This window comes from Protopterus annectens, chromosome 3.part0 (assembly GCF_019279795.1).
Source record: "Protopterus annectens isolate FY-2018-M chromosome 3.part0, PAN1.0, whole genome shotgun sequence".
Classification (NCBI taxonomy): domain Eukaryota; kingdom Metazoa; phylum Chordata; order Ceratodontiformes; family Protopteridae; genus Protopterus; species Protopterus annectens.
In genome coordinates, this window is record NC_056731.1 from 1,309,414,721 (window position 1) to 1,309,558,899 (window position 144,179).

Here is a 144,179-nt window from a genome sequence, read left to right on the forward strand (position 1 = left end):
GGGATGAATTTACAGTTTCCCATCCAGTTGTTTAAATTACATTTGAATAGAGTAAGAAACATACTTCACTTCATGTACAGCAGAAGACAGTTCCATAGAAGTGGTATTTTCATTGGTAAAATAACTGTCCCTCTATCATATCTTACTAATATCACAAAAGGCACTGTAATAGCTCAAGTAGGTATTCACACTACTAGTGGACTTGTGAATTTGCAATAGATCTGACAGGATGGGGTCAAATGAGACTCTGTACACAAGGCAGAGTTCACGTCTTAGTAGCTGATACCAAGCAGAGGTACACGGCTTTCAGGTGGGCAGCATAGCTCTTGAGAATTAAGTCCTTGATTTTTCTAGTGAGAAAGCTTTGTGGTCATTCCAATTATAACAAGTGTTTGGACAGGTACACACTGTTCAAATAGAACTTAGATCAATGCATGAGAGTAAGGAAATGTACCACAGGACTATCCCTGTAGTACTAATGGGCACAGACAAAACTTGCCTAACAAAAAAAAAAAAAAAAAAGGCAGCACCCAGGGAGGCTCATCAGCCTTTTCACAGAGGGATACTCATTCTTTCTTGTTTTTCTCACAAAAAAAATGGAGAAAATCAGTTTTCAGACTTTTAAAAGTGGATACAGTAACTTATAGCAGAAGAAGGTTACTACAAATCAAATGTTTTGCAGTGCAGACATGCTGGCTAGATTCCCTGCTGTCTGGGGAATGTTTGGGGCCTACTTCACTCAGAGAACTACTGAAGCATTGCATTTTATCAGAACAGGCTGTAAAGTACCTGAATCAAACAGCAGTAGGATCTGGATCAATCCAGATGAGAGCTAAAAGGAAGAGATGTGACAGAATCAGAAAAAGAGGCTGCAGAGCTGGATTGCTGCCAAACTGAAAACAAGCCCCTCACAGGCTTGCATTATCAGCCAACGTGTGCTCAATAGACAACAAGATGGACTTTCTTAGACTTGAGATTTCAACTACAAACAAGGTGATAAATACATGTCTAATAATCACAGAAAGTTGGCTGTATAACAAAATCAATAACAGTACTGTGAACATAGAGGGTTTCGGTTTGTTTAGAGCTTATAGAAACCAAGCTCTATGTGGAAGAGCTAAGGGAGGTGGGCTGTGCATCTGTGTAAATGAAAATTGGTGTATGAACTGTGAAATTATACAAGTACAATGCTCTGAGAATGCAGAATTCTTGACAGTGAAATGTATACCTTTATATGTACCCAGAGAGTTTAATGGAGTCTAACAGCTGTGTATATACCACATAATGCTAATACCTCAGAGGGACTTAGCATACTGAACAATTCCATATGTGGGCTGCAAAGTAAAAATCCTGACTGTGCATATGTGATAGCTGTGGACTTCAGTAAAGTTGATCTCAGAGAGATGCTACCCCACTACCATCAATTTGTGGACTTTCCCACAAGGGGTGCAAATACCCTTGACAAGGATTAAAATGGATTACACCAACATAAGGGGAGAATACAAAGCAGTGTAGCAGCCAAACTTAGGGAGCTCTGATCATATTTCAGTAAGATTAATACCTGCTTAAAACCCTTTGCTGATCAGAAAAAAACACACTGAGAAACTAATCAGGGTCTGGAATGAAGGGGCAATGGAAAGTCTCAGGGACTGTTTTGATAACACCTGCTGGGACATCTTCATAGAAGGAGCCACTTTTAATCAGCATGTGAACATAGACAAATACGCAGACACTGCAATGGCATATATTTCAAAATGCATGGAGGATGTATCTACAACCAAGAAGATTGCAATCAGAGCCAGTCAAAAACCTTGCCTAACCAGCAGAGTGTATGAGCTTCTGAGGGCAAGGAATGAGGCATTCAGGGTCAAGGACAAGGTGGGTCTAAGTTTAGCAAGGGCTAAACTAAAAGGGGGCATCAAAAAAGCCAAGCGGGAGTATGAAAGAAAAGTACAAATTTGCTTCAAGGACATGAAGGACACCAGGAACCTCTGGCAAGGCATTTAGCAGCTAATTGACTACAAGACTAAGTCAGTTTGATGTGATAACAGCATGGAATTTCTGGACAGGCTGACCTCATTCAATGGCAGATTTGAGGAAAATAACAACCTGGAGGGTACAAAGCTATCCACTGGTCAAAATGAGACAGTGCTCAAACTTAACCCTGGATAACTGAAATGCCAACTTGAGAAGGTGAACCCCAGAAGGCTGCAGACCCTGATAACATTCTGGGCAAATTATTAAGAGAATGCACAGATCAACTGAACCTAATCCTTACAGATATTTTCAATACCTTCCTGGGTCTTGAAAGAGTGCTAGCATGATTCAAAGTAACTAATATAATCCCTCTGCCCAAAAATGCCAATCAAACCTGCTTAAATGACTACAGACCAGTGTCACTCACCTCAAATGTCATTAAATGCTTCAAAAGGAAAGTAAAACACATCTGTCAGAAGCTCTGCCACTGACCGTTGATGCTCTACAGCAGACGTGTCCAACCTGTGGCCCTCAGAGCTCTTCCATGCGGCCCTCAACCTCTAACTGCAGCCGATGTATGCATGCCCCAAAACACTTTTTTGCTTTGTGTTTTCCACTCCCATGACCTGTAATGCTAATGTCGGTGTGCGCATGCGCCAAAGCACCCTTCTAGTTTTGTTTTTGTGCCAAAAAAGGGTCCGTGTGTTTACGCCTTTATTTTGTGCCAAACAGTCAGTGTGTGTGTTCTCGCTGAAGAGGAACTCATGTATGGATTTGCCACCATTGCCTTTAAAAGGAACAGCACTTACCTGTGTTAACAATAAGTACGGAGTGAGTGCATGCATGAAAGCAGAATTGTGCGCATGAAAGCAGAACTGTGTGTGTGAAAGTAGAAGAAGTGTGTGTGTGTGTGTGTGTGTGTGTGTGTGTGTGTGTGTGTGTGTGTGTGTGTGTGTGTGTGTGTGTGTGTGTGTGTGAGTGTGTATATATATGAGTGTATATGTGTGCATGACAGAGAGAGATGCATGCACAAAGAGGCTAACAATGATCAGTCTACCTACTGAACACAAACAAGTTATCTCACAAATATATTGTACATTAAAACTACACTTACATTAAATTGCGGCTTTCCTGACACAGAGAGTGTTGTTTGAACATTAACTCATACCTCTTAACTGTATGGATTTCCAAAGAATGTCTGGATTTTTGCCTCATCTTCCAATTTGTGTCTTTTGCTTAGGAAATAAAAGTAGTCATCCAAGGTAATGCAATTCCAGAGAGTAAGAATGAGACAGTGGCCTAGGGTTAATGGGTCAGAAGTGGATTGACTATGTGGGACTGTAGCATATAAAGTTGTATTGTTATTTCAGACAAACAAAAAAGCACCTAGTACTGTTCTAAGCAGTTCTACATGTGGTACAACAGTAAGCATAGCTTTGTGGGATCATCAATACTGGCAAACCAAGTGGGCACAATGTCATTTTTTAAATGTTGGGGGTTTTACTGTGTATGTGTGTGCTTATGTGTTGGGAGTGCTGCAACAGTAGATGATGATTAAAGACAGAGACTTACGGACTGTGGAGAATGTTTCTTTGTTTCAAAACCTGATACTTGGGTACCATGCCAAAAGTAGATTTTGTAAGACATAGCTTCTTGCCATTTACAGTGGATGGATATTTACATTTAATAGACAATGCTAGCAGTATTAGTGTGGGCCTGTGGGGTTCTGAAGGATGCCAAGTCTGCCACTGCCAATGTCTTGTAAAGTGACCTGGAAATGGATATTGGGATGTTACTGAAAAAAATATAATAAGTGGGCTTAGAAATATAGTTTAATTAAACAAAGTGTACTTTCAATTTACAGACCATAATTTAATTTATTTCAGGTAGTCAAGATCCTGGTAGATGTATACCATTAGACTTAATTAGGGAGAGCTGTCATTCTAGGGAAATAAGCAGCCCTAGTTTCAGTGAAAGCTCTGTGGTTGCTTGCAGGTAGGAAGTTGCAGGATGTTGATGCAATGTGTTTTATTTATTATTTTTAATGCATTTGTCATTTCAAAGCATGGTTTTCTTTGTTGCAAAAGAAGGCAGGACTGAATGAGCCATATAATGTTTAACTGACAATGATGGGATAGAAAGATTATAAGTGATGTATAATGTTTGCAGCTACAGTTGTTTCAATGATCTGTAATGCATAACTATTTTTGGGCCAGTGTCCCACTTTTATTTTTCGCTTTGTCCAGATTTCTTGCTCTAAGTTTGAGAGGTATGGTTCCATACTAAATCAGAAGGTTGTATTTACCTTAGAAGACTTTTCAGCATAATTATGAGAAACAGAGCCTTTTTAATATCTCTGCTTATTTCCAATATAAACTGCCATGTAACCTTTCAAATAACCTTCTTATTAAGCTACTTTACTTCTTTTGGAATTGACAGGTACCATTCAACGGTTCGGACGTAAGCACAGAGTGCTAATGTGACTTTGATTTCTTGCAACAGTCTGTGGTTTACATATCACAATAACTTTTCTGTGTTTCTGGGTGTGTAATCAATTTAACAGTTTTAAAGATGTTTTCCAAAAATAAATAAACACATAATAAATAACAAATAATCCTCTCTACACTTTGAGCTATTGACAAAGTCTGGGAATTTGATTTTTTCAAAAGCGAAGGTCAGCATTACAGCTCAGTAAACTGTCAGTCTGTGAATTACTTCGGCACAAATTAAAATGTTTGAATGTCAAATGGCTTTAGATTGGAGGGAAGTTTATTTTTATTTATTTTATTTTATTTTACATTTGTTTAACGGGAAAGTCCGACTGGACACAGGTCCATTTTCAGCGGAGGCCTGGGGAGAAATGCTCCAAAAATAACACAAAACAATATAATACAACACATGAGAGAGAGAGACAGCAAATCATGGATGTAGTACCCATACAATATGCAGAGATTACATCTCGTAACAGTGACAATCATTGAGGTACAGAATAAACATATATATTTTTTTTACAGTTATAATTACAGCAAGGCAAATATCAATGAGTTAACAAGTTTTGAGGAGAAAGTTGTTTGTACATAGCTGAAGCTCTGAAACAATCTTTTGGTATGGATTAACCTGGGTTTGACACAAGTTATATGTTTACACCAGTATGTAGCATTGGTTTTCTTCTTGATTTACTTTTTGCCAAGCAGTTTGTTGATTTATTGATGGTCCTTTTGGTGGTGGGAAATTGCATGGATGAATTCATCTCTATTATGATTTTTTTCAGACATTTTTGACTTCCAGACAATTTCATTCAGTGATTGGGGGTCATGTGATTACTGAGGTTGCCTCTTTTACAAGTAGGGGCTTCTTTTGTGTGTGTGTGTGTGTGTGTGTGTGTGTGTGTGTGTGTGTGTGTGTGTGTGTGTGTATATGTGTAAGAGAGAGATTTAATATGTATACTAAATATATTTTTGCAGATGGAATTTTTAGTTAAACAGGCCCCTGTTCTTGGGCAAGTAGACTTGAGTAACCAATATTAGATCTTAGCCATTCAGCTGGGAAAGGTTAGTATGTGGATTTTCCATCTGGTTTGATGAAGGCTATGCTACTTACCCAAGGATTACATTTATGGCTATCCATCCAGTTGTCGTGTTGCTGAACTACATTGTTTGATAATGAGAGGCGCTCTTTACAGAAGTTGAAGGTTTTTGTGTCAAGAACCTGTCCATACAAAGTGGCTTGTTTATGTTGCAGTGAAGGCTGTGGTTTTTGTAGTGAGCATTTTAAATATAACCAGTATTTCTGAGGTAGAGGAAGTCTCTTAAGGCAGGATCTTTCTTAGCCTGGAAAGCAAGCCAGTGGTGAAATTTATAGGGGCCAGTGAGATACAGAGGAAAGCAAGAAGCTTTTTAGTCTGTTTGGATAACTAAGTGAACTTAGTCCTTTGACCTTTTTTGTCAGAAATGGTTGTAGTCTTTCTTTTGGCAGGGTGTTTTGTTGAGGCACATGCCAAAAGAGGCTTTGCACTCAATAATGGCTGTTGTAAAGGAAGAATACAGGGATGTTATGACCTCCTCGTCACTGGATGAGATACCCTTACTAATGAAGTGGGCCATGTGAAAAGCTTTCCATACAATGGAGACAACGTGGTGGTCAAAAGTCAGGTTTCTATAAACCTAGGTGCCCAAATACCATACGACTGATTGCGTGGTTACAACATTGTTATTAATGTGATAATTTGTGGGGACATTACTCTCCTCAAAGGGGATGATGATGTATTTTTTGGCATTTAGATTGAGGCCATATTTCTGGCACCAGTTATTTGTTTGGGTGAGACCCTCTTGTAGCTTATTCAGAATTGTTTTATTAAGTCGGTAATGTGAATTCTTTACTTTATTGCAAATTTGTTGGGTTATTTTTGTGGATTATAGTATTGTAGGACTGCTGATGCTGACATTTTACATAGATGGACTGCTGCAGTTGTTTTCTCAGTGAGAAATGCTAGTGCTGTAGTGAATATCTGTTTATTTGTAAATATATATATATATATATATATATATATATATATATATATATATATATATATAAACTAAGATGTTAGAGTTAACTGTTAGATTAGAGAATTAGAATGAGAATTAGAATTTTAAGGCAAATATTAGGCATTTATTACATTTATTCATTGTTCAAATGCACCTACAGTACAGCCAGGAGTTTGACTGTGGTCTTCCACAGCAACAAAAGAGTTAACTATATGATATATTTTATATGTGGCCCCAAGACCATTTCTGTTCACTCAATGCGGCCCTGGTAGGCCAAATGGTTGGACACCCCTGCTCTACAGTTTACCTATCAGACAAAAATATCCACTGTGGATTCCATCTTGGAGGCTCTGCACCTCTCCTGAAACATCTTGAAGAGAGGAGCAACTATGTCAGGCTGTTGTTCATTGACCTTAGCTCAGCATTCAACACAGTGGTTCTGATGCAACTCATAGGCAAATTAATTAACCTTGGCATCAACAAGAGCCTTTGCAACTGGATCCTTTACTTCTTGATTGGAAGATCAGAGAAGACATATGCTGGTAACAACACATCAGGTATCATTACACTCAACACTGGTGTGCCTCAAGGGTGTGTACTTAGTCCTCTAGTATTCACCATCCTTACCCATGACTTGAAAAAAAAATCAGCCATTCACTTGCAACTTGAGATCAGAAGTGAGGTGGTAGAGAGAGTTCAATCTACAAAGTTCCCTGGGGGTACACATCTCAGAAGACCTCTCTTGGTCCGTGAACACAGGCCAGATAATTAAAAAAGCGCACCAATGCCTGCACTTCCTGAGAAGGCTCAAAAGAGCAAAACTTCCCCTGAATGCTCTATCCACTTTCTGTAAAGGAGCTATTGAAAGTATTCCCACCTGCAACTTTAGTGTGTGGTACAGAAACAATGCTACGGCAGAGAGGAAGAAACTTCAAAGAGTGGTGAGGATTGTGAAGAAGATAATGGGCACAGATTTTACAACCATAAAAAAATGTTTTTGCAACAAGAAGCATAAAGAGGGCATGCAAAATACTTAGAGACACATCACATCCAGCATTTAGCTGGTTTGCCAGACTTTCATCTGGCGAGTAGTACCGCACCATCCACTGTAGGACCTCCAGGCACTTGAACAGCTTCTATCCAACAGTAATACGGCTCACAAGCTCTGACGTCAACTTGGGGGTCTCCTACCTCCAAATATGATCTCACTAGTAATATTGTACTGAAAGTGATACATTATTTAATTCACTATAGTTAATATATTCTTACAGAAGTGCAATATCTTTCTGTTAAAAGTGCAATTGCAATACTCCCTCATGTGCAATATTAACAAACTGCCTTTTCTTCTCTTTTTCTGTGTATGGTATTATTTGTCCATATGTTTAAGTTTTTATGTATGGGTAGTTTTACCTGACTAGAAATAGGTTATAAGGAGTATTTTTTATGAGTATTCGTCATTAGAATAGTTGTGTATACATCATGTCTTATTCCTTTTATACTTAAATTGCCTCTGTACTCTGATGACGAGCTGATACCTGAAATTTAATTTAGGTTGTACTTGTGTTACCTAAATGACAATAAAGTTTTCTCTGAATCTTTGATTCTTTGAATAAATGCCATATCCTGCAACAGGGTGCCTTACAATATTCAGTGGTATGACTGAAGAAGCATCCTTTCAAAAATGGGAAGTACAGCAATAAAAATAATGGCAAGTATAATTGGAACACCATTTGGGATAATACAGCTAGGCTTAAGATGGCCTCTCTGGGCAGTTCACATAGAATTCATCTATGATCCTTTGAATTTTTGAATCTACATTAAATAGCTTCTGTAAGGGTATGGAAAATTATGTTTTAAGCTAATCAGTAGGCAGCCTGGTAAATTACACGTGAAAGAAAACAAAAGCTGGATAAATGCCTGGTATACACCTCAAGCGAAAAAAAATGAAAAGACCAATGGTTAGACCACAGCTGAAGATAAAAATGAAATAATCCACGTCAGGAAATAAATCACTTGCAGCTTCACAGTAGTGCCCTTTATAAAACCAAAAGTTGTAACTGAGATGTAGTAGTCAAGGTAGGAAACGGTTTACTTGCAGTTTCACACCACTTTATTAAACAAGAGTAAGCGCTTTCGCGATCTAAGTCAGCTGATCGTTTCTTCAGACTCATAAAAACAGTTAAAACATTGGTATTTAAAATATGGTTCAACCAATGAAAACACATATAGAACTATGACATAGTCTAATTAAAATTGCATACATCAGTACATTAATTTGCCTTATATTCTGCATAAGATGAAATAAAATATACATATAACAGACACATTTTATGTAATAACCCATATTACTTAATGTTTTAGTGGTCTGGATTTTAAAAAAGGTTTCAAGGAAACAGCATTGTTCAATCCAGGAGACCTATCTGCCTGAAGTAATAAAATCCATCTTTGTTCTGCTTCCTCTACCTTATTCCTTATATCACCTGAGCATGAAATTAGAGAGATGCATACTAAAAATCTTCCACCTAGATTTTATAACTTGAGTAAATCAGAAACTGAAGCACTGAAAGAACTAAAGGATTCTCACAGCATTGAAATTAAGCCCGCTGACAAGGGGGGCAGTGTAGTAGTAATGGATAAGGTTTTTTATTACAAGAAAATGATGGAACTTTTGAATGATACAGGTACTTATGTTGAACTAAATGAGAGACAAGTACAAGGTATAATTGACAGGATATCTGTATATATTTTTGACTTATTGATTACTAATTATGTATCAGAGGAATTGTTTGACTACTTTCAGATAGAACATCCAACTATACCCATTATTTATGGTCTACCTAAAATTCACAAAGACATCACACAGCCCCCTATGAGACCTATTGTATCCAGTAAAGGATGGGCCACAGAAGCCATCTCAATTTATATTGAACACAATTTGCAAATAGTCCTAAAATCATGTGAGACTATACTAAGGGATACAAAGGCATTTCTGCGACTGTTATATAATAAGACCAGGAATATTAAGAGAAATTATATGTTTGTGACAATGGATGTCACTTCACTGTTCACAGTGATACCGAATAAATGGGGTATTGAGAAAATACGTGATATTCTGACCTTGAAACAAGTTTTTCAAAGCACTAAGATTAATTTGATATGTGAGTTGCTTGATATTGTCCTAGAAAATAATGTCTATATTCAATGACAAGTTTTACCTAGAGAAAGTTGGTGTAGCAATGGGCACGGCTTGTGCTAACAGCTACGCCAACCTAGCATTGGCTGCATGGGAAAAAGATCATGTATTAAGTGCTAGCAATAAATATGCTGGCAAAATTGTATGGTATATACGTTTTGTAGATGATGTCTTCCTGTTATGGGATGGTACTAGTGAAGAGTTGCAAGAGATGGTGGAGTACTTACATAGCACCACTGAATTTTTAAGATTCACTAGTCAACATTCCAGGGACTCTATTGAGTTCCTAGATGTTTTGGTCAAGAAGACAGTGTTAGATGAACTTACAACAGGGATGTATAAAAAATCTACATGGAGAAATAGTATCTTACATAAGACTAGTATGCATCCAACATTTGTACACAAAAATGTAGTGAAAGGACAATATATGAGAATAAGCCGCTTACACAATACGGACGAAGGCTTTGTGAAGACAATGACTATATTAGAGAAAAACTTCTTAAACAGATGTTATAGTAAGAAAGACATAGATGAAATCTTTAAATATACCATTGAAAATAGGGATGGGAGATGTAAACCACTCTTCTCAAATACTATAGAAGATGTTAAAAGCAAGGAAGGTCATGATTTTAAAGTTAGATTCTCTATAACTTATTCAAGTGACATCAGAAGGTTCTGTAATATTTTTGAGAAGAATTGGAATGTTTTATTGTTGGATCCTGACTTGAGAGAATTGTTAGAAGATAGACCCAGCTTTTCTTTTAGAAATAAGAGGTCCTTAAAAAGGCAACTCTGTTATAAATCCAGAAACAATGAAAGAATGATCCTATCTGATAGGCAGGGGACTTTTCCTTGCAGAAATTGTACAGCATGTGACTATTTATATAATAAATCTACATATAAACATCCTACACTAGGATTTATAATTGATATAGATTTTTATGCTCACTGCAGAACACAAAATTTGTTTTATTTCAGCTTCTACACTGTCTGTCATGCCTTTTATATAGGCAAAACCAATAGGTGTCTAAAGGAACGTATCCTTGAACACCTTAGAGATATAAGAAATAAAAAAGGCACAAGTGCTTTAGCAAAACATGTGGAAGAAGAAGATAGGAAACATATTTTTAATTTCATGGTTTTAGAAATAATAAATAAAAGTAAGAGGGGAGGTGATATAAGGAATAAGGTAGAGGAAGCAGAACAAAGATGGATTTTATTATTTCAGGCAGATAGGTCTCCTGGATTGAACAATGCTGTTTCCTTGAAATCTTTTTTAAAATCCAGACCACTAAAACATTAAGTAATATGGATTATTACATAAAATGTGTCTGTTATATGTATATTTTATTTCATCTTATGCAGAATATAAGGCAAATTAATGTACTGACGTATGCAATTTTAATTAGTCTATGTCATAGTTCTATATGTGTTTTCATTGGTTGAACCATATTTTAAATACCAATGTTTTAACTGTTTTTATGAGTCTGAAGAAGCGATCAGCTGACTTAGATCGTGAAAGCGCTTACTCTTGTTTAATAAAGTGGTGTGAAACTGCAAGTGAACCGTTTCCTACCTTGACTACTACATCTCAGTTACAACTTTTGGTTTTATAAAGGGCACTACTGTGAAGCTGCAAGTGATTTATTTCCTGACATGGATTATTCCATTTTTATCTTCAGCTGTGGTCTAACCATTGGTCTTTTCATTTTTTTTTAGCCTGGTATATTATATGGCCCCATGGAAGTATTATGCTTGCCATTAGATAATGCATTGATGACTTGATGGGGTGAAGGTGTCAGTGGTGAAACAGGTGGCACACTCCCCTCAATTCCCACACCAGGTAGATTGTTTGCTGACACTGTAGTGCAGCATAAAGGGGGGTCCTGCATTCCAGAGTGTGCTGTGCTTCAGATGAGGCATTTAACCAAAGTCACATCTGCTTGAATTAGTGGTAACCCACATGGATATAAAAGATCCCACTGTACCTATCAAGAAGAGTAGCAGAAGATCCCCAGTGCCCTGGCCAAATTCCCCTAGTAGAATTGTGAGGCTACTAGCCTAGTGGAACTAACCTGGTCAACAGATGATAAATAAATACAGGTATGTAACCTTTGAATAAAGGAGGTGAGAGGAGGATGAAGTTAGAGCTAAATTGGTCTACCAGTAGATTGTCTATGTCTTCTGGGTATGAGTTTGTGAAGCATTTACTATTAATTCTCCACAGTGCTGTGCAATGTTTTTGAGGTCTCTCATGTACTTAAATAAGGCCTTGAGGTTTTATTTTACCTGGTTGTTTATTATTACCTCATATCTGGCCTTGATTGATTTGATCATGGTCCAGAAATCCCTTATTTTTGTAGTAAGAGCATTTTTTTATTTTCTTACAGAGTTTGTTAATATCTGTGTTCTACCATAGGAAATTATTCTTATATTTTGCATTGTATTTACTTTAGAGGAGGACAGATGCATCTATGCAGCTATTTAGATGTGCACAGAATTTAGTTACAAAGTTTCTGTATAAGCAGTTAAGTCATCGGGTTTAAGCAGGATTTTGAATTTGGTCAGGTCATCACTTAGTTTTAGTAGAGTAGCCTTAATCTCTGAATACTGAGGTATTAGAAGATGCTTCTTGGTTTAGTCTTACTGTAAATGTGACAGATTTATGGTCTGATTTGATCAGGAATTGACAATTTGGGGGAAACAAAGCTGTCCCAGGTTGAGAAGGATCAAGGCCAGGATTTTATTATCCTTGTTTGGGGTGCAGACTAACTATCCAAGAGAGTTTATATTGATGAAGTATAGAAATATGGGGGTATACATATTTGAAAATGTATACATCTCCCAAATGATGGGGGGTAGCTGAAGTCTCATAGGAGAATGATGTTTGGCTTAATGCACAGAAATTCCATACTAGTAAGCCAGGAGGTATGGGCTGATGGTAACACAGAGGGGGCTAGCTATCATATGATAAGGGGGTTTGTTAATACTAAATTAGATGTGGAGGAATTTTAGGTTACAATCAACTGCCCCCCCAAAAAGCCAAAACTGGTGAAAAAAAGCACAAAACTAGTGTGACACTATAATTCAACACCTTCATCTATTGACATCCACCACAATTCTTCAGAATAAATAAAGCCATTAAAAACATTCTTTATAAAGCTAAAATTCATCATATGGCTGATTCATCACATGAAGAAGTCATTAAAAATTTCAAAAAAAATCACCAAAAGCACTTCTACAGGAATATGAAAAAATGAACTCTAAAAATAACATAACCAAACTTTATTCTCTGCTTAGCTCCTCAAGGGAGTTCATCAGAATAATTAGACCACTTCCAACTCAACTATTTAAAATTTGCACTGACCAATAGAAAATTCATGTTAATTAATCAATTATTACATCTAAGAATAAAAGTAACACTTCTAGATTCAAAACAGTGACAAGTCATATGATCTAAGTCACATGACTTAACCAAAATCACTTAATCAGATAAATACAGTTCATGTAATATTACAAAAAACACATAAAGGCTATAAATACAATACTGCAATGTCACAAAATATGTTGTTGAAAAATATTATATATATATATATATATATATATATATATATATATATAAGTTTTTATAGCTTTCATTTTTTTCCTCATCATTTTTTTTCAATAAACTCCTTCCTTTTAAAACACATTTGATATTAATGTATTCATTTAATTCAGGTTTCTGTCTGACCCTAACCTGAGCTGCCACAGTGACTTTAGTTTCTAGGGGACATTTTGCAATCCCTCCACTGATGTCAAATAGTAAATACAGAACATTGTCATTTAGAAAATTCAGCCATTGAAATTCAAACAAAAAGAATACTGAAGTTCCACCTGTGTTAAAAATGGTCTTATTATTATTAACAGTAAGTAGAATTAATGTAAGAATCAATCAGATTTCTCTCTTGTTATGTATGTAGACTGTAAAAGCATCAAAGATGCTATTAGTTCTTTTTGGAAAATAATAGGCGAGAGCACCAATTTATGTTAGACAGTGGTAATAAACCATTTTTACCCCTAACAGAAATCAGTGGCGTTTCGTGCTATTGGACTGCAGCCCCCCAGCTGAAAAATCAAAATAAAAAATCCCGGAACTTGTGCATGCCAAAATAAAAAAAAATCTGGATTTGGAAGAAGGCAGCAGTCTACAGATGCCCCAGAAGTCTATTCAGTTGTGGAAGGGGATCAGATTGCAAGGTCTGCAGTCTGTCCATCAGAACTCATAGAGGCAGGTAGTGCACACATGCATACTCTTTCTGCATTCTGGCACCGAGAAACAGGCTGCTTAACTGAGGAATGTGTACTCGATCTGCATTCTGGTACCGAAAAACAGGCTGCTTAACTGAGGACCAGGGAATTACAGCTGGCTGGCTTAGCAACAACTGCTATGAATGGAACTTGTCACGAGCTGCTGCTTTGAATGGGGAAATAGGACTCTGCATCAAAATACTGGTGTATGGAGGAGGATCAGAGCACACTTTCAGGTACTTTAGGGGTGTGTGTGTGTGTGTGTGTGTGTGTGTGTGTGTGTGTGTGTGTGTGTGTGTGTAATGCCCCAGTTAACTAGTCGCTAGAGAGACTAATTCAGGTTCAAACCCTCAATCTTGTGTACAGGTAGCAAGAACCTGAATTCCCTACTCACCACCACTTGTGAAAAGCATTCAGATTTTTGCCTCATATTTTTGTTCCATTGCATTCCCTATAAAATCTGTGTTTTTTTTTGGATTTTCAAATAGACTACAGCTGTGGTGGTGCAGTGGTTAGCATTTTGCCTCACAGCAAGAGGTTCTTTCATTCAATTCTTGGCTGGAGCTCCTTGTGTGTGGAGTCTGCATGTCCTCTCTGAAGTTAATGTGAACTTTAAAGACATGCAGGTAGGTCTGTGCATGTGTGAGTGTGCCTTCTTTGAAGGTTGGCTGCGAGGCTGGCAACTTGTCACTGTAAAAGTTCACTGCCAGTCATGAGCGGACTGGAGTTCTGCTGTGGCGACCCCTAACTAGTAAAAGCTGAAAGACTTTATTCTTCAGAAACTGCATGGTAACACAAAACATTTTTTCTAACAATTTTGCTAAGTTTATAAGATCAATATTTGGCATTTGTCACTATTTTGGGGGCTGTATTCCCCATTATTGGCTTTGTGCAAGTTTTTTTGTGGTAAGAGGTTGAGAGCTATGGTGAGAACTGAATTCACTAAATGATAGACATTTAAGTTTCAGTCTTCCTGTCTTTTAAGAAACAGCTGATTTGGCATAAGGGTATGTTGCTCTGGCTGTAGTGTTCAGGGTCATGGTTTCAAGTCTTGGCAGAAATATGCATGGCGGTAGTGCAGCATTTTATTCTAGCAACTTTCCCAGTTGTAAAAGTAATGCAGCAAACTCAAAGACAACCCCGGCTTAACTATATCTCTCAACTGTCCAGATTTTCAGAGAATTAATAGATTTTTGCTTCTTATTTTTGGTTTGTTCCTCATAAAATGTGTGGTTTTCTGGCAAATCATTTAGGAATGAAGTCACTAAATAATGGCAGGCATTGAGTATGAGACATCATACCCTTCAGAAAAATGCAAGCTAAAGCACTTCCTGTTATTCTATCAACTAAGTTTATACAACAGCAATTTTTAGTACTGTCTTTATGTTCCCTAAAATATATTTGGCCTTGTCCAGGTTTCCTGATTTAAAGAGGTTGAGAGGTAGGCACAAATAAATCACTTTATAGAATTAGGCATATCCAAACCTCTCAACTGTCCCTGACTTTGGCTCAGAATGTTGCTGTCCCCCTAATAATCCCTCTGCAAAATGGCAGTTTTGGAAGAAAATGTGGAGGGTTTACAATTAAGAAATAATTGTAATGATCAGAGTTAAAGATTACTTTTATTTCAGAAATGCATGTAGATTCTCTTATTTTGTCAGCTGCTCAACTTAACAGTACTAATATTAAAAAGTGTCTCTTCTTTGACAGGTTCCCAGGTATATTGTGTGGCTATTTTATATTTGTGCATCACATTTTTAGTCCATTTTTCATAAAATTGTGTTTTTCTGACAAATTAGTGGCAAATCATTAAAGATTGATGTTAGAAAATAATGATAGACATTTGAGTTTCAGATTTCATACCCTTTAAAAAATTCATACTAATGCAAGACCTACTAATTCTTTCAAAGTTTATAAGAGCAATATTTAAAAATTGTCCTTATTTTTTGGGCCTTTGTCCCACTTCTATTTATGGTTTTGTCCAGATTTTTGCTCTGAGGTTGAGAGATATGGCAGATGTGTCAAGGCCATCACTGTCAGCCAGAGACATTTCAAATTGTGATGTGCTTGTTGCAACCCACTCTCTCCCATGTAGTGACCCTGGATGTGTCCAAGCAAGGCATGGAGCAGTAATGCAGTGTAAGTGTGCAGAGTATCCTCTCATCCAAGGTAGACACAAGTACTACAGTGGCTTTTCATCTGTCCTTGATTTTGCAGAATGTTCTGGTTTTCTGTCATATTTTTATACTGTTGATTTATGCTTATTATTCAGAAAATGCATGCTGTTGCACTGCCTGTTGTTCTGTGTTTAAGTAGCAATGATTTAATGACCACCAGGTAAGCTTGGCTGAGGTTGTAAGATGCAAGTAAGCTTTAATAAGCATACTGTTAAAGAATTACCAACATTGAAAGCCTTTTTGTTTTTGCCATGCAGAGAATATTTACATAACTAAATAACCTATAAGCCAGTATTTGTAATAAAGGATAGGACTGCAGTATTTTCAGAAGCTCACTACATTTGTTGGAGACTTGCAGTCATCTTTGCAGGATTTACCAGTAAACTAAACAGATTGCCAATCTATCATGTGTGGTCCATAACCTGTGCAGTAATCCTTTAAGCAATTTTTCTTGAGTTTGTTTCTTGTTTGCTGTTCATTTTTAACTTTGATCATGTTTTCCCCATGAAAGAAGTAGATAGTTGTTGTCAGACGGCAGGTCTTTTTTGGATAAGAAACATTTTTACAAGTGTGGGTATCACAGAGATAGCTACTTTCAGCATGTTACTTGGTACTTTTCTAAAGCTGAATATAAATTATAATTAGAACTGCAGTGCAAGGAGAAGTGGTTTGAGTTGAGTGCTGCTTGTTTTTTTATAGGTGATTTTGACTGGCATTCCAGTAATGTATTTAAAAAGTAATTTATTTTTTGATGCCTCACAACCTCTTTGTTTTCATTTAGATATTAAGTAAGCTGTCATGTAGCCAATGCATTGAAATATTTTTTTCTACACTTCATTTTGTCTTGATTGGACTCTCATAATGACTGTTTGGCACCCAGGGCAGCATATTTAATTAAAGTCTCAGTTTTTGTGGTTTTGAGCGTAGCTCTGTCCTTTTCTAGTTGGTCACACCCCTTCCCACTGGCCCCACGCATTCAACTGTTTCCTGCAGCCCCCTTGGATTTGAAGACACCAGCTGCCACTGACAGAAATACCAACATTAAAAGCATTTACAATACGAACATTATTTTTCCCAGGGTACTTACAGAAAAAGAAAGAAGAACATGTAAATGTGGACGTTGTGAAGTTTGTTGGTACATTTTTGATGGACCCATAGTGTACTTGTTACACTTGGTAAAAGCATACAGAACCAAAAATCGATATGACTGTCAACAAATGGGTATGGTATATGTTGCCCAATGTCCCCACTGTCCAGAATATTATATAGGCATGACCATGAGAAAACTGGAAAAGGGAGTTATTTTATTTTATTTTATTTTACATTTGTTGACTGGGAAAGTCCGACTGGAACGAGGTCCATTTACAGAGGAGGCCTGGGGAGAAAAGCTCCACATTAAACAATATGTGCAGTGGTTATTATACAATCAAAAGATGCATCACACAAGAAATAATATATTTTCAATGGTTTGTTAACGAATATTTATATTCTATTAAACGTGATGATGGTAATAATGCATTTTTTTAACATTCTCAAATATGCAACGATTTTAAAAAGTTTTGTTATGATTATTACTATTATTATTTTAGATGATTTACCATTTGATATCAGAGGTGGGGATTACACAAGTTTTCTAGAAATTAGACAGTCACTGTGGTAACTCAGGTTAGGGATAGCAAGAATCCTGGATTAAATGAGCACTTTAATATCAAACGTGATTTAAAAGGAAGGAGGTTATTGAAGAGATATCCAAGAAAAAAATGAAACTGATGAAAAATGAGCTAGTCTGAATGAAATATATAGAATTTATAACATTTTAACAATATAGTTTTGATAGTACACTATTTTATTTACAGCCTTTATGTAGCTTTTATAATATTATGTGAACTGTTTTTAACTAATCGTGTTTTTTGTTAATGTATGTCACTTGATAGATCATGTGTGTTGTTCCTGAGACGAATTTTAGCTTTATAAGAAAGGATTCTAATGGATTTATTTCTTCAAAAAATATCTGGTGGAAGTTACTGGATGAAAGAGTTAGTTTAAAGAGTGACACACTAGTCTTATGCCTATGTTTGCTTTTTCCACTTGTTTTTGTTTGTTGGTTTGGATTTTTATTTAGACCATCATTAGGAAGTTGGATTGGTATTTGCGCTTTGTAAATTCTAGGTCATCTTATTTAATGAGTCAGAAGGTTAATTTATTTATTTTTTTATTAAGAGTACGGAAACACTGCCACCTTTATTGTCATCCTAGAAAGAGGTAGGCAGGAATGTGTTGAAGACATTGACACCCTGCAGTGAAGCAGTGCTCTCAATATTGACCTGGGTCTCTGTGATAGTGCATAAACCAAAATTTTCCAGGGGAAGGTGTGCTTATAGGGAGTGGGGATTTTTGGGGGGATCCTTGTACCGATCAGTAATGTCTTTTTATTACTTAGATTCTGCATTATGTTGGAAGCTTTAGATAACTGATATTGACAAAAAAGGCACTATGAAAGAAGAAAATAATTTATTCAATATACAAAAGCCTTAGGGAGGATTGGTGCAGGTCATCTCTGCCTACCTTCTTCTCCCAGGCATGCAAATATATATATATATATATATATATATATATATATATATATATATATATATGTGTGTGTGTGTGTGTGTGTGTGTGTATATATATATATATATATATGTATATATATATATATATATATATATATATATATATATATATATATATAGGTTCATAGGTTCATACTAGGCTATCTGCCCTAGGGCATTTATAAGCCTAGCCAGAGTATGTTTGGCTTTCGCCACCCATTTTAAATTAATTTTGCTATGCCCTTTTTCGAAGTTAGTATACTGTGCCTCTGTCTAACAGTGACACAGAAGTGATACCCGGGGTAAACCTATGATCTCCCATCCACTCATCAAGATTCCTCTTGAAGAGAGTCAATGAGGGACTCTGCCTAACCTGGACTGGGATTTTATTCCATAGTGAAGGGAGCCTCTGGGTTATGAATCTGTCCCTCCAGCATGTCCTATTAATTTCAGTGCTGAGGTTCAAGTCTCTCGAGCGTGTAGCTCGATGGGATTTGGATTTTTAGAGGTGCAGCATGTCCCTTAATTCCGGGTTGGACATGGCCTTATACGTCAGGCACAGGTCACCTCTGAGCAGGCGGTATGCCACTGAGTAGAGCTGGAGTTTTTTTAACCGGGCAGCATATGGCATCTGTTTGAGCCCTTTGATCCTCTTGGTGAGGTACTTTTGGGGTCTTTCCAGTTGCTGCAGGTGTTTGGTAAGGTACATCCCAAAAGGGGCATTGTACTCGATTATGGGCCTGATGAGGGATGAGTAAAGAGGCACGATGACCTCCCCTAATCTAGATGTGAATCCCTTCATGATTAGGTGGGCTATATAAAATGTTTTTCTAACCACTTTGGCCACGTGGTTGTCAAATGAGAGATTGCTATCAACTTGGGTCCCCAGGTCCCTAATGACTTCTTCTGTACTTAATGGATTACCACCTATGTGGTAATTTGTGGGCACTTTGTTTTTGCCAAAGGGGATGACTATACACTTTTTAGCATTTAGCTTGAGGCCATGGCTCTGGCACCAGTTGTCTGTTTCTATGAGGCCCTTTTGGAGGATGCTTGTGTCGGCTGGAGAGTCGATTATGGCGCCCAGTTTGCAGTCATCTGCGAACTTGGTCAGCCACAATCCTTCCGTGTTGGCCTGTACCTCCGAGAAATATATACCAAACAAGAGAGGTCCCAGGACTGAGCCTTGTGGGATGCCACTTGTAACTGGTTTGGAGTCTGACATGGCTCCAGCAATTCTAACCATGTGGGTTCTGTCCTTGAGCCAGTTTACAACCCATCTAGTGACATAGGGGTTTATATTTAAGCTGGTGAGCTTATCTATAATGCCCGAGTGGGGTATTGTATCAAGGCTTTTGCGAGGTCCAGATAGGCTGTGTGGACCACCTTCCCTTCGTCAATGGCCTTGGTGACTGTTTCAAAGAAGTCAACCAGGTTTAAGAGGCAGGATCTGCCCTTAACAAAGCCAAACTGGGTAGGATCCAGTGTCTGTAGGTCCCCAATATCTTTATTTATGAGGTCCATGATGATCCTTTCCATAGCTTTGCAGACCAAGCTAGTCAGGCTTATGGGGCGATAGTTTCCAGGGTCCGCTGAGGCACCACCTTTGTGGAGAGGGACCACTGTTGCTGCACGCCACTCTTTGGGTACATATCCTGTAGTAAGGCTGAGATTGAACAGTAGTTTTATGTTTGGGTTTAGCTCTTCTTGGAGTTCATGTAGGACGCAGCCTGGGACACCGTCTGGTCCCATTGATGCTGTGTTTTTGCTTTGGAGAGGACGGCTCCCACCTGAGCATCTGAGATGTCGGGGGGGGGCAGCACTCTGCTGGGATAGATATTTGCCCTTTTGGTGGGGGGGGGGGAGTTTGCGCTGAACCTGTCAGCTAGGATGTTGGCAATGTCTGTGGGATCAGTGTATTTTTTGTCATTTTGGACTAATTCTGAGCATATCTGTGAATTCCCACCCAGGTTCCTAACATAACTAAAGAAAGCCTTGTGATTATCTTTAGTGTCCTGTGCAATTTTTCTCTCGAAGCTGGCCTTTGACGATTTTATGAGTGCCCTTAGTTTTTTGCTAATACTGATCAGAGATGCCTTCCCTTTTTGGGATTTTGCTGTATCATGTAGTAGCTTCCTCCTTCTATTGTATAGTTTGTTTATGGCTGGGGTCAACCTGACAGGTCGTCTGCCTTTGGAGGATTGGGTCTTGGTTTTATCTGGGATTGCATGATCCATGCATTCCTGAAGGTGTTCATAGAATGCATTTATAAAGGATTCTGTGGTCTGGGCCGTATTTTCCACAGGCCCGGGGGCTTTGAAGCATTCCACCTCGGTTTTGAGGAGTGTGAAATTTACTTTAGAGAAGTTTTTCACTGTGGTTTTCTGGGCAGGGGGTGGGGTCGGGATGTGTATATCCAGTGAGATCAGTTTATGGTCTGATCTTACCAGTGAGGGATACACTTCTGGTCTGGAGCATAGAGTCCCCATGTTGGTGATGATCAGGTCCAGTATGTTTTCCCCTCTTGTGGGAGTGGTAACAAGTTGTTCCATAGCATTTGAGTTTATGAATTCTAGGAACCTTTGGGCAAGGGTGTTGGAGCTAGAGTAATGCTCCCAATCTATGTTTGGGTAGTTGAAGTCACCCAATATAATGGTGTTCGGAGAGACCTTCATATTTTCCAGTGTTCTCAGGAAGGCTGAGTGGGGTTCCTGGGTTTGGGAGGGTGGTCTGTAGCAGGCTATAAACTGGAAGGCAGTTTTACCCACTGTTAGTTGCACATGGATAGTCTCTGATGCTTCGTGCTTTGCCACCAACCTGGAGGTGTGGGTATCTTTGATGAATATCGATACTCTCCCTCCTTTTGTGGTTCGGTCCAAGTTTTGGGGCCAAAAAGCATGGTATGAGGTATAACCTGGTAGTGCTGGGGTGCTCACGGGAGTCCTGAACCAGGTTTCTGTTACTGCACAGATATCGATGTTCTCCATGCTAAGGAGAGTTTCGAAAAGTGCATCTTGAGGTTTAGACTTCTAGCGTTGAGTAGCATTACTCTTAGTTTCTTATCCCTTGTGATACCTATGGAGGTGGGTTTGTCTTTTGAGCCTTGCCTAAAAAGGCACTATGGGGTAGCAAGAGCCTTTGCCAATATCCGAAAGCCCAGGGGTGACAGGTGCAAGCCGTCCCTAGCAAAGCATCGTGGCTTGTCGTGCATATCATCCCACGCTGACAGGCATTGGATCCCCTTTGAATGACACCAATACTTAAGCCAATTGTTGAAATTGATCATCTTGTCTTCATATTGTGGCATCATTCTTGGTGAGGGTAAGATGCTACTCAAGGTCAGGGTCATACCAGCCTGGGCTACATGCTCAGAGAGCTCCTCTATGTCTCTTTTCATGTAGTCCAGGGAGGTACGTCTCAGGTCATTCACACCAGCATGGACAATGACTGAGTAATATTTGTACTTGCCTTGGAGTGACCTGAGTGCTTGTGTTATGTGGCGGATCCTAGCGCCAGACAGGCTGCTCACCGTGACCTTCTCCTTGTTCAGCCTGGTGAGCGGGACGTCAGTGTGCCTGACGATAGAGTCACCTATTACAAGTGTATCAGGCGTGTTGTTTAGCCTTAAGGGCTGTGACTGTTCGGCACACTGGCTTTGTGAGATATGTGTTGCACGTGTTTTGTTTTGGGGTAGCGGTTGCTTGGGTGTCTGATTTGGAGGTCTCTGCTGCTTAGGCAGATCTTTATTTAGAGCCTCCGAGTATGTTTTTGTGTGATTATGTGTTTGGTTTGCTGTCGTGGTAGGTCTATGTGAGACTGGAATTGTAGTGAGTGTGGTTTCCTTCTCCTCCTGACTGGTTATGCCAGTACTGAGTTGAGAGAGCTTAGCCTCCAGTTTGGCTATACGGTTGCATCTCTCACATGTGTTGGAATTTGTTGGGAGGAGGAGAGGGTTGTCTGTGTACATGAGGCAGTTGTAACATTGCCTCAAGATTCCCATATTCACCAGCTGGACCGGAGAGGAGATGAGAGAGAGATAAACACACACAAATAAATATCTATATCTATATTTATATATATATATATATATATATATGAATTTATGCCAAATTATTAAACACTTACTTTATTGAATCCCATTTCACTGACTCCACATCTTCGAATCTCATTATATAGAACTACTGGAATTACGAAAAGAAAACCCCTGGAAAGGAACCACTCAACGACCAGGACAAAACAACAAACAGAAAAACAAAAAATCTCTCCAAGTGGTGGGCTTCTCCCCCAACCAACTAAATATACCAACTCTGAGATCACCCTACAGTGCAAGAAGGGCAAAGTTCACAATGGTGGCCAAGTGATTCCTTTCCTGGGGTTTCCTTTTCGTAGTTCTGTGAGTCAGATATAATGAGATTCAAAGAAGTGGAGTAGATGAAATGGGATTAGATAAACTGAGTGTTCAGTAATTTGCTGTAGACCTATATATTAATATCTATCTATATATATAGCTATCTATATATATCTATCTATATATATATATATATATATATATATATATATATATATATATATATATATATATATATATATATATATATATATATATATATATATATATATATATATATATATATATATATATATTTATATATATATATATATATATATATATAGCATATCCCCACTGAAAGGCAACAGAAGCTATGCAATTGTATAACTCAATAATCTTTTGTTGGTATTGTGACATCATTCTTGGTGATGATAGAATGCTGCTTAAGGATAGGTTTATAACTGCCTCGGACATATATTCTAATAGCAACATCATGTCCCTCTTCATATATGGTCCAAGGCAGTACATTTCATGTCATTTACATACCACATACACTATGACTATGTCATATGTGTACTTACCATGTAAGAACATGAGTACACGTTTGATGTGATAAATCCTAGCACCTAACAGACAACTAACCATGAACCTCTCTTTGCACAGCCTGGGGAGTGGTGTATCAGTGTGTCTCACTTTGGAGTCCCCTTTGACTAGCATATTAGATTGTGTGGAAGTTTGGCTTATGGCTTTTGAATTGAATTAATCTGACTCTTAGATATGGGTTTCATGGTGGGTGCTATCTATTTTGTATGTTTGGGAGTTTCTGTAAGTTGCTGAGGGTACTCCTTTTTTGCTTTACATTTAGGAGGCCTTTGAAGTTTAAGTAGCTAACTTATAAGTGCTTCAGCATAGACATGCCTATGTGTTTCTCAGTGATTGGTGCAGTGTGGTGTTGTGCGGTACTGAAAATCTGCTTGTATTTTGTAGAGACTGTGTTAGAGCTTTGCATGCAATGATATTACATAATTACATCACTCATACACTGTCAGTTTGTTTAAGTAGTAGGTGATTGCCAGAAAATGTGAAACAACTGCAGCATTGTCTTAGAATGCTCATTTCAATCAAGCTGTCTGTAGAGACAGATAGGAAGTGTTAACTCATGTTTTCAGGTGTTTACAAATAGTGGCTAAAAAAGAGGGGGTATATAAAATCAAGAGGTTTGGAGTTGAAGAACTAGAGTCCTGTCTGTCAGAAAGAACAATCTAAGTTTCCAAATAAGGTATAGTCTGCATCTTAGCACAAGAACGAAACCTCTTTGTTCAGCTACTGAGAGAAAGTATTTTGGTTTTACATAAGCAAAGTCACTCAGCTAAACTAGCCCCATTAATTTAATACAACACAATGAACATTAAGCTCTTTCAGCTGAACACGGTGGTAGACTTCATCAGAAAAATTCTGACTAGTTAGGCTAAGTAGCTTTGTTTTCAGTTTAATTTGTCATTTTTCCAGCCTGGAACCATGTTGGTTCAGTGTTTGTTTTGGGTTATTAGGTACAGTGTTGATTTGAGGTATATTAATAAAAATGGACAGAAAAAAATTGGTTTGAGCAACTCACCAGGTAGGTAGAAAAATAATTGTCTAGGCTGCCTATAAGATCACATTTGGCATGCAATAATGAACCATTGCTTAACTCTACAGTTTGTACCACTAGAACTGGGAGGAAGATTTAACTGAAGTTTCCAGGAGACAGCTTGAAAGTGAAAGTATTTGATGTTGTCCTTCACTGCACAGAAGTCTACCTCCTCTGTTTAAACTGAGTGGAAGAACTGAAAGAAGTGATAAGAATGTAGCTAGAGCTCCGATCAACAATATCTACCCATCAGCACAACAGCAAATTATTCCCTGCCACTGAATAACTACTACTGCTCTCAGAAAGTTTAGAGTCGGACTAGAATACTGACTGAAAACTATGCTTTAACATAAGAATAAGTTGTAAAATTAGGTAAACAGTTGAAAGTCATAAGAAAACACATAAGCTAGATGGAACTGTTGTTTAACATGCTTACAAAGGAGAATGCTCTGTAACTAAACTGAGGATCCAGGTAACAGAGATATGTAGAATGTGGGCCATTTTTTTACTAAGCTGCATTGTAATGCAAACAGAAATGGTCAGTGTACAAAATGACATGGAAAAACACCTATACTACCTAGAACGTTGTACAATCTGATACTTTAAACAGACAGGCAAGTGTTCAAAGCCAACAAATTTAACCAAACAAACTAATAAAATTATAAAATTCAATTAAAAATCTAAACATAGTGAAAACACCAAAAATATTCTAAGGGCAGTAGTTTATTGTACTTCCTTGGATATTTATGAGTTTAACCTTGAAAAATGCCAGCCAGACCTCTATCAATACATGTGTTTAGCCCTATCTCACAGTAGTCTTTGGAAGATACAGCAAATGGCTACCAGCACATTTTAAAATGAATGAAGGAAGTGAAAAAAACAATTTTGCTAAAAGCTACACATAACAGACAAGAAAATGCAGGATGAGTGGGGCAAACAAGGTAAAACAACAACATCACAACCATGCTAGAATAGATATCATTTTCTTGTATATGACATTGACCAAACTCAGATTTCTTATTAATCATTCCATTACACCACAGACCATCACAATTTAATTTAAAGATCAGCATGATTCAGACTTTAATGCAAGTAAGGAACATGAAACAAGTCCATCTGACATAAATGGTTACCTATCTGTGTCAGAGAATAAGGTATATTTTCTATTTAAATGAAATACTGAGTTACATAAAAGACAAGACAACAGAAGAACAGGTCTTGTCAAAGCAGCTTCCCATTTTGTAGACAACAGTTTGGGGAAGAAGGCGGATATGATTTGGGTCCCATCAAAAGTGCCTGTCATCTATTTTGGATAAAAGTTTACCCTGTAATTCACTTACATAATTAATATATTATAGCATTTTTTTCTCAACACACTAAGCATAAAGCAACGCAAAGGGTAGTTATTATTCAGTGACATCTTCTTTCAGGCTGCCTATTCAAAGGTCACCCTATTCTACAAGGGTAAGCACTTGGAACTTATTGCAGCTGTTTCTGAATTTTAATTAACTTATTCATTGCTTATGGCTCATTTACATACACAGAACAGATCTTCAGCTGTTTGTTTCACCTTGCTTAGGAAACACTGCTGCATAGGTTTGTGCATAGAAGTTTCCATGAATTTCGTAGCCCTTTGCCTAAGCTCTCTCTATATACATCCTCATTTATAATTTTGGTAGCAACCATGTAAAGGTACATATGTAACTGTGTTTTAATCTCTCCTGTATATGTTTATTCTTATTTATGACTTATCCCAATTTTTTCTGTAATGGAGGGGTATTTGAGAGAATTTCATTTTGACATTTGATTAACATACAACATAGATGTCATTGGTATTTTCAGTTCTTTGATCAACCGTTCCACACTCATAACTCATAACTGATATTATTGTTTTTTGAAAAGTCAGTTTCTCCTTAGGCAATATCCACAGTTTGAAAACACTGTTGCCCCTTGATATGAGACAGTATTTCTGTATGGGACCTCATTTTTTTCAGTGCCTCATTTTAGGATAGTCATCGACAATGTCCTCCAGACTGCATATGTGATCAGAATTTTTTATAGAATAACAGCGCTTCACATATGATAGTAATAAAAATGCATGCAAACAACTTAATGCTGGAAAATACATTAATTATTTATTTGGTAGGCAACAGTGACTGGCAAGCAAGTACCGCTCTAAAGTCGAGTATATTTTATATGACCCTGGCAGTTAGAGACCTCCAATCTCAAACGGCTGAGCATTCAAGCTAACTGAATAGTCTTACGTGAAAAAGAAAACAGTAAATGAATTAATAAATATATGCAGCTGCCATTGAGACAAATGACTACAGAATAATTAAAATAAATAACATACTTTGTAAAGTAGTCAGCTTATCTATCTTTAGCAAATGAAATATAGCAGGTGTTTCTATGAAAATTATCTATTCTCTTGCAATATAATTTAAATGGTAAAAAGCAATCTTGTAATCAGATCTACTCTGGTCCTGGTCAGTTTCTCCTTTGATCTTTCAATAATAAATGTGTATTAACTTTTCTCATACACATAGAAGTAGAGGGACTTCAAAATGTTGCCTTGCTTTGTACTTTAAAGAAAGATGCATAACATAATTCTTTACTGATGTTGCAAATCCTGCACTGACTGAGAAAACTGTTTTGCAGAACTTCAGATATGAAATTGATCCATGTGTTTTAGTTCTTTTATTGTTACAGCCAAACATAGAGCATAAGTACCTTTCTCAGTACATCTTTGGTGAATAACGAAAGATGACAGAATATGTTCTGAAAGGGCCTCCTTGAATACCAATTAAGTTTTTCAGAATGACTTACTTTGGCTAGTAAATATTTGAATAAACACTTATGACAAAAGACATCTGTTAATAACTAATATTCTAGTTTTCTTTCCCGATAGACTGACATGCCTTCACCGAAACCATCTGTCATTGTTCCTTCTAAAATTCCCTTAATTATAAACAATACAAGCCAATTTCAAATCAAATTCTTCTTAAAATGAAAACAAAGAATTTTGGTGTAAACACTTCATTGTTATAAAAGCATTTTAACTTAAAGTGGCAGTCTGCCAAAATTAATTACTTTTATGAACATGCTTGTTTACTTTTGTCCAAAATATTTTTTTCTGCTCAAGTTTTCAGAAAATAAAATAGAATTTTATGTAGAAGTATTATCAAACATGAGTTGGTGAAAATGTTTACAGCTTTTGTATTGAAATATAGTGACATAAATTATATAGTATGAGTCTATGGAAAACACATAATGATGAGAAATAGCTATTATGAACATTAATTATGTGACATTTAATTACTATCTTTTGAATAATATGGATTTTTTTAAGAAGTACATAGACTACTAGTAACATCATTACTGAATAAAAAGTATGTTAGCTGAATGTCATACTGATATTTTTCTGTGTGTAAGAATGGTAGCATTTTATTAAAACTATTTTATGCCTCCAAAATGGCACCTGTTTTTGGTATACCATTTTAGACCACCGATAGTGTATTAATATTTCAGTTTGTACTTTAGTTAGGACTTCAAGTTCCTGCAAATTTCAGAGTTATTTTGAGCTTGAGTATTAGTATGCACCTTACAGAGAAGGTGTATTGGTTCATAGGTTTATGCCAGGCTAATGACCAGCAGGGTCTTTACAAGCCTAGCTGTGCAACCCAACCCACTTTTATCCATGAGCTCCTGGGACACCTATATGGTGGGGTATGTTAGTAAAGAGGTAGCTAAGGGTTATATGGGGGGGATTTGTTTGTCAGGGATTTAAATTACTGTTGTCACCCTCTATTCATCAGAGACATGTGAGCTAAGCCAGGGGTGAACTTACAAGTCTCCCATACAATGATACAAGGTTTCTTTTGAATAGTACTGAACTCTGTTTTATGAGATGGGGAGCTTATTCCATAGTGTTGATCAATGTGTGTATGTACCTTTAAGAAGCTATCCAAGGACTTGCACAAGTATATAAATATTGAGCACATGTGAGCCTGACTGTCATTTTTTAGTTAGCTGTTGAGATGTAAGCATGTATGTATATAAGGTCTGTTTGTTAACCAGTTTATTTGTTTTTTTTTTTATGATGCTGCTATCCATCCTGAAGAGGTTTAAAGCATCTAAACAAAATACCCCACCTGCTTATCATCTATGTTAGAATGGGACACGTGACATGGTGTCAGAAGTGGGATCAAGAGCTATAGCCATGAGGCAACTGACTAGAAATAGAGGAATATAAAGGAGTGAATCATCCTTATAATGTGCATACTTCACAAAATAGGTCAGAAACGAATTTCAGATATTAAAACTTGCTCAGTACTATTTCTTATTTTGCAAAATATGAAACAAGGCATACAGAATGCTCTAAATGATATTCACATAAAGCAATGTGTAGGATATTGATAAAAATATTCAAATTACTATAGAAAATGTTTGAAATAAAATCTGAATTGTATAACACGAATAAAATAAGGGGAAATGTCCGCATCTTTCAATATGTGGTTACTGAATCCGTATTTCTGTATTAATCAAGGATATTTGAGTTATTAGAAGTGTATAGTGTTTGCATGTTTGTGCAGTATTACAGTAACGCTATTTTGCAAAGTACAGCCATTACAGGGCATATTTCACAAAATACATTCTCACACGTAATTGTGGTGGAAATCATGGATCTAAGGAAATCATGAACCTAATGGGAAAATGTTTAGCTTTTGGTCAGCAATGCCACAAATGCAATAAATGGAATAATTTCAAAAGGTTATATAAATCAAAAGGCCCACATTCTTTCATTAAAATGGAACACTTTAAGAAATGAATTGATCACTTGGAAAGCTGCAACCCTACTCTTTATGTTGATGGTATGTCAGTGCCTCACAAAACAGTTAATACAGTAGATTTAAGGGAAAAGAATGAAGTATTTTGTGCTGTTCAGATAAATGGCAAACCCATAGAGCTCAAAGATGATACAGGTTCCAAGTGCAATTTTATGTAAGCAGCAACATTTGCTAGAGTGTGTCATGGTGAAAGGCTTGATTTGGCAAGGTGTGTGAAGGTTGTTGCTTATAGAGGTGAAGAAATTCAAATGGAAGGCTCAGTAATGCTTTCATGTTACTCTGCTGGAATAAGCTATGACTTGTTATTTTATGTGGTCAAGAGACACGTCCAGTCATTATAAGGGCTCAGAGATGGTTTGAAAATGAGACTGCTTTTATTTAATAAGGAAGTCCATCATGTTAGCTTGAAAGACCACTACTCTAATTTCACCTAGTACATTTTTTCTACCTATGTTGATCTTTTCGAAGATAAACTAGGCAAACTTCCAGTTGTGTACTCCATGAAGTTAGACCCATTGGTCAGTCCAGTTATCAGGCCAGCATGTAAGGTTCCAATAACTATGCATGACAGAGTCAAAGCCAAGCTACATAAAATGGTGCGACAAGGTGTGATTTGTCCAGTTGCACCTCCAAATTAGTGGGTATCTTCCATGGTGGTAGCTCATAAGAAAAGCTCAGATGACATTAGAATATGTATTGACCCACGCGATTTGAACAAAGCACTAAAAGGACCTCATTATCCAATGCAAACAGTCAAAGAAGTCACAGGTTTGATGCCAAATGCCACTGATTTTCTGTCTTAGATGCAAAGAGTTCATTTTGCCAGATTCAGCTTGATAAAAAAATATCATTACTCACTACTTTCAGTACTCTGGCAGGTACAGATTTTTGAGAATGTCATTTGGGATAAATTCTGTGAGTGAAGTCTCTCAATGTGCAATGGAGCAAATTTATTCTGGGTATCCTTGTGCTATTACAGTAGACGACATACTAGTAGGAGGTTATGGTGAAGATGAAGATGACAGAAACCTCAGAAAAGTTCTAGAAAGGGCATGTCAAGTGAATCTTAAGCTCAACCCACAGAAATGCAAATTCAGGCTACAAGAAGTTACTTATGTTGGTCACTTATTTACTAATACAGGCCTGTGACCAGACCCTTCAAAGCAAACAGCCATTCTCGAGATGCCAGCTCCAGACAATATTCAAGCCCTGCAACATTTTCTTGGCATAGTCAACTACTTAAGCAAGTTCATTCCAGACTTGAACCAACTTTTAGCACCGCTTAAAGAGCTGATGCATAATGATGTATCCAGGTCTTGGTTAGAGAAACAACAAAGAGCATTTGATGTTCTGAAAATGAGATTTGCTAGTCCACTTACTCTCAGATACTATAACGTTCACAAACTAGTTATACTTTCCTGTGATGCTTTGAAATTTGGTCTTGGTTCAATCATTCTACAAGAGGATCAACCTATTGCTTATGCATTGAGAACTCTTACCCAAACTGAAATACAGTATGTCCAGATCAAGAAAGAGCTTTTGGCAATTGCGTTTGCATGTTCAAAGTTCCATGATTATGTTTATGGTAGACCTATCTAGATTAAAACAGACCACCAACCTCTAGTCACTATCTTGAGAAAACCTATGCATTCAGCTCCAGCCAGACTGCAATGTATGATGCTGAGATTACAAAAGTATAATTTCAATCTTGTCTACAAGAAAGACAAACTTCTTTATCTTGCTGATACATTATCCAGATCATCCAGTAACACCACAGAACAGCATGAGAATGAGAATCTTGATTTTGAAGTCAGGGAAGTGAGAAACTTTTCTTCCACATATCTCAATGAACCGAGAGATCACACAGCCACAGATCCAGTTTTACAAAGGCTCAACCACTTTATCAATCAAGGATGGGCATCAAAGAAATCTAGTTTACCTCAAAAAGTGCAACCTTATTTTCCATACAGGCATGAAATTTTGTCTGACAAAGGTCTCATTATGAAAGGTCCAAAAGTAATTGTTCCCAAGTCCTTGCAACAAGAGTGCATTACTATCTTGTATCGTGGTCACCCAGGAACTGGCTCTACCAAAAGAAGGGTGAGAGTATTAGTATTTTGGCTTTCTATGTCACAGGACATTGAGAGAGCATGTTCAACTTCTTCAGTATGTAATAGTACTAAGCCACATCAACAGAAAGAACCACTTCAGCTAAACCATATTCCAGAACTACCTTGGTTGACAGTAGCCACTGATATCTTCGAGCGGAATGGTCAACATTATTTGGTGTTAGTAGACTCTTACTCCAATTGGTTAAAGACTGACCTACTTCCTAACCTAGCATCCAGTACTATTATTACTAAGATGGTGTCATTTTGCAGTACATGGTAGTCCATACAAAGTTATTTCTGACAATGGCACACAGTTTACAAGCCAACAGTTCAAAAGATTTGCTGAAGAATGGGACTTTACTCATGTCACAAGCAGCCCTCAGTACTAGCAGTCAAATGGCTTAGCAGAACATGCAGTTCAAAGCACAAAACAGTTACTTGAGAAGGCAAAATGAGATAATAGTGATGTTTTCCTGAACCTCTTGAATCTCAGAAATGTTCCTCATGATAAACATCTTGGTTCACCTGCTCAGAAACTTCTGTTGAGACAAACCAGAACCACATTACCAATCAGTAGTCAGTAGTTGGTTCTATGTGTCAAGAACAACAGGTCAATGAAAACCAACCTGTTAAAGAAGCTTTTAACCCAGAAGTCCTACTATGATAAAACCAGCAAACCACTCAATCCATTACAAGAAGGAAAAGTGTTAAGAATGCAAACGTCCAGAGGTTATGCTCAGATTGGTGTTGTGAAAAGTGTTTGCCCAGAGCTGAGATCATACATTGTGGAATCACAACGAGCAGACTTTAGGTGGAATTGGAAACATTTAATACTGGTGTGCAAGCCTATACCACAGCACATAGCCTGTGAGAAAGACTCTTTATCTTAGAGTGAGTTGTTCAGTGTTCCACTTCCCAAGGAAGTTCCAGAGGACATTCCTGTTCCTGTGACAAATCTAGAAGTTCCTGATATGAGTTGTTCACTGAAAACTGTCCCTGTTGCTAAATTTAGTCCAGATTATTATGTTATGAGATACAGTCGCATATCTAAACCCTGTAACAGATACAAAGCAACTTGGATATGAACACTGTTTTGTTTTTAATGTCTGTAATAATACATATCTAACTCTAATGTTTTTACGAAGGGCAATCATTTTAAGAGGGAGGATATACATAATGTGTGTGCATGTACCTTTACGAAGCTACCCAAGGGCTTGCACAAGTGTATAAATACTGAGTATGTGCGAGCCTGACTGCCATTTTGTAGTTAGCTGTTCAGATGTAAGCATGTATGTATATAAGGTCTGTTTGTTAACCAGTTTGTTAGTATTTTATAATGCTGCTATCCATCCTGATGTGCTTCTGTGTGTTAAAGCATCCACATGAAATACCCCACCTGCTTGTTTTCTATGTTAGAGAGAGAAGAGCAACAGATAGCACGGGGATCCTTGGAGACACATGTCTATCTCAACAGCAGGTTCTTTTAATGCCACTGGTAAAATTCAATTCCTTGGATCTAGTGTTTCTGGTGCTGTTTGCTTTGAGGATGTGCAGGAGATCCATCAGATCTGAATCTGAGGATGCTTTATATGCTAGGTATAGTTTGTCATTGCCTCTCAGTAACCTGTAGGAGATTGAGTACAGAGATAGAGCCTTAAAGCAATCTGTGCAGGACATGGTATTCATACCCTGGATTCTCCTGGTGAGGAACTTTTGAGTATGTTCCAACTATTTCAAGTGCCTGGTTAGGTACATGCCAAAGGAGGCATTGTATTTAATTATGGACCTGATAAGAGCTGAGTAGAACAGTATTATAATATGCTTTGGCCCTGTGTGCCATACTGTTACTTATCAGTTGGGAGACATAGAATGATTTTCTTATTGTCTTGACTACATGTTGGTCGAAGGTCATATTACTGTCTACATATGTCCCCAAATTCTCAACTATCATGTCAACTGTTAGAGGTGCTGTATCAATGGAGTAATTAGCCTGAGTGGATGATTTCCCAAAGGGTACTGTTATGCATTTCTTCACATTGAGTTATAATCCATGGCTTTGGCACTAGTCATTTGTTTGTGTTAATCCCTCTTGTAGGATGTTGTTGTTGTGTCGGGAATCTATGATAACTGCCAATTTACAGTCAGCTGCAAACTTGGTGAGCCAGAGGCATTTGACATTAGTTTGGACTTCTGGTATGTAGATGCTAAAAAGGAGTGGGCCTAACACTGAGCCCTGGGGTACTCCACTGGTGACCAGTGCCTTGGTGGTGGTGGTCTCACTGATCCTGACTACTTGGTTCCTATGTGTGAAACAGCCATCAATCCAGCAAGGTATTTAAGGATTTATGCCTCACTCTTTGAGTTTGTCAACAATACGAGACTGAGGTATTGTATAGAATGCCTTGGCCAGGTCAAGGTAGGTGGTATGCACCATTTCCCCTCATCCCTAGCCTTGGTGGTCCTTTTGAAAAGTCTACCAGGTTAAGTAGGTAAGACCTTCCCTTAAAAAACCCAAACTGGGATGGTTCCAGTGTCTGTAGGTTGCCAACATCCTTGTTAATCATTTCCACAGTAATTCATTCCATAGTTTTGCATATCAGACTTGTTAGACTGTTGTGTCTGTCATTCCCAGGATTGGTTGATAGTCCACCCTTTTGAAGAGGGACAATAGTTGTGGCCTTACATTCACTTTGCACTTAATCTGTTTTGAGGCTGTACTTGAAGGGTACCTCCAGTGGTCTTACTTAGTCTTGCTTTAGGCTATTTTGGAGGCAACCATGCATATTGTTGGGGCCCACTGAACCAGTATTTTTAGCCTTAGCGAGTGCCACCAGGACCTGCCCCCTGTTGATAGTTGAAGATAATATGCTACAAGGGATTTCACAAGGGTAGTGGAGGTGAGTGAGGGGTGAAGTTAGAGTTAAATTTATCAGGCAATAGATTCACTATTTCACCCTGGTCAGTGAAAGTTGTGCCATTTACCACCAGTTCTACACACTGATGAGTGTTACCTATAATGTTCCTGACATAACTGAAGAGGACCTTATGATTTTCCTTAGCCTAGGAGGCTATCCTATCATCACAATTGAACTTGTTGAACTTTATTAGACCTCTTAGTTGCTTGTTTAGTTGAATCAGAGAGCTCTGGCTTCTATGAGCATTGTTCTTTCTCGTTCTGTCCATGGATTTTTTCTTTTGTTATATACCCAGTTAAAGTAAAGATTCCACTAGAGGGGTTTGCTTTTGGTGTTAGATCTGGATTTACATCTGGCAGGTATGGTAGCCTCAGTACAGCCATTTACATGTTTGTACAGGGTTTCTATAAATAATTCTGCATGGGTAGCTGTATTCTCAAGGTATGGGGTTTCATGAATTTTCACAAACTGTCACTTAATAGAGTATAGTTTGCTTTAGAATAATTCCTCACTCTTATGGGTTTAGTTGAGTTTTCTGGGTTGATTTTTATTTTGAGAGAGAGACATGCTTTGTGGTCTGACCTCACCAATGAGGATGTGACATGAGAGGGGTGTAATTCTATCGCATGTTGGTAAGTACTAGGTCCAATATGTTTAATCCTCTGGTTGGAGTGTGCATTATCTGATCCAGTGTGTTTGTGTTTATAATGTCCAGGAAAAGTTGTAACGGTGGGCTAGAGGCAGTGTATGTTTCCCAGTCTACAGAGCTATAGCTATAGTCTCCAGTGAATAGGGTATTTGGCTTGACAATGAGTGCCTCTAATAGGTCTAGGTAAGAGGTGTGAGCTTTGTGGGTCATAGAGAGTGACCTGTAGCTACCCATGACATGTTAAGGCACCTTGTCTATGGAGACTTGGACATGGATGTACTCCAGGGCATCATCCTGTTTAACTAACTTGGAGCTGCATTTGTTGCTAATGTAGATTGAGACGCCTCCATTTTTAGCCCCCATCTGTACTGCTGTTGATCAAAATTTGTGGTAGGCACTATAGCCTTCCATTGTCTTAGAGTATTTTCTGTGTCTTTAAAACAAGTCTCAGTGACAGCACAGATATCTACATTCCCCATAGTGAGGAGAGCTTGTAGGGTGTGGAGTTTCTTGTTTAGGCTTTGAGCAGTAACACCTTAAGTTTGCTTTGAGTTTTTTTTTAGCTATGGCGGTAGTTTCGTTATTTTGATATTGCCTAAAAAGTCACTAAGGGTTTGGATAAAATTTTAGACAATATCCAAAAGCCTAGGGGAACAGGTGCATACCATTCCTGGCAAAGCAATGTGGTCTGTTAATCAGGTCCTCCCACTTTGAAAGATATTCCCCCAGATTCAGCAATCCTCCGTGTAAGACTAAATAAGTCTTACACAGAAGCTGCAGTTGAACAGTATGACGTCAGCATGCCATGCATATTCATGAGGGCATGCTGAATCATACCCTAGTCTAACACGGTCCGTGTAGGAAAGTAGGGGGCGTGTCCAATTGCCAAGCACTGCCAAGGGACACGCCCCCAGAAGAGTCAGAGTCTTGATAGTAAACACCCACGAGCGAGTCTGCTGAAATATCAAGGAACACAACACCACACATCCCCACAGACTAAACCCTACTGAAAATGTATAACATGTAAAAATAACAGTTTCATTTTTTTTTAATAATTTCCAATATGTTTGCCTGCATTTGCGCTCGTTTGCGCAGGTATGCCCTTCGCTCAGCCACAGTTAGCAGACATTGAAAAGCATATAAGATCTACATATGCAAATTAAGCCAAGTAGCAATAGCGTAGCGGTAGAGACGTCAGCCAAAGAGGAGGTAGTCACGGTTCGAGCCCCCACAACATCATTCTCCATTTTTTATTTAAATAAGTATGAAACAATTCCCCGACATATATAACTATAATTTAAATAAAATGTAATGAAATGACCCATGTATATGTGAACAAAACCGATATAATATATAATTGCCCATAGCTTAGCAGCGCTTTAACAAGCTTAATATGAGTGCCCGTAGCTGAGCAGTGCTTTAGCAAGCTTAATATGAGTGCCCGTAGCTGAGCAGTGCTTTAGCAAGCTTAATATGAGTGCCCGTAGCTCAGCAGCACTGCACCCAGCTTAATATGACTGCTTATAGCTAAATAACGCATTACCCAGCATAAGCCGTTTGCTCGGAGCTGCGCAGCGTGCCAACCAGCTTACCATCGGGCAACATTGAGCAACCTGTAGCAAAGTCGCCTTTACAAAGACACACCTCCTAGCCTGTCTAGACAGCAGTAAAATAAAAAAGCAATGACAAGGGTCGAACCCGGGATACTGTGCACCATAGTCAAAGTACTGAACCACTAAGCCATAACAGTTGTACTTAGAAATACAGTATTACCATACATATAGGAATGAATGAAAATATAACCATGACAAAGCAGGTTTGCTGTAAGCTGATAAATATCCAAAACGGCCAATCACAAATAAGTGCGGGAAAACCGGCATATATAAGCCCCATAGGCAGGAATACACACCATAACTGATTGTGGTACCCATTTGCAGTCAGGATGGCAGGTGCAGGAGAGGGAAATCGCTTTAGAGCACAAAGGTGGGGCACTGAGGAGTCAAAATATATGGTTTGGCTCCTAGTCCATTATCATGAAGGCCAACTCATGCAGGGCCAGGTTCAATGGGGAGCGTACAAGGCAGAGGCGTGGAACCAGTTGCCACATGATCTCACCAGTGCCACAGGCCTTCCGAGGACTGGTAAACAGGTCCATCACCACCATGCGGATCTGAAGCGACGAAAGGAGGACCAATTGAACCGATGGATCCAGGAGGCCCGTCAAATGCCCAATGCCCCACTACTGAGTAAGTATCCATGTAATTATGTACATAAGAAATGCTATCCTAGCCTATAGTATGGATAGGTATGTTCCAATATTCCTTCATTTATATTACAGCTGCAGGTGTTCGTTCCGCGAATCGGCAAGCCTATGCTTGCGCCACCAGGCAGGTTAGTAATTATTCTGCTGGTATTGTTATAGAATATAAGTGAGACAGCCTGTAAAAGAGTTCAGTGTTGTAACCCAGTAATAAAGGTCAAATAAGCCTAGAAGAAAGATTCTGCTAGTATTGTAAGATTAGATAAGTATTGCAGCCTGAAAAAGAGCATTGAAATCCATTAATAAAGATTAAACAAGTCTCAAATAGAGTTTCCACCTGTATTGTAATATCAGATAACTGCTTCAGCCTGAAAATGAGTGTTGTAATCAATCAACAAAGGACAGACATATGTCAAATACATCCTTGTAAATTCTGCCAGATGAAATAAGTGAATCAGCTGGAAAGGATTGTTGTAACCCAGTAATAAATGTTAATAAAGCCTAGAATTAAGTACTATCCTGAAATGTAAATATAAAATAAGTGAGAGAGTGTGAGAAAGATTTTGAAGCTACCAAGAAAGCTGTAATAAGTCTGGAATAAAGGTATACTGCATTCAATACATAATGAAATGAATGAGACAGCCACAACCAAAGAGTGAAATGTCTTTAATAAAGTACAGAACCTGGACTGTGTCCGTCCTACAATTTGGATATGTTGCTGTACCCTTGCATTATGGAGATAGTATGGTTGTATGAAATGCTGAGCATCCACAGTTGTCTAGACCCAAATAAATCAAATGTAGCAGGATGCTTTACCTGAACACAGCCAGATATGAACATATATGAATACAAATGGAATGTATATTAATGTAGCGGTAACATCCCCATCACCAACATTCCTAAGGTTACATACAGGAAACTGTACTAATACATGTAGGGGATATATATCTGCATCTACTAGGAATGTACAGTATATGTATAGGTAGTTTAAGTTGTTAATGTAATATTTCTCCACCCTACCCTATTTTCACAAATTATGCCATTCCACACCAAACTTGGTATGTGTATTCACAATTAATTCCCATGGACATTTGTCCTGTTGGTTTATACATATCTGCATGTACGTTGATGCATGTGCCCTGTTCACATATCCAAACCTGATGGCCTGTTGCCACCAATCAACCCTGCATGCTGTTGGAATGTCCACTGTTGTTCTAAATATGCATGTGTTATGCTTGCTGCTCAATGTTTGGAATTCATGTGTGTTTGGTTAATGGGAATACTAATGCATGCTGTTACAATTAATTTTGAATGGTGTTGTTTGTTACTAACCCAAAATGCCATAAAATACTGCTAAACATAGGACAACAGGGAAGGCGGGTTCCAACGGACCCACCTCTCCCACCTCAGCTGGCGAGTGCACCTGGCACCAGTGCCCAGGCCGGGTCCTCATCCTCCGGTGGCCCTGTGCCACCTTCGGGTGGAAGCGCTGCAGGGGATGGGGCTCGTCCCCCCTCTGCAAGCATTGCCGGAGGAGAGCCTCTACTCACCCTCCAAAGGGTCCGGTCTGTGGTGCGTAGTGAGATCAGGCGTTCCATGACTGATCCCCTATGCCAGCTTGAGGCAAGAGTGGCACAACTCATGGGTGTGCCTGCCCATCCTATCCAGCCCCCAGCACAGCCCCGGCCTGGGCTGTGAAGGCGCAGTGGTAACTGCCCATGGGTGGGGATCTCAGTTCCACTTTTGCCATCTGTGAGCTCATGGGTTTGCGATATCCAAACATCCATCCCCGTCAATTGCATTTACCCCCCACATGTGTCATACTCCACCCCTGTATGCATCTTGTTTGTCTTGTCTGTTAACATCCCCAACCTACCTCCTCAAATATACCTACTTCCTGTACCTCACATTCCACTCTCACCTGAAAAAAAAAAAAAGGGCACTCTGTTCCCACAAAAAAATTACGCCCCAAACATAGCTGCCCATTTCGCACACATGTCTGCTGGATATGTAAACTGATAATTACAATTGGCTGTACAACATATTTTGTTGTCCTCACTCCTCTCTCAGGGGTGGAAGGTTTCAAATCTCACTCTAAATTTCTAACATATGCACAGCTGTTGCTGGTAAAGAATTGGGCAGCTATGAGCCTTCCCTACATCCTTCCTGCACATCTCGAGCTTGTTTTCCTACTATCCTACCCTCTTTGTGCCCCCTTTTTCACCACTTTCTTATTTCCCCATTTTCTTTTCTTTAAAAGAAATTAGCACGGGTGTTAGCGGGAGTAAGCACTTTTAAGCAGTATTCAGTGGGTGTGTGTTTAGCTAAGCGTAGATAAGCGTAGCTAAGCGTCGTGCAAACTCTCCCAAACCCGCTTACAACTGCTTAAAAGTGCCTTAGTCACTCTGTATGACAAGGCCTGTAGTCTGCTCATCAGAAAAATAAAATACGGTGGCTAGGATGCTGAACTGATAGCTGCACTTCATTTCAGCTCTCTTACCTCAATACAATTCCTGACAGGAATTTTACAAAATAATATTTAATTTGAAGAAATTTTTATTACTAACTTATTTCTAATAACTCTGAGCATCTATAAGAAAAATTTTATTGTCAGAACTTGAATAATTACTGTCAAATTAATTACTGGAAAATCAGCACCAATATCAGCTTTACAGCATGAGTCATCTAAGGAATACAGCACAAGACTCTTCTCTCAAAAAAGACCTGCAGTCTCTCATTACAAATATACAGGAACTTACAATAAAAATCGACAAGATGGACAATAAAATAGATACTTTTAAAGAAAAGTGCTTACAACAACTGGAACAGCTTCAAGAAATGTTTACACAGCAGAAAGGACAGATATCACTTATTGAACAGTCATTAAGTGACACTGACACTAGAGTCCAAATAGAAGAACAACAAACTGAATTCTTACTTCAACAGAATACATATTTACTAGAAAAGCTTGATGATATGGAAAACCGAACAAGAAGAAATAATATTAGAATATATGGTCTACCAGAAAAATCTGAAGGGGACAATATGATAAACTTTCTTACCACCTGGATACCAGATGTAACAAAAATACCTGAAGCTCTTTCATATGGTATAGAACGGGCGCATAGATCACTAGCAGCTTCTGGAAATGCTTCTTCTCCCGGTAAGAACAAGCCAAGATCTATAATTGTGAGACTTTTTTCTACACAAGATAAAGATCTTATATTAAGAAATGCTTGGGCAAATTCTCCCATCAAATTCAATGATTCATTAATAAGATTTGACAATGATTATTCTACAAAGGTGGTTTCAAAAAGAAAAGAATTTCTACCAATAAAAAAAACCTTGAAGAAAAAGCAACTGAAAGTCCATCTTTTATTTCCAGCAAGACTGAAAGTTTTTCTACCAAATGGAATAAAAATCTTTGAAACAGTAGATTCAGCAATAAAATACCTTACCAACAACAACATCCTAACACATGAAGAATCTATGGACTGGACAATAAGTACACCGAAGAGAAATGCTGAAGTAAATAATTGGAAAACTGTTGAGCAAAAGAAAAAAAAACTAAAGGACAAATAATCTTACATATGTTATATTCTGTAAAAATCTAAATAATAATACTAACAACAAAAGAAAAGTTCTTACTGTCTTCAAGTTACACCAAAACAGGTACTGTTTTCAATTATATTTTAAATGTCAAAATTAGCATAAATGTAAATACATTTATCTCAAATCACATCAATATACTAAGCATAATTTAAACATTACTCTATTTTTCATTATTATCCATCTATTATTTTCATATTCTTAATCAGAGTAATCAATGCATAATAATGTTCCCAAATAGTTTATTTATTTATTTTCTCTCTTTGTGTTTTGTTGTTTTTATTTTTCTCTTCTTTTTATAAAATCTTCATTAACTTATAATACTTTAATCAGTATATGGTTATATTGCTTAATAGGTATAGTAATGGCTGCTATATAACTTATTATCAGTTACATCCCTGATAGTATTACTTTTTATAAGTTAAAAGTGTCCCTGTTTGGATAAACGCTAATGCTGGGCAGAAATGTGTTGCTTTTGAAATGAAGTATTTCAGTTAGGATGTATCATAAGACTACTTTAAATAATCTTAAAAGATGTTCTGCCTTTGACCCATATGCACATACTGATATAGTCCAGTGAAAAATATGTTTTAAGTGATATTTTGAGGCTATAAGTCATGTGTGTTGTGGCTCCAGACATCCGGAGTTGAAAGATGCTTGTGACTAGCTTAGATATCCTGTTGTCTTTTCTTTTGTAGAGAAATAAGGCATAGCATGTTTAAAATGCAAAGTTTGACAGTTGTGAACACTACTCCGTAAACTAGAGTGCTTGCGTGCCACTACATGAGTTTGTCACCAAATAAGAGGAGGGAAAAGAAAAAGAAAAACACATACCTTTTCCGCTTGGTTCTCGAGACAATTTAACAGCCACAAACATCACTAGAAACTTGAGTTACTTATTGCTTGTCGCATTTACTTGTGTACGCCATCCCTGACTCTTTCTAATTGACGTCTAGTCAGAAAAAAAGCTAGGTTCACATTTAAAGATACAGAAACCTAAATTCCTTCTAAGGAAACATAAATAATATAAAAGGTTCATATAAATATACACAGATATTTATTTTGAAGCACTTTCAGTTTATGGCTACTGATGTCTTCTAGCACCTTGATAGATAAGGACATATATCTGCTTGTCTTTCTATCAGTTTAGATTTCCAGACATTTTAGCTATCCCTTACTATGTTTTATACAGCAGAGTTTAAAAAGCAGAAATTAATCATCAGCAAATAAAATCACTGCTGTTTTACAAATTCTCTAAAGAAACTAGTAAATGTCAAGCAACTGACAGGTTTGTTTTGGGGAGGTTGCCATTTCCCACACTGGTGCTCCTGCAGAATACTACTGATGTCCTGCTGCCAAGGTATGCCCTCGGGTGGGCAGGTGGGATGCAACAAGAAGGTTGGATGTGCATTTGGCAAATCAAACATTTAGATGGCGGTATGGTATACTAGATGGAGAAAGTGGAAGCAATGATTGTATAGGCAACTATAATGAGTAACATAACAACAGTGGATTTGACCCGTGTGTCAATTATACAATGTTTATATCCCATGTGGCTTTGGGCTTTGTCGAAGCATCTGTGTTCTACACACATATTGTGTTGGATCTGATTTGAGTGGAAGGGGAGAGGCTTAGCCCACACCCTAATTTGTTACTGGTTGCCATGCATTATGGGCATGCATTGTGGCAGGTACTCAACGGGCTATCCATCCTTAGATGGCTCATGCTGTTCCGTTTGCTCATCTGAATGGTGACTGCGGCTGTGCTCTTCTTGTTATGTTGCCTGGCTGTGGCTTCACCCTTCTTATAATATTGCCTGGCTTTTTACATTATCAAGAATGACACAATACTAGTGTATGCGGGTATATCATGTTACTGTTAGTGTGGACAAGGATGCTTGACAATGCAACTATGATTCTTGGACCTTTCTGCAGACGGGTGTGTTGTCTGGCAGTTGAGAGCCTGGTTGTTCCTGATCAGCGGACCTGTATTTTTGTGTTTCAATATGACTGCATGAAAGGATGTCAGTATTGGTCTGCAAGTTTGGTGGGCAGTAGATTCGTTGGGGATTGATTTGAGGAGACACTTGTATTATGGCTGGGGCACTTGACATTTGATAAATGTATCCTCTCAATGATGTGTTCTGTCTGGTCATTGGCTGTAAAACAGCTTTTCTGAGAAATATTGTTGTGGTGCCAGTTAATGATTTGGATTAAATGTTTCTATATACAGTCGTGAAGCAATTGCCAGGATAAAATGGTACTCTTGCAGTGCATGGATCATCGTGGCTGTCCTCCGATGTTGGAGGAAAAACAAGCTTCTTGGACACCTTTTGACGTGGTAAAGGTGTTACCCCATGGTTTGAATACGTTTTGTCTCTTTGCTGCAAAATGGGTTGGGAATTTTGGCCTGTAATATTTTCGTACATGGTGGTTTGAATCTTGGCAGCTTCCATTGTTTTGATGTGTTCTCCAGTATACTTTTGTTCAGTCATAGGATTGAATTACTGGTGTTGAGTAGGTCAGGATTGTATCTCCAGCACTTGTTGTCAGCAGATAGACTCACTGGTTGGGTGTCAGTCTAAGCTGTGGGAGTTGATGTGTGATATACATAGATGTTTGCTTTGAGGGTGTGGTCAAGTGCGCTGCAGTTTTACCTCTGTACTGTGTCAGTTTTCATTGTGCAGGGTCCCTCTGAGGGTTGATGGAAGTGTTGGCAACAAGACACTCAATCAGGTAACAACATTATGAGTGGTCTGTTGGATAAGGGAGCTGTCTAAATTGTGATCTTGTTGTCTCCAGCCATGGGAATTGTCATTGAAAAGCTGAAAAATGCAATCAGAGGAACATATTTAATGTCTACTAAAGAAATATTAATATACTTATACATTGTATCGCATTTCAGTTTATGTTAAACATGAAATATGATGTGGTTTCAGAACTATTCATGTTTTTATTCCAATATGACTTTGCAAATATTAATTTAAACACTGGTTTCGGACTTGAGTAGTCTAAAACAATTGCACAACAATGGTACTGTATTATACAGTAATGTCAGTAAATAGTTTTCAACAGATGTATGAAATATACAGTTATAGATTTTAACATGATGTTTATTAATACCCTAAATTATTTTGAAATGATACTACCTTAATCTAAATATTTGTACCTTTTGAAACCTGCTTAGAAGTAAGTATTATTGAATTACAATAAGATGAGTAAAGAATATATGTATATATTTTAGCTGATTAGATTATCTTAATATATTATTCAATTATCTTTATTTAAAACTAAGAGGATAAGAGAAACTGATCCAAATATTATTTGTGAGGGTAGAAAGTTTGTTTGGTTAGATTCACTAACCAAACGAAGAGGTATATTACCTCATAGCAATAGGGAATGTTTTTAAGGTTAAGAATTACAAGTTTGGAAGTTCTTTGTTTTTTTATTCTATCACTTTGGTGTCACTCAGAAACATGCAAAAATCATACAAGAAAAACTTTTTGAATTCTGTATCCAAGATGGAACTAAGAATAAACAATATTTACATAAACTCACACATAAAACAAGCTCAAAACTAGGAAATGAAATGTTTATCCATAAATGTTAATGGTCTAAATAATAGTAATAAAAGGAGAAGCCTATTCAAGTACATAAACTTACATAAACCACAAATAGTCTTTTTACAAGAAACACACTTATTAGATAGAGATATAAACAACTTAAATATTAATAATTACACAGTACTAATAAACTCTCAATACAAAACAAAAAAGAGGAGTAGCTATACTACTTCGCAACTCAACTATAACACCTAAAATAATTACTACTCATCAAGATACATCAGGTATGTTTTGTCTAGTTTCAATAGAGTTAAATAAGAGAATCTATACGTTAGTAAATCTATATTGGATCCCAGGACTAGGATTAAAACAGTTAAACAGCATTTTGAAGAGATAATTCATTTAACTAAGGGTAGCCTGATATTGGCAGGAGACTTCAACTGTATAATGAATGAAAAAGATACAGATTCTAAATCCAAAAGAAGAAAACAACCCATCTCTAAAGCACTATCAAAATTTATAGATACATTGTATTTAAAAGATATAAATGAATTTGCAGAACCAGACTCACTAATCTTCACATTTTATTCTCATAGATATAAAACGAACTCTAGAATTGATAGAATATATGTTGCCAATGACCTAATAACAAAAATTGACAAAGTCAAAATCATAAATTGTCCTTTATCTGATCATAATGCCATAGTCTTTGAGATAGAGCTTACACCATTTTATTCAAATCCCATTACTAGGATACCTTCCTACATCACAAAATTGAGAGATTTCAAAGAATTTTATGAAGAAACAATCAAAAACTTTCTAGAAATAAATTACACAGAAGATATTTCAGAAATATATGTCTGGGATTCATTAAAAGCAGTTACATATGGGAAGATATTATCCTGGTACATAAATAAAAGGAAGTTATGGAATAAAGATATGCTAGACTTACAAAACAAAGCAGATAAATTGAAACTGGAAATACAAAAGGGTAATGCTACTCAAGTTCAAGAACTTACACAAATCAATAAGAAGTATACAGAATTGCTACACCATAAGATTATGATTAACTTAGAAAAGATAAAAATAAACTCATACTCTACTAATTCAGCACACCTGAGATACTTAACTAATAGAACAAAAAAATAATTAAATCTAAGCAAATAAAAGAAATATTTATTCCTAATACTAACAAAAGAGTTACGGAACTAAATGATATTTTAGAAGCATTCAGACTCCAATTTAACATTGATAATTCCATAAATACTCAAGATACACCTACTAAGGATATAAAAAATACTTAGAAAACAATATTCATATTAAATTAACACAACAACAAATAGACATTATAAACAAACCAATCAATATGACAGAATTAAAATCACAAATTAAAAAGCTCAAGACAAATAAAGCACCTGGCCCAGACAATATGCTACCAGAAATGTATAAATTAATACCCAATCAAGCCATATCTTTATTATTAAAAGTATATGATATAGCCAATAAAGATTTGAATATACCACCCTCTTGGAAATATTCATTGATATCCCCAATTACCAAACCAGATAAAGATGAGAAACAGTGTTCCTCATATAGGCCAATATCATTACTCAATATAGACTACAAGATGTTTATGGCTATATCAGATAGGATCAAACACTTTCTTCCTTTCTTAATTCACAAAGATCAAACAGGTTTTATTAAAGGAAGAAATACTTCAGATAATATTAGAAGAATACTAACATTAATAGATTATAGCAAACATAAAGTCCTAAATTTAAATGTAATCTCATTAGATATTAATAAAGCTTTTGATTCGGTTAACTGGAACTTTCTTTCACTAGTTTTAAAAGAATATAACTTTCCTTCTAATTTTAATAATCTTATCCAAATACTATATGAAAAATATACTGCATATGTTAAACTGGGATCATATAGATCAGGCCCTATAACAATAAAAAAGGGAACTAAACAAGGTTGCCCTTTATCACCATTGTTATTTGCATTACTCATAGAAACCTTTGCAAATCAAATCAGATCAAACAATAACATAAAGGGCATTTGTATTAATAAAATGTTAAACCTTAAAATCCAACTCTTTGCTGATGACATACTATTAACTCTCTCAGATGCAAATGAGTCTTTGAATGCTCTATTTAACTCCATGAATACATTTCAAAATATTTCAGGCTTAAAATTTAATGAAAACAAAACTAAAATTATGCCCTGTAATTGTAAAAAAAATAATATAAACAAAAGATTTTCCAAATATATAGTAACAGAAAGTAAATTATTATATCTGGGAATAAATCTACTCAATGAATTAACAGATTCTCTAATATTTAACTATAATAAAATACTACACAAAATAGAACAAACAATTGGTTACTGGAATAAATATATCTTTTCAACAGCAGACAGATTATATCTTATTAAAATAATCATATTTCCCAAAATATTATACTTAATACAAAATTTTTCATTGCCACCTCCCAAATATATTATTCAAAGATACAATAAACTAATTTTAAATTTTCTATGGTTTCCAAATAAACCCCGTATAGCCTTAAATAAACATTTGCCAGATTGAAAAGATGGTGGAATTAATTACGGATATTGATTTATATATTACCTCATCTGTTATTAAAACATAACACTATGGTTAAATAATTCATACACACCTATATGGAAACAAGCCCATGAGCAGATTTACATAGAAATCAATTATAATCACATACAAGACAACTTAACAGTAATACCATCACCCCTTATATGGATGTTAAAAGATTATTTTTTAGGGAAAAGGAATAATATTAATAAATTGCCATCAAATTATGTAAGTTCTACACTTTCAGTGTTCAGAACATATATAAACAAAATACCAAATATTAATTCTTGGATTTTTCTTATTTTCCCTATAGCTTTTACACCAAATATTCTAGATACATTCCAAATATCTAAAATAAATATACTTAAAGAAGAAACATTACTCTTTTGGCATCAACTTATAGAGAAAGGGAAAATTCTAGCAAAGGAACAGATAATTTATAATTATAATATAAATAAAGACAATTGGCTGTTTTTACAAAATCTAAGGCATTTTCTTATAAATAAAATAGAACAAATGCAACCTTCAGTTAGACATGAAACTCCAAAACTCATTGAATACCTTATTCTTATCACAAAACAGCCTTATCAGGGTACAGGTTATTTGTCTAATATCTATAAAATTGTTAAAAAAACAAAAAAATATCATGAAAAATCATACTGGGATTATTATACTTTAATAAACAACCATCCTCCAGTTGAAGAAGAAAAAAGTAATATTCTAAAATCTTCCAAATTTTCTACATTATCAAAATACTGGCAATTATTCACTTGTAGATATCTACACAGAAGTTTCTATACACCACATAGGTTAGCCAAAATGTATTCTATTGAAGATCAATGTTGGAGATGCCATACCAAGATAAAAGCAGATTGGCAGCATGTTTTTATGAATGTATATGTCTCAATATGTACTGGAAATCCATTAATTATTTTTTCAGACTGTTTATAATGATAATTTTCAATTAACAAAGTCTTTAATTTTATTCAACTCTCCTATTCCAAACTGTGTACCAAAAAAAGACACTAAAATCCTATGGTCACTATTGGCAATTTCACGTAAAATCATAACTATACACTGGAAAAATGAGGCTTCGCCTACGTTCAAGGAATTTGAGACTTTAACAACAACAGTTGCTCACATAGAAATATTAACAGTGAAGAACAGAACTAAAAGATCTACTTCTTACTATTACTCTTGGATGAAAGTACTGGAAATACTTGAAAATATCGAAGAAGATACACCATCTTATGTTTCTAACTTTATATAATATAGAATTTCAATGTTATTTGCATAGACACCAATGTAAATAGTTATATAATGGTTTGAAGTTAGTAATGTTTTAGAATTATAAATATGTTATTTATCTTTATTTCATGTAATGTTTAAGACATCTTATTTGAAATAATAAAAAAAAATATTTAGTGAGAAAAATAAAATACCCCTGTCAGTCTCGAACCCCGGAAACACTAGACTGCATGAATTACCACTGAGCCACAGCAGATATACAAGAAATTGGTGCTGAAAGAAATATAACATGAAATACAATGAGTGAATGTAAAGGGAAAATAGGAAGGCCATTACACAAAGCTTGTTCTGTGTATCTTTACTTGCAATTCTTGTGGAATTGCATTACATGAGTGTGATAAGAGAAACAGCCATGCTAGTAGGTAATAATGTTACAGTAGCACCTTACAAATCCCACACAGTATCAGAGCAGGATAAACACCGCCATATTTGCATAGGTAAGAGGCCAGACCTCCCAACTGTGACTGATTTACAGGGATGTCCCTGATTTGCAAACAAATGTTAGCTGTGCCCCACTGACTCCCTGTGAAATGTACTAACAGTAGGCAGAAAGGTGGGGAGTCCCACGTAATGGTAACTGTCAATAAGTTAGAGTAGACACTGCTTGCATGTCAGAAATGGTGTAGTAATACATATGCTCAAAATACCCCACAGTCTCAACTGCAGAATATCTGAAATATATCACGGGTGTATCCCACTGATATGTACCTTTCCCTGAGGCTGGTCAGATATATACCTGAGAGTATCTGAGGCCTGGAAGTGTCAGAAACACACAGGCATATCAGCCTGTTTGCTGTTACACACTCTGCAAATAGCTGTAGAATTACTTCCACAAGCATGCCCTTATGTAGGAGTACAACACAGAAATATCAGAGGATGTAGCCATGTACTGCTAGCAACCACCTCTGACAATGTTATTGTGCAGGTGCTGAAAAGACTGGTGTGGTGCACAGACAAGGAATACTAGGCTAACCTCCGTCTACCAGATGGATATGTCCACAGGTGGGAGGTACACAGAGATTACTATCCATAATAATACACAGTACTGACATATGTCCACTTGTTGTGAGCAGACTGTGCTAATGTCAACACAAATAAAACATAAACTGTTCAGAAGTCAGTAACATACTAATGACAGTATAGCAGTTCACAAGCACTGCATGTGCCTGATATTCATAATTGTTAGTACAATATACTTAGTTGTCCTCACCCCTCTCTCAGGGGTGGAAGGTTTCATATGTCACACCAAATTTCAAACATATGTACAGCTATTGCAGTTAAAGAAATGTGCAGCTATGGACCTTCCCTACACCCAGCCTGCACATCCCTAGCTGGTGTCCCTACTGACTTCCTGCTTCCCGCTTAGAACCGTTTAAAAGTGCCTTATTCACTCTGTATAACAAGGCCCTAGTACTGCTCAGCAGCGAAATAAAATACCTTTGTAAGTGTCAAACCCCAGACCTTGGACTCACCAGACTGCATGAAGTACCACCAAGCCACAGCAGACATATAAAAACTTAGTGCTGAAAGAAATATATCATGCATTACAAGGAGTGAATGTAAATGGAAAATAGGAAAGCCATAGCAACACATACCAGTAAAGACAAATATCAGGCATTCAAAGAGTGAATGTAAAGGGAAAATAGAAAAGCCATAGCAACACATTGCAAGAACTACTGTTGTATGCCAGTTAATTCACAAATCCCACAGGAAAGTACATACTCCCATGTAAACAGTGTTAGCATTAGCAGGTGTGAGTTAACATACACAATGAGAAGGGTGAACTGGAAGAAGCAACAGTCAGGTTTCAGTACAACATGCATTTAAGTGGCTACAACACAGCCTCAGATATGAGAGATATACCAACCTTCTGACTGACACAACAGTGTCCACAGCAAACCAGCATGGTCCCCACCTTGCAAAACTGAAAAGCCTATACCTACCTAACCTATCATTTTATAGCAGTGTCCTGAAATCACAGTGAGAACTGCAATTACCACACAGCATGCTGCATGCAATTACTAAATGCTGGCCACCAATTGGTGCAGAGGCCATCACATGCACATGTGCAGATACCTACAAAAGCAGCCTGTACTGCCAGTCCACACATGCAATAATATCATTGCAGCAACTGGAGGGAGAGAGACAGAGACAGAGACACAGACAGAGACCAAAAAAAAAAAAAAAAAAAAAAAAGCAAGCAAGCCAAAAGAAAAAAGCTGTCACCAATCCACAAAATACAGAAATACAACACATCAACAGGTACAACTGACAGAGGTGAGAAATACAAAGGTAATGTATGTAACAGATATGTATTTGCTGGCATCTGAATGATGTGTCTGAAAGGTAATCTACATACTGTGAACCCTCCATATGTGTTAGCAGTCTGTATCTATATGTATATGCAGATGTGCATAGGGCAAGGGACATACTGCAACTGTTAGTGAAGGCTGGACATACATATGTAGTAGAAGGTTGCTATGTGCACATATCAATGTAGGTTGTAGTGTGTGGCATTGAAAACAGCATGCAGTGCAGGTATATGTCATGAGGTGGTGAACTTCTGTGGGACTGAGCTAGTGAGGCCTGCTACAGCTATACGGCCTGAGGGCAGCATAATGCATTCTGCACAACACTGTGCAATATCATTACAGAATGGTATGTCTCACAACTGTTTCAGAAGTGATATTCCCACCATGAAAGGTGGGCAGTCTATGTGACTAGATGTGCATGTATATGTACAGCAATGGATGTTTAGAAGTATGCATATATATATATATATATATATATATATATATATATATATACGTATAACTATAACTATATATATATATATATATATATGTGTGTACATAGATAGAGAGGTATGTATAGATAGATAGAGATATATAGATAGATAGAATATGTATATACATATAGATATAATAGATACATACATATATAGATATATAGATATATATGTAGATACATACATATATACAGATAGATATGAATGTCTATAGATATGTATGTATATATATATATATATATATATATATATATATATATATATATATATACATATATGTAGATATGTATATATATTTACACACATATATATATATATATATATATATATATATATATATATATATATCTATATATATGTGTGTATATATTGATATATATATATTTATATGTATATGTATATGTATATATATATATGTATGTATATATATATATATATATATATATATATATATATATATATATATATATATATATATATATATATATATATAGAGAGAGAGAGAGAGAGAGAGTGAGAGAGGGGGACATGGGGGCAGATGTATTGAAACAGGTGCCTGGTGACCAAGGCATGGACTGAACACCAGTGTTGATACTGCAGTACCATATCCCATTCCAAAACACGTTACCCACTAACTACCACATAGGTGGTTGCCTGCCTACCACTGGAGGTGTCAGAAGGGAACATGGGACACAGGTGTACAATAGCCTCCCCTTTGATATCCACAGTGGCACACTAGTCTTGAAATCCCTGTACATGGTACGTGTCATCACAAAAGGTGTGTCAGCTAGGAAAATGTAAGTCAGTGTACCCATCTACACCTCACAATGTCCTATGCAGTATGCACCTCCCATGAGAACTACAGCATGTGGAAAGGCCACAGACATACCTAACAAAGACTAATAATGCCCTCAAACACATTCCCTATGCAGACTGACTCACAGAACCACAGCTAGAGTGCCTTGCATACTTCCTACACAGAGGTTACCACTGCTGGACATACAGAGTTATGTCACACCCATACCAGTTGGCCAACCACCATGGCAACACCTCACAATCCATCACGCCTACATGACCTAGGGCCCTAATCCTTGTCACTGCACTAAACAGTAAATGCTGGAGGTACAGGTTCCTATACACAAATATGCCATACCCTGGACTAAACCACCCAGCATTAACAAACAAGGCTCCTTATTAGTAGATGTCATACATACCCCTGATGAATGTTATGAAGATAGGTAATATGCCCTGTGAGTCACCTCTGTGTAACCGTTTGACAGGAGCAAGTAAAATCACATTACATGTGTCCCAAAGGGCAGGGTAGCATATGGTTAGGCTGCCCTAGGCCCAGGGCCAATAGCATAGTACTTACCTATGACACAGTGCACCCACACATGTACTCAGTGCAATACCAGCCATGTGAGGTTGAATGAGTGTGACACTCACTGTGTGCAAGGTCTGTAAAGGTGTGATAGCTTAGCATGAGTTTGTGTCTGTCATGGTAGTTTGTGTCCTAGGTGTGAGGCCAGAGAAAGATGTGTCAGTTATCGGGATGCAAACATAGTAGATTGGCATATGTTGTGCTGTAGTTCCCTGTGTACGACTGTGGTGTCCCATTGTAGGCAGAAGCAATACATGTATGCTCAGTAAGTGGTACTGCTGTTGAATCCTGCAAACATGTGAACCGTTGTACTACCTGAAGTTGTAGGCCTAAACACTACAGTATGGTGTATGTTCACATTCCCTGGTAACACTGTCTGGTGTGTTTCCTGTAGTCTGCACAGATTACATACCTCATGCATAGGTATCTGTAAGTAGTGGCACACAGTACTATAAGGTACACAGTTAATGCTCATCTGTGTCGTCATACATTTGTGTGTTGTATGTATGTGTAATGTGTGTGTAATGATGCCTGTACTATGGCTGCAATCACATGTGTGTTACAGGGTATGTGTGTGTATCTGGCAGCATGTATACTATGTGACAGCAGTATGCTGGCTATATTAACAACTGTGCACATATGTCAGGTAGGGGTATGGCATCAAAGACTAGGGTGGATTACCATTGAAACTGTAAATGTGCATTGCATTTATTGCATGGGATGACAATATTCTTCATCCATTAGCTTGATACATACCCCCAGTATGAGGTTGTGCATTGTATCCCAAACAGTGTGCCGTGTGCTGGTGTATACTAGTTTGTTGTATGGAGTGTGGCAGGCACTGTCAGACAGTTGTGGGTTGAGCACTGATATGTGGTATTGACATGTGTATCCCCTGATACAGACAGATGCTATATATGGCAGTTAAGTGATATCAGTACATTAGAATATTAAGTGTGCCACATGACTTGCTCACATATTTTTCTTTTCCTTCCAGGGTGATGGTGCATCAGCGTAACCCACCTTATACAGCAGCAGAGGAACAGGAGATCCACCAGAGCCTGGTGCAGAATTTCTCTGTGCTGTTTTCCAGGACCAGCCAGAACCATCATGAGAGGGCTGCACTGTGGCAAGATCTTGTCCATCGGGTAAATGACATAGGCATGCATAACTGGACATATGAGCAGGTACGCCATCACTGCAGTGATTTAATTAGACATGTCCGGCAGCGTACATCTGATATCCACAGACAACAGCTTGTCACAGGTGGTGGGGTACCTATCCACCCCCCCTCACCAGTGTGGAGGAGCTCCTCCTAAGTGTCGTGGCTCCAGGCCAACAACAACATCCACAAACATGTGTCATCATGGAGGCTGGAGCCACCCAGTGTGTTGAAATGGAGTATGCAGGTAACATGCCATATCTGTAGTTGACTGTTCTCTGTACTGGTAGTTTATGCGTGTGTGAGATGTGAACTGTGTGTGTAGCTGTTAACCTGCCTATTCTTGTGCAAGATTGATATTCTGCGTATAATCTGTACACCTGTGAAAGCCAACTGTTGTACTACAATACTTTATCATACTCACAGTATCAATGGCACAGTTGTGGCCACTGGCAATTACTGTCATATTTTTGCAGGTCCCTCTGGAGTGACAGCAAGGCAGCCAATCCATGCTGGTGAGTGTGTAATAACAATACTATTGCTAATGACATGTGCATGTCATATGGAGGTGTAGTCTGTGCACATGTAACACGCCTACGCATAATGCATGCTGGGCATGTTTGCTGTGAGACTATGCATATCCCATTATTCTCAGTAGCTGCCTCACTCACATGCAATACACAGAGCATCACACACACGTGGCAACACAGTACCGGACATTGGATAGGCATACCTGATACACATGTACACAACACACACATGTTTGGCATAGACACTACACCTTAGCCTGCTACACATGTCCAATTATGACACCTGCTGTATGCCCACCCTTCAGTATCCCACTTATCATCTATGCAGCACACATAATATACCTGAGGGGTAGAGGCCTATCATGTTTTTGTGCAACAGTCTTGAACAAATAATACATTCACGTTAGGCAATGGTTATTATTGGCCACCTTACACACCCATGTAACAAGTGGCTGTGTAATTGTGGATGTAGTCATGTTACTGCACTTCAGGTACAGCATGCTAGCTGCCTGTGTGGCACACATTATAATTGTTGACTGAACACAAGATGCATGTTGATCATGGCTCATGTTACTACACCACATCCAGTTCCACTGACCACAAAAGTACACATAGCAGTTATTGTGTAGCACCGTCATGTGTTTTGTGTGTGTGTGTGTGTGTGTGTGTGTGTGTGTGCAAATATATGCACCCACAGCTTGTAACACTTGCACAACATTGTTCTGTCCTTGTACACATTGTATCCCAGCGTGGAGACAATCACTGAACAACTACACAAAAGCATCAAGTACACGTATACTGTTATTAACAAGGGCTGTCTACACTTTCACTGCATGTTCCTGTGCAACACATAATCTGCATGCTGACGTGTGCAGTGATGTTTTTCCTTGTGATACTGTCACCAAAGCTCAAACAGTATTGTGTATGTGTTGGATTGCAGGTGTGTGTGTTTGTATCTGCTGGACTGAGGAGTGTGCATGTGTGCCTGTGTGCCTGTGTGCATGTGTGCTAACATCATGTACACATTTGTAAACCGTGTTTCCTGTCTTCCTCTCACAAGTTCTGATGTTGCTCTGGTGGAGTGCAGCAGGGAACCTGAAGCCACTGCTGCGGATAGTGATAATGATGATACATGTGTAATGGCACAGGGAGGTGTGACAGGGTCAGCCAATTGACACTACACAGCAGTCAACCCCATCAATGCGCACAGTCATCCTGCCGATACATCCAGTGTCACCAATGTCCTTAGCTGAGGGACAGCATACAGTGGGCATTGACCAGGGTAATGTGGTATCATCGGCACATGCATCCCCTCACAGCAGCCATGGCCAGATTCCTGACATGGTACCACACAGGCAGATATCCAGGGGTACTTGTGGGAGCATCTGTGGTCGTACTGCCCCTGTCAGACATGCCCACAGAGGTCTTTCAACCTCAGCTATGTTACGGGCTGTAATGCAGGCACGTTTGGAATGGTACACCAGACAGGGTCTGAGGGAGCTTAGAGCACATCGCACCTCTATGAATGACACTATGCATGACATTGCGGCTGCCATCCATAATATCAGCGAGGTCATTGATAGATGTTGGGGGGACACATTAGATCTCTTCCACAACTACATGTCCATGAGCCAGGACAGTGCAGGATGGTTGAGGCGTCGATGTGGACGTATGCCAGCAACATCATCAGCTGGCAGTCGTCGCGGACGACAACAAACCCGCAGCCACTCCCATAGTGCCAGTACCAGCCCCAGCAATGTTGGGTCTGTGCTGTCATTAGACCGTCCTAGAAGACCATGTGCACGTGGTTCTGGACAGTCCCAGCAGGGACATGTGTCCAGTCAACAACCCACTGCCTCTGATGACAGTACCCAGTCTGGCTTAGTACCTGATACTGTCCGTAGCACCCCTGCCAGGCAAAGGTACTGTGTCCGTGGCCAGAGACAGTGATCTGTATGACCTGGCAGGTACAGTCTGTGGCTGTCCACAAACACCCGTATATGGCAGCCAAGTGGTGGAACTGTGAGCATGCATACACACACACATAATGCTAACACCTAGGGCTAACACATACACACACACATCGCATCAACATTGCCACATGTTGTACTGTTGTCCCTCACTAACACACACACACATACATGTTGATTGGATGTGTGAATGGCAGACTCTGGCAAACCAAGTACACACCCTGTGTGTATGATGAAACTGTGCCACCTCCTGCCATCTGTAACATTGATGCAGGAACAGGATAGCATGGTGCTGATGCACAGGGTGACTACATAGCACTGTAGTAATATTATCATGTTGTTAACAGTACAGTGTAATGATATTGTTGTGGGTATATCCGAGCATGCATGATGCATTAACACTATGATTGTCATTGTAGTTTTGTATACACCAGTGTTAATTCCCAAAGTGTACTGTCTGCACATGTGCCACATGGATGGTGTGTGTACCTGTGCCTGCATGTGTTGGGGAGTGGACAGTACATGTGTGCTGTTTGCAGCACAGAGTTGCAGGTGTACATTTGTGAACAAGGTGGAGTTGCATTCTCTGCATGTAGATGCTTAGTGCACACATGGGAAGGGTGACATGCACCATGTGACACAGTATTCATACATTTTAGTTCTTATTGGTGGGCACTTTGCGTTGTAATACACATATGTTTCACCTGGGGTCACATGTATGTATGACATGGTTTGACTGTATGCTGTGGGTGATACGGTTTCCAAATGTCAATGGTCTGCATTCTGGTGGTATACACAACCTACACAGCCTGACATTCAGTGGTCATTACATGGTGTCTCCTCAACTGATACACAGATGTAGGAAACCCGGTGTCAGTGATATCCCTGCAGTACTACACTATACCAGTAGCCATTCTTACTGAGCCCCACGCATCCCTGGGAACAATACTCTTTGGCATATAGCAGTCTCACGTACATGCCAACACACTACAGATATGTCCATCCACGATTGCAAATGCATACAGTGGCCTACAATGCATTCTACACATGACACACCTAACCACCACAAGAGTATCATACAGACAGATACCTGTTGTCCAAGCCATGCTGTATTGCTGTAACACAACTGTAGCATTTTCATTGGCATGTACTTAACATAGTATTCCAACAGTACCATGTAGGTGGTAGCACCCATCATGTAGAACGGGTAATGGTTTGTACATGTGGACAAGTGTTATCTTGTCTATCCTGTGATATTCACATTTCCAAAGGTATTCTGCAGTCCCTTGGTGTATCACCTAAGCAAGAAGGTGTCTGTATGCATATCGGCAACAGTTGCCATACACCTACACTGGATGTCCATCACTCACAGACTTTGCTGTGTTTTAACATGTCTGACATATACTCCAGACATGAACCCTCACCCACATTAATCTATCAAAGCTTTCATGAGTGTGTGTCACATAGTTGGCCTAGGACACAGATCACTGCAGTAGCCTGCATTGTCACCAACATACATGTATGGCCTAAGGTCTGGGAAGCTGTGGCACATGCTGGCAAAGGTAACAACTGTATTCATACGAGGCAGGCTTCACACATAGGAACTATTAGAGGTCACAGGTACATATCTGTGTGTAGCACACACATACCTGATGTGTGCATTGAAATTACTGTTATGATAATATGTCATATAATGATAAAAGCAACACATTGACAAACTGTGTGACAAACACACACATGGCATTTGTAGGATTCAAACCCTTACCTAACTATGTTATGATACTTGAGAGAGACACACTAGCACAGCACGCTATTCACATTACTGGATGATTTTCCTTCTCCTGCTGTATTTATAGGGTGCTGACATCATCAGTCTTTCCAAAGAGGAATGTACATCTTTTAGTGTGTTATCCCAGTCTTCAAAAAGGTCATTCCTTTCAAAGAGAATTGCATACATACACACAGCGTTTGCAGGATTCAAACCCCTACCTAACTATGTTATGATACTTAAGAGAGACGCATTAGCACAGCACGCTAGTCACATTACTGGATGATTTTCCTTCTCCTGCTGTATTTATAGGGTGCTGACATCATCAGTCTTTCCATAGAGGAATGTACATCTTTTAGTGTGTTATCCCAGTCTTCAAAACGGTCATTCCTTTTACAGAGAATTGCATACATGCACACACAAACACACAGCGTTTGCAGGATTCAAATCCCTACCTAACTATGTTATGATACTTGAGAGAGACGCATTAGCGCAGCACGCTATTCGCATTACTGGATGACTTCCCTTCTCCTGCTGTATTTATAGGGTGCTGACATCATCAGTCTTTCCAAAGAGGAATGTACATCTTTTACTATCCCTCAGTATGGGGGATAACAATATCCGTGCATTAACAGACGCCTAGTTCAGGGTCACATCTGTACACTGGCACTGCCAGGTTATGTTTTATACCATGCTTCATGACCGCAGGACTTGTAACACACAACACAACTAGGGGGTGTATCCATGTACATCACAGATACACACACCTCTGGGTTGGTACCACCGCACTAAGCATGACAGGCCATACATATACAACTACCATTGTGCAAAACTGCCTTTTGGTTTGGTGTGTAGTTCAGACCACCCCCCACCCCATACCCAGGAACCACACTCGGCTTTCCTGGGAACAGTGTAGGATATGAAGGTCTTCACACACACCATTCTAGTGGTTGACTTCAGGTACACGAATATTGACTGGGGATACTACTCAGGCCTCAACAACATCACCCTACAGCCACTACAATTTGTGAATCCACGTGCTATGGCACAACCAGTCACCACAACCACAAGGGGGAATACATATTGGACCTGATCATCACCAACATGGGGACTCTATGTTCCACACCAGAGGTAGACCCCTCATTGTTAAGATCAGACCATAAACAACTTTCCCTGGACATCCATATCCTGTCCCCACCCCCAGCCAAGGAAATCACTGTAAAGAATTTCTCAAAAGCAGACTTTGCACTTGTGAAGCCTGGGGTGGAATACTTCAAAGGCCCTGTGCTGGAGGATAATACAGCCCAATCTGCAGAATCCTTTAGAAATGCATTCTATGAGCACCTGCAGGTATGCATTGCTCATGCTATCCCAAATAAAACCAAGACTCCTCCAAAACAGGAGACCTGTCTGGTTGACCCCGGCCATATATAAGCTGTACAACAGCAGGAGGAAGCTACTACATAACAGAGCAATATCCCACAGAGGGAGGACATCTCTGAACAGTATTGGCAGGACATTTCAATCCCTCATATAATCATCACTTGCAAGTTTTGACAGTGAACTTGACCAGACACTACAGATAATCACAAGGCCTTCTTTAGTTAAGTCAGGAATATGTGTGGAAACTCCCAGATATGCTCTGAATTGTTGCATAACAGCACAAAATATGCCAAGCCTACAGACATAGCCAACACCCTGGCAGACAGAGTCTGCACAAACGTCCCCCCCCCCCTTACCCCACAAAGGTACAGATGCCCATCCCAAATGAATGTAACCTCCCTGACATCACAGATGCACAGGTGAAAGGTGCCCTCTCCACAGCAAATAACACAGCATATGTATGGGACCAGACGGTGTCCCAGGTTGTGTCCTACACGAGCTCTGAGTAGAACTGAACACTCACATTAATTCACTGTTCCAACTTAGCCTTACTACAGGATATGTACCCTAAGAATGGCATACAGATACCGTGGTCCCACTCTACAAAGGTTGTGCCACAATGGACCACAGGAACTATCACACCATAAGCCTGACTAGTGTGGTAGAAAAAGCTATGGAGCGTATTATCATGGAAGTCATAATCAAAAACATTGTGAGCCTCCAGACAGTGGATCATACACAATTCGGCTTTGTAAAGGGAAGATCTTGCCTCTTACACATAGTTCATATCTTTGAAATGGTTACTGAAGCCATGGATGAGGGCAAGGTAGTTCACACAGTCTACCTGTACCTTGCAGAAGCCTGCAACACAATACCCCACTCAGGCATCATACATATGCTTACCAGCTTAAATATCAACCCCTATATCACTAGATGTGTTGCTATCTGCCTCAGGGATGGAACCCACATGGTCAGAATTGCAGGTGCCATGTCCAATTCCAGACCAGTTACAACTGGTGTCCCACTGGGCTCAGTTCTGGGACCTGTCTTGTTCGCTATGTACTTCTCTGAGGTTCATACTAACACAGGGGGATTATGTCTAACAAACTTCACAGATGACTGCTAACTGGGGGCCATAAGCGACACCGCAGCTGAGACATGCTTCCTCCATAAGGGTCTCACAGAGATGGATGCTTGTTGCCAGAGCCATGGCCTCGTGCTACATGCTAAGACATGCATAATCATCCCCTTTGGGGAAAACAAGGTGCACACAAATTACCACATAAGCGGTAATCCATTAAGTACAGAAGACATATTTACAGATTTGGGGACCAGCATAGATCGTAACCTCTCCTTTGCTAATCACATTGACAGAGTCATTGCAAAGACCTTTATATAGCCCTCCTTATCACATGGGGGTTTGCATGTAGATCATGGGAGGTCATTGTGGCCCTCTACTAGTCACTCATCAGGCCCATGTTTGAGTACAATGCCCCTTTTGGGGTGTACCTTACCCAACACCTGCAGAAACTACAGAGACCACAACAGTACCTCCCCAAGAGGATCATGGGCTACACACAGATGTCCTATGCAGCTCAACTAAAGGATCTCCAGCTCTACTCAGTTGCTTAACGCCTACTCAGAGGCAATCTATGCCTGCCGTACACAGCCATGTCAAACCCAGAAGTAATGGACATGCTTCACCTCATAACATCCAAGACCCTTAGAGCTACACACTCCAGGGACTTAAACCTCAGCACAAAACTAAATAGGACATGCTGCAGGGACAGATTCATTACCCAGAGGCTCCCCTCCCTCTGGAATTGAATCCCAATTAAAGTTAGACATAGCCCCTAGCCAACCCTCTTCCAGCAAAATCCAGCTGCATGGATGGGAAATTGCAAATTCACCTCTGGGATCTCCACTGTGTCTCTGCTTGACAGAGGCACAGAAAACTAGCCTTAAAGGGTGCCTACTGTGACCTACTTTACAGAGGCACAGTAGGCTACTCTACTGGGGAGGCGGATGCCAAATACACTCTGGCTAGACTTATGAATTCCCTAGGGCAGACAGCCTAGTATCGACCTCTGCACCTATGTTTATGTTCGGGATGCACAAAATTTGTTGCTGATATTGTTTGCAGGTCTTTCTTGCCGTAGCTTTCCCAGTTTCTATGAACAACTTGTGTATCTGTGGAACATGTTTCATCATGACATGATTCCAGTATATTAATATATGTGTCTGTTGTCACTTAACTGTGTGCACAGGGCGGATTGTTGGATCGTGGGAGGTTCCTGGCTTAAAACATACAACTGCCAGATATGTGTGGCCGACTGCTATACTCAGACATGGCCTAAGTGTGTGAGCATGCCCAGTTCATGTTTTCCATGGTTTGTTGCCTGACATATGTCTCATTTATCCAAGTGTGTGAGCATGCCCAGTGTGACCTTCCCATATGTTGTGATCTGAAGTCCACTACATTTGTGGTTGTGTGTGAACATGACCAATACTGACATTTATACTGTGTGTGTTGGAAGTCATGTTGTGTGCTTACTGCCAGACTCCTTTGTGTCATAACTCAACAGGGGATTATGCTGTGCCTGCAGGGTTTCCATGAGATAGTTTGCAAAGACTTGTCAACATTCTTTCATACTGGCTGAACACCGCAATACTGTCATGGTGTAGTGGTTCAGTGCTTTCAGTATGGTGCACAGTATCCTGGGTTTGAGTCCCATCACTGCTTTAAATATTCATACTGAGCAGACCAGACTGGTTAAGGGCCAGTTGGGCAAATATGAGCAAGTTGCATTTTGTTCAGCTATGGCCTACTTAAACCAGGCTTGTCCAACATTGCTGTGTATTCACCAACTTGGGTGGACATTGCCAAACATTACTCCACATTGACCACAGTTGTACTAGTTGGTGTGTGTGATTCTGTTCATAGGTTCATACTAGACTATCTGCTCTAGGGCATTTATAATCCTAGCCAGAGTGTGTTTGGCTTTCAACACACATTTTGCCTGGAGTTTGCCATGACATTTTTCAAGGTTAGTATACTGTGCCTCTGTCTAACAGTGACATAAAAGTGATACCCTGGGTAAACCTACAATCTCCCATCTACTCATCAAGATTCCTCTTGAAGTGAGTCAATGAAGGACTCTGGCTAACCTGGAGTGGGAGTTTACTCAATAGTGGAGGGAGCCTCTGGGTTATGAATCTGTCACTCCAGCATGTCCTATTTATTTCAGTCCTGAGGCCCAGGTCTCTTGAGCGTGTAGCTTGATTGGATTCGGATTTACCAAGGTGCAGCATGACCATTGATTCCATGTTGGACATGGCTTTATACATCAGGCACAGATTGCCTCTGGGCAGGCAGTATGCCACTGAGTGGAGCTGCAGTTTCTTTAACTGGGCAGCAAATGGCATCTGTTTGAGCCCTTTGATCCTCCTGGTGAGGTACTTTTGGGGTCTTTCCAGTTGCTGCAGGTGTCTGATAAGGTACATCCCACAAGGGGCAGTGTACTCAATTATGGGCCTGATTTGGGATGAGTCAAGATGCACGATGACCTCCCCTGATCTAGATGTGAATACCTTCATGATTAGGTGGGCTATACGAAATGTTTTTCTAACCACTTTGGCCCCGTGGTTGTCGAATGAGAGATTGCTATCAACTTGGGTCCCCAGGTCCATTATCACTTATAAAGTACTTAATGGGTTACCACCTATGTGGTAATTTGTGGGCACTTAGTTTTTGCCAAAGGGGATGACTATACACGTTTTTGCATTTAGCTTGAGGCCATGACTCTGGCACCAGTTGTCTGTTTCTATGAGGCCCTTTTGTAGGATGCTTGTGTCAGCTGGAGGGACGATTATGGCACCCAGTTTGCAATCATCTGCAAACTTGTTCAGCCACAGTCATTCTGTGTTGGCCTGTACCTCCGAGAAATGTGTACCAAACAAGGGAGGTCCCAGGACTGAGCCTTGTGGGATGCCACTTGTAGCTGGTTTGGAGTCTGACATGGCTCCAGCATTTCTGACCATGTGGGTTCTGTCCTTGAGTCAGTTTGCAACTTATCTAGTGACATAAGGGTTTATATTGAAGCTGGTGAGCTTATCTATAATGACCAATGAGGTATTGTATGGAAGGCTTTTGCGAGGTCCAGGTAGGCTGTGTGGACCACCTTCCCCTCGTCAATGGCCTTGGTGACTGTTTCAAATGACTCAACCAGGTTTAAGAGGCAGGATCTGCCCTTAACAAAGCCAAACTGGGTAGGATCCAGTGTCTGTAGGTCCCCAATATCTTTATTTCTGAGGTCCATGATGATCCTTTCCATAGCTTTGCAGACCAAGCTAGTCAGGCTTCTGGGGCGATAGTTTGCAGTATCCATTGAGGCACCACCTTTGTGGAGAGGGACCACTTTTGCTGTACACTGCTCTTTGGGTACATATCCTGTGGTAAGGCTGAGATTGAACAGTGGTTTTATGTTTGTGTTCAATTCTTCTTGGGGTTCATGTTGGAAACAGCCCAGGACACCGTCTGGTCCCATTGATGCTATGTGTTTTGCTTTGGAGAGGCTGGGTGTTACCTGAGCATCTGAGATGTCAGGGGGCCAGCACTCTGCTGGGATAGATATTTGCCCTTTTGGTGGGGAGGGGGGGGGTTTGCACTGAACCTGTCAGCTCGGATGTTGGCAATGTCTGTGGGTTTGGTGTATTGTTTGTCATTTTGGACTAATTCTGAGCATATCTGGGAATTCCCACCCAGGTTCCTACCATAACTAAAGAAAGCCTTGTGATTATCCTTAGTGTCCTGTACAATTTTTATCTCAAAGCTGGCCTTAGACAATTTTATGCCTTCCCTTTTTGGGATTTTGCTCTATCATATAGTAGCTTCCTCTTTGTATTGTGGGGTCCACCAGACAGGATGCCTGCCTTTGGAGGATTGGGTCTTGGTTTTATTTGGGATTGCATGATTCATGCATTCCTGAAGGTGTTCATAGAATGCGTTTATAAAGGGTTCTGAGGTCTGGGCCGTATTTTCCACAGGCGCAGGGGCTGTGAAGGATTCCACCTCGGTTTTGAGGAGTGTGAAATTTGCTTTAGAGAAACATTTTTCACTATGGTTTTCTGGGCATGGGCTCGGGTCGGGATGTGACTATCCAGTGAGATTACTCTATGGTGTGATTTTACCAGTGAGGGATACACTTCTGGTCTTGGGCATAGTTGAAGTCGCCCAATATAATGGTGTTTGGGGAGACCTTCATATTTTCATGTGTTCTCCAGTCGGCCAAGTGTGGTTCCTGGGTTTAGGAGGGTGGTCTGTAGCAGGCTATGAACTGGAAGGCGGTTTTACCCACTGTTAGTTGCACATGGATAGTCTCTGATGCTTCATGCTGTGCCACCAACCTGGGGGTGTGGGTATCTTTGACAAATATTGATACTCACCCTCCTTTTGTAGTTTGTTCCATGTTTTGGGGCTGTAAAGCATCGTATGAGGTGTAACCTGTTAGTGCTAGGGTGCTCTTGGGAGCCTTTAACCAGGTTTCTGTTACTGCACAGATATCAACATTCTCCATGCTGAGGAGAGTTTGGAGTGTGTGCATATTGCAGTTTAGACTTCTGGCATTGAGTAGCATTACTTCTAGTTTCTTATCCCTTGTGATACCTATGGAGGAAAGTCTAGGGGTGACAAATGAAAGCCATCCCTAACGAAGCATCATGTCTTGTCGAGCATGTCATCCCAGGCTGACAGTCATTGGATCCCGTTTGACTGACACCAATACTTAAGCCAATTGTTGTAATTGATCATCTTGTCTTCATATTGTGGCATCATGCTTGGTGAGGGTAGGATGATACTCAAGGTCATCAAGTTTGCATATACTACATGGTGGTAAATGCTGTTTAGCACTACCTTACATTGCTTAACACATGGCAATCATGCCTCAGGTGGTGCTGCAGGGCTGCCTTTGTCGGATGCACATACTACACTCCCTGTACATGCTTGAAAGCAGGTTGTGTCAACTTAGGCATCCCTTTCACTATATGTGGAAGTCAGAGAGAGGTATCATTTCCAGGGTTCCTACTGAACCAGTGTATGTGCTATGCGTTGCCTCTTTGCCAAGGCCAAGGCATACTGGGCACGCCTCCTTCTGCCTACTGGGGCAGGCTCAGGTTGTTCCTCCTCCAAGTCACGCTCTGCCTGTGATGGCCTTGGCAATGGTGGGGGGCTGTTTGGCCCAGGCCTATGCTGGTCCTGCTGCAGCTGTTTTTGCAGAATCATATTATGTAGCATAGCACATACCATGACAATTTGGGTACATATAGTTGGTGAGTATTGCAAGGCTCCACCAGATGTGTCCAGGCACCGGAACCATGACTTGAGCAGCCCAAACACATGCTCGATTACATTTCGTGTTTGTGCGTGTGCCTCATTATGGCGTTCCTGTTCAGGTGTGTGTGCATTTCTGATGTGTGTCATCAGCCACGGCTCCAGTGCATAGCCAGCATCCCCCACTAGGTGACCATGTGGGATGTCCCCATTGGCAAATGTCTGGGACAGCTGCATCAGATGCCAGATATGGGATTCATGGTAGCTTCCAGGGCAGCCAGCACACACATTCATTATTATGCCCTGGGCATCACACACAACCTGGCAGTTGATGGAGGGGAAGCCCTTGCGGTTAATGTAGGCCCTAGCCCGCTCACCGGCTGGTGCTCTGATGCATATATGCGTGCAGTCTATTGCACCCACTACCTCAGGGTATTCTATTATTTGCTGGAAGAGACGCATATTGCTGGCCAATACCTCACGGTAATTGGGGAAATATACATGATTACCGACATGTGCTGACATGGCATCCAGGAACTGGTGCAGTACCCTGGATGCTGATGCCTGTGATATCCCCATCATATCACCAGTTGGTCTCTGGAAGGTACCTGTTGCTAGTATTCTTAGGCCAACACATACCTTGGTTTCCACTGGGATGGGTTCCCCTCTGTTGGTTCTGTGTGTGAGGCGTGGCCTGCACAGCTCAACAATTTGCTGCAGGAGGTCTCTGTCCACTATATAGTGCTCCACTATCTCCAGCTCATATAACCCCTGGTAGGTGACCCTGGGCCTATACACTCTTCTCCGTCTCCTCACTGTGGGTTGTCCAGAAGCATTTGCATTGTCACCACCCTCAGCATGTTGCATATGTCGCCTTATAACAGCAGTGGCAGCCCCTAGCATTTTTTGTTTGAATGAAGCTTTTTCAGTTTTCACTTCTAGTAGCTTACTCCAGTGTTGCAGTGTCTCTTGAGAGAAACACACTGCACTGTTGTTTGCAGAGTTTTAAGTGCTGGGCTGGGCTAGTGTTCTGCCTGTGTAATTGCCTGATTCTGATTGTTTTCACCTTCTAGCTCTGCTAGTACTCCCCGGTAGCTTCCTACTATTTGTTGTGCTTCCTTTTTCCTTTCTGTTTCCTCGGGGGCAGCACTGCGCACACAAGCACAAACACACGCACACCAGCTCACACGCACGCACACATGCTTAGATGGACTAAAACTTGCTTATTCAGATGAAAACGTGCACACACCAGTGCATATGTGCTTACAGGTCTTTAAACAGCCCTATACATGCTTACACTGGGTTAAACGCGCACAATCATGCTTCCACGCGCGCACTCTGTCTTACTCGGGTTTACGGGCGCGCACACGCGTGCATACCCGCTCAGCAAGAAACTTTGGTGTTATCCACAGTATACACCTTCCATTTCTTGGCTTTCCCTGGCCTACCTGTTGACACACCTCTTTCCATGAAGTCTAACTGACAGCTAACACATGACACTCTGCTCCAATGAGCTTCACTACTTTCATACATACCCCCCCTTGTAATGTCACCTATCTCCTACTCTGTTACTCCCCATATTCTACTCCAACACTCCACTGACTGTGCTCATTTGCTATGTAAAAATGCGATTCACTATCCTAACACTATAGGATTGCCTACTAATGCTTGTTTACATGTCTTAGACTGGACTTCTCCCCTTAGCAACCCCTACTCAGTGGCCATGTTGTCTTCAGCCTGCTATTCCCTGACATTGTAATTTAACAATTTTCATAAATTCCACGTTTGTGGGTTTTAATTTTTATTTTTCTGTTTTTTGTGGCACAGCCTGTTTGTGCGGTGCTGCGCTATGCTTAAACATCGGAAATCGCCGAAAAAAAAAAAGTATTTTTATTTTAATTTTTCATCTGGGAACATTTCCAATGGCCGTATATTTGGCCATTGGCATGCTTCCTCAACCATATGAAACCTTTATTTGGAGCTGACAAGGTTTCATTGTGCTATTTGCAGAACGGTACTCAGTTGTCAACTGAGTACATTTCTGCAACTAACACGGCTCCTACTCGGACAGGTCTGTGCTTCCTGGATCGCAAATTTACCTCATTTGCATGCCTTTCGGCTGCAAGTGAGGTAATTTGCATATCCCAGCCCTGTCCGTGTAAGAGACGTTTTAGGAGCTCTCTTACACGCCCCTACAGGCTGTTCCTGGGATCGCTCATCGGACATGATGGCTGCATGGAGCCTTACTCTACTCTTAGACTCCGTGCAAGCCATCGTGAATCCGGTCTATTGGATTCACCTTGAGTGCACCAGAAACTAAGACAGTTATTAAAATCAATAATTTTATTTTCAAACTGTGGCATCATACTTGGTAAAGGTAGAATGCCGCTCAGGGCAAGGTTCATACCCATCAGTGACACATAATTAGAGAGATCCATAGTATCTCTTTTTATATATTCCAGTGAGGAAAGTCTCAGGTCTTTTACCCCAACAAGGACTATGATAGAATCATACCAGTGCCTGTGGTGCAGTGACTTGAGTGTGTGCATGCATACTATTGTGCCTCCTTACTCCGGAAAGGCAGCTAATCAACTTATTCTCCTTGTCCAGCAAGAGGGATATCTGTGTGTTATAAAATAGAATACCCTATGACAAGAGTACTAGGTAAAGTGTTTGCTTGACTTATGAGCTTAGTTCTTGGGGGAATCATGAGGTGTAGGTTTGTGTGTTATGTTAGGTGTTGCTTTTGGTGTGTTCTTTAGTGGTTGTGTAAGATAGATGTTGTTGTTTGATGGCTTAGGAAGTCTTTGAGATATGAAGAGGTTTCTTTTTAGTGTCACAGCATGAGAAAGTATATGTGTGTTTGTGTGTGTGTGTGTGTGTGTGTGTGTGTGTTGTGCCGTATGTGTGAAGAATGTATTGTGTGTGTGTTCTTGACAATCTTGTCCGTAAGTGAGATTTTTGCCTCCAAGGAAGTTGTGTATGTACATCTCTTGGCTATTGTATTAGTTTCTTTAAGGTTTAAAAGGTTGTCTGAGTACATGAGACAATTTCTACATTATCTTAGGTTGTCCATATCTACCAAGGTAACCAGAGAGACCTTATGAAATTGCAAATCCGTGTTGTCAGGACCTGTATTAGGATTGGGCTATTATGGTTTAGGGACTTGGTTTTACAAAGGTCACCTGAGTGGTGTCTAGGGTTAAGGTTAAGTGTTAGGTAGTGTTATGATCTGATATTAGTGCTGTTTGATGAACTAACTATTTGCCTTAAGTTTGTCTACATGCAAAGACTTTCTGTGTTACTGGTTGCAGTCCTAAGTTCTAGCTATATAGGTTTACTACTATACAGAGTACTGCTAACTGCATGGTGAACAGTTCTGTGAAAAAGCTCATAATTTACAGCAGACAGAAAAAGCTAAAAAGTAACTCCCATACTCTCTAGTAAATGAATGATTACACTTTGCTCTCCCTGGAATGCTTCCCAACTCAGGGAGAGCAGGTAACACCTTCTGCCACATTATGGATGATCCTGGAACTTCTTAATGTAAAAGCACAGCAAAAGTAGCTTTCAAGTGCAGATTAACACCAAACAACTAAGTCTAAAATAAACCTTCTAGCTGATGAAATAATCTTACTTTAGGCTACCTTTCTCCTCCCAGGAACATTGCAGTCTGGCTCTTATTAATGTAAAACCAAACTTTAGTTAGTCAAATATAAAAAGGTATCAGAAACAAATTAATCAGCTAGTTACATCAACAAATTGTCCCTTTAAATCCCTTTGTATGTTTCCCAGCTCAGACAGGCCAGACTACCTTTACTGCCACTAGCCTTACAGGCCCAGTCTTCTTAATGTAAAAACACATTTTGGTTAGCCAAAAGTAAAAAATATCAGAACCAAATCAAATAACTAGCTACAAAAAGTAATTTTCACTTTAACCTCCTTTTATTTTTTTAACTAGGACAGACCGGGCTATTTTTCTTCTGCCATTAGAATTGCAGTTCCAATCTTCTTAATGTAAAAAACACGTTTTAGTTAGCCACAAGTGAAAAGGCACCAGAAACAAGTCTAACAACTAGCTTCAACAAGTAATTCTCACTTTAAGCCTCACTGCGTGTTTTTCAAGTTGGACAGACTAGGCAACCTTTCTCCTCCCTCTAGAATTGCAGTCCCAGTCTTCTTAATGTAAACACCCACTTTAGTTATACAAAAGTAAAAAATATTCAGAAACAAATCAAGAAACTTGATGCAACAAGTAATTCTCACTTAAGCCTAGCTGTGAGCAGACAAGCCAGCAATTAGGAACACACACACACTTAAAGACAGAGTACACTAACAGTATAAAGTAAGTCCTTCCTGGTTTCCTTTGTCAGGAACCAGTGAGAAGAGCAGAGGTGATTAAGACTAAGAGGAGCTTCTAGGGCCTCTAGGGCCAGGTACATAGATAATGTGACTGGGAGGAACTTCCAAGGCGAGACATACTGGGGAAAGCATCTCAAAAGTCTCCAAGTATAAAAAGCACAACAAAAATAGGGGTGGGGACAAAATTCAGAAGAAAGCAAGTAAAAATACAATAAAATGGGGACCCACTCAGGTCCAAACATTGAGGCCCACCACAGAAACCCAAAAAAAAAAAAAAAAAAAAAAAAAACTTGCCTTCCGACGATGTATAAACTATACACTAGAATTGATGCTGACATTGTTTATAGTCATTTAGAAGAAAACTCAATTATGGCAGTAGAACAAAAGGGCAATAAAAGAAAGTCATATGGGACAAAGGATCATTTGTTATTAAATAAAGTCATAGTGGAAAACTGTAAAAAGGGGAAGAATCTAAGTATGGCATCGATTGACTATAAAAAAGCATTTGATAGTATCCCACATTCATGGATAAGAGTGCTTAAAAATGTATAAGATACACCCTCACGGATGGACTACATTACAGTGGCCATGAAACAGTGGCAGACCACTTTGCAATTAAGCCATGATAAAGGACAAATTATTATCCCAGGGATAAAAAATCAAAGGGGGATACTCCAGGGTGACTCTTTGTCACCACTGCTATTCTGCCTTGCCCTTAACCCATTAAGCTGTCTACTTAACAGCTTAGGCCATGGCTATAATTTAGCTCCTAGAAAACAACAAAGTTAATGACTTCTCATCTTCACTTTGTTAATGATTTAAAACTGTATAGCTCATCAGATGAGGAAATGAAAGCACAACTGCATGTTGTCAGAACTTTTTCACATAATATAAGAATGTCGTTTGGTCTTGATAAATGTGCAAAAGCAACCTTTAAAGGAGGAAAACTGCAGCAGTGAGAAAACATCAGTTTGGGACAAGGATGTGATATAAAAGAACTTGATCAAGAGGGAGTGTATAAATATTTGGCAATTGATGAAGGATCAACAATAAAACACAAACAAATGCAAATAAAATTTAGTAAGGAAAACTTTAGATGACTTAAACTAATCCTGAGAACAGCATTGGCATCTAGGAACGACATTCAAGCTATAAACCAATTTGCTGTTCCAGTCCTAATTTACAGTTTTGGATTGATTGACTGGCCAAAAATGTGTTGGATAGATTAGATAGGAAAACAATAAGGATGTTTCATGCTCACCAAATACTTTATAAAAATCAGTGCATACCAAGATTATATATTCCCCGTTCTGAAGGAGGGATTTGCCTCCTTGACATTGATTACATGTATAGATTTGCAATCGTGGGACTGCACACATATCTACTGACCTCACAAGACCAAAATGTAGTGAAAGTTTTGAAACATAAGGAGAGTAAATCTAAGATAACGTCTCTGTTTAATCTAACAGAAGCATATCGGTGTCAAACAGGAATGGAAATCAAACCAGGAGTAGATAAAAATCAGGCAGCAACTGAATGTGCCAAAAAAATGAAAGAATATAAGGTGAAGGACCAAATGAGAAGGTAATAAATGTAGAAAATGCATAAATGTAGTTGCAAGTATAGAAAACTACTGGAAGAACCTCATGTTGATCAGGATCAAATTCAGGAATGGTTAAGGAGCGGCAAATTTAAACCAAAAGATGAAAGGTTATTATTGGCGGCCAAAGATAGTGGGCTAAGTACATTTTGGTTTATAAAGTCTATTGAACATGTGGGAGAAACAGACAAATGTAGGTTTTGTAAAACAGAAATGGAAACAGTTGTATACTTTGTTGCTGGTTGTGTCATACTAATGGCAGAAGGACTGTATACTGAAAGGCATAATAATGTGGCAGGACTGTTGCACTGGGGATTGTGCAAACATTATGGTATTGAAGTGGCTGAAAAACACTGGAAACATAAGTCACAAAGCCTCATAGAAAATGATGAAGTCTACATCACATGGGATCACCCAGTACCAACAGTTCAAAAGATAGATGCTAGAAAACTGGATATAGTGGTCCATAGAAAGAAGACAAAAGTAGCATTGATCATTGAAATCACCAGAACCAGTGACTACAGTGTCTTGCATAAAGAGACACAATGTCATAAAATATCAGGATTTACAGGCAGAAACAAGAGTAATGTGGAAGAAAGATATCCAGACAGTTCCAATAGTAATAGGAGCAACGGGTCTTATAAAAAAGATTCTACAATCGTATTTAGATATGTTACCAGTACATGTAACCCTGTACAACTTGCAGAAGGATTCATTACTGAGTACATTGCAGGTACTGCAAAGACCACTTCTGGCTGACATCAAAGAGTGAAACAATACTAATTTCATGAACTTTAACTGTACTTTGAAGGGATGTTGGCCTACTGTTTAAGATATTTGCCTTACAGACACAAGTTGCAGAGTTTGAGTCTCAGGTGGGTTAAATGGCTGGGAGGAGCAATTAGCCTAGTACTGATCTATGAACTGTTTGTTTTAAAAGTTAAAAAAGCCATATTTAAAAAAAAAAAACACTTTCAGTATCAAATTAATATGCATCTATATCCAGACATAAATATTTGCTTTCCCTATCAGAAGGGGGATGTACATATGTTTACTGTAAGTTGTCCCTGTCTGCTTCTTCATTTCCTGAAGGAAGCAGTAACACCATCAAAGCTGAGAAATGTAGGTGTGGCAGACTAGATTTTGGATCATGCCTAATAAAACTGCATCTCAATCAAAAAGAACAGTGTCTAAGCTTTTTTAAAGGCATTGTTACAGACAGACATTTGATTCATACTGTGAAGAAGTTAACATAAAAAAATGCAGCCCAGTTAACATCAAAAAATCATAACCAAGGAAATAGTCAACAAACCTACAGCTTATTCCTTAACAAAGATTTTAATATTTATTACATTTCAGACAGTTAGTGGAATTATAATCTATGAACCATGCTGTACAAATGGTGACAGTATTTGTTACAACATCAGATTACTATTTGTCCTTGTAGTTAGACATGAATAAAAGAAATGACTCTCACAGTATCAATTAATTGAGGTTCTACTTTCTCAGACCATTCCTCACTCATGTACATATCTCTATAATGTAGCTATATCTGACTTGTTGAACAAGTTATAACTATGAAAAATTCCATGATGCGCTCAGAAGATGACCTATGACTTACCTCATCACAAACTGTCTACAAGAGATGTAAATGTTTAGTTAAGTTGGATGAAAAACTCTCATATATAAACATGGTCTAGGAGCACCTTCACATCCCTCCACAAAATATCTAAAAAATGTTTACAGTCTGTAAAAAATGTTTACAGCCTGTAAAAACACATTGCTTAAGCTGCCAAGGTCAAACTATACTGGGCCTCAGAGGAAATCAAGTACTGCAATACATTACCACATCCATTGCTCAAAACCCAGTATACATACACCCGCACTAATAAAAATGTACTGGTGATGGGTGATTCTAAAGTCAGGCACATAGACTCTACCATCACATGACATGACAAAAATAGGGTGATGGTGAGTTGTCTTTCTTTTGCCATGATCTCTGACACTGCAAATCCCCACAAGACCTTCCATCTGAACCACTATGACTATGATGTAGTGGATGTGGTCCATGTGAGTGCAAATGACCTGATGTACCAAATCAAGAAAAACTTCTTACTGCCAAACTAAACGAAAAAAGAAAAATGAGCAGACAAGGGATCCTTCGACACTTTATTGAAAGTTAGTGCTTTCACTGAAACAAGTGAATCAGCTTCTTCAGACTGAGTAAAAAACTCACAGTCTCACAGTTTAAAAACTCACACTAAACCCTAAGCCAATAAACAACTACCTACAAACATGATGTCACCATTCTGCTTTCAAGTTAAAGTGATATTGCCAACATTTGTTAAATGGCTTGGTTTATATAAAATACCAAAACCACATTGCATAAAGGAATAAATAAACCTTAAAAACTTACTCCATATGTTCACTGCTGACCAAACCCTTCCAAACCCCACAAATCTAAAATAGTAAATCTTATTAGTTTTTAAATACGATAAAATAAATGTTGCTACCTATATTATAATGATGCACATAAAATATGCATATAAAAACACTAAGCCATGCACCATAAATACTTTAAAGCTACATAAACATATGCTGTTAAACTCTAAATAACCTTAGTGAAAAACAATGATCACTTATGTTATTGTAAAATTACATATTATTATATTTTCTCTAGTACTTATCACATATTGCATATACTAGAATCAAAACCAGAACAATTTTAATTAATACCATGTTAATTAACAACTTCATAACCTCTAAAGTAATTTTATATAAACAAAACTTTATTAACTAAATAAAGTATGAGGTTAAATGCCCATTCCTACCTAATAAGGGCCTTCAATTTCAATAAACTTTTAATGGATAAAGCCTCATTTAACCCCGGAAAAATATACGCTGCTGTTCGAATCTGCCATTCCAACTCCACCTCCTCCAATTTAAGTTCCCAAGGCCCTCCCCTCCATTTAAACTCTACTTGTTGCAACACAACAAACAAAAACCTGTGGGTAGGAAAAACTGAGGTATGCCTAGCCAGAGCATTGGTGTTAATTTTATTATTAATGCTATATTGGTGCTCATAAATCCTTAGTTTTACCTTCCTCTCAGTTTTTCCAGTGTAAAATCCTCACATTGATCACAGGTAGCTGCATAAGCTAACCCCTGAGAATCACAGTTACACCTACCATATATGTGATATTCTCTATCTCTAATTGTTACTTTGTTTGTTGTTTTTATAAACTTACATTGGTGGCATCTCCCACACTTAGTCATTCCCAAGTTCATTTTGGAAGTTCTTTGGTGCCTCTCAAGTAGACATTTCAAGTTCAAACCCCTTCTAAAAGTCAATTGGGGGGTTGAACTTAAAGAATTCCTAAGATGGGTGTCATCTGAAATGAACACCCAATTTTTATTGATAATCTCCCTAGTAAAACGGAAATCTAATGAATAAGTCGTTAAAAATTTTATAGATTGGTCAGAAGCCTGTACACGTCTGGAACCAGGGGACAATTTGCCCTGTGGCAAAATAGTAACTATGTTATAAACTTTGTGCACCAAAGGAATAAAATGGCCTGATAATCTTTTACCAATTACTTCCTCAAAGATTAATTCGATAAAAGCTCTTGGGTAATGATTTCATAGATTTATTGAATACTTGCCAAATACGAGTCATGAAACCCGATAAGGGTGGAGGACTAGTGTTCATGGATCAACATGACTATATATGCAGGATGCACATTGTGTTGGATAGTGCATATGCATCATTATAATATAGGTAGCAACATTTATTTTATTGTATTTAAAACCTAATAAGATTTACTATTTTAGATTTGTGGTTTTTGGAAGGGTTTGGTCAGCAGTGAACATATGGAATAAGTTTTTAAGGTTTATTTATTCCTTTATGCAATGTGGTCTTGGTATTTTATATAAACCAACCCATTTAACAAATGTTGGCAATATCGCTTTAACTTGAAAGCAGAATGGTGACATCATGTTTGTAGGTAGTTGTTTATTGGCTTAGGGTTTAGTGTGAGTTTTTAAACTGGGAGACTGTGAGTTTTTTACTCAGTCTGAAGAAGCTGATTCACTTGTTTCAGTGAAAGCGCTAACTTTCAATAAAGTGTCGAAGGATCCCTTGCCTGCTCATTTTTCTTTTTTCATACCAAATCAAGAAGGTTACATGGAGATACATTTCTGAGGTCTCCATGCATATGACAAATGTATGAAAGCCCCTAGTATTCAGCAGAATATTTTCTTCTCCAAGAATGATGACAATGTACAAAGAAAAGATGATTAGTGCAATGATTAACTGAATAAATGGTGTCATTTAAGGGGTCCAGTATGTGTCAGCTTGGGATGCTTTGCTGCAAAGCACTACTTGCTTCACCAGCAATGGCTTGCACCTCTCATTTCAAGGTTTCTGCTTACAGGTTAAAGCCCATGCTGCTCCTATAGCACTTTTAAGGCAGAGTTCAGCTAATGAACCTGAAAAAACATACAAATCAAGAACTATACAATATCAAATTAGCACTACACAATTGCTTTAGCTTGAGGCCCACCTGTATTTGGAGCACATTCATGGGTTTATTATACCTGAAACTTGATTTAAAGTGCAGAAAGAATTCCCTCTATATGTTGGTTTTGTACCTGCCACACCTTTAGACCTGATGGGAACTGTGTTAGAGTACCCATATTTGTTAGAGAACATTACCTAAAGGCAGTTTGCTAGAACTCTACAAAATGGACTTATTGAGATAGAGATCTCACTAAATAGAACCATATATCAGATCAAAGCATGTTACATGATCACTGTAAAGCTTTCTGAAAACCTTGTTTGACCTTAATTATACTGGATGAACTTCATATACTCGGGAAATGATTAATCAAGGGAAACTTTAACTACTATTATAAACTGGGATACCTCTGCCTCACATGTAAGATATGCCCAAAAAATTCCTTGATTTCATAAGCACGAACTTTCTCAAACCACTTTAGAACAAAATATTCTTGACCTGACCCTTATAGATATAGCATCTGTATGCATCATCCCACTGGTATACCCTTCCCTAGTTAAGTCTGACTGGTAATCTTCTCCGTCAACATCTCCAACCCATCAGATGTAAATATCACAGTATTCAAAGATATCAGATGTACAAACCTCCTGCAATTCTATGATTAAGTCTCAGAATTCATGTTTGATTTTAACTCCCAAGACATTGTTATGGCTAGTAGTTATGCAAATAAATTCTATGCTCACCTAGCTAAATGTATTAACCGAACAGTTGCTAGAGGAATTAAAATGAGAAGTCAAAGAAGAAACCAGATGGGTGGCCCACATCTGTAAATAAACAGAACAATTACAGAAAAAAAAGCATCATGGATAGACAGCAAAAATAAAAGCCCACAAATCAAGGTCAACATCAAAACATTATCTATGGTACTTAAACATGCCATCAGGAAACTAAGTCCTCCCATGAACTTAGATGACCATTGGGAGCAAAGAGTAATTGTAAACCCTTCTAAACTTGTGTCAGAAAATTAAGAAATAACACAAGATTTCTCTGAACATACTGAAAATAGTATCACCTACTCAGATCCAGGAGGTGCTGCATATATATTAGCTAACAAATTCAGTGTAACTTTCACCCTTCAGATAGCTAAACAAAACACACATATTTCAAAGTATCTCAAACTCCAATCATCACAAAAGAACACTTGCTATAGGTACCCTCTAAAAGAAAAAATACATCACCACGGGACTTGATAATGTACTTGGCTAATTGCTGAACAGCACTAAAAGTGCTGGTTGGTTGGCTGCTATAACTATTCAAACTGAGCTTAACCACTGAGTTTGTCCCGAGGCATGGCACATAGCAGCTCTAATGTCACTTTACAAGAGCAGCTCCACCATGGAGCCTGGATACTATAGACATATTACCCCTATGAGCCTCATCTGCAAGGCCATGGAAAGGGGCATAACTGACCTGATAAACTACAATACTGAAATCTTATCAGGCTTCACCATCAACTGTTTGGCTTTGTTAATGATAGAGTCTGCCTAATGAAGCTAGTAAACTTGTTTGAGAGAGTAAAGAAAGTCATGGATAGTGATCATGCTGTCCAGAAAGCTTATCGTGACCTTGCCAAAGCATTTGATACCATGCCCCATGATAACATAATTAGCAAGCTAAATGTGCTCTAAGTTGAACCCCATGTAGTTAAGTGGATAGCAAATTGGCTGAGAAACAGACCCCACAAAGTGAGGGTGGCAGACGCATCATCAGAGAGACAGAATGAAGGTATCAGTGGAGACCCTTACTGAGTCATTCTAGGACTTATTCAACATATACTTTTTTGATCTCCAAGTCAAAAACTGGGACCTCTTGTTCACCAAGTTTGTCGATAATTATAAACTGAGCGTCATCCTCAAATCCCCTTCTGATATGAAGAAGCTACAGTTTGAGCTTAGACATTTTAATAGCTTGTGCACAGAAACTGGGCTAAAACTAAATGCTAAAATGTACAATATTGTTACATTTTATAAAAAGTCCCTCATCCTTCAGTCCCACTACAAAATAAAGATGTTAGAGACCTTGGAACATGGGTAGGTACTTCCCTCTCTTTTAATCATTATGTTGCAACAGAGGTTAGAAAGTCCTTCAATCTGGGATAGCTGATCACAAAGGGTATTTCCTCTAGATCCAAAGACATCATTACCTCTCTATTTTCTGCAGTAATCATGCACACCACAGAATACAATGTCCCCTTTGGTATATATCTTATTTGACATATTAGACAGTTGGACAAAACCCAGAGGCAACTAACAAACAAAAAAAAATTCACAGATCTAAGTGACCTGAGCTACCAGTAGAAGATGATGGTACTGACTCTGTTTTCATTGTCCTTCAGACTTGTTAGGGGCAATCTGTACTTTGCTTTTCAGGCCATTAGTAATACAGCAATCCAGGACCTCTTATATCTCTACAAATCAACAGTCCAGTGAACACTAGGACCATAGAGCTGAACCTGCTTCAGCAAATAAACAATTCAAGGTGAAGAGACACATTAGCCATGCAATGACTACCCCTTTTCTGCAACAAACTTCTATTCCAACTCAAGCAAAGTTTCACACTAGCTTTGGACAACTGGATGTGCATTCAGAAATTCACTCCTGGTGTGATTGACCTATCACTCTTTGAAAAAGCAATGTAATGTCTAAGAGTAGGCATTGGAAGGTGTCCATGGCCACATGGCCCAGTTGCCTTGTATTTTCTATTATTATATGATTTTATGATGCTATGAAACTTTCTTACTTATTCAAACATTTTGACTTCCTACAGTAACTAATGAAACCCGCTCTGTTGCAGTGTAGTAAGTCTCTCTCCTCCACCTATTCCTACAATAGTCAAAAGAATAAGTAGAAGTTAGTTTTGTGCCACTACTGTGATAGCTATCCACTACATCAATGCTGCATAGCTCATCCTTGCCATTGAATACTTTATGCACACTTTGCTAATTTCTAACTATAAATACATACTTATTTTCATAACCAGTGTTTACTGTGAGTTTTGCAAGCTTTTGAACTGACTAAAACTTTCTGTATAAAAGTACTTGAGAAGCAGACTCTCACTTAAAGCACTCTTCTCTAACAAACATTTTGAAATCATGGCCATGAACATATTGCAACAGAAATAATGCGTGCCTTCTATGTAAATCTGTACAACTGAGGAGAGAGAGAGAGAGAGAGAGAGAGCTTCTTTTTTGTCAGTGTAACTGACAATTATGCATGAATATTAACTAGCATGTAATTACACTTGTTTGTTTTTCTATAAGAGCCAGAAGGATAGAATAGCTGATTTGCATTTACATTTTGTGACAGAATAATGATTTATTCAAATTCTGTTTTCTTGTACTTGTATTGGCTTTATTGTGTTTACATCACTCCAGTTGATGAATGCTGGTCTTGTGAAGAGCAGGCTGGTCTTGTGAAGAACAGATTAACTGACCAGGTGAATTTGTCCAAAACTTTTTCAGGAAGATAAACATGTTGGGTACTTTTCTGAAAGGGTACACTCATGCCCCCCCCCCCCACACACACACACATACATACAAACAAAAAGCCCCATATGGTAAAGGTTTCTGCACCCCTCCTCAATTAATTAGTAGACCACAGTTACTGCATCTCAAAGAAGGGGGGTCTACTGACCAGAGAGTCTAGGTCTCATACAATACCTGCAATTATGTGTGATTCACATAGTAAGCTTTCATGAATTCCTAGAATTCACCACTGTGCTTAAAACATATCCTGATTAAGCTCTATAATTCATGTCTTGTAACTGGAGTTCTTAAAGAGAAAAATACTTTCCTATGCAATTATTTTTTTTGTTTTGTTTTGTTTTATTTGCAATATCCTAACATGCTTCTGAACTAAGAATTATTTTAAGTTCATTTTGAATATTTAGGTCAGGTATTCCTAAAGTACAGTTGTGTAAGTGGAAAGTACAGTTGTGTTAAATCTTACCATAATGGTATATGTCCTTCTCTTCCCTGTTGCAGTTTTCCTCACAATAAGGAATCCCCTGCCAAGAGCAGCCTGACATTTGGCCAGTATACCAAAGCTGTTAGGTTGCTAAGGCTACACAGTGCATCATACTTATGCTCCCCATGCACAGTGTAGGGCATAATGGTGATGTCCAGATGTACCATCCTCAGAACTGAGAGCCCCAGTAAGAGCACCAGTCCAAGGAAAAGAGAGGTACCAAACCCATCTAGAAGGGAAAAGAACCAGGGGGAGGAGTGATTACTGCACAAGTGAAGAGAAAGACATCTACAGTTATGGTAAGATTTTTATACAACTGTACTATGTCCTTCCATTTCACTGCTGCAGTATTCCTTGTAATAGGGAAAGTGCAAAAGCTCATGAAGAAGAGAGGGAGGAGGAGGAAGGACCAACAGAACCTTCTAGGAACTCATCAGGGATGGTCCTAGCAAAACCAGCTCTAGCCCTGATATCACATCCAACTTATAGTGCCTGGTAAAAGTATGCATAGAAATCCAGGTAGCTGCCTTAAGAATAGCGTTAGTATCTAAACCCTTGAAAAAAGCACCAGAAGAAGTCACAGCCCTGGTAGCCTTAACCAAAGAAATGGCTGACTTGATACGCCAACCCAGCACTAAGCAATTCACACAAATAAGAGAGAACCAAAGGAACATCCACAGAAATTGGGTCCAGGTTACGAGAAAGACACCAAACAAAAAACAGACAATCCCAAAGATCTAGGAGGAAATAAACAAAAAGCTGATCAGATTTATGAAAAGTTTTGGTCTTATCCAAATAAAATCTGAGTTGTCTGTGCACATCCAAACTGTGCAAAGCCTTCCCATTAGCAGATTGTGGAGAAGGGAAAAAGTGGAAAAATCAATAGACTGATTAAGAGACAACTCATTCACCACTTTGGGCATAAAAGAAGGATTAGTACAAAGGGACACCCTGTTCTTATGGAAAACTAAAAAAGGGGGAACACCCATAAGGGCTTAAAAAAGGCTAACAAAAGACAGTCTTTGAAGAATAGTGCTGCAAGGAAGCTAAAGCCACAGGCACAAAAGGAACCAGAGTCAATTTATCCAAAACAAAATTAAGGTCCTAGGAAGAAGGAAAAGGCTTCTTGAGAGTTCTAATATGAATGACACCATGAAGAAATTGTTTAGCCTCAAATCTAGAGGCTAACAGGAGTGCTAGAGGCAGACAAGCAGAATTAGCTGACAAGTGGGCCTTGCCAGAAGAATATGCCAACCCAGCATTAAGCATTTCACACAGATAACAGAGAACCAAAGGAACCTCCACAGAAATTGGATTCAGGTTACAAGAAAGAAACCAAATAGAAAACACCTTCCATTTGGATAGGTAGGATTCCCTAGTGTGTGTGTGTGTGTGGGGGGGGGGGGGTTCTGGCCTTCTGCAGGACCCTAAGCACATACTCAGATAAAAGGTGTCAGTAAGAAATCAAAATCCTGTCACCCACAGTGTCAGTTGAATGGTGGGCAGGTGGGGATGGATAAGACATTCTTTGTCTTATGTGAGTAGGTCAACCCTGTGAGGTAACTTGGATGATTGCCCTTGGCTAAGTGGAGAAGAAAAGGGAACCATTGCTGTCTTGGCCAAAAGGTAGTTACTGGCAAGATTTTGGGAGCATCTGTTTTATCTTGAACAGGACTTTTGGAATAAGAGGAAGGGGAGAGAAAGCATATAGCTAACCAAGTTCGCTGATGACTGCAAACTGGGAGCCATATTTGACTCTCCGGCTGACATGGACATCCTCCAAAAGGGCCTTACTGAGATGGACACCTGGTGTCAAAGTCATGGCCTCAAGCTAAATGCCAAAAAATGCATAGTCATCCCATTTGGGAAAAACAAAACACCCACAAATTTTCACATAGGTGGCAGCCCCCTTAATACAGAAGAGGTAATAAGAGATCTGGGGATACAGGTAGATAGTAGTCTTTCCTTTGACAATCATATTGCCAAAGTAGTTAGGAAAGCCTTCTATGTGTACCATCTAATTACTAAAGGGTTCACATCTAGAAATAAAGAGGTTATAGTGCCCCTCTACTCGTCACTCATTAGACCCATCATAGAGTACAATGCCCCATTTGGGATGTACCTCACAAGACACTTCCAACAGCTGGAAAGACCACAAAAGTACCTCACTAAGAGGCCCCAAACATATGTCCTATGCAACCCGACTGAAAAAACTCTTGCTGTACTCAGTGGCACATCACTTACTCAGAGGTGATCTCTGCCTGACTTACAAAGCCATGTACAAATCAGAATTGATGGACATACTCCACCTAAAGAAATCCAAGTCACTGCGAGCCACACGCTCTAGTGAGCTAAACCTCGCAACAACAATAAATAGAACATGCTGGAGGGATAGATTCCTGTCACAGAGACTCCCCATGTTTTGGAACAAAATTCCAAATTACATCAGGCAGAGTCCCTCACTAACACTCTTCAAGAGAAACCTTGACAAGTGGATGGGTAACAGAAAATACACCCCTGGGATCACTTCATTGGCTCTGCTTGACAGAGGATCAGTTAATTAATCAATGGGGTGGCAAAAGCTGACACACTTTGGCTAGGCTTATAAATGCCCTCGGGCAGATAGCCTAGTACCCACCTATGACCCTATGAACCTATAAGATACATCTCCTTCCATGAAATATAGAGGGCATCCATCTTCATGACCAGATGACATGGGGCTCTGGCACAAAAAAGAGGAAGCTGTGTATTCAGAAGTGAGGCAATTAAGTCTACTTGAGTAGTACCCCACTGGTGGACTATGTCCGGAAACACATCCCTGCGAAGCATCCACCTGTGGGATTGTGACATGGACCTGCTCAGAAAGTCTGCCACAGTGTTCTGACCTGAGGAAATGTAAACTGCCTGAAGAGTCACTTGATATTGTATATCAATTGCCCACACTTGAAGTGCTAGCCTATACAGGAGATAAGATTTTGCCCCCCCCCCCTTGGATGTTGACATAACACATACTGTGGTATTGTCTGTCAGTACCTTGAGAGTCCCTGGAATGAAAAGAGGATGAAATGCTTAAAAAGCCAAGAGAAGAACTCTAATCTCTTTCACATTGATGCAATCCTTCTTTTGTTGATGTGGACAGAGGCCCTGCCCTTTTAGAGAGCTGAAGGAAGCCCCTCATCCCGTGTTTGAAGCATCTGTGAACAGCTCCTAAGAGGGGAATGGGGTTTGAAAAAAGCCCTGGACTGAGTGAGAACTGCTGAATCCACCAATGAATTTCCAGCTCGATGCATGGAAGAAGAGTGACTATGAAATCTAGAGGATGACATTGCTGAAGTCAAACTCACTTTAGAAACCCACTGAAGATCTCTCATGTGGTGCTTGGCTAGAGGGAGCATAAGAATGGTAGAGGCCATGAAACCCATAGCTCTTAGAAATTATCTCACTGCAACTGAGGCCAGAGGAAGAAGAGATTGAAAGAAGGAAATGAGAATTAAGGCCTTGGGAGGAGGCAAGGATGCCAGCTTTGGAACAGTCTAGATCCTGCATCCCAGAAACACATGATCCTGTGAAGGAGTCAGGAAGGACTTTTGGAAATTTATAGTGAATCCTAGGCTTTGTAGGGGAGAGATATGGCAAAATGAAGGTGCTGAAAGAGAATCTCTGGAGAAAATGCCTGAAGAGGCAGGCTGTGTAAGTAGGGAAAAACCTGTAACCCCCTTAGTCTGCAAAAAGCAATCACAGGAGCAAGGCATTTGGTGAACACCCTTGGGGCAGTAGTGAGGTCAAAGGGTAAAACAGAGAACTGAAAAGCCAGGAAGCAAAAGAAAAACATAAAAACTTCCTGAAAATGGGATAAATAGGGACATGAAGATAAGCATCCTTGAGATCTAGAGAAATTAGAAAAGTCCGAGGAAACAGCAGAGGATACAAGGTCTGAAGGGTAAACATACAAAAGGAATCAAACCCTGAGATGCAGTAGAGAACACATTCAACAAGGTACCCAAAACAGGAGGAACAGCAGAAGACCTAGGAGAATCCATTTGTAGAAGCTTGTAATACATTTTCTGAACCTTAGAAACCTGGGCAAAACGTCACTTAAAAAAATTTTCCATCATTGTGTCCCTAAAGGAAATCTCCTCAAAAGGAGAGTCAGAACTAGTGGAGTCCTTCTCCTCAGGACCATAGTCTAATAGAGGCAGAATCTGGGAAGAGTAAGCAAGGGATTCCTCATCTGAATCCCACTTCTCCTCAGAGGAATTTGTGCCCTGGGTCTCTTAAGAGGAGTAGAGGACCAAGGCATAGCTGGAACAGAAGCTCTTTGCAGTGGCTTCAAGGCCATAAGGACACTGAACAAACCCTGAGTGAAATTCTGCCAGTCACTCTGAGTCCTTAGGTGCAGGAGAAAATGCTTAGTTTTTTTTTTCTTCTTCTTCTTTAAAGACATGTCAGCCTTTTGAAACATAAAAGTCTCAGGTCCCATGTGCCACACTACAGTAGTAGTCAGAACCTCCTCCTTTACCAAAATCTGAGGAACACCCCTAGGCCCTTTGGTAATAGTCAGCCACGGTTCCCCCTGAGCATCTGTATCGATCATCTGCAAAGACTTCAGGGACTTGTATGATGTTGGATCTATGTCGGCCTCTGAAGCAGTCATGGCAGAAGCATCCAACAAAGAGGCAAATGATCCTCTGGGCTTTCACTAGCCTTGAGAGTGACATCCAGTGGAGGCAGCACATCTGAAGAGTCAGAACTAGCTTGCTTGGCACTTTTCTTCATGGTCAGCTGACCCTCGGTGAGGGAAGTTCCTTCCATAACAGTTTTCCCTAAAAATTTAAGACGCTGGTTCACTAAATATATGGCCAAAGAAGAAAGCCTACTATGGGGAGTCTTTGGGTTGAAAGCTTGACAGGATGTATGGTCATGGGAAGCACCAAGACAAAGTAAACACTGCTTGTGACAATCTTTACAGGGAATCTGTCTCCCACACTGGCATTTGCTCTTTCTGAATGACATGAATCCCACAAGCAATACAACAAAAGGAAAAAAGATAAGAGCAAAAACTCCAATGGGGCACTTATCTAAAAAACAGCTTGGTGAACCAGAAAATGAAGCAAGTGTTCAGACTGCTGATCAAAGATGGCATTCAGACCAGTGGCAAAGAAGTTCTGAGGATGGTACTTCTTGACTTCACCTTTATGCCCTGTGCTATACACGGGGAGCATACATGTGACATATGGCATACCCTTGGCAACCTAAAAGCTTTGGTAAACTGGCATGACATTGGGCCGCTCTTGGCAGGGGATTCCCTATTGTATGTAATACTGCAACAGTGAAATGGAAGGACATCTTACTATACAGTAGATATTTGAATGATCACTGCTGCAGTAGCCTCAGCTATATGTATTGTGTCCTGCCAAGGATATAATGGCTGGCTAGTTTCCAAATCTTCAGGGTGCCTTACCAGTGCTCAAACTGTCAAGCAGCTCAAGCTGAGCTGACTAAAAGACAAGTTAGGGAGTGAAGGACACTCAGGAAAAGAGAGTGGCTGAGCCTTTAAGGGCTATGCTACGAAGAACAAAACATAAATGTCCACAACCTGTCATAAGAACACATAAAAAAACAAGGGGGGTGGAGGGAGAGGACTACTCCCTCAGTAGCGATCATTTGAATTTACACAACCATACTATGTTCATCATACTGATCACTGCTCCAGTAGCCTAAGCTATATGGGTAGATTACCATAGCTACATTTGGGAAATGAATGAGAAGAGTCCAGAAACTCCTGGAGAATGATCCTAGCAAAATTAATTTCTGAGCCAAACCTAGTAAACTACCCCTATTTAGACATTTGATGAGAAGTAGATACATGCCTGATTTTCTCTTTCTTTTTGACAAGAAAAATGGGGCTGTCCGTTTTACTAATGGTGACAGCTGCTTCCTTATGGAAGGGAACAGCATTCTGGTACAACAGAGAAACCTCGCCTTTCCCAAGACAAACAAGAGTGGTCTGAGGTACAACAAATGGCCACACCAGTCACCTACCTGTAGCTGAAGAAAATTTCTAGCCTGCTATGGTGGTAAAAGCTGTTTGCTTACGTTTTCTTTTTGTGGCTGGAAGAAGGACTGTCATGGGCCCAGTACTCTATTCTATGGTCAAGCTGAAAGTAGTTCCACTATCCTTGGGAAGACAAGCAGTAAATGCCTGTAAAACTACCAGTTCACAAAATGTTCACTTTTTTTTTACAGAAAAGAATCACAGTAGAAAGCATGTTTAAACACTATGCCAGCCTCACCAAGGAATAAAAAACACAATTTCTCCACAGAAAATATGTTTTCAGTTAGTTAACACTACTTTTAAAATTATATAAAAAGTGAGCGCTCCTTTTAAAAGTATATTACAGTATTGAGGAAGTCCATTACAACACAACAATTCTTAGCTTTAAATACATTTCCTGAAGAGGAAAGTAATAAAACATCAGTAAATTTAAGAAAGCTTTTTTTCCCTAAAGGGAACATATCTGCCCAACAAAGGCAAGCATAAGCCAACAGTCTATCCTCCAAATCCTCAAAGAAGTATGGCATTTGGCAGCAGTAAAGCTCTGAAGGGCTTTGTGCCCAAATTTGTCTTTTAATCAGCTCAGCTTGAGCTGCTTGACAGTTTTGGCATGAAGAATGTGCCCTGAAAGTAAGGACACTGGCCGGCAATTAAATCCTTGGCAGGATATATCCCATAAAACTAAGGCTACTGCAGTAATGATCAATATGATGAGCATTTGTGCTGTGATAAATGTTTCTGTAGGAAATAAAGGTTGCAGCATGACTGTAGGAGAATCAGCCTGTTGCTTTGTTTTGCTCAAAATATTTTCATTAAAATTTTTGATCACAATTGGTCTCAGGTGGGATGGAAACAGATGAGTAAGAGGTAAACAGAGCTCCATCAATCAGTTCAAACAACTGTAAATTAAAGTCTTTCTAATCAGCATATTCAAATAATGCTCACTGTACATGGTAAATAGGGAAACACTTATTTGCAAAGATTGGCTACAACATTAATACACCATTACTGAGCTTCACATTATACACTGACATTGTGCATTTTTGTTTTTTCAAAAAACAACAAATCAAAGCCTGTCTTCATTAAATTTCTACACGTGATCTATTAAAATCCATTTGTAATGAAACTTTGTTTAACAACTGTTGCATCAGGTCAATATTCAAGGTTTATATCTCAAGGTTATATTATCTTAATGAGGTATGTATGCAAACATTATGTGTTTCATCAGGCAAAGTTATCTACTATTGCTTTATTCTAACACATGCAGTTTTTATTCCCTGACATTGCATTTCCTTGAAGCTGCTTTTAAAACCCAGAGAAAGAGGTAAGGAATGCTGTTGTCTCGTGGTGTGATGGGGTTATTACAAGGCACCATCTGCTTAGTTATAGCCATGCTACCCAACCACATTTTCTTTAAGTAGTGCTGAATTTTTATCAACAAATTGTTCCATCAAGAGTATACAAAAAAGGTATCAGTCCATCTCCCTTTTACTCATACCTCTCATCTGCCCTGACTCACAGAATGTTCAGATTTTTGTTGTATGTTTGGCCAGTTTCTCGTTACATTTGAGATTTTTCCAAGTCTGTTAGCACATTATCTAAAATTTGTCTCTGATTTTAGGCCTTTGCTCCCCCCCTCCCATTTTTAGCTTTGCACAGAATTCTTGTGTTAAGAGGTTATCATTTCACTGTTTCACATTTCTGGATTCAGTAATTCTTTATAAAAAAAACTACAGCTAACAAAGAATTATAGTGGCCTGAAGAAATAAGCAGACAGGTAACCAGACCATTATATTTAGTGAAATGGCAACCACCCAACACATAGTCATGTGACATACCACAATCTGCCAGCTTTACAGGATTATTAAGTGCATAATTCACTGTGCTTGCATTAATCTTCACTCCTCATTAATATCCAAAACTACACGCAGTATGTTTCAAAACAGTATTCTTGTGATTAGCGAGGATCATATTCCCCCAAAACAGTGCTTAACTGTTCAAAGTCTCTTTAGACGGTGCATGCAAATTATGCATGCATGATTAGGGTGGCTGTGATGGTGCAGCAGTTAGTGTTGTTACCTCACAGCAAGAGCTTCTCTGTTTTGTTTCTTGGCTGGGCTGCTTTCTGTACAGAGTCTGCATGTCCTTCCTGCAGTCACATGGGTTTCCTCTGGGTGTTCTGGTTTCCTCCCACCTTCCAAGGACATATAGTAGGTGGACTGGACACTCCAAATTGGCTGTAGGTGAGAGTGTATGCATGAGTGAGTGGTGTGAATTAACTACCATGGCAGGACTAGCCACCCAGCAGTGTAAACCTTGGCTCAAGATGAGTGTCACTGCAGAAGTCACACACTGACCCCATGTGCAAAATGGGAAAAAGAATTGAGAATGGATGGATCTTGCCTTCAAGGAAGTAAGTAGTGATCTTGGTCATAAACTTAATATTCAATAAAGTACAGCAGTCTAATGGTATTCATAATCATTATGCAAACATGTAAAGGCTATCCATGCTGTTTGCACATTTCAGCTGCAAGGGCAAAATTCATGGAGGTCATTTATGCTAAAACCCAACAGTTGTGTATAAATTAAGCAAATGAAGTAATAATGAGATGTAAATTAGAAATCTGTGTATGTCAGTATGTTTTTCTCCTGCTTGTGTGAGACCCGAAGTCATAATTTGACCTTTTCTGTCTACTTTGCAATCTATGAAGATTCTTTGTCTTGCTGCTAGGTTTACTAGTTCCAAGGAACAGCAGCTTGTCTTGGATGAGCTAAACCTGTTGTACAGCCAAGGAGGCTGTGATATAGGCAGAGAATTACTCATCCGAGTTTTGATCAGGAAATCCTCCACAGGATCAGCACAAACAGGGATATTGTATGGGTCTTAATGAGTATGTAAGGCCCCCAGGGGCACTGGGGGGGGGGGGTGACCTACCTGTCACTGTGGATACTAAGGTATACATAGCGCTCTCTATACTTGTCAGAATAATCTCCCAGAGACAAACTAGAGAGACGTTGTGTATCTCACAGACTTCTGCCTCAAGAATACTTCAGCAGTTCCTGGATGTACTCTTGGTGCATATGGTTCAATACATCCATTTTCCATTGTTAATTCAGGTCTGAGCCAAGACTAGGTGTGTCTTTTACTGGGTGGCAACTTTCCCTGAGGTGATCTGCAAGGTATATTACATGCATATTGAATTAGGGCTTCATCTCATCCATAAGGAGAGCAATATAGCAGTAGGAAGGGCTAAAATTCCATTAGTTGTAGTCCAGAACTATAGCCCATGACATTCAGGTTAGTGGTTCCTCTCTTGTAAAAGCACACATAGTAAAATTGCTGCATGGAGTGATATCTTTGGGATCTGTTGTGTGGTGCATGGCCAACTGTCACAGATCATCAGACAGTCACTCTTATTTCTAAATATTTTTTTTTATTATTTCAGAAAAGCTGCTCATACTATTGCTTATAAAAGTCATGTCTGAGTACTTGCTGATGCCTGTTCAGTGATGTTGTAAGGCATCGTCTAAGAAATAATTATATTTTTCAACATTTTGCACAAGAAATTCTGCTTAGGTTGTGCACTTAAGTATGTAGGCACTGAATCTCCTGAAGTGTTACCTTTAATAAAAATGTACTATTTTAGTATTCCACGTGAGTTCATATCTAGCATGTATGACTTTTTTTTCTGTTTGCATTATGGGATGTTTGTTCAGTTTTAACTGTAACATATTTGAAATGTATTACTGTTCTCTGATAAGGTACTGCACATCTGAATATTTCATTTTGTTGCACAATACATTGTGTCCTCAGAGACAACATCATTTGCACAGTACTGAGGGTGAAGTCGCAGCAGTGCTAGTTTACATGGCAGGATACTGATGTAATCTTTTTGATTTTGTAAGGAGTGTTTCTCTAGTGAATAGTACATGTTTTATCATCTCATTAATTATCTGTGACATTATTGATGACTAGACTATTAATGGCCTGATCAGCACAATCAAAATGTTATAGCACACACCTTTCTTTCCAGATATTTCATTTAATTGTAAGCAATACTTTTATTGAAATGAGTTGCATGTAGATATAAGGTCTCTTAATACTAGGTTGCATTCTACACTCATATGTTCTTATAAAGCACCCATCCCCCAAACAGACAAACTCTACAGAGACATAAAAATGTAACAATTGGATGAAAGTCATGCAGTCCATGTAGTTTACCTTGCATTGAAGAAGAAATATTGATTAGCACAGATGGATTAGTTACAATAAAAGTATGAAATTCTGTGTTTTGTTGTTTTTCTGCTTAATAAATGGAGGCATATAGCATGTGGCACAATGCTAGGGTACTTCCAGGGGCTAGGCTTGTAAAGGCTCAAGGGCCATTAGCCTAGTGCACTCCTATACACCTATGAACTTAAAAATGTATCCAAATGTGTATAGAAGTAAGCATACTTCTTAAGCAAGTGCAACAATAATGTGTGCCTTTCTGAATGGTAAATGTGATCATCTCAGAATATTGTAAAACATAAATCTGATATAGACACCATTGCCTATGTGTTCTATATGCAGCTAAAGAGGAGATAACATACAATCAACATCAGGAGAACAGGAGACTTTAAAGACTTACTGAGGGTACTGTCAAGTATGCCAAAATAAATAATCATTTACAATTATAAAGGATATTTTAAGAAATAAAAATATGTTTTAAAATATTTCTTAGGTATTTCATAACTATAAATGTAGATGTTGTTCATAAACAATAGTAGAAAAAGTGAAGACTTTCTGTACACATCTCTAGTACAACCCTTATCAGTAAGAAATGTCAAGTGTATTACAATTTTTACATTACACCAACATGTTGTTAGGATGAGTAGCTTGCTAATGTGAAAATCATCACTATGTCATAACAATGTACAGATTGTTACCATGTTTCCATAACCCTTTCCCAGAATTTTCCTTTATTTGAGTGAAGTTTCAATGAAAATAAAATGTAACAGTTAATAAAGATTGCAGTGATTTATGACATTATGTCTGTGTTTCATTTTTGTCTCTCTGCCCTGCCTTTGTGTTTCTCCTGTTGTAATTATGTATTATTTTGTTCTTCTTTATTTTCTTTCTCTACCATTTCTGTTCATTTTCCCCACAGGTCTAAAATCCTTAGATGCATTCCAACCATGTTCCTCACATGTCAATGGAGTATTCACCCTCAGGGGTCAGGGAGATTGCATCAATCCAGTAGGCACTCTGGCATGTGGCAACTTGGCAAGCCTCACAGATCATGGGCTTCAAAACTTGTTTGAAGATGTGGTGGAGCAAGGAGTAGAGAGATGCCTTCAGACAGTCCATGATGCTCTTCAGGGGGTTGAAGACTCTCTGCCCTAGTCTTTGACAACCAACACACCATCACCCTGGACCCCTGCTTCCTTATATTTCAGGGTCTTCCACTGTAACACCATAAGGCAGAGAATATGTTTGTGATCCTGTGGACTGGGAGTTCCTTTTGAGCTCAACTCATCTTCACCTCCCTGATTTCTTAATCTTCTCTACTATACTCTCTTACCTAATTCCCACCCAAATTATGTCTTATATAAAAAAATGAAAAATATGTGGTCTATCCCCTGACAAAGACACAGTATTTCTCTTATCCCACCTTCTCCAGCACAACCATCTTAATTTTTTCCTTCTGTTTTTCCATCTTTGTTATGTATTTCCTTTTTCAGTCTTTCCTATTTCCCCCTTTCACTCTTTAAGAAAAAAAACAACAGGGTGTCCACTTAAGGATGTCCCTATATAAAACATATAATGCCTCTTTATATATTTTTAAACTTAATAATAAAAGCTGCACTGTTCACTGCTTGCCTTTATTACTTCAAGCATGCTTGCACATAGCCACATTTGTCCACAACATCTGAAAACATATAAAGCTATGTCAAACCCAGAGCTGTTGGACATGCTACACCTAAAGAAATCCCAATCCCGCTAAGCTACACGCTCTAGGGACCTAAACCTTGTCACCACAATAAACAAGACATGCTGGAGGGATAGATTCCTGTCCCAGAGACTTCCTATACTCTGGAACAAGGTAAGTTAAGCAAAGTTCTTCATTAGCACTCTTCAAGAAAAATCTTGATGAGTGGATGGCAAATAGGAAATACACCCCGGGGATCACTTCTGTGTCTGTGCTGGACAGTGGCACAGGAAAATAACTTTCTTGGGTGGCGTAAGCTATGGAACCTTGCTGGCTAGGCTTATGTAGGCCCTTGGACTGATAGCCAAGTACCTACCTATGAACCTATGAACCTATGCTTAAGGATTAAATTCATCTGCTTCATACTTTTGCCATAAGTCAGTATATTTAAAAAAAACCCTTCACATTTACTTATTCATTGTGAATAACTTGCAATAGTGGATTTGCTTATAGGTGTAGCAGCGCTCTTTGTGCATAACTGCTTTGCAAGTGCAAATCTTGGAACTATAAATGATACCCTATGTGTTTACTACTTAAAAATGTCCTTAGAAAGAGAAGCACCTTAATACTGTTGGACCCATGCTACTAGATACTACAAATTCATCACAACCATTTTTATATTACGTTATATATTTCGTTTTCACATGTTCAAAGTATTAAAATCCATTGTTAATGATGAAAGACAGTTTTTTTGTAACATTTCTTCCAGAAAAAAAAAACTAATACATTTCAGGAGGGAACAGAATATGAAGTGGTAGCTTAGAGGAAGAATTTAAACATTCAAGCCTAAAGAACTGGATATTTATTACACTGAAGTTATATAAATTCCCAACTATAAGAAAGCCTTCAGGACTATTATCATATTCTTTATAAGTAATATACATTTAAATAAAAATAACATGAAATAATATAGATACATTTGATTACCATATCAAAACAAACTTGTTGTCTGAGTTATATAAACATTATTTGCCTGAAGCTGTAACTGAGATAATACTGCATTATGCAAAAGAAACACTACAGACCATTAATAGTTCCTGGGGTAAAACATCTTCTGCAATAGTTTGTGTTTTCTCATAAAGAGGCATGTGTAGTAATAAATGGCATAAAACTGATGATTTTAGGTGATGAGGTAATTGCAACCTTTGCAAAACAGTTGTACTTATAAAACATCTTGTATTAAATATAGGGAGCTCCAATGTTTAGAAACATTTGCCTGTTTTTCTTACGGCCTAGAACATCATCCCAGCTATCATGGGTATTTAATCTCTTGGCCTTTCTTATTTACTATTTTGTTGTGTTTTCTAAGGAAAATAGGTCTAAGTATTCTAATATGTGAAGATATAACCAGAGTTTCAATTTTGTAAAGTTATTTAGTTTTAGCTGAAAATAAAACATAAACTCAATTGCCTTTCATCTTTAAAATTGTAAACAGTGGTCAGCAATCATTTCTTCTACATAGGACTTGGGCAGGATTTTTTCCTGCCTTATAGTCTTATTTTATTTTATTCAGTTTGCATAATGCAAATGCAAGTACTTTGATTATAATAAAACATGCTCACATAATAAGTAAAAGTTCTTATACTAGTCTCAAAATTAGTTAATCTTTGAATAACATAACGTTAACAACTATTGACAGTGATTTCTGAGATGTAGATGGGTGAAGTAAGGAAATAATTGTCTTTTCATGGCAAACATGCTTGAGGGAGGTACAAAACCACAGGGATCTACCCTTGAAGTTCACCATATATTGCCCGTTGAATTCTGTATCCTTAAACTATTTATTTTTGATCTGTATACCAAATAATATGCTCTGTCTTGTAAATGCTTATTTGAAACTCTCATATCTAATATCGCAGCTTGATATACTGCTACCATCATTTTATCTCCTCATATTGTGCATTACAATTTTTTTTTTACTATTGAATTTGCTGTTAAATATCATAACTTGCTATTATCATCATTTAAATGCATCCCTAGCAAGCTCAATAAAAGTGTGAATATTCTTCGTATGCTGGCTGACTGGATCTACTAATGTATTTCTGTTGGCAGAGTTCTAGAATTTGTGTAGTAGTTCAGAATTATTTTTTGACAGAAAATTATTACACCATGCACCTGCAATGATACATAATTGCATCCTTCTGTAGTTTGTACAGGATTGCTAGTTTGTCCATTGGGCTAAGACTTTTAGATCATTCATAAAGGTAAATAAAATGTTGTTTGACAAGATTGTTGAAATCAGACGTTACTCATTGCCTAATCTGCTAAATAAGCAACGTAAAGTATTGATGGAAAGGCAATGCAATAATAGTCAAAGACAATCATGCTGGAATATTGACCACAGGCTTCTTATCCCTAAATAGAAAGCTGCCTTGTTCACAACTCAATTATAAAGCCATTTGCTTACCTTTTTATACTAATTGCAATATAATGCATTAGTGTAAGATCAATCTTATACACCAGTAATCATTCTATAATACAGGAGTCTGGAATGCTGTCAAATGCTATTTTATGTTGTCTGCCCTTTCCACACTAAGATTCCAGCCTTTTTTACAGGTTGTCATTAGGATATTGTTCATAGGTTCATAGGTAGGTATTAGGCCATTGGCCCAAGGGCCTAAGTAAGCCTAGCCAACAAGGTTCCCCGGCTTACGCCACCCAAGAAAGTTATTTTCCTGTTCCCCTGTTGAGCAGAGCCACAGAAGTGATCCGCAGGGTGTATTTCCTATTTCCCATCCACTCATCGAGATTTTTCTTGAAGAGTGCTAATGAGGAACTTTGCTTGACATAGATGGGTAGCTTGTTCCAGAGTATAGGAAGTCTCTGGAACAGGAATCTATCCCTCCAGCATGTCCTGTTAATTGTGGTGACAAGGTTTAGGTCCCTAGGGCGTGTAGCTTGGAGGTTTGGGATTTCTTTAGGTGCAGCATGTCCAACAGCTCTGAGTTTGACATAGCTTTATATGTTAGGCAGAGATCACCTCGGAGTAGGCGATATGCTATGGAGTAAAACTGGAGTTTTTTGAGACGGTCAGTGTAGGGCATATGTTTGAGGCCAGTAATCCTCTTTGTGAGGTTCTTCTGTGGTCTTTCCAGCTGCTGCAGATGTCTTGTGAGGCACATTCCAAAAGGGGCATTGTACTCTATAATGGGTCTAATGAGTGTCGCATAGAGGGGAACAATGACCTCTTTCTTCCTGGATAAGAACCCTTTTGTGATGAGGTGTGCCATGTAGAAGGATTTCCTGACTACTGCGGCGATGTAATTATCAAAGGAGAAACTACTGTCCACCTGGGTCACAAGGTCTCTTATCACACATTCGGTGTTAAGTAGACTGCCGCCTATGTAGTATTTCATGGGTACAGAGTTTTTACCAAAGGGGATGACAATGCACTTTTTGGCATTGAGCTGGAGGCCATGGCTCTGACACCAGGCATCTGTCTCAGTGAGGCCCTTCTGTAGGATGTCCACATCATTTGGGGACTCGAATATGGCTTCTAGTTTGCAGTCATCTGCAAACTTCATTAGCCAAAAGCCTTCTGTGTTAGCTTGCACTTCAGAGAAGTAGATACCAAACAGGAGAGTCCCCAGGACTGAACCCTGTGGTACTCCACTTAGCACTGGTTTGAAGTCAGATTTGGAGTTTGCAACTTTTACAGTATGGGTTCTGTCAGTGAGCCAGTTGGCAACCCATCTTGTGACGTAAGGATTTTTACCTAGTTTGGTGAGTTTATCTAAAATTACAGAATGGGGGATGGTGTTGAAAGCCTTGGCAAGGTCAAGATAGGCTGTGTGAACCACTTTACTCTTGTCTACAGCTTTGGTAACTGCCAAAAAGAAGTCAATCAGGTTCAGGAGGCATGTTATGCCTTTCACAAACCTGAACTGGGTGGGGTCCAGAGTTTGGAGGTTACCAATGTCTTTGTTTATGAGTTCCATGATGATACGTTCCATGGCCTTACAGACCAGGCTCATCAGGCTAATAGGACAATAGTTCCCGGGATCAGTTGTGCCCCCCCCCCTTTGTGGAGTGGGATAACTGTTGCTGTGCACCATTCAGTAGGCACAAAGCCTGATGTGAGGCTATGACTGAACATGGTGCTTAGGTGGGGTGCCAGTTCGTTCTGAAGTTCATGTAAAATGCAGCCTGGGATGTTGTCTGGTCCCATGGATGCTTTATTTTTGGTTTTAGAGAGTGCAACTTTTACCTGCATAATTGTGATTACAGGGACTCTGCATTCTTCCTGTATAGATATGGGCCCTTTAGGGGGTGAGAGGGGGGTAAAGTTAGCACTGAACTTATCTGCTAAGATGTTGGCAATATCAGCTGGTTCTGTTATTTTCATGCTGTTGTGCTGTAACTCAGAGCAGATATGAGTGTTGCCATTGAGATTCCCGACATAGCTATAGAATGTTTTGTGGTTGTCTTTAGAATCAGTGGTGATTTTGTTTCGTAGCTAGCTTTGGAGGATCTTATAAGGGATCTTAGCTTCTTACTGAGGCTGACCAGGGAGCTCCTCCACTCATGGGATTTTACTCTCTTTTGCAACAGTTTCTTCCTTCTGTTGTAGAGTTTGTTTATGGCAGGGGATCACCAGATTGGCTTCCTTTTTTGGAGGATATCTTCTTGGTTCTGTTCAGGATAGCACGATCCATGGAGTCGTGTAAGTGCTTATAGAGTGCATTTGTGTAGGATTCAGCAGTCGTAACTGTATTGTCGATCTGCATGGGTGTCATGAAGTTCGCCACTTCTGTCTTAAGAAGCATGAAGTTGGCTTTGGAGAAATTTTTTACTAAGGTTTCCTTAATGAGGGGTGGGGGTGGGATGTGGATATCTAGGGTGATTAGCTCATGGTCAGATCTGACCAAGGAGAAGTTGACTTCAGGTGTGGAACACCGGTCACTCATGTTGGTAATGACTAGGTCTAGGATATTGTTGCCCCTGGTGGGAATGTGGATAAGTTTATCCAGGGCATTGGAATTTATGAATTCCAGACAGCGTTGAGTGAAGGAGTTGGTACACGAGTAGTTTTCCCAGTTAATGGTGGGATAGTTGAAATTGCACATTATTAGGGTGTTTGGTTGAACCCTAATATTTTCCAGTATATCAAGAAAAGAGAGATGGGAATCCTGGGGCATGGTGGGGGATCTGTAGTAAGCTACAACTTGGATTGCAGTTTTGCCCAGAGTTAGTTGCACTTGGATAACCTCGGATGCATTATGCTGAGCAACTAACTTGGAGGTGTGGATATCCTTAATGAATATAGACAGACCTCTGCCTTTGGTGTTCCTGTCCAGGTTAGATGGCCGAAAAGTGTGGTATGAGTTATAGCCTGGTAATGCAGGGGTGCACTCTGGAGCCTTGAACCAGGTCTCAGTCACTGCACAGACATCAATGTTCTCCATTTTAAGGACTGCCTCGAGGGTCTGCATTTTGAGATTTAGTCTTCTAGCATTGAGTAGCATTACCCTCAGTTTTTGCTTCCCTGTTCCTGTTATGGTAGTGAATTTGCATTTGAACCTTGCCTAAAAAAGGCACTATAGGGGTGGCAAGAGTCTTAGCCAGTATCCGGAATCCCAGGGTTGACAGGTGCAGGCCATCTCTGGCAAAGCATCATGGTCTGTCGACCATGTCATCCCAGGCAGACAGATACTGGATCCCCTTAGAATGACACCAGAAGATTAGCCAATTGTTGAAGTCAATCATTTTGTCCTTGTACTGTGGTACTTGAATTCTGCCATAGATAACCTGGATTTTACTAATGGTGCTGGCACTGGACTAGCTGGCACAGGGGAGGTAGAAGATGAATGACATGACCCATCTTGACCAACTTGAGTTTAGTCCATTGGGTGGACTATGACTTTTGATCTTACCTATGCTGTGTATCAACCACATCATCATCCAGAGGCTTCATGTATGAAAGCCTACAGATCATCATTTAACAAGGCTATAGCAACAGTTACAGCCATAGCATGGGGATGCATGTATGTAACTAACAAATCATGGCCCTCCCCCACATTGCAAAATGGCACTACTCTTGGTACTCAGCTCTCATGGTAATGAATGGAGGAATATATACAGTATGGGTCATTAGGGGAACAGTGGTAGGGGGATTGATGGTCATTTGAGGCTAGGGATCTAAAATTATGGTAGGTAATTAAGTGGCTAAAACAATATTATGTGTTAACAGGGAATTCCAGATAGGCAGAGATGGATAATGGAATAATTTTGCTTATATAATAGGTACATACTTGGTGATGGTATAGTGTTTGTGTTGAAATATGCTAGGACCTTAAGTGATCCTAAGTACCTCAAACCACACCATATGCTAGAAGGAAAGGGTTATGGGATAATGATGCTCTTAGAAGGTAGACCAATGATGTAACCTTTGTGAAGAAACAGGGGAGTTGAAATGGGTTTATGTAGTAAGTAAGTGAGCAAGATGTAGATGCAGTGCAAGGGTGATTGGGTGTGATGAGAACAAGGCAAAGTTAAATATGGCACTAATGGAATACCTAGACTGATTTACTAGTATTATTATGTTGTCAAATATAGGATAGTGAGCCTTTCTACACCCCCAAATCTACTTTAGATGATAAAATGTAAATTGCTAAGAAATTTGGGTGTGTACCTTTAAAAATAGGTGAGGCGTGCCTCAGTCTGCTATACATTTTATGTGCTCTACTATGAGTGAGAAAAGAGTGCAATAGGTGAATACTGCACCAAGCTCTCTTTTATCACAGGACTATCCATTCTCACATATGCTTGAACCAACAGCAACTTTAATGGTAATTACACAGCCTTATTCATTCACAAAATGAGAAAGCTTTGTGGACTTTTGTGTTGAAACTTCTCCAGATGCAGTTTGCTAGATCATAGAAAGATGTGGACTTTGGTTAATAAAACACTATAAACAATACCAGGTGGGTCAGTAATTAGAAATGACCACAAGATGATAAGCCAAAGTGTGGGTAACATATGGAAGAGGCTTATTCCATGCATCCATCCACAACCCCTTTTCCCATTTTTGCGCATGGGGTCGTGGTGTCACTTCAATAGTGGCAATCATCTGGAACCAGGGACAGGGACCCCATACCATTGATAGAGCTGGAGGCTGAAGATATGACACATGACAATATTGGCATTTCTGTCATTCAGAATACAGTAAATGATTTTAATATCTACAACCTGAGTCAAATTAGGGTAAGTGCCGAATAGGCAGACCTGTTTGACAAAGGTCTTAATTTTGTGCCAGCCAGAAGAGCAAATATGGGTAAAACAATTTTACAGTTAAAAAAATGTATTGGGAAGTTGAATTTACCCCTTCATTTTCAGCATGGGGACAATTTGAGGTGTGGGATTACATAGTTAAAAAGAACAAGTACCTTTATTCCCCCAGCACATCCTATGATGCACATTTGAAATGTTGTGTGAGAAGGAAATTAGAGAACTTAGGTATGGCAAAGATAAGATTCAGATTGAAAACTTGACTGTTAATGAAATAAGACTTTTACAGAGTATTTTGGATAATAATAGCATTACAATTATGAAGCTGGACAAGGGTGGGGTCTTGTTATAATGGACTTGAATGATTACAACAGTAGGATGTACAACATGCTTTATAGTGAAACCTATGTTGAGGTCTCCCATAACGAACTTAAAACTGCCTATAGAAACATAGACCTGACACTAGACAAACTGATGTTGAACGGGCAAATCAACTGGGATAAGCATGCATTTTTGGAGAAGTTGCACCCACGGATTCAAACTATCTTTAGAATCCCTAAAATTCATAAGTCCATTTCAAATCACCCACTACATCCAATTGTCAATGCAAAGGCATCTAAGACATTTTGCATTGCCAAGTTCATTGACTCCAAGGTCAAACATATTCTGGACAATCAGGTCACCCTGTTTAAGGACTCCTGGGATTTTCTGGGTAAAATTAAGCAGGACATTTATGATGGCAATTTATTAGTGGTGACAACTGATATATGTGATCTTTTCTCTGTTATTCCCCAGGAACAAAGGGTTGAGTAGTTTTACAGTTTTCTATGCAATAATACCACTATGGGACACAACACTATTTTGACAATAAGAACTTGTATGGAACTAGTCCTTGAAAATAATTTTCTGAGTTTCAAAGGGGAGCTATTTAGGCAAAGGCATGGGGTGGCAATGGGGGCATGCTGTGCCCCTGTTTTTGCCAGTATAGTATTGGCACATTGAGAAGACCTATATATTTTAGAGTCACCCTTCAAATGTTGTTGGGCCCTTTATGGGCATTATTTAGATGATTTAGTCTTATTTTGGAAGGGAGGGGAAGACAAGTTACAGATTTTTTTCGAGTGCATTCACGTGACAACATCATTCCTGAAGTTTATCATGACTGTGGATAAGGATAAACTCAATTATTTGGATGTCACCAGTAAGAAAGATTGTAGTAAAACAATCTCCCACTAATATAGAAAACCTATGTACTCCAGCTCCCTGTTGCACTATTGTAGTTGGCACCCCATTCACCAAAAAAAGTACTGGTGAAAAGACATGTTAGACTTGCAAGAATGGTCTCGGAATCCGAGGATTTCTTGCATGAGTGTGAAGTATTGGAAAGTATGTTGGGGAGGAGAGGGTACCTCGGCAAATTTGTTGGGAATATAGTTGGGGAAGTTAAGAGAAAGAGAGTGGATGGGTCACTGCTAGACAGGGGCACAGTAAACTAATTCTATTATATAAGGGGACCTTCATTGTGTCACTACTAGACAGAGGCACAGTATTCTAAATTTATTCTGTACATTTTTTGTACCATTTCATGGGGTGGCAAAAGCCACATCACTATGGCTAGGCTTACAAATGCCCCAGGGCAGATAGCCTAGTACTATACTATGAAACTATACTATGAAACTATTTAAAGCCCTTTTGGATAATGGTATTGGTTTCACCGGGACAGTGACCTCTAGTGAGGACAAAAGTTTTTATAGAGCCTTAATTTTATCCTTCAATATTGACTTTTATGACATACAGGAGATTATCTTGAAATACTGGAGGGTATTTAGAACGGACCCTGAGATTCACACTTTACTGGGGGACAAACGAGTCATAGTATATAAAAAAAGAAATCTCCCTTAAAGGAATGTTGGTGAAAAATGTCAGTAGGTCAACAAGTGCAGGCAGTTTCAAATGCGGCAGATGCCACTTGTGCCAGTTTATGGTGAACCAGGAAAAAATCAAAATTAAGAATTTTGACACAGTTAAACCACTAAAGAAATACTACTGTTATTCTAAAGGTGTAGTGTATGTGGCACTGTGTCATTCCTGTGATGGGTTCTATGTGGGGAAGATGAAAAGGTCCTTCAGACAAAGAGTATATCAGCATATTTATGATATAAATCACAAAAAATTAAAGTAATGCCCTTTTTAAGCATATTAGTGTTTACTCCACACATATATTTACATTTAGCGCCATTGACCATGTGGATATGGGACCCCGGGGGTCTACTTTATTCTCTCGAAAGACGATTCCATCGAATATGAATTGTGCGACGCATAAAAAGCGAAACGCGAATATGTCGTACCAATGAAACAGCGAAATTGAAAACGTCGAACCGTCATATTTGTCCCATCTGTGGTATAGCTTCGTAAGGTAAGTGTGCTATAGTTACGGAACTTAGGGTTAAGGTGCGGGTTAAGGTAAGTGCATAGGTAGGTAATGTATATAAGGTTTAGTGTAGGATTTTGTTAAGTGTATGTGTGTGGAATTTCAGTTTGTTTGAGTATAGCTTTGTAGGGTAAGTGTGCGGTAGTTACAGACCTTAGGGTTAGGGAGGGGTTAAGGATAGTGCATAGATTGTTGTGTATGCGGGGTTTAGTGTAGGGTTAGAAGTAGGGTTTTGGTGCTTTACAGTATGGTTAGAAGTAGCATTTTTGTTAGTGTGTGTATGTATGTGTATTTTGTTACTGTGTTTGGGTACGTAGTGTGTTGCGGGCGGTGGGCTTGGCCAACTATGACGGTTCGACGTTTTAAATTTTGCGGTTTCGTTGGTTCAACGTATTCGTGTTTTGCTGTTTATGTGTCACGCGATTCGTATTTGATGGAATCGTCTTTCGAGAGAATAATTTAGACCCACCCCGAGGAGGACCTTCTGATGATTTTCTTGAGTTCAAAGAACTGAAGGGGCAGATTAAAACTAGTGCATGTGAACAGCCTGGGCTGAATGGCAGGTTGTCATTAGGCCCAATATTGAAGCTTAAATCTGCCTATTTTTTATAAAAAATATTTATATTATTATGTAATAGTAATATATGTTTTTTACATGTATGTTTTAAAATGGTTAACATTTTTTATTTGTATTTCAAGAATTTGTGCTTTTATTTTGGGGAACTTGGGAGGGGATTGTTGTGTTGATTTAAGCAGTGAGAGGGCAGGAGTGTGTATATGAAGTGCTGCACTTGATGGATTGTTTATTCTGAAGAAGTCTGACATTTATTTAGATGAAAGCACTTAATAAATCTTTGGGGAGTGGTACCTGTGGTGGCCTGTCATTTCCTGCATCTTATTTCAAATGAGTCAAAGTGTGGGTAACATATATTCCATTCATCCATCCACAACCCCTTTTCCCATTTTTGCACATAGGGTTGTGGTGTCACTTCAATAGTGGCAATCATCTGGAACCAAGGTTTACACCACTGAGTAGCTAGCCCTGCCACGGTAGTTTATCTACAACACACACTTGCACCTAGGGCTAATTTAGAGTGCCCAATACACCTGCTGCATGTCTTTGGAATGTGGGAGGAAACTCAAGCACTCGAAGGAAACCCACACAAACACAAGGAGGACATGCAGACTCCCTTGCAAGAGGCTTATTCATTTGCTGTTTAAAAGTTTGAAGCATACTGCTTTGTTCTAAAATAACTGTAATGCATTCTTTCCAATTATGAAACAGCCAGCTAATTAACTACTAAACAGTTTTGAACAAAATAATGCTGCAGGGACTAACATCACAGAACAACAATAACAGCATTCAAAGTGAGCACATTATAGACAAACTGTAGAATTGTTCCTTGTCATTCTGTGGACTGAATTTTTCAGTAGTGAAGCTGCAGCATAACATGCTGCTCATGCTACAGTGCGGTATATTCAACGTGTGAAAAGAGGGTAAGGCTGTATTAGCATGTAAAACATGTATGGTGCACTGGAGGGAAATGATACTGAACACTGATGCAAAATGTTACTAGCATGTAAATTAGCTGTACACATAAAATGCTTCACTTTAACATGCCTTGCAAATCTGGCAAATGGGAACAGCAATAAAGTCAAACAGTGTCACATGCTGTACCAATTCTCTAGTCAACAGCAATAACAAAAACAAAACTCTGAACTGCTATATATCATTGCGAGACATAAAAACATGTTATTAGCAGTGAGATAAATTCTTCAAAACAAGTTTGCATATTTGTTTAAGGAGAGATTGAGGCATAAACCTGAAGACTTGTTAATGGAAAGGCAAACAATAAAGTGTTACTTAAATGACTGGACTAGAATGCAAATTGCATGTAACACAGCTGAGATGAACACTGGACAAGAAGTGGGGACCGAAGAAGGCAAAATGAATAAGTGAAGGCTTGGAATATATAAATATGCACAATAAATGAAAGCACAGTAGGGCATTCAATTTACATTGAAGGACTAAAGCTAATGTGTGATGTTGTTTAGTTTTAGAGTAGAATAACAAGGTTTTCTTAGGAATGTTAAGGGAATAAGTAGATTACAACAAAACTAGAAAAAAAAGTAAATAACTGCTATCTTGCCTAAAAACACTGCATGCAACAATAAACAATAAGTTCCTGTGAATGAGAAAGACAGAAATTTCAGGAGGTGATAAGTAGATTCAGGAGGAAGTTATGCATATTTGTGCATTTGTAAAACTGAAAAGTCTTAGGGAATACAATTGGGAGCATTCACAGACACAGACTGCTAACCCTTAGAAAACATTTGGCAGTATTTAACAAAGCATAATGTCCTACTTTACCAGGAACAGTAATGCGACATTGTCACAAGCAATAGCCTAACATGTGTAAACAATTGCTCTCAAGGAAGATACATTTTATCTTTAAATGTTTGAAGAGGTCAGTGGTCTTTCAATAACTGCAATATATGCTCTTCTCAGGTAGAGAGCAATCAGGCAATTCAGGACTAAGCAGCTTAGAATACAATGATTTTCCTTATACAAACAGAACAATTGAGTTATAACAATATTCAAGATATACATATGGTAAACAAACTGTGGAGTAGGAATGGGTCCTTATTTTTGCAGAAGCTACAAATTTTCAATGGCAAACTACAGAAAATCAAGTTGTATATGATATAATGAAATGCATTCAGTGTATGCAAACTGGAGAGTTAACTGGACTAGTGAAACCAGGCAGAGACTATGGAGTGGGTTATTGCCTTCCTAGCTATCAAAAGTATTTAATGGCACAGCTAAATCAAAGTAAGCTGTTTGGTTTAATGTAAAAAAATTAAAATTTGTAGCATGAAAGGAGATTGTGTTACATCTGGAACATGGCAGACAGACTGTGGCCTTTTGAGCCATAAGACGTTTTCAATGATAAAGCTGCAGCACAGAAACCTGCTCTGAAACACCCTGCCAAAATAAAAGATCTATTGATTTAGATTTACAGTGAACTTCCAGAAGACTTTGGATAGCATTGCCAATGGCCTCATTCTACAGTGAATTTATTTTTTGGGTTTGATCCCTGGTATGATGGCAAATGTGGTGCAGAATACATCTAACAGTCTTAGGATACTTTGCAAAAAATGACATGCTGTGCCTTGATTAAGTAATGGGATTCATAAATATTCTGTTTTAATGCACACTATTACTTAAAGATGATACACTCAAAAGCTGAGTGATTCTGACATATGGACTTTAACATTCACCTAACACACCTGACTACATAAAGACAATTGTATTGTGGTTGTACTACTGCACGCATAACATGTAAAACTGTAGTGCATGCAGATTACCATAAGGACATGAGGTGTGGCATGTTGTGCAATGTCCATTCTAAGTTAAAGTAATTATTAAAGTTGTCCCTTATGTACAAAGATAATGTCTACTATAAAAATGTAACTGTATGTGCACAGTCATTACCCATGGTTATGGACATTGTATTGGCCTATGCATCACTACCTCTGCATTTCAGCAATGATGATGAAGGCAAATGGTCTTTCCCTCATGTAATATTTGCAGTTACACGGTCAGAATACAAGGGGAGCTCCTCCCACTGACAGATAGGCATAATGATTTCGACCAGCAATGCGATTTGTTTTGCAGTATACACTATAGTAATAATATATACATTCAAACTTTTTAAGAGTAGCATGAGGAAATATGACTTTGGAATCACGAGTAGACCCTTACATGATGCATCATTAGCGATGTCTCTCAGGATCACAAATGATGTAAGCAGAGTGCTACCCCAAAGTGTAAAATCTTTTAGATTCTAGCCCCAAAACTTTGTTTCTTTGTCACTGAACAGTGCTAGTTGTATTTTGCTTCCAGCAGCCCCCTTCACTTACATGATAAGAAGAACCTTCCATGCCTTCACTACAATTACAAGAACAGGTCAGTACTGTTACAGTAGCACTCTGCAAAATAACCTTACTGATGTTGTATGTATACAGTTTGATTTTAGTTAGATAGCAGATTTGTGTTAGTTAGCCTTATTATGTTATTTAGCCTTAGTTATGTTAGGTAGCCATAGTCAGATCCACATTACAATATGTTAATCTCAAATCTGATGATATCATATCTTGACATTTCATTTAGAAAATGTCCCTCACTCACTTTACCATGACATGTATAACCAAACTTTAATGAATAATTATTGTACCACTATGATATATATACATTTCTGTAACAACTGTTCAGACTTCTACGTCATCTGCACTACATGTGGTTGAGTTCTTCAGGATCAGACCATGATGGACAGTAATCTTCAAATAAATAAACAAAACAAATAAACAAAATAAATAAATGCATACATTAACAAACTGGGATTACCATCATCATCATTATTTCATTGTTTGTTTATTTATTTATTTCAAACCTGGACTTGTTTTTGATGTGTGCCTCCCTCATGTGCATATGTTTCCACATTTGGTAAAGCAACAAATTGTACAAGTGAGATGAAGAATGAGACAAAGAATTCACAACTACACTTCCCAAGATTAAAGAAACTTACATCCTTACATAAAAGTGTTATGAAAAATCTCCAGCTAAGCTGAAAGATACACACACAAAAAAAAGATGTTCTCTTGAAGGAGTAAGCCCCACTGTACCACCACCGTGTGGCAGCAAACATAAATATAGTCATTCAGTGGTCACAGTAGCTTAAAAAAGGCAATACTACCTATTTCAGAAAAAATAGGTTCATAGGGGGCTACTGGGCTATTGACCCATAGATCTTTACAAGCTTAGCTGTGTGAGCCCTGTATAATACTAGAGAAACTCAAGATTTTAGTTAGCAATAACGTCCTATCAAGGAGGGTCATAGGTGAAATCCCCAGCAGGAATTTACAGTTTCCCATCCCGATGGGAAACCGTAAATGTTTTTGTGTAATTTCTATAATCTTCTGCACTAGCAAACAGTATAAATAAACTGCAAATAGTTTAAAAAAGGGAGTGTAAATAAAAATCCCTCATCTTTCAACCCCATTCCCCTCCAAAACTAGCAGTGCAGTAACCAGCTCAAACACACCCAAAGGCAATTTATAGAAATCTTAGTTTTAACAGTGATAGCCACAGTATCTTTCCCTATGTGCATTCAACACTTCTACTGCTTTATGTAGCAGGAGCTTTATAAGTGAAATGAGCATTCCATCTGTCAGTGCTTTCAGTGTAGTTTTCTTTGATAATTCAGAAACCCCTGCTGAGATTAGTTTTGACATTGAATTAGCACTATTACCCTCTCAGCCACTGTACCTTACAGTTGCTGGCAAACTGAAGACATTATACAAAAGCAATTACTGGTACTTTAGTTTGAAATTATTTATTTATTTGTCATTTACTAACTGGTTCAGTTCCACTGGGCGAGTGGCCTCTTTTCAGGAGAGACACGTGGCGGTAATTATACTCTAGGCAAATTTGGTCAGGGCATCAGAGAATTTCCCCTTCTCATTAGGAAAGTACCTGTTCAGTTCCTAGCATAGTAGCAGCTGGGAGAACAGCACTCAAAGAAATCCAAGATGATGCATAGCACAGATATGAATGCTGATGCAGTGCCTGAAGCTGTTTCAACAGAATTAGTTTCATTGGAAGCAAATGTGCAACATAATAATAGATATGCTATTGCAACCCTCCAGCTGAGAGGGTTGTGTGATGATATTTTGGGTGAATTGCTGATACAGATCAAGCCAGAGAGTGGAAAATATTTTTCTGAGGCATACGTCTCAACCTCTTATCGCAAGAAATTTGGACAAAGCTTGATAAAATGGGTGGACAAAGGCCCAAAAATAGGGACAGATTTTAAATATGGCTGTTATAAATTTAAAAAGTTGCTGGAGTAACAAGGTTCATGTTAATATACATTTTCTAAAGGATTTAAATATTGAAGCTCAAATGTATGCCATTATTTAGTGACTTCAGTCCTCAAATCATACCAGTGATTTGCCAAAAAACAGATCAAAAATATAAGGCAAAAATCTGGACATTGTGCAAAAATCTGTACAGTTGAGGGGCATGTTCTGGAGTGAAATTATGGACAAAATTCAATCAGAGGAATTGGAAGCTACTTTGGAAGGAGATTTCCAGACAAAGAAATTATATGTTGAGACTGTTAAAGAAGCTGCAGTGAAAGTGATGTGAGGTGAAAAGATTAGAGGTAATGTCAACAATCAAAGAAAATTTATGGTGATTCAGAACAAGAAAGAAAAAAAAAATGTACGGGTAAGAAATTTAGGATAGCTTAAAGGCCCCATTGGGAATGACGGCTCAGGAGATAAAAGGATTCATAAAGAGACATTTTGTGACATTATGTTTAAGACTGGTTCTATTCTGGAAACTTTCTGGGGGGTGCATGAAGAGAAAAAGCATGGTAATCCATGCAATTCTTCTGTGGTTAAAGCATTTCACAGAGAAATAAAATTGAAGATACACGTTCAATTTTGAACTGAAATTGGAAAAGAAGCTTTAAAGAGACATTTAAGCAAACTTTCTAGTGAAGTTATAGACGTTAACAAAGTATATAATAACAGAGGATTATGGACTTGGGGATGGGACTGCAATATTGTATTGAACATGGAAAAATAAAAAAAAGTTGTTCATATCCCTAGTATGATAAATGTAGAGGATAACAAAGGTGTTGTAAAATATTGGGGACAACCAAAAATGTTTTTTTCTTTCATGTGGAAAAGACAATCATTCGATAAGTAATTTTGGATAAGAAGAAATTTTATATTTTTTTGGAAACAGGACATTATGCAAAATAAATCATGAAATGAAATGTTATAAATTTAACAAAATTGGGCATTTAAGGATGGATTGTATCCTAGAGAAAAAGGGATGAAGAAGAAAACAAAAGTGACAATAGTACACAAAGAGAAGAAACAGTCTTAAGAAAAAGATAAAAAAGATACAGGGAAAAAGAACAGGAGAATAATAAAGATAAGAATAAAGAGAAAAATGAAATGGGGAAAATTTAGAAGAATATTCTGAAATAATTGATAAGGAAGATATAAACTGGAAAATAGTGAAAGGTAAAAAGAATTCTACTGGCAAAAGAGCAAGAGACAGAAGCAAAATTTAAAGGGATAAGTGCAAAAGGGGAAAAGAAAGGGAGTGAATAATGCAAATAAGATAATTTCTTCAAATTTACATAATTCATGATGAGCTACAACACTGTTATGACAGTTTTAGAGTTATTTCAGTAACTGTTGTTTTCAAAAATATAAGTAGAAGAACAGCCATCATAAAATGATGTAGTAAGTGTGATGTTAACATAATAATACTGAAAGATATAAGATGCTTGATACAAGAAGAGCAATTACAAATAAGGAAACATTGGGGATGTGATACAATACAGAATTCAGAAAAGGAATATTAAACATAACATTAGCAATGATGGGGATATTAACTATTGTAGATAGATGGCATAATGAGGTATATAGAATTGTAGTAATGTAGGCTTAGGTTAAGTAAAGAAATGAAAAATCTGTTTCATAAAATGTTGGATTATGTGGTAATATGAATATAATATTAGCAGAAGATTTTAATAGTGATTTGAGAGGGTAAAAAAAGAGAAAAAATGATGGTAAGAACATTTTTGAAGTTATAATAGGTGGCAGTTTAAAAATTTTAAAAAAATTAAAAATTTGGAATAATAATTTGTGGACATATAGTCAAGGTATATATAAAATGTAAATAGATTATTTTAGTATATCACATGGCTTAAGTATAGCTAAGGGGGAAAGACACTTGTAATAGTTTTTTCTGCTCACTCAGCCATTTGGATGGAAATGCATGAAAATAAGGAGTATATTATATTGGCAAAAGGAATAAAAAGAAGAAATTAGAAACTATGGAATGAAAATAGGAAAAATAGGTATGTGTCTATGGAAATATCACAATTCCACTAGAGTATATTATAATAACTGGTTAGAGTGGTGGCTAGCTTTGAAAGAAAATATATATAAGATTTATTTTTGTTATTTTTTTTAGAATGGCAGTCAGATGTAAGAAAAGTAGAAGGAATAAATAACATAACAATGTGACAATGTGTATGGATGCCTTAATGGATTTGAAAAGGAATGATAAGGAATATATGATGGAACACAGAGTTGTGAAAAAAAATCAAGAGAAAATCAAAGAATTGTTATTTAAGCAAAGATTATTTTATAAGGTAAAAAAAGAAAAGGTATCAGCTTAATTGTGTGGCATAGTTAAAGAAAATAGTAGTACAACTGGAAAAATAAAAGATGATAGAGGTGAGGTAGAAGATCTCAGAAAAATATGAATATTGTAATAAATTATGTAAAGACAAAGTTTCAAGATAAGAAAAAATACAAAAAAAATGTTAAAAATTGTAAAATAAAGGACCAAACTCCAATACAGGAATTCACTTAAAACAAAAAGGAACGTCAACCACAGTGCAGTTGGAGTCAGCAATAAGGCACAGACCAGGAACTGAAGCAAATAATTTTTAATCCAAAAAACGCACCGACTGAGCGCTTTCACCAGTAAACTGGCTTCATCAGAGTCATATACAACATACCCAGCAGTATTCCTCTTAAATAACCCATCCCCTGCTTCAATTATCCCATTATTCAATTACCTAACAATTCATGATGTAACCATTTCATAACCACAAAGTTATACAAATATTTAAAATATCCTAATATAACATGTTATGATGTTAAAAATTGACAAAACTAGAAAATAAGGAATTGGAAAATAAGATTTTTTTGTATGGATTATATAAATAACTAACTTCACCATGTTCATTTACAGTCAGTTTCAGGGATAAAAAATAGAACAGAATACCAATTTCATAAAAATGTTATGGATTGGCAGAAAAATTGCTTCTTTAAAGGTTATAAACAAATGGTTAAATGAATGTTTTATGTATAAAGATTTATATAGTGGTATACTCACATTTGTATGGAAAAAGGACCTATAGTATTGAATAATACACATTATAAGACTTTTATGAAAAGAATTCAGAAGGGAATGGAAAGTAAAAATGAAAGTATTATGAAAGATAGTATATATAGTTGAAAAATATTTCAGGAATTATTATTCATGGTAAAAGAAATTGTGGATGATTTCATAAACAGGCCTGATGAGACAAAGATCATGATGGGAGATTTAAATAAAGCTTTTGATATGGTACAACATTAACTTTTGTGGACTATTATGGAAGGGTATAACATCAGTAAAAAATTATGAGTGTACATTGTTCTGCATATCATAAAAATAAAGCACAGATATTAATAAACAGATGGTTAAGCTAAGAAATATATATATATATATATATATATATATATATATATATATATATATATATATATATATATATAAATGGATGCCAGGGATGTCCTATGAGTAGTATATTATTTGCATTATTTATGCATGTATTAGTCAGTGATGTAAATTTACACATGCGGGATGCTACTTATAATACTAATGAAGGTATAAAAATTCCAGTCATGTTTACTAATGCAGATGATATTATAATGATTATGAAAAACTAAGTCTGGTTGAAAGAAGTTATATGTTATATACATCAATGTTTAAGCATAATAGGTATGACATTAAATAAAGAAAAAAAATGCAGTATTGGGTGATATGGTACAAATAGGAAGTATATTTTTCTTGATGAAAGAAATCTGTGTGTTTGGAATAAGATTTGAGGTAAAATGTAAATGAGGAACAATGGAGTAGGATACTAGATGAAATAAATGAGCTTTTTGTTTTTGGAAAACATACAAATTAGATAATAAAACTATATATTTGATTAATTGAGTTTTACTCGGAACAGTTGCATATTTAGCAAGTATTTATATGTTGCCAATGATCTATGAAAAAGAAATACCACACGTATATTTTTTTCTTTTATATGGAGTTCAAGACTGAATATAATGAAAAGAGGAGTCTTATACATGGAAAAGGAAGATGTAGGTTTGAGATTATAAACCAAATTGTTTACTCTGCTTGTTTGAATTTGTATAAAGTATTGTTTTGGATAAATGATATAAATGAAAATTTGGTAGCAAATATACTAAAGTCCAAATATAAGCAGCATTGGGATATGTTACAAAAAGCAAAAGAGGAAAATATTGTTTAAATGAAATAATGAAATGTTATCTAGGAAAAAAATGGAAAATAAAAACTGACAAAATATAAATGACAGGAAAGTGTGATATAAAAATAATATGATACAATATTATTATGTTAATCCTTGGGCTGAGCTATTGAATGAAAAATCTAAAGCTATAAGCGCACGAAAAGCATGGCACAATAAACAAGTAGAATGTCAAGATTTTTTATGGAGATTAGTGACTAATAAATTACCAGTAAACGTAAATATACTATAAAAAATCAGTGAAAGAGTTTGAATATATTGTGGTAAAGAAGAAACTACAGAACATGTTTTCTTATTATGGATAAGAGTTGCAAAATTGTGGGATAAACTGTGTAAGGAAAATTGCTTTGATACTATAAAGTAGGTAAATGAAAAAAAAAAAGAAATATATATATATATATATATATATATATATATATATATATATATATATATACATATATATATATAAATATATAATTTCATATGAATATTATAGACATAAAAATAAGGAACATGTTAGTAAAATTAATAAAAGATTATTTTATGTTGTCTGGACCATTTGAAATGAGTGAAAGGCTTAATGGAATAACGTTTAATGGTAAATGGAGACTAGCAGTAATTTTAAGAAAAATTTGATGGTGGTTGTGGAAAAGGGATTGGGGCTCAAGTAAGGTTTAACATAATAATGAATAACAAGATATCTAAGATTGTGTGACAATAATGGAAAGAAATGGAAATTTGTGCACTGTATAAATTTGTAAATATATAAATATGTATGTTTGTAAATAGTATCGCACATAATGTTTTTTTAAATAAAGAACCTCTACTCTTTTTGATAGATATCATGGGTATTTTACAACCACCCTGAGCTACTATCAACTGAAGCAGATCAGTCCTCAGTTTAAAGTTTCATCTGAAGGATGGCTCACTCGGGAGTACAGCATCCCCCTCATGCTGCATTGAATAATAAAATTATCTCCTGGTGTACTGACATAATGGCTGCATCACTATGGTGATGTTCTATTGAAGATATTTTAAGAAAAAATCTGTGGTCTCTTCCCTCTGCATTCCCATGTTGACTATAGAATGCTTTTGCTGTATCGACTTATATTTCACTTTAAAAGGCAGATATGTTGTGTACACAGAACAGCAAATTCAGCTGTTGGACCCTTTCTTCCATTAAAAGAATAAGTTTGCTGCATGTAGAAACAGCAGCATCACAGGAGGCCATTGTGTATAGAATGAAAGTGGGGAGCAAATCAAGCCAACATGAATTTGACAATGAGTGTTTTTTTTTTCTTTATGGAATAGGTTGCTGTGCTATCTCCAGTAGCATTTCAACATCCTCTGCTGATAATGTTCATTTTTTCTGTCAGTGGGATTTTAGAGAATTTGTTTAGTATGCTGTATGCATTTTTGCAAGAATGAACAACAAGCAAAGGGTTGCAGGATAGAATCAACTCATAGTCCTTGTTGTGCTCTAGTAAGTTGAGTACAAATGAGTAGCAGCAGATTTCTGCTAATCACTGCATAATGACATGCAAATGAATCAAGATAGTAAAATGAGGCCCAAGTGGCATTAAAATATATGCAAGATGAACATAGTCATTATTCATATTACATCTTATATCACCTCACCATAGCCTAGCTCTCAAATTAGCCAAAAATGTGCTCAAATCAATGCTGGAATATGGCCTCCCTGTGCCTTTTCATTCAGGTACAAACAAGTTTGAACTACAGACAGCAGTCAATAAAATCTGCAAATTTGTACTTTCAGCTGATAGTTTCACACATCATTCTGTCCTGATTGAAGATTTCAATTGGCAGCTTCTACATAGCCAGGTGAGTCTACTGTTCAGAGTATAAATATTTATATAATCAAATCTGGACAAAGTGCACCATTAAACAACAAACTGCTTGCTAAGCAACAAATGTATGACCTTATGGATGATTTTGATAAGTCTATAACCCTTACTAAATCCAATTATAAAACCTTGATGTGGAAATAGCTGTCTCTAAACTCAAACCTATTCTTTTGATTCTTATCACCTTAGACATTAGAAACTACTCTAGAACTCTTTAAATCTAAATTAAAAGAGCACATCATAAAGGAATCTGCCTGAACATGCTTCAAAAGATAATGGTTACATCAAGTATAATGCATTATGCATTAGCAAATGCAAAGGATCAAAACTTTAGCTGCCTAAGTGATTTACGTAATACTGTATAGACAATTTCTCTACAAGTTATCTTCCTTCACTGTAGCTTTCTGCATGTTTGCAAATTTAGTTTTAATTTCATAACTAAACATTTAATGTATTTCAAAGATGTTTCTTGATGTACTGTATGTTTTATCTTGCTCTAGTGGTCCTAGTGATGCCTGATAATGATCTGACAACTCTACTTAGCCAGTTAACAAATAACTCACTAAAGAAAAATAATAATTTCTTCACCAGTGTGTGCCTGAATATTAAAGGCCAGAGCATTTGAAAAATATCATCGTTGCATGCAGCAAGAATGATTGGAATTGCACTACCTATCAAGCAGCAAAATGCTTAACTTCTAGTCACTGCCATTTCCTACTAGCATGCCCATAGTGCTATCCTATGAAAATGTAAACAGCAAAGCAGCAGTAGGGTGCAATATGTGGCACAGAGGTAGCAATTAAAGTCCCACCTGGCATACAGTTGGAAAGGACTATCAACAGGAAGGGCTACCATCCCATGAACTGACAAGTGTGAGTTGTGTGAGAGATCATAATATGTCCGCACAACACCCAGGCAGTTTCCATGACTCACTTACATGAGATGTATCTTACCTATATTGTCACTTCCAGCATACAACAATTCACATTATATAGTTGCATAGTTACTGTGGAAACATGAAAAAAAAAAAAATAAAACAAACTGCCACAAACGAAACACAGTGTAAACAGCCAAGGAAACAAGCAATGAAAGAATGGTATTGTAAACTGTAATCAAATTAATATAAAGCATAAGTGCTTTCATTCTGTTTAGTTAAGAATTTCATCAGATAAAAATTCAGTCAAATAACACATATTAAATACCTTTAAAATTTATAACCACATAATGTGACCGCCAAGCCCTAATGTTGCAAAACATCACCTTAAAGGGCCAATACACCCAATCTTCTTCAATACCAATACAAGAATAAATTTTAAAATTTAAACTTTATATTTTGCAACTCATATGATTTATTCTTAACTAAACAGAATGAAAATACTTAGTCCGAGTGACGCTTCCAGGTACATCTACAATTAACTCCTACTGACACCTCTAGGCATCAAATATTCCTTGTTTATACTTGCATCAATAATTCCAAAATCATGTTAAGTACAAGATTAAAAAAAAGTCATCTTAAATCGTACATAATGGCAAACTCACTGCATTAATATTTGATCTCTGTCTAGTACAGGTAAATAGATATTAACTGTTGTTTTTTATATTCATTTATATAGATATATTTTCACATTTTTCTAAATATCTCAACAACCAAGTAACACAGACAGAACTCCTTAGCATCATATGAAATCTCTCAGCTAGATGAATAAAATGCTGCTGACAGTATCTGTGTAACTTGAATGGTTGCTGAGATATTGTAAGTTGTTTACAAAATATTATAAATGCAATAGAGACGGTGTTTACTACGACTTATAAAATTCAGTTTAAGACCTAGAACCTTAAGAATACTACTACTATAAAAATAGTTTGTGCTGAAGAAATTTGCCATTTGTACTTCTTTCATAATTCCTATGGTTCCAAAGATATGAACATTTGTTTAAAATGTCAGGACATAATTCAATTCTGTCAAAAGGCTTGGGCTCCGCCCATTGCAAGTTATAGTGCAAACTTCCTGAGCTGCATTGAAGTTAATATGATTCAAGTTTACAATGTCGTTCTTTCAGTGCTTGTTTCTTTTTCCATTTACACTGTGTTTCATTTGCAGAGTATCTTCTCTGCCCATATGTAGTAACCCCACCCCAACATACATACATGTGAATACTCTGTTACAGATGATGTGGGATACCCAGTAGCACTTGGACCTATGGCACCCATATGGAACCCATAAACTGTTGTTGCACCCCACTATAACACCACACCTGCAGAAACCCATAACCCTGCAGAGCATGTATTCAGGCTACTCAAAGCAAGCTTTCTCTGGCTCCACATATCTGTGGAAGCACTCAGTTATGATCATGCCACACCTTGCATATGTGCTCCTTAATATTGTGTTGATAAGGAGACAGGATGGGCATCCCAGGATACTGGCATGATCATATAGTCCACCCACATGGCCAGCAGAGTAAAAGCATCAAAACGATCATCTGCAGACAGTGCAGTGGCACAGCAACAGCCAGCAGCCACCCCCCCAAGTAGTGGCAGACAAAGTGTATGTTAGCAACAGGTGAAGCAGTGGCATCTAGTTTGCATGTATGTCCCCAGAACAGAGCACAGAGACAGTGTGATATTACACTCACATCAAACATGGTGTGTTCAGTATAAGTTATCAAGCTATGGTAGTTAGTGTATAGTTGGGCAAAATTATTCCTCAGTCATATCCATATTTACTATAATGGTGGAAAGTGTAGTGGGATAGAGTCATTATCATTTGTATAGAGGAATATCACTCAAGTCTACCTCAGGACTCTCAAGTTAATAAATACTCTTTGTTATGGAATACTGACTCCTGTGACTTAGAGTGGGGTACTTTTGGTGACTGTGTCTTGATATAGAGGCAGGAGTGCCTAGGTGATGAGTATTCCGTGTCATAGACAATCTACTTCTGTAATATCTGGGGTGTCACTAGATGACCATTATCTCTGACAGCTACTGTGGATTGTTGCAGTAAACATTTGGTCTTTCCTGACAAGGATGGTGAGTGACTGTGGGATTATGACCTGGAGGAGGTCCGCTCATTATTCTTCCTGCCACTTTAGAGGACTGTTATGGCTTCCATTCATAAGGTGTTGCAAAGGGGTGGTACACAACCAGCTAAAAGGTACAGACTGGTTACCCTGTGATGACCCCCTTACATGGTCACTCTTGTGATATGCTCCCCAATGTTGCAAGTCAACACTGGCAGCCAAAATAATAAAGGTAAGCACTGGCAATCTTTTACTTGGATATACAGGTGGCCACAGACCATATAATATAGTATATAGTATATACTAATGAGCTCTATGCTGAACTTGGTTATGACAGATTGTACCCAGATGATACTGTAGAATGCATGCTGATTGATCTCATGTGCTTTCCATGTGAAAGAGACACCTGTAACGTGATGGTACTAGGCATTCCTATAAGTCTGTGAAATGGTGGATACTTCTTCAGATGATGAGTATATTTCTGTTGTTGTAACCACAGAAGAAACATTGCGAGCAACTGGAGTCATGGGGGAGGCTGCTTCTACCACTCCAGATAGCAAATACTCATACTGTACAGCCTCAGGTTCCTGAACAATGGAGATCATACCTTTGGCTATTATTGAGGGTAGATTCATACTGAAGATGGAAACAGTGCCACTGAGTCATCAGAGTGTAATTTAAGTATCAATGTCTCGTCATCATCAACCCTAGAACAGGAGTCAAAATCAGCTGGTTGTTGTGCCACCACCTCCAAAGGTGTTATGGTTGCAGTGCTGTTTACTATGAATGCATACAAAAAATACATACTGGAGTGAGCTTGGGTACCTGTGCCAGAACCATGCCACTGAGGCTGGGTGGCATACACTTTCAGGGTGCCTATGCAGGATATAATGTATAAACCCAACTTACCTCTGTTGCCATCCTGATATGGCTGGATATCTAATGTATCTAAAACAATAAATAACTTTCCTATATTATGATCAGCCCATGGTGTCTATGTGTACAGTAATTGTACAAAACTATGTTGTAAGAAGTACTAACCTGGAGTATCACTCACAAAGGCTCATGAGGTGATGGTTCCATCCTGAGGTCAATGTCCACAGCTGTGGAAATAATCCCTGAACCAGTATCCCACCATAAACGTATCTGTCTCTGTTGGTCTATCGCTCATAAGTGGCTCTTTCTATGACCATTCTTTCTGCTACTATGGAACACAGCTTTGTCTTTATTTTAGTATGGTGTAGCCTGTCAGTAGCATCCTTACAACACTTTTGTAAGGAGCAATTATATCCTTCACATTACTCATGTCACAGGTCACTGTCTGTCTGCCATACTTTATTACATAAAGACTGCTCAGTAGCTCATCTCCTCAAAAGGTGCTGTCCATATTTCCTAATTGCTTGTAGCTGGACATTGTTTTTAGTAGAGCTGAAAATGTTCAGCTTGGGATGTCCACCTTATTCTCTGGAAAAGTAGACAGTTCTGAACACACAACACAGGTCATAGACTGCACACACATGATATTGGTATCATGACATTTGCAGACCTAGATTATATTATAATCAGAGGGGTGGATATATGGGGTGGACATATGGATATGCCATATAATAGTTTTAGGCACCAATATAAGAATACATACTGCAGGTGTACATGTCACAATCTATATAAACAAGGTATTGCAGGCATCCCTGCTGCACATAGCTGAAGTTATCTTGGTAATCACCTCTGATATGGTCCTGTTATAGCATGTTGGTTGGGAAACATGTATAAGCATAAAACTACTGCACTTACACCCCAAAGCCAATATATACATAATGAGGCAATAAGTACACTAACAAAGACAAACGTGCAATGACAGGCTGTCCTGATTTAGTAGAACACCTTCATGCCAATATCTTCTGCAAACATAAGATGCATGCAGATATGTGTATTCTTGTTTATATCTTTTTCGAAAGTGAATTCCATTGCAATGGTTCATATCTTTAGCAAGGCAGGCAAAATGCAACTTGTCTACATTTTCAGAGAACAGAGTACCTCCACAACCTACCTATGGGTCCAAATAATGTTGCTGTCATTTCTAGTAATGCTGCCCCTATAGCTTCCCAAATCTGCATGGCTTAGAAAATGGCGGTGTACCTCATCAATATTTAGCTGTATGACACATTTTCAAATTAGGACAGCAGACATGAATGTCTCTGAACTGCTGCATCTTTTTCTGGAAGACATATGTGATATGTGGTGCAACCTATTGCCTATGTTCACATTTGGAAGCTCATTACTATGAGCTCATGCTGAAGATATGTATGTGCACAGGTTTCTCACTACCTCATGAGTATCCCTACAACAAAGATCATGTTATTGGTGTGATTCTTTGGTTTCCATCTTGCTGTATGTAAAACTGGCACTGTTACCAGAGGAGATTTAGGAGAAAAAACAGCTTCTGCTATTGCCCACCAGACAACAGCCTGCATGGTTCATGAAGGGTAATGAGACAATGTTTATTCTCCTTCCTCAGTGTTTGATGGAGTGCCTTCTGAACTCAGCTCATGTTGCCCTTAAAAATGTCAATGCCTGGTATGTCCTAGCTGAGAAATTCACCTCTGCCCTGGTCATCACCATGCTGGGAGAACAGTGGAGGCATCATTCTGATGACTTGTGGTACAGGAACAATGAGGAGCTCCATGCATGGGAATCAGAGGCTAGTCAGGAATGCCACTAATGGTATACTAAATAATATGTATGTATGTATGCGTGTATCTGTATGTATATATATATATATATATATATATATATATATATATATATATATATATATATATATATATATATATTTTTTTTTTTTTTGTCATTTTATAGAATTTGGACTACTGTTGCTAGTGGCAAGTAACTGTCAAGCTCATCTTCATTATCCTAGGGATTATGCTTGTTCTGTCTGGGTCTTCCACATTTATCTCATTTCCACAAATAAGTTGTTAGTGATGCAACACAATGTGCGCATACCATTTCCATTGTGGGCTAAGTGCCTTACACTAATTGTTGTGGTTATTATGGAGTTCAGTCATTTTGGGCATATGGACAAAATTAAAAAATATGTATATATTAGCAATTAAGGCATTCTGCACTAACCTCTTCCTCACTCCAAGCTATACACTTAACTAACATGACTCAGTTAATCTTAATTACTTATAATTGTTAGACTTAGGAAGAGAGTCATATCTGAGGTCTCTATATTCATACAACTTTACAATTGTTTCAGATGGAATTAGCATCAGGTTAGTGACATATATCTAAAGAATTTCTGAGACAGCTTAAGCTGTACTGAATTGTATCTGTTTTTCTGGGGTTCAGGCACCTAGGCGGTGCGACAACCCACTGTGAGACAACTGGAGGTGGACAGATGGCAGTATGGAAGTTTAGCTGCAGTGACAAATGTCTGCAGACAATTCCCTGTGAAAAGAAAAGAACCCCCTGCACCCTAACCACAGGTGTGAGACAAAAACCCCATATGTGATCTACACACTACACCCCGTAGAAAACACAGTGTGCAACTAACACTGTAACATGTGCCTAGAATAGGATGCCAAGTGGGCATCAAAGTGGTACACTGAAACCTGTGTGCTGTGGGCAAAGCCTTTATTAATGCAAAATGTAAAGTAATGTGGGAAGTGCTTGGTGCATACTAAACCATAATATAATCATAACTTATAGAAATGTGCCACAGCACACAGGTTTCAGTGTACCACTTTGATGCCCACTTGGCATCCTATTCTAGGCACATGTTACAGTGTTAGTTGCACACAGTGTTTTCTACGGGGTGTAGTGTGTAGATCACATACGGGGTTTTTGTCTCACACCTGTGGTTAGGGTGCAGGGGGTTCTTTTCTTTTCACAGGGAATTGTCTGCAGGCATTTGTCACTGCAGCTAAACTTCCTTACTGCCATCTGTCCACCTCCAGTTGTCTCACAGTGGGTTGTCGCACCGCCTAGGTGCCTGAACCCGTTTTTCTGATTTTTTTGGATCACAAGATATGTTTTTTGAGATTATGAGAATGTATGACTTTAGACTTATTCTTTTGTAATTTTTGAGGCCTTTATTAGCTGTTGTTGTTTCACTTATGGAATATATTTATGTGTATGCAGTCTTGCTTATAACAATTATATATGGTGCCCTACACTGATTGTTATATTTACTACGGTGTTTCACATTTGTCACATTTCTCCAATAAATATTAAGCACATAAGAAGAATACGTGAAGACTGCTCTGGTGACATATATTTGATTTATGTTTGAAAGGAAAAGCTTTGCTATTTGCCACTACATTGTTGAACACTACAGCTCAGTATAAATCCTTGCTGCCACGGACTTATTATGCCATATTTGCAGATCTGTGATGCAAGACTTTGCCATGCTGGGCAGTGTATTCATTTGGTGTCTCCTGATTTAATCTTCTGCAAGGTATAATTACAATATCATTATGCAGTTTGTGCTGTAGTAGCTCTCCCTGTATCTGTTGATGGTAGTACTCAATATAGTGCCAGAGCTGAAAATGACATCTCTCCATACTTGCATGGAACTCACAATGGTGCAGGGTAACATGGTCTCTACTGCCACAAAACATGTTTACCAGCTAAAATATGGCATGTGTGTTAGCAGACAATTGCTAGATGTTGCTCTTGGATATCTCATGATTTACCTACACCACTAGCCACATGTTAAGTGTTACATGAGAGCTCAGATGCCATTATGTATACCTCTATCACTGGCCTATAGTAGGTATGCCTGGATGTGAATTACTTTGCACAAGTAAACCTGCTTGCTCTGCCACAGGGAAACCAGGCATGATGGTATCATTCACAGGAGGCTGTTCTTCCTGTGTAGATGATTGGTGCTTCCCCTATACTGCTACTGTGGCCTGAGTATTTTTGCCTGTATATTTTCCTTCTCTAGAGGATGTCTCCCAGCTAAGAAATGAACCAGACAGTGGCACTGTGTCCCTAGACTGTGAATACTAATCCCTATATTGTGACTCCTAATCATCAGTGTAGGCATCATCATTAGACAACTCTCTCAGCCCAGAAATTAGTAGTTTATTGGCCATTTTGGGCTAATTTTTATCTCTTTCATTTTCCTGCTATAAAACCCACATTTGCAAGGTTTTGTGCTTGTATACAGCTCAGCAAGCTCCTGCCTGGTGCCCTGCAGAGTTCTACAGCAGCAGAAGGACAAAAGAGAGACTTTGGAGTGATTAAGTATAATTTTTCTGCATTTTGTTGCTGCCTTTAGCTAATTCCACCTAAAACACAATTTTTTTACAGTTTCTATGATTTAAAAAGCTTGTTTCAGCTACATATTGCACTTATTTTACTGCTTGCACTTTAACAAAGTCATTTTTGTGTTTAAATTACCTGTTTAACTGTTGTAGGCTACACACTCAAGTGTGATAGCCATTTCTGTGCATTTAAAGTGTTTTTTGATTGTATCTGCTTTATTTTCTGAAAAAAAAAACAAAACAAAAAAAACAAACAAATATACTTGTTTTCCTGCTTTTCTAAGCTAGTATAGTCCAGTTTTCAGGTTAGTGCTGAAATCAGGGCTGTGTTACAAGTTTCTGTGTTTGGCCATACCTTACTTAGATAGAAGGAAGTTTCTCTGTTTACCTGTGAGAGATGGGAGCCTTGAGCAGCCTATCTGTCCAAGGAGGAGTGGTTTCAGCCCAGAAATTACTAGGTTATTGGCCATTTTGGGTTAATTTCTCTCTCTTTCATTTCTCTGCTTTAAAACCCGCATTAGCAGGGTTTTGCGTGCCGGGCAGCACCAGTTAGATAGGGTATAACTATTTCCGGCTCCACAAAGTCTACTCTTCAATTTTTCCCTTGGAACTAGACAGACTTTCAACTTAAGCACTCAAACCATTCACTTCTCAGCCTGGCACTTTCCCAAAACTCATAGCAAGCACTAATAAACCTTAGCACTAGACCCCCCCTATACTGTAGAGCAGGACAAGGCTCTCTATTTGACCTTACCAGCCAATCAGTAAAACAACTCACTGTACCTATCCATGCATGTCCAAAGGGCAGTTTCAGGTGTACTCTCCGGTCCAACTGGTGAATCTGGGCATTTTGAGGCAATGTTACAACTGCCTCATGTACACAGACAACCCTCTCCTCCTACCACTAAACACTAATACATATGAGAGATGCAATTATACAGCCAAACTGGAAACTATGGTCTCTCAACCCAAGACTGGACCAGACAGTCAAGAGGAGAAAGGAATTACTTGCATCACACCACCAGTCTCATATAGACCCATGAAACCAGCACTGGCTAAAAACACACATGAATACACAAAAACATACTCAGGGGCTCTAAATAAAAATCTGCAAAAGCAACAGAGACCTCCAAAGCAGACATCCACATACTTCACAAAACCAGTGTGCCACACAATCACAGCTCTTAAGGCAAAATAACATACCCAACACACTAGTAATAGGTGACTAAATAGTCAGGCACATTGACGTCCCACTCACTAGGCTGAACAAGGAGAAGGTTACTGTTAGCTGCCTGTCCAATGCCAGGATCTTCCACATAACACAAGCACTCAGGTCACTTCAGAACAAGTACAAATATGACTCTGTCATTGTCCATGTTGGCATGAATGACCTGAGCCATACCTCCTTGGACTACATGAAAAGAGACATGGAAGAACTCCCTGATCACGTAGCCCAGGCCGGTATGACCCTGACCCTGAGTAGCATCCTGCCCTCACCAAGAATGACACCACAGTATAAAGAAAAAAATGATCAATTTCAACAATTGGCTAAGCTTCTGGTGTCATTCAAAAAGGATCCAGTGTCTGTCAGCCTGGGATGACATGCTCGACAAGCCACGTTGCTTCACTAGACATGGCTTGCACATGTCTCCCTTAGGCTTTCGAATACTGGCCAAGGCTCTTGCCACCCCCATAGTGTCTTTTTTAGGCAAGGCTCAAAAGACAAACCTACCACTGTAAATAGTGCAAGTAACAAAAAACTGAGGGTAATGCTACTCAATGCCAGAAGTCTAAACCTCAAAATGCATGCACTAGAGGCATTCCTCAGTATGGAGAAAATCGATATATGTGCAGTAACAGAAACCTGGTTTAAGGCTCCAGAGAGCACCCCGGCACTACCAGGCTACAACTCATACCATACATTTTGGCCAAAAAACTCAACATAGCTTGTTGAGTTATAGTACCCCTCTATCCTTCTAACCTTTTACTCTACATTACTCTCTTACCCTCCCTGCTATCCCTACTTTCAAGCCTCTTACCCCCACCTTTCTCCACCTAAACTTAACTTAGCAATCAGCTCTCCACTTATTGTTCTACTAGGATTCACTCCTTTAGTGGCGCTACCCGCTCTGTTCACCCTGCGGGTTCACTCCACTCCCCTACCCTTTCCCCAAATTCCACCCACCCCAGTGCTTCTAGATTTATACACCCAACCACACACCCCCATCCATTCAACCTATCACTTAAAGTGCTAAATCCCCCCCCCCCCAGTCATTACCTTAGTAAAATATCTGCACACATCCCTGGATAGTAACCTAAACACAATACAACTAAAATGCCTCCCACTGCTACCCTAACAAACCTGAAGCCCTTACTCCTACTCACACTCCTACCTATTTTAACTGCATCTTTTCTACTTACTTTCTACAAACACTTTAATTGCTTAGACTTTTACAACCCCAGAAAGCAAACTTCTACACCAACACTTATAATCCCTCATAGCCATAATAATACATCCTGTCCACCAAAGTACTCATCAGCCAAATTTCATAGACTCACTCACATCACATACTACAGCTCCAGAACTAGGAAATCCCATAACCTAATATGTAAGCTTTTAAAACTCACTCTGAGAATACAAGTCCACTCCCTAATAGATGGGGACATACATACAAACCCTGGCCCAAATTCTACCACTACCACAGAGCCAAACACCCCAACTTCTATTTATACACACCTGGTTACCAGACCTCCCAACTCTCTCCTGATAGCTCATCTCAATATTAGAAGCACAAATAACAAAGTTGCCCACCTACATGCCCTCATGGATGTACATTCATTTGACATCCTCTGTCTCACTGAAAAATGGTCAAGCCAGCAATACAAGACAGTGTGGTTATTGGTCCCAGTTATAGTATCCTGAGACTGGACCATAATACTAAGAAAGGAGGAGGAGTAGCTATTCTATATAAAACTGGATTACAGGTGATCTTGACAGACTCTAAACCCCCACTAACCAGTAATGCAGACGTTCTTATTTCCAAGATTCAACTCAACAAATGTAAATCCATTTATATTATCTGTATCTACATTTCCCCAGACAACAATATCAGCACCTTAGAGGTTATCCTAAGTTGGCTGTCCACCACCTACCCACAAGAAACCATAGTACTCAGTGACTTTAATATAAACTGGAGGTGCTGTACATCTGAGCAGCCTTCTACTCATATAAACCTACATGATTTTACTCAAACCATTACATCTCCCACTAGATCCAATAAACTTAATAACAATGATAGCATCCTAGACTGGATCCTTACAAATAGTCATCATCAATCCTACAAAGTACGGACCCTCTCTGAAGATCTAAGCAACCACTCACTCACCTTCTTAATCAGGTATAAGAGTGAAATCCCAAACCCAACCATTTATAAGAATATAAGGTCTAACAAAAATTTTAACCTCGACACCTTTCAACAAGAACTCAAAGCTTGCAACTGGTCACCCCTGAAACACCTACCATTAGAAGACGCAGTTAAATACTTTAATTCCAAATTCTTGACCACCCTAGACTACCATGCCCCAAAATGCACAATTAGATGTAGGTCTAAACCAGCCCCATGGCTCCCCAAAGCTGCCAAACAAAACATTCTCCAAAGAAACAAACTCTGGGCCAGCTGGCGGACAACTAAATGCCCTACAGATCAATTAAAGTTCAGACAGTTAAGAAATTAAACCAAAAACGCCATTCTGTCAGATAAAATAAACTTTTACTGTCACCTCCAACAAACCCAGCAAATAAACCTCAAAAATTCGGGTCTGGCATCAATAAACTTTTACACCCAGGTCGTTCAGTCACACCCAACCCCTCAGTCTTTAAACACAACAGCCCCAACCAAATAGCCAATTCTTTTAATACTTTCTTCACAGAGACCATTCAATCTCTTGCCAATCAGCTATCCCCTGACTCTATATCTTCTTCCTCTTATATCTCTAACAACCCCCATCTATTTCAGTTTCAACCTGTCCCTACATCCCTTGTCTGCACTTTTACTCAGAAACTTAAACCCACCACCCTCGCTACAGTCTTACTACCTGCAGAATACCCGCAAAAAGCTGCTAAAGCTTTAGCCTACCCCATATCTATCCTCATTAACAGAACTATTTCTGAAGGAACCATCCCATCAATTTGGAAAGTTTCACATATTATCCCCCTGCATAAAGGTGGTAATTCCAAAGATTTATCTAACTACAGGCCTATAGCCATATTATCCCCAATGGCAAAAATCAAGGAGAAGTGCATTCATAAGCAGCTATTAAACCACCTACTAGAAAACAACTTACTAGCTGTCTGCCAACATGCCTTCAGACCATTTCATAGCACCACCTCTGCTCTCTTATCCTTCACCGACTGTGTCAATAAAAATCGTAATAATGATACTCTATCCTCAGCCCTCTTTATCAATCTGTCAAAAGCCTTTGATATGGTCCACCATCAGCTACTCATACTTAAAAACTTGTCACTGGATCCACTTGCTATACAGTGGTTCCAATCCTACCTAAATAACAGGCAACAGGCTGTACTATGGCAGGATAGTCTGTCTTCCCACTTCCCAATTACCCTTGGTGTCCCTCAAGTCTCCATACTGGGTCCTCTCCTCTTATCAATCTTTACAAATGACCTACACTCTGTAATACCTCAAGCTGCCTATATCCAATATGTGGATGATTCCATGTTAATATGCTCAGCCACTTCACCATCACAACTACAGTCCCTAACCCAAAACATGTTTAGCACAGTAGAGAAATGGCTCCTTCACTGATGTCTTTATCCTGAACCCAAAAAAACAAAAATGCTATTATTTACCCCCACTCGCAGAGCCTCCCCAGTGAACTTCAATGTTACATCTAGTAATAGTACTATCATATCTCCTGATTCTACCACAAAACTACTTGGGGTACTAATTGATAATGACCTTACCTGTGAGCCCCATATTAACAACACTATTAAAACAGTAAACAAAAAAAACTAGGTTCCCTCTATAGGATCAAACCCTTTCTGACCCCACTAGCCAGGATCAATATCGCCCGTACCCACTTAATCTCAACTCTACTATACGCATCCCCTATCTATACTAAACTATGTAAAAGCAATGTGAACAAGCTGGCTTTCTCCGACAGTAATATTGCCAGATTTGCAGCTGGATCAACCTACAGAACCCATCATTGCAACAATCTTAATCAACTAGGCTGGTTAGAGTTGTCAAATCTAATTCTACTGAACCAGCTAATAGTGGCCCATAAGATCCATTATCAACCTTTAAATACTCCAATACTCACTAACCTAATCACCCCCTACAATAATCTAAAGACCCTGCATTCATCAAATAAACTACTGGTTCAAATAAGTAAAACCAACAATGTGACCGGTGACTCACCGTTCTCTAACACAGTGGGTAAAACCTGGAACACCCTCCCCAATCACCTAACCTCACTATCCTCAGCTACCCTATTTAAAACCAAACTTAAACCATAACTTAAATCATACTGGTTATGCCCCTGTGCTAACCCGGACTAACTACCTCACTTGTCTCCTGACATTAATCTTCATACCCACATGAGCTAGTTAATCGTTTACTAACAATAATGTGTGTGTGACTTTACTGTTTAATAGTGTGCTTTTTGTTGACATATTTTTACACATTTTTTGTATGTACATCCATAGCTATCATATAATATGCTTTTTTTACTCATAAGCTAAAATGCAATGAATTGTTATGATGACCAAAACTTTGTAATGTACATGTGTTTTGTATATATAACTCTGAAGTGTGGAGCTTTTCTCCCCAGGCCTCCATTGAAAATGGACATATATCCAGTTGGACCAGCCCAGTCAACAAATGTAAAATAAATAAAATAAAATAAATAAAACCCGGACTGAAATACAAATGGCTGGGGCGCATACATATTCATCAAGGGTACCTACACCTCCAGGTTAGTGGCTCAGCACGATGCTTCAGAGGTCATCCATATGCAACTAACAATGGGCAGAACTGCAATTCAAATTGTAGCTTGCTACAGATCACCCACTATGTCCCAGGACCCCCATTCCACATTTCTGGAAACACTGGGAAACATAAAGATCCTACCAAACACCCTGATATTGGGTGATTTCAATTACCCAAACATTAACTGGGAGAACTACTCAAGCACTTCCCTTGCCCAACATTTCTAGAATTTATAAACTCAAATGCCCTTGATCAACTGGTCAACACCCCCACCAGAGGTGACAACATATCGGACCTGGTCATCACCAACATGGGCGACCGGTGTTCCACACCGGAGGTCAACCTCTCGCTGGTTAGATCTGACCATAAACTAATCACTCTGGATATCCACATTCCGCCCCCACCCCCGGTCAAAGAAACCACCGTGAAAAACTTTTCAAAAGCAAATATCCCGTTACATAAGACCGAGGTGTAAAGTTTCAAATCCCCCATGCTAAAGGATAACGCTCCCCAAGCTACAAAATCCTTTACTAATTTACTCTACGGGCACCTACAAGAATGCATGTATCATGCTATCCCAAGCAAAACCAAGACTCACTCCTCCAAGAAAAGGAAACCAGTCTGGTGGACCCCTGCCATAAACAAGCTATACAATAGAAGGAGGAAACTAGTACAGAAAAGAGTAAAATCCCAAGAGGAGAAGACATCCTTGATCAGTATCAGCATGAAACTACGATCCCTCATAAAATCATCCAAGGCTATCTTCAAAAGCAAAATTGCCAAGGACTCCAAAGATAACCACAAGGCATTCTTTAGCTATGTCAGGAATCTAAGTGGCAATTCCCAGATCTGCTCAGAGTTAGTGCAGAATGACACAAAATACACTGAACCGAGTGATATCACCAACATCCTGGCAGACAGGTTCAGTGCAAACTTCACCCCACTCTCACCCACAAAAGGGCCCATAACCATACCAGAAGAATGTAGTGCCCCTGAAATCATAGACACTCAGGTTAAAACAGCCCTCTCCAAAGCCAAAAACACAGCATCAGTGGGACTGGACAGTGTCCTAGGCTGCATCCTACATGAGCTAAAAGATGAACTAACCCCTCATCTAAACACACTGCTCAAACTCAGTCTCTCCAAAGGTTATGTGCCCATAGAGTGGTGCACAGCAACAGTTATTCTGCTCCACAAAGGTGGAGCCACAACAGACCCCAGGAACTATCACCCTATAAGCCTGACTAGCCTGGTCTGCAAGGCTATGGAGCGCATCATCATGGATCTCATTAAGAGAGACATTGGGAACCTTCAAACAGTGGACCCTACCCAGTTCAACTTTGTTAAGGACAGATCATGCCTCCTAAACCTGGTGGACTTCTTTGAGACAGTTACCAAGGCTATAGATGAGGGAAAGTTGGTCCACACAGCCTACCTAGACCTCGCAAAGGACTTTGATACCATTCCCCATTCTGGTATTATAGACAAGCTCACCAGCCTGAACACAAACCCCTACGTCATGAGATGGGTTGCCAACTGGCTCACAGACAGAACCCACATGGCAAGAGTTGCAGGAGCTAGGTCTGACTCTAAACCAGATACAAGTGGTGTTCCTCAGGGCTCAGTCCTAAGACCCCTCCTGTTTGGCATATACTTCTCAGAGTTATGGCTGACCAAGTTCGCAGACGACTGCAAACTAGGGCTATAACTGACTCTCCAGCTGACACAGACATCCTCCAAACGGGTCTCACTGAGACAGATACCTGGTGTCAAAACCATGGCCTCAAGCTAAATGCCAAAAAGTGCATAGTCATCCCCTTTGGAAAAAACAAAGTACCCACAAATTACCACATAGGTGGTAGCCCCCTAAATAGGGAAGATGAAATAGGGGATCTGGGGACCCAAGTAGATAGCAATCTCTCCTTTGATAATCACATTGCCAAAGTAGTTAAAAAATCCTTATATGTTGTCCACCTAATCACAAAAGGGTTTGCATCCAGATCAAAAGAGGTCATTGTGCCCCTCTATGCATCACTCATTAGACCCATCATAGAGTACAATGCCCCATTTGGGATGTACCTTACAAGACATCTGCAACAGTTGGAAAGACCACAGAAGTACCTCACCAAGAGGATCACTGGCCTCAAACAGATGCCCTATGCAGCTCGACTGAAGAAACTCCAGCTGTAATCGGTTGCATACTGCCTACTCAGAGGTGATCTCTGCCTGACATACAAGGCCATGTCCAACCCAGAATTGATGGACATGCTCCACCTAAAGAAAACCATATCCCCTCGAGCCACATGCTCTATGGATCTAAACCTCACTACAACAATAAATAGGACATGATGGAGGGATAGATTCCTGTCCCAGAGACTTCCCATGCTCTGGAACAAGATTCCAATCTACATTAGGCAGAGCTCCTCACTAACACTCTTCAAGAGAAACCTTGATGAGTGGATGGAAAACAGGAAGTTTACCCCTGGAATTACTTCATTGGCTCTGCTGGACAGAGGCACAGGGAACTAATCTAAGGGGGCGGCGAAAGCCAACACATTCTGGCTAGGCTTATAAATGCCTTTGGGCAGATAGCCTAGTACCTACCTATGAACATATGTCAACACCCTGGTATTTGATAGCCAAATAAGTGGAAAATATGTAGAGGAAAATATTTCTGATTATAGAAAGCAGAAAGCAATGTCTTAATTCACAGTGTGAGTCCATAAATTATAAGAAACAATATTGCTACACAGAAAAGATACTATTTATAGGTAGTATAAACAAATTTATTTGCAAAAAATAAATTGTGACAATAAACATTAATGAACTGTAAAGAAATGCAATAAGAACACAACTTGCTCAAGTTAATAACTGTCTAGGTTGTTTTCCTACAATGAAAAATATGGATATAGTTATATTTTGCTTTAGTATTTGAAATGTTAAATGCTCTTCAGATTTATTGTGCATGTTAAATCATTTTGCTATTCTTTACCTTGGTGTTTTTGAAAGAAGAAAAACACTGTCATATTTGCATGCTGGCAACATCTATATCCTTCATTCTAGGCTATACTTTGTATCTCTACTTGGCTCCCTTTCATCTTTAAAGGTTGCATCCTTATCACATTAGCTCTTGATGCCATGTTCAAATGTCAGCTCATATATCACTGAATGAGAAATATTAATTCTGAAATTATTTAAAACATACAACCACATTTACAGTTTCAAAAGTATCATTTTGTCAGATAATCCAATGCCTAATATATGAGTTAATATGAATTATATGCAAAAACAAGATAACTGTGCATAAGCATTTATGACAAAATAACAGATGTATTCATTTACAAGACATAGAAGACTAAGTTCTGTATAACTAGGTTTGATAGCCACAGTCCTTCATCCTACAAGTACAAAAAGCTATATTCATAAATAAGCATTTTAAAAAGTACTTAACACTTGCTGTACTTTGAGAATACAACAGACAATGGCACTCGAATCTCAAAAAAATTTGCCACAGAGCATAGTTTGCACATTGAGAATGTTGTATGTACAACCAGCCATTTTCTATAGCCAAGAAAAAGGCATAATAGACCATATAAAAAGGTACACAGGAAAGGGAGAAGCGATGAGGCCAATGTGGTAAAACATAAGGAAATAGTAAAGTATAGAAAGAGTGTATCATGTGTGTTAAGGCTGTAATATCTGCAAGATAAAATGCCAATAAAGGCAGCATTTATCAAAACACCATAATCCCCAGGGAAGTGCACAGACATCCTTGGGCAAGACATATAAAGGTACATAACAGGTAAGAAAACAAAAGAGAAATAAAATGATCACAGTGATGCAAGACAATTCACAGGGCATTAAAAGAAACAAACTACATGAAGAGTGAAGAGATAAGACATTACAAAAAGTATATGATAAGTAATATATAAATGAAGAAAGTGCATCAGTATATGAACATAACAAGGAGAATTAAAAGTTAAAGTATAACCTACAGTCTTCAAAGATCACAAATAAAAAGAAAAATGAATAAAGAAAGTGAGTGCTGGCAAAAATCTTCAAAGAATCATGAAGCACACTTGATTACTTACAAGCAATGTCTAACAACAAAAAAATATAAATTAGACAAAGGATTAGAGCAAGGGAAACTGCACAAAGGTAGGCCCTCTACAGACCCTGGAAACTAAAGACCCATAAGTTTTACTAGTCTCATATGCAAAACCATGGAAATGATCAATAATGACATAGGAAACCTCCAGACACTGGACCCAGCCCAATTTGGTTTCACCAAGAGCAGGTCGTGCATACTGAACCTGGCGATCTTCTTTCCGAGGGTCACCAAAGCAATGGATGAGACTTAAACCTTGCCTGCGATATAAATAGGACCTACTGGAAAAACAGGTATGTAGCCTAAAGACTACTCATTCTCTGGAACAGGCTCACCATCCATGCAAATCAGAGATCTTCCCTAGCCCAGTTCAAGTGTAGCTTTGGCAATTGGATGGGGAACAGGAAATTTATCCCTGGTTTGGTATCTATGTTCATAGGTTCATAGGTCCAAAGGTGTTTACTAGGCTAATGACCACAAGGGCCTTTTAAGCCTAGCCATGCATCCCAAATTTCTGATAAGTTCTGATACCCTTTATAAGTGTAAGCATGGGCCAGGGAGATGAACCATTTACAGGTTACCTGTTTGCATCAGAGACATAGGTGCCAAACCAGGGATGAATTTTCAGTTTCCCATCCAATTGTCCAAGTTGCACTTGAATTGGTTTAGGGAGGAACTCTGCCTCAGATGGATGGGGAGCCTGCTCCATAGACAGGGTAATCTCTGGGATACATGCCTATCTCTCCAGCAGGTCATATTTATATCACAGGCAAGAGTTATGTCTTTAGAATGGGTAATTCTGCTACTGTTTGTTTTTTGGATATGCAGGAGGTCCAGCAGAGGGGGGGGGGGTCTGACAATACCCTGTATGCCAGGCATAAATATCCCTTGTCTCTAATAGATACAGGCAGCCTGTAAATGTTTCTTTTCCCAGGCTCTTGCTTGTAAATGTTTCATCTCTCAAACACCTGCTTACATTTATCAAGGGTATGAGAGCATGTCAGAGATTGGAGATGCATTGCTAGGCTTAAAATCGCCCATGTAGTCATTTGCCTAGTAAATACTGTGAACCTATGAACTGACAGCACAAACATTATAAATTTCCATTTGAAGAGTTCTGTTTGCACTGCAAAAAGAAAAGGCAATAAAGATGAGAACAGAAGAAGATGCACAGAAACTATGAGTAACAGAATCACTATCAGAGAGAGAGAAACATTGGTAAATGACAGAAAGAAAGGTAGAGGGAGAGAAAGAGAGTGAGAAATACACATTTAAAGGTCAATTAACTTCTAAAAAATAGCATGGGCACATATGCAGACACAGACACACACATAAGAGTACACAGACACACAAACACATGCACACATGCAAGCACAACTCTCCACCCACAGACACACATTCATTTATATATGTACACACACCGTTATGCACAAACTTAATACCTAAATAGTCTAACACAAGAGAAAAGGCTAGTAGAGGTAGCAAAGACTGCCTAATACTGAATTTGTTTATTCTTTTGACTGTGTTATCATTTTGTTAATATGTATGTCTAACTAGGGAATGGAGGTCAAGAACAAAGAGACATTTTGATAATAATACATGAATATAAAAGATAAACATATACCAGTCAAGTATGCATACTAAAGTAAACATAAACATTTGCTAGACTTTCAATATTACTATCTTACATGAGGCAGAAAACTGGAGTAGTGGACAAGGTTTCTGCCTTACACCTTCTGGAGGGTTCACACCTGACATCAGTGTGTTTGTCTGTATAATTTCCTTGCATTTGGATGAGTTATCTGTGAAAATTCTGGTTTCATCTAAAAAGCATGCTACTGAGTTTGATACAGTCAATAACCTTTACAGAGATTCATTTGTAAAGCACCTATCCTTAGTTTTGTCAGAAAAATGCCAGAGTTCACCTAATATGCAAAAAAAGTAATTACATTAAATTAAAAAAAGGAATAATGTAAAAATATTTAATTATCCTCCACAAAGCCTGTAGCTGTCTAAACAGTGTGTGTGTGTGTGTGTGTGTGTGTGTGTGTGTGTGTGTGTGTGTGTGTGTGTGTGTGTGTGTGTGTGGTGTGTGTATGTATTATTTTATTTTAAATACATACAACCTATCACGGTTGCATATAGAAAATTCCACATTCTAGTGCAAGGTTAATATATTGACAAACCACAAACAAACCAGTATCTATTGGAAAAATGAAACTGCTGCTTTAATAGGAGAATATTCAGCAGACTGTGGTCCCCCAAAAAAGACGTATCAAATATGTATCGAAATAGCCTTTTGTTTGCTGAAACTGCAATCTGCAAAATATTCTCCCATGAAAGCAGCATGTTGCCTTTTTACAAGTGACACTGGCATGTGAGATGTCTGTGTGTGTGTAACATATCTTTAGGTTTATGACTAATCACCAAATTGCACAAGCATCAAGTCCCAGTTGATGGGTTATGGCATTTCAAAAAACAAACCTACCAAAAACTCCTGTCACAAAACCTCTAAAACTACACTCAGACTAAATTTATCTGAATGGGGGTAGTAATACGGAAAGGGTTTCCCCACCCGCCCCCACTAGTGCTAAACTTAAACCAGACTTTGCCACTCCCTTGCCACTCCCCTCCTGCTAAGTACCAATCAGCACCTCACACATCATTGATAAACCCTGCCCCCTTAACCTATTTCCTTCTCTCTCATTCTTCCACACCCTGTTAGCACAGTCAGCCATCAAATTTGGCTCGCCCCCCTATCAAAATGCAAACAAGCAAAAAAACACTAATTACCCAAATGCCTATACTGTTTCTATTTTACCATCTCACTGCCTATGAACAAACACTTGACCATGGTATTCACTACCCAAATGGTCAAACAGACACCCACAACTTCACACATAGCACCAAACACTTTATCTTCCCCTGCATATCGAATATACCACCCTCTATAAAATACCACCCCTGTACAGCCACAAAACATAATCCTAAAGACAAAGACTATATAAAGCTTATAAACAAACTCCTAAAGCTCAGAATATCCTGTCACTATAACCTTATAACACATGGAGACATTCATCCCAACCCTGGCCCACCCACACCCAATGACCTCCACTCCCCTACCACAACCCCCACAGTCAAGCTACCCATGAATACTCCCACTAGTTCCCTCCTAGCATTTCACCTAAATATTAGAAGTATTAACAATAAGATTGCCAACCTACACACCCTCCTAGCAACCCACTCCCCAGACATTATGTGTCTTACGGAAACCTGGCTAAAACCCAGTACTACTGACAATGAGATTCTACCTCCAGGATACAATATTCACCGGTTAGACCATGCTACAATGAAAGGAGGTGGGATAGCAGTCCTTTACAAAAAATACTCTAACCGTTAATAGAGACACCATTCAACCTCCCCAATTCAATAACACAGAACTCCTTATAACCAAACTACAAACAAACAAATACTTGAACATTGTCTGTGCATACATTCCACCAGGCAACAACCTAAATACCCTAGAAAATCTCCTTTACTGGTTATCCACTACATATCCCCAAAAAACTATAGTTCTTGGTGATTTTAACACCGACTGGCACCCCTGCTCCTCCAACCCCCCCCCCCCACTCATATAAACTTACCTGGGTTTAAACAGACCATAACCTCTCTCACTAGGATAAACAAACCAACCAACAAGGAAAGTATTCTAGACTGGATCCTATTTAATAACCAACCCCAACTGTACACAGCTGGTACTTTCCCTGATGACCTCAGCGATCACTGTCTAACCTATATCATAAAACATAAGGCAGGAAACCCTCACCAGCCCAAATATAAAACATTTAGAAACAGGAAAAACTTTGATGCTGCTATATTCTAAAATTAATTAAAAGCAGTTGACTGGTCAAAAACTAAAAAATCTAACATTAGAGGAGGCCATAGATCACTTTAACACTAAATTCCTAAGTATCCTTGATTCCCATGCTCCAGCACATACAATAAAAACTAGATCAAATACAGCACTATGGCTCACAAAAGATACCAAAGCTAAAATCAAAACTAGAAGCAGAGCCTGGGCCAGCAGGAGAATAACCAAAGCCCCACTTGACCATCTAAAATATCTTCAACTCAGGAATGATACAAAAAATCTATTTTACTGGATAAAAAAAGCTTTTACCAAAATCTCCTACAAAAACACCACAAAAACCCTCAAATGTTCTGGGCAGGCTTAAATCAACTACTTTGTCCGGGCCACTCCATCACCCCAACCCTGGCTAACTACACCCATAGCTCCCCAGAGACAATAGCTAGTGCCTTTAATAACTTTTTCACTGAAACAATCCAATCCCTAGCAAATCAACTTACCCCCTCTAACTTAAACCACATGCCTAATCTACCTAATAATCACCCGGAATTTGGCTTCCAACCAATATCCACTAGTTTTATCAAAACACTTCTAAAAAATCTAAAACCTACCACCCTCGCTGCTGACCTCCTCCCTGCAGAGTACCTGCAAATAGCTGCAGATGTCATTGCATAGCCCATATCTATCCTCATCAACAGAACCTTATCCAAAAATGCTATCCCCTCCCTCTGGAAAATATCTCACATCATCCCACTCCATAAAGGTGGTAGCTCCTTAGACATATCCAACTATAGACCCATTGCCATTCTTTCCCCACTAGCCAAAATAATGGAGAAGTGTGTACGCAAGCAACTAATGCAATACCTTTCACAGAATAACTTACTATCCAACTCCCAGCATGGTTTCAGGTAATACCACAGCACCACCTCAGCCCTCCTTTCCTTTACTACTGCCATAAACCAAATCAGGAATGACAATAGGCTAACCTCTGCCCTCTTTCTTGACCTACCAAAAGCCCTTGACATGGTCAACCATGAACTTCTCATTCTTTCGCTAAAATCTATTTCCCTCAACAAGCCTGCTATCCAGTGGTTCCAGTCCTACCTGACTGGTAGACAGCAGGCGGTACTATGGCAGGGCAAACTCTCCAGCCAGTTACCTCTCACACTTGGTGTCCCTCAAGGGTCCATACTAGGTCCACTACTCTTCTCTATTTTTATCAACAACCTCCACACTGCTATCCTTAAAGCCACCTGCATCCAATACGCAGATGATTCCACTCTCATCTGCTCAGCCACCTCCCCATCCGACTTGCAAATCTTAACCCAAAATACATTTAACACTATTGAGAACTGGCTCACCAATCAATGCCTACTTCTGAACCCCAATAAAACTAAACTTCTACTCTTCTCTCCCACTAGTAGATCCACCACACTTTCATTCTCTGTCACATCTAACAATGGTACCACTATTTCCCCAGATAATCACACCAAACTGCTAGGGGTTATCATAGACAATAATCTCAAATTTGACCTACAGGTCAACAAAACCATACAGACTATCAATAATAATCTTGGAACACTGTATAGAAACAAGACATTTTTAACCCCACTGGCTAGGACTGCAATCGCCCGATCACACCTACTCTCTACTCTCTTATATGCCTCGCCTGTACTCTCAAATCTCAACAAATCCAAACTAGGTAAGCTGTCCCATAGCTACAATCATATTGCCAGATTCACCACTGGCTCCACCTATAGAACCCACCACTGCCAGAACCTTAAACAACTAGAGTGGCTAGAACTGCCCAGCTTAATTCAATTCAATCAACTCTTAATAGCGCACAAAATTTTGTACCACCCTGAGGATACCCCCTCACTTAAAAATATTATTAAGCCATATAGCAATCTAAGATCCCTACGGTCAGCCGATAAACTACTGGTCCAAACCCACAAAGCTAATAACTCTGCTGGTGAATCCCTGTTTGCCAACTTCATTGGCAAAACCTGGAAGTCATTGCCAAACTATATAACCCTACAATCCTCCAAAAGTCTCTTCAAAAAAAACCTCAAACGGTATCTCAAAGTGAATTGGCTATGCCCATGTACCAACCCTGATTAAGTTATAAACTAAAGGCATATTCTGCAATTATCATAACTTGTAACTACATCACCAAGCTCTGCTTCCAATCTGATGTCTCTTACTTTTAATTGTCTGTCCATGACAATTGTGAGTCCTTACTAGGGAACACTACTAACCCATTGTATATAATCACTTTGTTTTTATAATTGTTTGCTAACTTCTATGTAATCTAGTTAAGTTTGTCTTTGTGGAGCTTTTCTCCCTGAGCCTCCGCTGAAAATGGAAATGTATCCAGTCTGACTATCCCGGTAAACAAATGTAAAATAAATAATAATAAATAAATAATTGTAAGGTATATTTTTAGGGACAGACACAGAGTTATGGTTACGGCCAGCACACGTTAGGAAAGTGAGAAGGGGGCTTCACCCTGTGTACATCTTTCCTAATGTAAAAGCCATTCACACAAACTAAAATATATAAAATAAAACTCAAAACCACCAATGAGCTCCGATCACTATAGGCTTTTGTAAATATAGCAAAGTAAACCTGAGCTCATTCGTCTTATAATTAAGACTTCATCAGAGTATCACGGCTTACTGATTGCAAACATTTATAACAGCAATTCGTTACGTTCATCCAATCAGAAACTGATTGGATGATAACTATCAAGTGAAACCAAATGAATTAAAACCACACAATTGTACCAAACCATCAAATGTACCACAAAAATTATGCATGAAATATAATACTTGTGTAGTTCTTGGGAAACCTAGAACACATTAAATGAACAAATTAAAGCCAGTATAGGTACACTTGTAAAGCACAGAGTTATATAAGTTGTCCATATGAATTATAAAGTATATGTATATAAACATATGAATAAATATATGTGTATAAAAATATATATGCATAAAAATGAAGATAAAAATAATAAATATACGCATGTAATATAAATGTGTCGTGCACAACTGTTTAAACATTAGCTGCTTTAATCTTTAAAATGCTGGAAATGGAAACAGTGTCGATACCAGGAAAATGGGAGGCATAAAGCCTCAATTGCCAACAAAGTTCTTTACAATCCAGTGTAGTATCAATATTCCCACTTAAAGGTATCATTTGAACTCTGTCAATAATAAAAAACATAATTATTTTTAAACTTGAGCATTGTATAGAATGAAGAAATAAAGCATTTGTCATTTTCTTCTTCTTGATATCATAAATATGTTCAGTAATCCTGTCTCGTAACGTTCTTTTAGTTTTGCCAATATAAAATGCATTGCAAGAATAACACATGGATAAATAGAGTAAATGTGTCGTGTTACAAATGACCTTCCCTGGACAATATATAGATCTTGGGTACTTGCACACTACAGCATACGGACGTACATGCATATACCTGCAGTACTGCACACTTTACAACATCCACACTTTTGCATAGAATTATGACTCCATAATGCCCTTCCCACTCCTGAGTCTAAAATGCACTTAATGTTTTTTACCACAAGAAAAGGTGATAGTGGGGTGTGAACCCAAACACTTTTCAGTTCATTACTGAAAACGATATCCCAATATTTCCTGACAGTATTAACGCACTGATATGTAGTGTAGCTATACAGGATAAGCAAAGAAAAGGTATTGTTTATCAAGGATTGGGCACTCTGTGGGGCTGTAAAATGACTACTCCTAGATCCCTTCAAAATGGGTAAGAAGCAGCCAGTCCTATGTAATACTAATTCAGCTTTAATATCATTAAGAAAATCATTTGGATATTCCCTATCCAAGAACAAACAAAGCAAATGATTTAAATCCTCACTGAATTTATTATCATCTGAAATAAGCCGAGGCAGCTGATCCATCTGACCCTTCACTGATGATTTTTTCCTGGAAGTGTGGGTGACAGCTGGGAAAGTGTAGATATGCATTGGTAAAGGTCTCTTTCCTTTAAATGATAGAAGAGTAACAGCCATTGGTTGAATCTTTACCCAGAGTTAAGTCCAAATAATTTATGGAATTTGGGTCAATTGTATAGGCTTACTTTAAAAAGCTAGTAGAGCTTTGCCATATATTATAAAAATACTCACATTTTTCTCTACTGCTTTTCCATATTAACACATCTTCCAAACATCTCTAGTACCCCTTTGTTAAGGCAAGAATTTCTGAAATAAAAACATGAACCTTCACCCATATTGCCACCATGATGGTGGCATAGAATGGGGCACATGCAGCCCCCATGGCCACCCCTGACACTTGATGGAAAAATTCACCCTTAGATTGGAAGTAGTTGTCATTCAAGACCATGCATAGCAAGGCATGACAGAGTGAATATCATTGGAAGACATAGATGTATGCTGAAATAAATAGGTAGAATACTATTCAACACCAACATTCTGGGGAATCACTGTAAAAAGATCTACCACATCATCTGTAATGAATATGACATTATCCAATAATGTAAAGAATTCAAAACCTCCAATAAGTTTCAAGAGTCCTTAAGGATATACTTTTCAGCCTCCAACACTATTTTGCATTTAAAATCAAAGATTTTGGTAAGGGCTCAGTCTTTGAGATCTTTGCAGAACCTAAAGTTCTTAAAGGCAGATCACGAGGATCTTTGTGAATCTTGGGAATACTAAAAACAGATGCTGCTTTAGGTTTCTCAACAATCAGGTATTCTCAAGCCTCATGATCCAGTTCACCCTGCATAACCATGTCCAGCAAAAAGAAATCAAGTCTAGCATAAGCCACGTTAATCTCATTCAATGACACCCCTTCATATGTGGTCTGTTTACCCAAGAGCTGAAACTATTCGAGAATATATCATACTATCCATTATTAACACCCCTCACCATTGTCAGGTTTCATGATTCAGATGCTTCTATCTTTAACTAAGCTAAAAAAAAGCCCTCTTTCCATTGGTGCTAAATAATTATCAGAACTTCCTTCCTGTTTTTTATAATAAAGGGATCTAAACTTAGTTTCACACATCCTCTTGAAAATTGAAACCATAGGGTGGGAAGGTGGAATAAAGGTACTTTTTCTATGCAAGCCACTATAAACATCATTGTTCAAAGTATTCCTTTCAGCAAAAAAAAACAATTTTAATTTACAACACCTACAAAAAAGTTTAAGATGAATAATAGCCTGTAAAATATTCAGATTGTTACTAGGAATAAATGGAAATCCTTTTTTAAAATTGGACTTGTATGATTCTGACCACGCAATATTAGAAAGATCGAAAACTTGAAAAGTGTCTAGTGCATTTCTGTCCATGTATATTTGACAACCATATTTGCACAAAGTCAATGCCTGCCCCACTCCCTCCCTTAGGGGTTGGGGTAAGGATATCTGTATTGGGGTTTCAAACCATTTCTCGATCCATGTTTGTAAGTCTGTGAATAATTTGCTAACCTCTGGGATTGTCTGACTTGTGGTGGTTCTAAAAAAATCCTTCCTCTTTATCACCATTATCACTGTCATTAACAGAACCATGTTGATCTCTGTCAAATCCAGAGTTGTCCTTAAAAACCCTAAAAGACACACTCCTGCTTCCCCTACATTACAGTTGAACAGAAAATGATCTACCATGTTAATACTCAGACCATTCTTCTTATGACTTGTGTAATTTGCATTTTTTGTTGTTAGTAATACTAGTGTCAACTTTTAAAATTGACAAAAAACTGCTGTTTAATAAACAAGAAGGATAAATCCTTCCCAATAAGATCATTAGCTGCTCTCAATTCAGTATCTAATAAAGCAATTTTGTGGTCATTTTCTTTTATAGTAAGTTTCAAAAGAGAAATACTTGCATCATTATACAACTTTACAATATTCTGATACAGGACTGAATTAGCTTTCACTCCATTAGGGCACTTCCAGGCTCTCAGTCCTTTTGGTATGATGTTAAGCCAGATGTATTACATAAGATATGAATTCTCTAACTGGGGGTTGCGATTCCTGTAGAGTTTCTTCTGAAATTCTTTTAATAAACTTTGAATGTTCAAACCATCCTGGTCACCATTGTCAGCAAGAAATAGAAAAGTAGAATGCAGCCAGGAATCTAAAACAACTTCTGGACCCACACTAACACATGACTGGTTAAGAAATGTTGTCAAATCACAGTTCACAGAAAATATCAGGTATAGCAAAGGCAACATTTTTTTTCTTGCAGTCAGGGTATCTGCATATAGGTTTGCCTTTGTTGCACACCTCCTTATGTAAACATGCACATCCTATGGTCTTATAGACTTGGAGAAAAGAGAAAAGGCCACATAAAGTGAATTATTGCTGATGTACAACTACCAGTAACTGCTTACAGACAACACCATTCACATTTTAGGCAATTAGCTACATGGCCACATCAGTGTTATATAAAGAAAGGCTAGAAAAGTTATAATCCTGCATGCTGTTGTTTGCAAACAGTGTTTGCTCATGCTATGCAAATTGTATATCACATATGCGTGTCAATCCACATTTGCCTACATTTGACTAATCCTATAATAGCAGTAGATTTAGGTCAACATTATATATTACATTAAAGCTTACAAAAAAGGAGGACACATACTGAGCACTAGATTTTTTCATCTTTACAAGGAAAAACACAAGAAAACTTACAAGAAATTTATCATCATTTTATTATGCAATTTACATGAGATATGCTGTGATATGATGGTTCATGGCACATGTTGGCAGCTTATAGAAATAAAACAAGTATTTTCAAACTGAAGTAGATATGCTTGCCTTGCCTGTATTTTGACAGCCAATTTGTGAGCTACCATTTGCAGTTTCAGTATATAAACTGGTAACACACTTTTCTCTGGTGCTGGAATATCATAACATTTTGGGTTCTATCCCCAAACCATGTAATTGGATTATTTTCTAATCTTGACCCAGCAGTGCAACAAAAGGGAGGCACTGCATACCTGAGTATGTTTTCCTTCATATGAGATGATAAATCATGACCTTATCTGCCTATGTTGGTTGTAGCTTGGGTTGATATAAAAGATCCCATGAGACTTATCAGAAATGGTTGGAGTTGCTTTTTTTAATTTTAATGCTATATGTATGTTTACATTATTTACACTTTCTTTTTCACAATATTTGTACTTTCACTTTCACATTAATAATATTTATACTTTTCATGTTGTCAGAATCACACTGTAATTATATTAAACAATTTACTCTTTAACCTTTTTACTCTTCACTTTGTCCAACCGTTCATTCATTCATAAACATATTTTCATTTCAGCTAACATAACTTTGTCATCTCTGTTTTTTATTAGGCAATAATACATCACATCTCTTTTTTCACAAAACTTATACTACTACAAACAATATTTTGTCCCAATTATCATTTTCACGTTTTCTTCCTTTCTGATACTCTTCATAGTATCATGTCCATTTTTACATGTTTGAATACCTCACATTTGTTCTTATTATCATTCTCCAAAACATTTCATACTTTTTACATCTGAAAAAAGTTTTGCTGTTTCTTCTTCATTGTGTTCATTACATTTCCTTTCCTCTATTACTTTATAGTGGTGGTGCTGCGGTAGCGTTGTCACCTCACAGTAAGACACTGTCCGGTTCGATTCTCAGCTACAGCGTCTTCTGCATGGAGATATGCGTGAATGGGCATACCTTTGTTGAAGGTTGTGCATCAGGGCTGGTAACTCGTCACGTAAAAATCAACTAC